Here is a 138109-nt window from a genome sequence, read left to right on the forward strand (position 1 = left end):
TATAGTTTTAATGAAGTATCTGCTTAAATGAATTGAATGCAAGTTAATAATAAAAAATTAGAATCATTTTCTTAATATAGTGGTCCAGGTTTCAAGAGATTAACTTGAGAATTGTTTGTTTTATAAGCAGATCAAAAAATAAATTTTTAATATACGTCAAAATTATCATATAAAATCATGTTTTATAGTGTTTATAAAGTATCTGCTTAAATGAAATGTATGCAAGTTAATAATAATAAATTAAATAATTTAATTAATATTATGGTCAGGGAAGCATTTGAGTAACTTTTAGATACATTGCTATTAATTTTATATCAACAATACCTAATAACCATTACATGTAAATTGCATAAATTCATTATAATCAGTATTCGTTAGTTCATTTTCAAAATTGGATGTTCATACTTTCCCAAAGTTGTATGCATACAAATAAATGTCTCAGCATTCCTTGAGTCATCTGCTGTATTGCCATCTAAAAAAATTTAATCAGTTAAATATATATAATAATTACAGAATGACTCGATAACTCAGTGCTTTATAAGCAGTTTAAAACATGAATTTTTGATATTCGTCAAAATGATCATATAAAATCATGTTTTTTAGTGTTTATGAAGTATCAAGTTAAATGAATTGTATGAAAGTTAATTATAGTAAATAAGAATCATTTACTTAGTCCTATTGTCAGGATTTCATGACATTAACATTTTGTTACATAACTATTAATTTTCTATAAATTATATTCTATTATAAGCTCTACACGTACGTTGAATAAAACAATTATTATTATCAGTATCTTCTAGTCCAGTTTCATCATAGGATGTTTATATTTTCCAAACTGATAGAATCGCGAATTCATGTCTCACCATGGCTTTCATTGTCTGCTGTATTGCAATCTGAAAATATTGTAGTCAGTTATATATGCGTATAGTTGGAGTAAACAATGTCACTACTACACACCATAATTAGAACGAAAATCTTTATATGATAACTAGTATTTGGAAAATACTGAATAAGTCAGTAACGGAAACAATCAAACAATAACTATCTGAACAACTTTATTCTTAATACAAAATATTTAAAAACAATTTTCAGTTAAAACTTAAATGCAAATACCATTGTAAAACAGCAAATTGATATGAAATATAATCATATAACAGATGATAAGAAATAATAATTATGATAAGCCATAAAAGATAGTACAAATCTACCAAATTATTTTGTTGAATTTGAATGTAAAATAAATAATACACTCGAACAATAACTTAAATTTTCTTCTATTCAATATGAAAAAAATATAAATTGTATAATTCGTCAAAATTAACATATAAAATAATTTGTTAAAGTTCTTATGAAGTAATAATATCTGGTTAAACAAAACATATGAAAGTTATAAATGATAAAATGAAATAATTTTCATAATATAACAGTCAAGGTTTCAAAACACGTACTTGAGAATAAAATATTTTATAAGCAGTTAAATGTATGAATTTGTTATATTCAACAAAATTATCATATAAATGTAATAAAAATAATATGATTTTTATAGCTAAGACAAATTTTAAGAATGAAAATTAAAAGTTCTCAGGTGTTTAATAATCATTTATTCACTGTATTAACAAATATCTATTGTATCACTACATTAATATTCTATAAATTATATTCAATAACCATTACATGTAAATTGCATAAATTCATTATAATCAGTATTCGTTAGTTTATTTTCAAAATTTGATGTTCATACTTTTCCAGAGTTGTTTGAATACCAAATAATGTTTCAGCATCCCTTGAATATCTGCTGTGTTTGGATCTAAAAAAATTTATCCAGTTAAATAAATATAATAATTGGAGAATGACTCGATAACTCAATGTTTTATAAGCAGATCAAAAAATAAATTTTTAATATACGTCAAAATTATCATATAAAATCATGTTTTATAGTTTTAATGAAGTATCTGCTTAAATGAGATGTATGAAAAATAATAATAATAAATTAGAATCATTTTCTTAATATAATGGTCCCGGTTTCAAGAGATTAACTTGATAATTGTTTGTTTTATAAGCAGATCAAAAAATTAATATTTAATATTTGTCAAAATGATCATATAAAATCATGTTTTATAGTTTTAATGAAGTATCTGCTTAAATGAGATGTATGAAAAATAATAATAATAAATTAGAATCATTTTCTTAATATAATGGTCCAGGTTTCAAGAGATTAACTTGATAATTGTTTGTTTTATAAGAAGATCAAAAAATAAATATTTAATATTTGTCAAAATTATCATATAAAATCATGTTTTATAGTTTTAAAGAAGTATCTGCTTAAACGAGATGTATGCAAGTTAATAATAATAAATTAGAATCATTTTCTTAATATAGTGGTCCAGGTTTCAAGAGATTAACTTGATAATTGTTTGTTTTATAAGCAGATCAAAAAATATATATTTAATATTCGTCAAAATTATCATATAAATCATGTTTTATAGTTTTAATGAAGTATTTGCTTAAATGAGAAGTATGCAAGTTAATAATAAAAAATTAGAATCATTTTCTTAATATAGTGGTCCAGGTTTCAAGAGATTATCTTGAGAATTGTTTGTTTTATAAGAAGATCAAAACATAAATATTTAATATTCGTCAAAATTATCATATAAAATCATGTTTTATAGTTTTAATGAAGTATCTGCTTAAATGAATTGAATGCAAGTTAATAATAAAAAATTAGAATCATTTTCTTAATATAGTGGTCCAGGTTTCAAGAGATTAACTTGAGAATTGTTTGTTTTATAAGCAGATCAAAAAATAAATTTTTAATATACGTCAAAATTATCATATAAAATCATGTTTTATAGTGTTTATAAAGTATCTGCTTAAATGAAATGTATGCAAGTTAATAATAATAAATTAAATAATTTAATTAATATTATGGTCAGGGAAGCATTTGAGTAACTTTTAGATACATTGCTATTAATTTTATATCAACAATACCTAATAACCATTACATGTAAATTGCATAAATTCATTATAATCAGTATTCATTAGTTCATTTTCAAAATTGGATGTTCATACTTTCCCAAAGTTGTATGCATACAAATAAATGTCTCAGCATTCCTTGAGTCATCTGCTGTATTGCCATCTAAAAAAATTTAATCAGTTAAATATATATAATGATTACAGAATGACTCGATAACTCAGTGCTTTATAAGCAGTTTAAAACATGAATTTTTGATATTCGTCAAAATGATCATATAAAATCATGTTTTTTAGTGTTTATGAAGTATCAAGTTAAATGAATTGTATGAAAGTTAATTATAGTAAATAAGAATCATTTACTTAGTCCTATTGTCAGGATTTCATGACATTAACATTTTGTTACATAACAATTAATTTTCTATAAATTATATTCTATTATAAGCTCTACACGTACGTTGAATAAAACAATTATTATTATCAGTATCTTCTAGTCCAGTTTCATCATAGGATGTTTATATTTTCCAAACTGATAGAATCGCGAATTCATGTCTCACCATGGCTTTCATTGTCTGCTGTATTGCAATCTGAAAATATTGTAGTCAGTTATATATGCGTATAGTTGGAGTAAACAATGTCACTACTACACACCATAATTAGAACGAAAATCTTTATATGATAACTAGTATTTGGAAAATACTGAATAAGTCAGTAACGGAAACAATCAAACAATAACTATCTGAACAACTTTATTCTTAATACAAAATATTTAAAAACAATTTTCAGTTAAAACTTAAATGCAAATACCATTGTAAAACAGCAAAGTGAAATGAAATATAATCATATAACAGATGATAAGAAATAATAATTATGATAAGCCATAAAAGATAGTACAAATCTACCAAATTATTTTGTTGAATTTGAATGTAAAATAAATAATACACTCGAACAATAACTTAAATTTTCTTCTATTCAATATGAAAAAAATATAAATTGTATAATTCGTCAAAATTAACATATAAAATAATTTGTTAAAGTTCTTATGAAGTAATAATATCTGGTTAAACAAACCATATGAAAGTTATAAATGATAAAATGGAATAATTTTCATAATATAACAGTCAAGGTTTCAAAACACGTACTTGAGAATAAAATATTTTATAAGCAGTTAAATGTATGAATTTGTTATATTCAACAAAATTATCATATAAATGTAATAAAAATAATATGATTTTTATAGCTAAGACAAATTTTAAGAATGAAAATTAAAAGTTCTCAGGTGTTTAATAATCATTTATTCACTGTATTAACAAATATCTATTGTATCACTACATTAATATTCTATAAATTATATTCAATAACCATTACATGTAAATTGCATAAATTCATTATAATCAGTATTCGTTAGTTTATTTTCAAAATTTGATGTTCATACTTTTCCAGAGTTGTTTGAATACCAAATAATGTTTCAGCATCCCTTGAATATCTGCAGTATTTGGATCTAAAAAAATTTATCCAGTTAAATAAATATAATAATTGGAGAATGACTCGATAACTCAATGTTTTATAAGCAGATCAAAAAATAAATTTTTAATATACGTCAAAATTATCATATAAAATCATGTTTTATAGTTTTAATGAAGTATCTGCTTCAATGAGATGTATGAAAAATAATAATAATAAATTAGAATCATTTTCTTAATATAATGGTCCCGGTTTCAAGAGATTAACTTGATAATTGTTTGTTTTATAAGCAGATCAAAAAATTAATATTTAATATTTGTCAAAATGATCATATAAAATCATGTTTTATAGTTTTAATGAAGTATCTGCTTAAATGAGATGTATGAAAAATAATAATAATAAATTAGAATCATTTTCTTAATATAATGGTCCAGGTTTCAAGAGATTAACTTGATAATTGTTTGTTTTATAAGCAGATCAAAAAATTAATATTTAATATTTGTCAAAATTATCATATAAAATCATGTTTTATAGTGTTTATAAAGTATCTGCTTAAATGAAATGTATGCAAGTTAATAATAAAAAATTAGAATCATTTTCTTAATATAGTGGTCCAGGTTTCAAGAGATTAACTTGATAATTGTTTGTTTTATAAGAAGATCAAAAAATAAATATTTAATATTTGTCAAAATTATCATATAAAATCATGTTTTATAGTTTTAAAGAAGTATCTGCTTAAACGAGATGTATGCAAGTTAATAATAATAAATTAGAATCATTTTCTTAATATAGTGGTCCAGGTTTCAAGAGATTAACTTGATAATTGTTTGTTTTATAAGCAGATCAAAAAATATATATTTAATATTCGTCAAAATTATCATATAAATCATGTTTTATAGTTTTAATGAAGTATTTGCTTAAATGAGAAGTATGCAAGTTAATAATAAAAAATTAGAATCATATTCTTAATATAGTGGTCCAGGTTTCAAGAGATTATCTTGAGAATTGTTTGTTTTATAAGAAGATCAAAACATAAATATTTAATATTCGTCAAAATTATCATATTTAATCATGTTTTATAGTTTTAATGAAAAATCTGCTTAAATGAATTGAATGCAAGTTAATAATAAAAAATTAGAATCATTTTCTTAATATAGTGGTCCAGGTTTCAAGAGATTAACTTGAGAATTGTTTGTTTTATAAGCAGATCAAAAAATAAATTTTTAATATACGTCAAAATTATCATATAAAATCATGTTTTATAGTGTTTATAAAGTATCTGCTTAAATGAAATGTATGCAAGTTAATAATAATAAATTAAATAATTTAATTAATATTATGGTCAGGGAAGCATTTGAGTAACTTTTAGATACATTGCTATTAATTTTATATCAACAATACCTAATAACCATTACATGTAAATTGCATAAATTCATTATAATCAGTATTCATTAGTTCATTTTCAAAATTGGATGTTCATACTTTCCCAAAGTTGTATGCATACAAATAAATGTCTCAGCATTCCTTGAGTCATCTGCTGTATTGCCATCTAAAAAAATTTAATCAGTTAAATATATATAATGATTACAGAATGACTCGATAACTCAGTGCTTTATAAGCAGTTTAAAACATGAATTTTTGATATTCGTCAAAATGATCATATAAAATCATGTTTTTTAGTGTTTATGAAGTATCAAGTTAAATGAATTGTATGAAAGTTAATTATAGTAAATAAGAATCATTTACTTAGTCCTATTGTCAGGATTTCATGACATTAACATTTTGTTACATAACAATTAATTTTCTATAAATTATATTCTATTATAAGCTCTACACGTACGTTGAATAAAACAATTATTATTATCAGTATCTTCTAGTCCAGTTTCATCATAGGATGTTTATATTTTCCAAACTGATAGAATCGCGAATTCATGTCTCACCATGGCTTTCATTGTCTGCTGTATTGCAATCTGAAAATATTGTAGTCAGTTATATATGCGTATAGTTGGAGTAAACAATGTCACTACTACACACCATAATTAGAACGAAAATCTTTATATGATAACTAGTATTTGGAAAATACTGAATAAGTCAGTAACGGAAACAATCAAACAATAACTATCTGAACAACTTTATTCTTAATACAAAATATTTAAAAACAATTTTCAGTTAAAACTTAAATGCAAATACCATTGTAAAACAGCAAATTGATATGAAATATAATCATATAACAGATGATAAGAAATAATAATTATGATAAGCCATAAAAGATAGTACAAATCTACCAAATTATTTTGTTGAATTTGAATGTAAAATAAATAATACACTCGAACAATAACTTAAATTTTCTTCTATTCAATATGAAAAAAATATAAATTGTATAATTCGTCAAAATTAACATATAAAATAATTTGTTAAAGTTCTTATGAAGTAATAATATCTGGTTAAACAAAACATATGAAAGTTATAAATGATAAAATGAAATAATTTTCATAATATAACAGTCAAGGTTTCAAAACACGTACTTGAGAATAAAATATTTTATAAGCAGTTAAATGTATGAATTTGTTATATTCAACAAAATTATCATATAAATGTAATAAAAATAATATGATTTTTATAGCTAAGACAAATTTTAAGAATGAAAATTAAAAGTTCTCAGGTGTTTAATAATCATTTATTCACTGTATTAACAAATATCTATTGTATCACTACATTAATATTCTATAAATTATATTCAATAACCATTACATGTAAATTGCATAAATTCATTATAATCAGTATTCGTTAGTTTATTTTCAAAATTTGATGTTCATACTTTTCCAGAGTTGTTTGAATACCAAATAATGTTTCAGCATCCCTTGAATATCTGCTGTGTTTGGATCTAAAAAAATTTATCCAGTTAAATAAATATAATAATTGGAGAATGACTCGATAACTCAATGTTTTATAAGCAGATCAAAAAATAAATTTTTAATATACGTCAAAATTATCATATAAAATCATGTTTTATAGTTTTAATGAAGTATCTGCTTAAATGAGATGTATGAAAAATAATAATAATAAATTAGAATCATTTTCTTAATATAATGGTCCCGGTTTCAAGAGATTAACTTGATAATTGTTTGTTTTATAAGCAGATCAAAAAATTAATATTTAATATTTGTCAAAATGATCATATAAAATCATGTTTTATAGTTTTAATGAAGTATCTGCTTAAATGAGATGTATGAAAAATAATAATAATAAATTAGAATCATTTTCTTAATATAATGGTCCAGGTTTCAAGAGATTAACTTGATAATTGTTTGTTTTATAAGAAGATCAAAAAATAAATATTTAATATTTGTCAAAATTATCATATAAAATCATGTTTTATAGTTTTAAAGAAGTATCTGCTTAAACGAGATGTATGCAAGTTAATAATAATAAATTAGAATCATTTTCTTAATATAGTGGTCCAGGTTTCAAGAGATTAACTTGATAATTGTTTGTTTTATAAGCAGATCAAAAAATATATATTTAATATTCGTCAAAATTATCATATAAATCATGTTTTATAGTTTTAATGAAGTATTTGCTTAAATGAGAAGTATGCAAGTTAATAATAAAAAATTAGAATCATTTTCTTAATATAGTGGTCCAGGTTTCAAGAGATTATCTTGAGAATTGTTTGTTTTATAAGAAGATCAAAACATAAATATTTAATATTCGTCAAAATTATCATATTTAATCATGTTTTATAGTTTTAATGAAAAATCTGCTTAAATGAATTGAATGCAAGTTAATAATAAAAAATTAGAATCATTTTCTTAATATAGTGGTCCAGGTTTCAAGAGATTAACTTGAGAATTGTTTGTTTTATAAGCAGATCAAAAAATAAATTTTTAATATACGTCAAAATTATCATATAAAATCATGTTTTATAGTGTTTATAAAGTATCTGCTTAAATGAAATGTATGCAAGTTAATAATAATAAATTAAATAATTTAATTAATATTATGGTCAGGGAAGCATTTGAGTAACTTTTAGATACATTGCTATTAATTTTATATCAACAATACCTAATAACCATTACATGTAAATTGCATAAATTCATTATAATCAGTATTCGTTAGTTCATTTTCAAAATTGGATGTTCATACTTTCCCAAAGTTGTATGCATACAAATAAATGTCTCAGCATTCCTTGAGTCATCTGCTGTATTGCCATCTAAAAAAATTTAATCAGTTAAATATATATAATAATTACAGAATGACTCGATAACTCAGTGCTTTATAAGCAGTTTAAAACATGAATTTTTGATATTCGTCAAAATGATCATATAAAATCATGTTTTTTAGTGTTTATGAAGTATCAAGTTAAATGAATTGTATGAAAGTTAATTATAGTAAATAAGAATCATTTACTTAGTCCTATTGTCAGGATTTCATGACATTAACATTTTGTTACATAACTATTAATTTTCTATAAATTATATTCTATTATAAGCTCTACACGTACGTTGAATAAAACAATTATTATTATCAGTATCTTCTAGTCCAGTTTCATCATAGGATGTTTATATTTTCCAAACTGATAGAATCGCGAATTCATGTCTCACCATGGCTTTCATTGTCTGCTGTATTGCAATCTGAAAATATTATAGTCAGTTATATATGCGTATAGTTGGAGTAAACAATGTCACTACTACACACCATAATTAGAACGAAAATCTTTATATGATAACTAGTATTTGGAAAATACTGAATAAGTCAGTAACGGAAACAATCAAACAATAACTATCTGAACAACTTTATTCTTAATACAAAATATTTAAAAACAATTTTCAGTTAAAACTTAAATGCAAATACCATTGTAAAACAGCAAATTGATATGAAATATAATCATATAACAGATGATAAGAAATAATAATTATGATAAGCCATAAAAGATAGTACAAATCTACCAAATTATTTTGTTGAATTTGAATGTAAAATAAATAATACACTCGAACAATAACTTAAATTTTCTTCTATTCAATATGAAAAAAATATAAATTGTATAATTCGTCAAAATTAACATATAAAATAATTTGTTAAAGTTCTTATGAAGTAATAATATCTGGTTAAACAAAACATATGAAAGTTATAAATGATAAAATGAAATAATTTTCATAATATAACAGTCAAGGTTTCAAAACACGTACTTGAGAATAAAATATTTTATAAGCAGTTAAATGTATGAATTTGTTATATTCAACAAAATTATCATATAAATGTAATAAAAATAATATGATTTTTATAGCTAAGACAAATTTTAAGAATGAAAATTAAAAGTTCTCAGGTGTTTAATAATCATTTATTCACTGTATTAACAAATATCTATTGTATCACTACATTAATATTCTATAAATTATATTCAATAACCATTACATGTAAATTGCATAAATTCATTATAATCAGTATTCGTTAGTTTATTTTCAAAATTTGATGTTCATACTTTTCCAGAGTTGTTTGAATACCAAATAATGTTTCAGCATCCCTTGAATATCTGCTGTGTTTGGATCTAAAAAAATTTATCCAGTTAAATAAATATAATAATTGGAGAATGACTCGATAACTCAATGTTTTATAAGCAGATCAAAAAATAAATTTTTAATATACGTCAAAATTATCATATAAAATCATGTTTTATAGTTTTAATGAAGTATCTGCTTAAATGAGATGTATGAAAAATAATAATAATAAATTAGAATCATTTTCTTAATATAATGGTCCCGGTTTCAAGAGATTAACTTGATAATTGTTTGTTTTATAAGCAGATCAAAAAATTAATATTTAATATTTGTCAAAATTATCATATAAAATCATGTTTTATAGTTTTAATGAAGTATCTGCTTAAACGAGATGTATGCAAGTTAATAATAATAAATTAGAATCATTTTCTTAATATAGTGGTCCAGGTTTCAAGAGATTAACTTGATAATTGTTTGTTTTATAAGCAGATCAAAAAATATATATTTAATATTCGTCAAAATTATCATATAAATCATGTTTTATAGTTTTAATGAAGTATTTGCTTAAATGAGAAGTATGCAAGTTAATAATAAAAAATTAGAATCATTTTCTTAATATAGTGGTCCAGGTTTCAAGAGATTAACTTGATAATTGTTTGTTTTATAAGCAGATCAAAAAATATATATTTAATATTCGTCAAAATTATCATATAAATCATGTTTTATAGTTTTAATGAAGTATTTGCTTAAATGAGAAGTATGCAAGTTAATAATAAAAAATTAGAATCATTTTCTTAATATAGTGGTCCAGGTTTCAAGAGATTATCTTGAGAATTGTTTGTTTTATAAGAAGATCAAAACATAAATATTTAATATTCGTCAAAATTATCATATTTAATCATGTTTTATAGTTTTAATGAAAAATCTGCTTAAATGAATTGAATGCAAGTTAATAATAAAAAATTAGAATCATTTTCTTAATATAGTGGTCCAGGTTTCAAGAGATTAACTTGAGAATTGTTTGTTTTATAAGCAGATCAAAAAATAAATTTTTAATATACGTCAAAATTATCATATAAAATCATGTTTTATAGTGTTTATAAAGTATCTGCTTAAATGAAATGTATGCAAGTTAATAATAATAAATTAAATAATTTAATTAATATTATGGTCAGGGAAGCATTTGAGTAACTTTTAGATACATTGCTATTAATTTTATATCAACAATACCTAATAACCATTACATGTAAATTGCATAAATTCATTATAATCAGTATTCGTTAGTTCATTTTCAAAATTGGATGTTCATACTTTCCCAAAGTTGTATGCATACAAATAAATGTCTCAGCATTCCTTGAGTCATCTGCTGTATTGCCATCTAAAAAAATTTAATCAGTTAAATATATATAATAATTACAGAATGACTCGATAACTCAGTGCTTTATAAGCAGTTTAAAACATGAATTTTTGATATTCGTCAAAATGATCATATAAAATCATGTTTTTTAGTGTTTATGAAGTATCAAGTTAAATGAATTGTATGAAAGTTAATTATAGTAAATAAGAATCATTTACTTAGTCCTATTGTCAGGATTTCATGACATTAACATTTTGTTACATAACTATTAATTTTCTATAAATTATATTCTATTATAAGCTCTACACGTACGTTGAATAAAACAATTATTATTATCAGTATCTTCTAGTCCAGTTTCATCATAGGATGTTTATATTTTCCAAACTGATAGAATCGCGAATTCATGTCTCACCATGGCTTTCATTGTCTGCTGTATTGCAATCTGAAAATATTGTAGTCAGTTATATATGCGTATAGTTGGAGTAAACAATGTCACTACTACACACCATAATTAGAACGAAAATCTTTATATGATAACTAGTATTTGGAAAATACTGAATAAGTCAGTAACGGAAACAATCAAACAATAACTATCTGAACAACTTTATTCTTAATACAAAATATTTAAAAACAATTTTCAGTTAAAACTTAAATGCAAATACCATTGTAAAACAGCAAAGTGATATGAAATATAATCATATAACAGATGATAAGAAATAATAATTATGATAAGCCATAAAAGATAGTACAAATCTACCAAATTATTTTGTTGAATTTGAATGTAAAATAAATAATACACTCGAACAATAACTTAAATTTTCTTCTATTCAATATGAAAAAAATATAAATTGTATAATTCGTCAAAATTAACATATAAAATAATTTGTTAAAGTTCTTATGAAGTAATAATATCTGGTTAAACAAACCATATGAAAGTTATAAATGATAAAATGGAATAATTTTCATAATATAACAGTCAAGGTTTCAAAACACGTACTTGAGAATAAAATATTTTATAAGCAGTTAAATGTATGAATTTGTTATATTCAACAAAATTATCATATAAATGTAATAAAAATAATATGATTTTTATAGCTAAGACAAATTTTAAGAATGAAAATTAAAAGTTCTCAGGTGTTTAATAATCATTTATTCACTGTATTAACAAATATCTATTGTATCACTACATTAATATTCTATAAATTATATTCAATAACCATTACATGTAAATTGCATAAATTCATTATAATCAGTATTCGTTAGTTTATTTTCAAAATTTGATGTTCATACTTTTCCAGAGTTGTTTGAATACCAAATAATGTTTCAGCATCCCTTGAATATCTGCTGTATTTGGATCTAAAAAAATTTATCCAGTTAAATAAATATAATAATTGGAGAATGACTCGATAACTCAATGTTTTATAAGCAGATCAAAAAATAAATTTTTAATATACGTCAAAATTATCATATAAAATCATGATTTATAGTTTTAATGAAGTATCTGCTTAAATGAGATGTATGAAAAATAATAATAATAAATTAGAATCATTTTCTTAATATAATGGTCCCGGTTTCAAGAGATTAACTTGATAATTGTTTGTTTTATAAGCAGATCAAAAAATTAATATTTAATATTTGTCAAAATTATCATATAAAATCATGTTTTATAGTTTTAATGAAGTATCTGCTTAAATGAGATGTATGCAAGTTAATAATAATAAATTAGAATCATTTTCTTAATATAGTGGTCCAGGTTTCAAGAGATTAACTTGATAATTGTTTGTTTTATAAGCAGATCAAAAAATAAATATTTAATATTCGTCAAAATTATCATATAAAATCATGTTTTATAGTTTTAATGAAGTATCATCTTAAATAAGATGTATGCAAGTTAATAATAAAAAATTAGAATCATTTTCTTAATATAGTGGTCCAGGTTTCAAGAGATTAACTTGATAATTGTTTGTTTTATAAGCAGATCAAAAAATAAATATTTAATATTCGTCAAAATTATCATATAAAATCATGTTTTATAGTTTTAATGAAGTATTTCCTTAAATGAGAAGTATGCAAGTTAATAATAAAAAATTAGAATCATTTTCTTAATATAGTGGTCCAGGTTTCAAGAGATTAACTTGAGAATTGTTTGTTTTATAAGCAGATCAAAAAATAAATATTTAATATTTGTCAAAATTATCATATAAAATCATGTTTTATAGTTTTAATGAAGTATCATCTTAAATAAGATGTATGCAAGTTAATAATAATAAATAAGAATCATTTTCTTAATATAGTGGTCCAGGTTTCAAGATATTGACTTGAGAATTGTTTGATTTATAAGAAGATCAAAAAATAAATATTTAATATTTGTCAAAATTATCATATAAAATCATGTTTTATAGTGTTTATAAAGTATCTGCTTAAATGAAATGTATGCAAGTTAATAATAATAAATTAAATAATTTAATTAATATTATGGTCAGGGAAGCATTTGAGTAACTTTTAGATACATTGCTATTAATTTTATATCAACAATACCTAATAACCATTACATGTAAATTGCATAAATTCATTATAATCAGTATTCGTTAGTTCATTTTCAAAATTGGATGTTCATACTTTCCCAATGTTGTATGCATACAAATAAATGTCTCAGCATTCCTTGAGTCATCTGCTGTATTGCCATCTAAAAAAATTTAATCAGTTAAATATATATAATAATTACAGAATGACTCGATAACTCAGTGCTTTATAAGCAGTTTAAAACATGAATTTTTGATATTCGTCAAAATGATCATATAAAATCATGTTTTTTAGTGTTTATGAAGTATCAAGTTAAATGAATTGTATGAAAGTTAATTATAGTAAATAAGAATCATTTACTTAGTCCTATTGTCAGGATTTCATGACATTAACATTTTGTTACATAACTATTAATTTTCTATAAATTATATTCTATTATAAGCTCTACACGTACGTTGAATAAAACAATTATTATTATCAGTATCTTCTAGTCCATTTTCATCATAGGATGTTTATATTTTCCAAACTGATAGAATCGCGAATTCATGTCTCACCATGGCTTTCATTGTCTGCTGTATTGCAATCTGAAAATATTGTAGTCAGTTATATATGCGTATAGTTGGAGTAAACAATGTCACTACTACACACCATAATTAGAACGAAAATCTTTATATGATAACTAGTATTTGGAAAATACTGAATATGTCAGTAACGGAAACAATCAAACAATAACTATCTGAACAACTTTATTCTTAATACAAAATATTTAAAAACAATTTTCAGTTAAAACTTAAATGCAAATACCATTGTAAAACAGCAAAGTGATATGAAATATAATCATATAACAGATGATAAGAAATAATAATTATGATAAGCCATAAAAGATAGTACAAATCTACCAAATTATTTTGTTGAATTTGAATGTAAAATAAATAATACACTCGAACAATAACTTAAATTTTCTTCTATTCAATATGAAAAAATATAAATTGTATAATTCGTCAAAATTAACATATAAAATAATTTGTTAAAGTTCTTATGAAGTAATAATATCTGGTTAAACAAACCATATGAAAGTTATAAATGATAAAATGGAATAATTTTCATAATATAACAGTCAAGGTTTCAAAACACGTACTTGAGAATAAAATATTTTATAAGCAGTTAAATGTATGAATTTGTTATATTCAACAAAATTATCATATAAATGTAATAAAAATAATATGATTTTTATAGCTAAGACAAATTTTAAGAATGAAAATTAAAAGTTCTCAGGTGTTTAATAATCATTTATTCACTGTATTAACAAATATCTATTGTATCACTACATTAATATTCTATAAATTATATTCAATAACCATTACATGTAAATTGCATAAAATCATTATAATCAGTATTCGTTAGTTTATTTTCAAAATTTGATGTTCATACTTTTCCAGAGTTGTTTGAATACCAAATAATGTTTCAGCATCCCTTGAATATCTGCTGTATTTGGATCTAAAAAAATTTATCCAGTTAAATAAATATAATAATTGGAGAATGACTCGATAACTCAATGTTTTATAAGCAGATCAAAAAATAAATTTTTAATATACGTCAAAATTATCATATAAAATCATGATTTATAGTTTTAATGAAGTATCTGCTTAAATGAGATGTATGAAAAATAATAATAATAAATTAGAATCATTTTCTTAATATAATGGTCCCGGTTTCAAGAGATTAACTTGATAATTGTTTGTTTTATAAGCAGATCAAAAAATTAATATTTAATATTTGTCAAAATTATCATATAAAATCATGTTTTATAGTTTTAATGAAGTATCTGCTTAAATGAGATGTATGCAAGTTAATAATAATAAATTAGAATCATTTTCTTAATATAGTGGTCCAGGTTTCAAGAGATTAACTTGATAATTGTTTGTTTTATAAGCAGATCAAAAAATAAATATTTAATATTTGTCAAAATTATCATATAAAATCATGTTTTATAGATTTAATGAAGTATCTGCTTAAATGAGATGTATGCAAGTTAATAATAATAAATTAGAATCATTTTCTTAATATAGTGGTCCAGGTTTCAAGAGTTTAACTTGATAATTGTTTGTTTTATAAGCAGATCAAAAAATAAATATTTAATATTTGTCAAAATTATCATATAAAATCATGTTTTATAGTTTTAATGAAGTATCTGCTTAAATGAATTGAATGCAAGTTAATAATAAAAAATTAGAATCATTTTCTTAATATAGTGGTCCAGGTTTCAAGAGATTAACTTGAGAATTGTTTGTTTTATAAGCAGATCAAAAAATAAATTTTTAATATACGTCAAAATTATCATATAAAATCATGTTTTATAGTGTTTATAAAGTATCTGCTTAAATGAAATGTATGCAAGTTAATAATAATAAATTAAATAATTTAATTAATATTATGGTCAGGGAAGCATTTGAGTAACTTTTAGATACATTGCTATTAATTTTATATCAACAATACCTAATAACCATTACATGTAAATTGCATAAATTCATTATAATCAGTATTCGTTAGTTCATTTTCAAAATTGGATGTTCATACTTTCCCAAAGTTGTATGCATACAAATAAATGTCTCAGCATTCCTTGAGTCATCTGCTGTATTGCCATCTAAAAAAATTTAATCAGTTAAATATATATAATAATTACAGAATGACTCGATAACTCAGTGCTTTATAAGCAGTTTAAAACATGAATTTTTGATATTCGTCAAAATGATCATATAAAATCATGTTTTTTAGTGTTTATGAAGTATCAAGTTAAATGAATTGTATGAAAGTTAATTATAGTAAATAAGAATCATTTACTTAGTCCTATTGTCAGGATTTCATGACATTAACATTTTGTTACATAACTATTAATTTTCTATAAATTATATTCTATTATAAGCTCTACACGTACGTTGAATAAAACAATTATTATTATCAGTATCTTCTAGTCCAGTTTCATCATAGGATGTTTATATTTTCCAAACTGATAGAATCGCGAATTCATGTCTCACCATGGCTTTCATTGTCTGCTGTATTGCAATCTGAAAATATTGTAGTCAGTTATATATGCGTATAGTTGGAGTAAACAATGTCACTACTACACACTATAATTAGAACGAAAATCTTTATATGATAACTAGTATTTGGAAAATACTGAATAAGTCAGTAACGGAAACAATCAAACAATAACTATCTGAACAACTTTATTCTTAATACAAAATATTTAAAAACAATTTTCAGTTAAAACTTAAATGCAAATACCATTGTAAAACAGCAAATTGATATGAAATATAATCATATAACAGATGATAAGAAATAATAATTATGATAAGCCATAAAAGATAGTACAAATCTACCAAATTATTTTGTTGAATTTGAATGTAAAATAAATAATACACTCGAACAATAACTTAAATTTTCTTCTATTCAATATGAAAAAAATATAAATTGTATAATTCGTCAAAATTAACATATAAAATAATTTGTTAAAGTTCTTATGAAGTAATAATATCTAGTTAAACAAAACATATGAAAGTTATAAATGATAAAATGAAATAATTTTCATAATATAACAGTCAAGGTTTCAAAACACGTACTTGAGAATAAAATATTTTATAAGCAGTTAAATGTATGAATTTGTTATATTCAACAAAATTATCATATAAATGTAATAAAAATAATATGATTTTTATAGCTAAGACAAATTTTAAGAATGAAAATTAAAAGTTCTCAGGTGTTTAATAATCATTTATTCACTGTATTAACAAATATCTATTGTATCACTACATTAATATTCTATAAATTATATTCAATAACCATTACATGTAAATTGCATAAATTCATTATAATCAGTATTCGTTAGTTTATTTTCAAAATTTGATGTTCATACTTTTCCAGAGTTGTTTGAATACCAAATAATGTTTCAGCATCCCTTGAATATCTGCTGTGTTTGGATCTAAAAAAATTTATCCAGTTAAATAAATATAATAATTGGAGAATGACTCGATAACTCAATGTTTTATAAGCAGATCAAAAAATAAATTTTTAATATACGTCAAAATTATCATATAAAATCATGTTTTATAGTTTTAATGAAGTATCTGCTTAAATGAGATGTATGAAAAATAATAATAATAAATTAGAATCATTTTCTTAATATAATGGTCCCGGTTTCAAGAGATTAACTTGATAATTGTTTGTTTTATAAGCAGATCAAAAAATTAATATTTAATATTTGTCAAAATGATCATATAAAATCATGTTTTATAGTTTTAATGAAGTATCTGCTTAAATGAGATGTATGAAAAATAATAATAATAAATTAGAATCATTTTCTTAATATAATGGTCCAGGTTTCAAGAGATTAACTTGATAATTGTTTGTTTTATAAGAAGATCAAAAAATAAATATTTAATATTTGTCAAAATTATCATATAAAATCATGTTTTATAGTTTTAAAGAAGTATCTGCTTAAACGAGATGTATGCAAGTTAATAATAATAAATTAGAATCATTTTCTTAATATAGTGGTCCAGGTTTCAAGAGATTAACTAGATAATTGTTTGTTTTATAAGCAGATCAAAAAATATATATTTAATATTCGTCAAAATTATCATATAAATCATGTTTTATAGTTTTAATGAAGTATTTGCTTAAATGAGAAGTATGCAAGTTAATAATAAAAAATTAGAATCATTTTCTTAATATAGTGGTCCAGGTTTCAAGAGATTATCTTGAGAATTGTTTGTTTTATAAGAAGATCAAAACATAAATATTTAATATTCGTCAAAATTATCATATTTAATCATGTTTTATAGTTTTAATGAAAAATCTGCTTAAATGAATTGAATGCAAGTTAATAATAAAAAATTAGAATCATTTTCTTAATATAGTGGTCCAGGTTTCAAGAGATTAACTTGATAATTGTTTGTTTTATAAGCAGATCAAAAAATAAATATTTAATATTTGTCAAAATTATCATATAAAATCATGTTTTATAGATTTAATGAAGTATCTGCTTAAATGAGATGTATGCAAGTTAATAATAATAAATTAGAATCATTTTCTTAATATAGTGGTCCAGGTTTCAAGAGTTTAACTTGATAATTGTTTGTTTTATAAGCAGATCAAAAAATAAATATTTAATATTTGTCAAAATTATCATATAAAATCATGTTTTATAGTTTTAATGAAGTATCTGCTTAAATGAATTGAATGCAAGTTAATAATAAAAAATTAGAATCATTTTCTTAATATAGTGGTCCAGGTTTCAAGAGATTAACTTGAGAATTGTTTGTTTTATAAGCAGATCAAAAAATAAATTTTTAATATACGTCAAAATTATCATATAAAATCATGTTTTATAGTGTTTATAAAGTATCTGCTTAAATGAAATGTATGCAAGTTAATAATAATAAATTAAATAATTTAATTAATATTATGGTCAGGGAAGCATTTGAGTAACTTTTAGATACATTGCTATTAATTTTATATCAACAATACCTAATAACCATTACATGTAAATTGCATAAATTCATTATAATCAGTATTCGTTAGTTCATTTTCAAAATTGGATGTTCATACTTTCCCAAAGTTGTATGCATACAAATAAATGTCTCAGCATTCCTTGAGTCATCTGCTGTATTGCCATCTAAAAAAATTTAATCAGTTAAATATATATAATAATTACAGAATGACTCGATAACTCAGTGCTTTATAAGCAGTTTAAAACATGAATTTTTGATATTCGTCAAAATGATCATATAAAATCATGTTTTTTAGTGTTTATGAAGTATCAAGTTAAATGAATTGTATGAAAGTTAATTATAGTAAATAAGAATCATTTACTTAGTCCTATTGTCAGGATTTCATGACATTAACATTTTGTTACATAACTATTAATTTTCTATAAATTATATTCTATTATAAGCTCTACACGTACGTTGAATAAAACAATTATTATTATCAGTATCTTCTAGTCCAGTTTCATCATAGGATGTTTATATTTTCCAAACTGATAGAATCGCGAATTCATGTCTCACCATGGCTTTCATTGTCTGCTGTATTGCAATCTGAAAATATTGTAGTCAGTTATATATGCGTATAGTTGGAGTAAACAATGTCACTACTACACACTATAATTAGAACGAAAATCTTTATATGATAACTAGTATTTGGAAAATACTGAATAAGTCAGTAACGGAAACAATCAAACAATAACTATCTGAACAACTTTATTCTTAATACAAAATATTTAAAAACAATTTTCAGTTAAAACTTAAATGCAAATACCATTGTAAAACAGCAAATTGATATGAAATATAATCATATAACAGATGATAAGAAATAATAATTATGATAAGCCATAAAAGATAGTACAAATCTACCAAATTATTTTGTTGAATTTGAATGTAAAATAAATAATACACTCGAACAATAACTTAAATTTTCTTCTATTCAATATGAAAAAAATATAAATTGTATAATTCGTCAAAATTAACATATAAAATAATTTGTTAAAGTTCTTATGAAGTAATAATATCTGGTTAAACAAAACATATGAAAGTTATAAATGATAAAATGAAATAATTTTCATAATATAACAGTCAAGGTTTCAAAACACGTACTTGAGAATAAAATATTTTATAAGCAGTTAAATGTATGAATTTGTTATATTCAACAAAATTATCATATAAATGTAATAAAAATAATATGATTTTTATAGCTAAGACAAATTTTAAGAATGAAAATTAAAAGTTCTCAGGTGTTTAATAATCATTTATTCACTGTATTAACAAATATCTATTGTATCACTACATTAATATTCTATAAATTATATTCAATAACCATTACATGTAAATTGCATAAATTCATTATAATCAGTATTCGTTAGTTTATTTTCAAAATTTGATGTTCATACTTTTCCAGAGTTGTTTGAATACCAAATAATGTTTCAGCATCCCTTGAATATCTGCTGTGTTTGGATCTAAAAAAATTTATCCAGTTAAATAAATATAATAATTGGAGAATGACTCGATAACTCAATGTTTTATAAGCAGATCAAAAAATAAATTTTTAATATACGTCAAAATTATCATATAAAATCATGTTTTATAGTTTTAATGAAGTATCTGCTTAAATGAGATGTATGAAAAATAATAATAATAAATTAGAATCATTTTCTTAATATAATGGTCCCGGTTTCAAGAGATTAACTTGATAATTGTTTGTTTTATAAGCAGATCAAAAAATTAATATTTAATATTTGTCAAAATGATCATATAAAATCATGTTTTATAGTTTTAATGAAGTATCTGCTTAAATGAGATGTATGAAAAATAATAATAATAAATTAGAATCATTTTCTTAATATAATGGTCCAGGTTTCAAGAGATTAACTTGATAATTGTTTGTTTTATAAGAAGATCAAAAAATAAATATTTAATATTTGTCAAAATTATCATATAAAATCATGTTTTATAGTTTTAAAGAAGTATCTGCTTAAACGAGATGTATGCAAGTTAATAATAATAAATTAGAATCATTTTCTTAATATAGTGGTCCAGGTTTCAAGAGATTAACTTGATAATTGTTTGTTTTATAAGCAGATCAAAAAATATATATTTAATATTCGTCAAAATTATCATATAAATCATGTTTTATAGTTTTAATGAAGTATTTGCTTAAATGAGAAGTATGCAAGTTAATAATAAAAAATTAGAATCATTTTCTTAATATAGTGGTCCAGGTTTCAAGAGATTATCTTGAGAATTGTTTGTTTTATAAGAAGATCAAAACATAAATATTTAATATTCGTCAAAATTATCATATTTAATCATGTTTTATAGTTTTAATGAAAAATCTGCTTAAATGAATTGAATGCAAGTTAATAATAAAAAATTAGAATCATTTTCTTAATATAGTGGTCCAGGTTTCAAGAGATTAACTTGAGAATTGTTTGTTTTATAAGCAGATCAAAAAATAAATTTTTAATATACGTCAAAATTATCATATAAAATCATGTTTTATAGTGTTTATAAAGTATCTGCTTAAATGAAATGTATGCAAGTTAATAATAATAAATTAAATAATTTAATTAATATTATGGTCAGGGAAGCATTTGAGTAACTTTTAGATACATTGCTATTAATTTTATATCAACAATACCTAATAACCATTACATGTAAATTGCATAAATTCATTATAATCAGTATTCGTTAGTTCATTTTCAAAATTGGATGTTCATACTTTCCCAAAGTTGTATGCATACAAATAAATGTCTCAGCATTCCTTGAGTCATCTGCTGTATTGCCATCTAAAAAAATTTAATCAGTTAAATATATATAATAATTACAGAATGACTCGATAACTCAGTGCTTTATAAGCAGTTTTAAAACATGAATTTTTGATATTCGTCAAAATGATCATATAAAATCATGTTTTTTAGTGTTTATGAAGTATCAAGTTAAATGAATTGTATGAAAGTTAATTATAGTAAATAAGAATCATTTACTTAGTCCTATTGTCAGGATTTCATGACATTAACATTTTGTTACATAACTATTAATTTTCTATAAATTATATTCTATTATAAGCTCTACACGTACGTTGAATAAAACAATTATTATTATCAGTATCTTCTAGTCCAGTTTCATCATAGGATGTTTATATTTTCCAAACTGATAGAATCGCGAATTCATGTCTCACCATGGCTTTCATTGTCTGCTGTATTGCAATCTGAAAATATTATAGTCAGTTATATATGCGTATAGTTGGAGTAAACAATGTCACTACTACACACCATAATTAGAACGAAAATCTTTATATGATAACTAGTATTTGGAAAATACTGAATAAGTCAGTAACGGAAACAATCAAACAATAACTATCTGAACAACTTTATTCTTAATACAAAATATTTAAAAACAATTTTCAGTTAAAACTTAAATGCAAATACCATTGTAAAACAGCAAAGTGATATGAAATATAATCATATAACAGATGATAAGAAATAATAATTATGATAAGCCATAAAAGATAGTACAAATCTACCAAATTATTTTGTTGAATTTGAATGTAAAATAAATAATACGCTCGAACAATAACTTAAATTTTCTTCTATTCAATATGAAAAAAATATAAATTGTATAATTCGTCAAAATTAACATATAAAATAATTTGTTAAAGTTCTTATGAAGTAATATTATCTGGTTAAACAAACCATATGAAAGTTATAAATGATAAAATGGAATAATTTTCATAATATAACAGTCAAGGTTTCAAAACACGTACTTGAGAATAAAATATTTTATAAGCAGTTAAATGTATGAATTTGTTATATTCAACAAAATTATCATATAAATGTAATAAAAATAATATGATTTTTATAGCTAAGACAAATTTTAATAATGAAAATTAAAAGTTCTCAGGTGTTTAATAATCATTTATTCACTGTATTAACAAATATCTATTGTATCACTACATTAATATTCTATAAATTATATTCAATAACCATTACATGTAAATTGCATAAATTCATTATAATCAGTATTCGTTAGTTTATTTTCAAAATTTGATGTTCATACTTTTCCAGAGTTGTTTGAATACCAAATAATGTTTCAGCATCCCTTGAATATCTGCTGTATTTAGATCTAAAAAAATTTATCCAGTTAAATAAATATAATAATTGGAGAATGACTCGATAACTCAATGTTTTATAAGCAGATCAAAAAATAAATTTTTAATATACGTCAAAATTATCATATAAAATCATGTTTTATAGTTTTAATGAAGTATCTGCTTAAATGAGATGTATGAAAAATAATAATAATAAATTAGAATCATTTTCTTAATATAATGGTCCCGGTTTCAAGAGATTAACTTGATAATTGTTTGTTTTATAAGCAGATCAAAAAATTAATATTTAATATTTGTCAAAATTATCATATAAAATCATGTTTTATAGTTTTAATGAAGTATCTGCTTAAACGAGATGTATGCAAGTTAATAATAATAAATTAGAATCATTTTCTTAATATAGTGGTCCAGGTTTCAAGAGATTAACTTGATAATTGTTTGTTTTATAAGCAGATCAAAAAATAAATATTTAATATTTGTCAAAATTATCATATAAAATCATGTTTTATAGATTTAATGAAGTATCTGCTTAAATGAGATGTATGCAAGTTAATAATAATAAATAAGAATCATTTTCTTAATATAGTGGTCCAGGTTTTAAGAGATTAACTTGATAATTGTTTGTTTTATAAGCAGATCAAAAAATAAATATTTAATATTCGTCAAAATTATCATATAAAATCATGTTTTATAGTTTTAATGAAGTATTTGCTTAAATGAGAAGTATGCAAGTTAATAATAAAAAATTAGAATCATTTTCTTAATATAGTGGTCCAGGTTTCAAGAGATTAACTTGATAATTGTTTGTTTTATAAGCAGATCAAAAAATTAATATTTAATATTTGTCAAAATTATCATATAAAATCATGTTTTATAGTTTTAATGAAGTATCTGCTTAAATGAGATGTATGCAAGTTAATAATAATAAATTAGAATCATTTTCTTAATATAGTGGTCCAGGTTTCAAGAGTTTAACTTGATAATTGTTTGTTTTATAAGCAGATCAAAAAATTAATATTTAATATTTGTCAAAATTATCATATAAAATCATGTTTTATAGTTTTAATGAAGTATCTGCTTAAATGAATTGAATGCAAGTTAATAATAAAAAATTAGAATCATTTTCTTAATATAGTGGTCCAGATTTCAAGAGATTAACTTGAGAATTATTTGTTTTATAAGCAGATCAAAAAATAAATTTTTAATATACGTCAAAATTATCATATAAAATCATGTTTTATAGTGTTTATAAAGTATCTGCTTAAATGAAATGTATGCAAGTTAATAATAATAAATTAAATAATTTAATTAATATTATGGTCAGGGAAGCATTTGAGTAACTTTTAGATACATTGCTATTAATTTTATATCAACAATACCTAATAACCATTACATGTAAATTGCATAAATTCATTATAATCAGTATTCATTAGTTCATTTTCAAAATTGGATGTTCATACTTTCCCAAAGTTGTATGCATACAAATAAATGTCTCAGCATTCCTTGAGTCATCTGCTGTATTGCCATCTAAAAAAATTTAATCAGTTAAATATATATAATGATTACAGAATGACTCGATAACTCAGTGCTTTATAAGCAGTTTAAAACATGAATTTTTGATATTCGTCAAAATGATCATATAAAATCATGTTTTTTAGTGTTTATGAAGTATCAAGTTAAATGAATTGTATGAAAGTTAATTATAGTAAATAAGAATCATTTACTTAGTCCTATTGTCAGGATTTCATGACATTAACATTTTGTTACATAACAATTAATTTTCTATAAATTATATTCTATTATAAGCTCTACACGTACGTTGAATAAAACAATTATTATTATCAGTATCTTCTAGTCCAGTTTCATCATAGGATGTTTATATTTTCCAAACTGATAGAATCACGAATTCATGTCTCACCATGGCTTTCATTGTCTGCTGTATTGCAATCTGAAAATATTGTAGTCAGTTATATATGCGTATAGTTGGAGTAAACAATGTCACTACTACACACCATAATTAGAACGAAAATCTTTATATGATAACTAGTATTTGGAAAATACTGAATAAGTCAGTAACGGAAACAATCAAACAATAACTATCTGAACAACTTTATTCTTAATACAAAATATTTAAAAACAATTTTCAGTTAAAACTTAAATGCAAATACCATTGTAAAACAGCAAAGTGAAATGAAATATAATCATATAACAGATGATAAGAAATAATAATTATGATAAGCCATAAAAGATAGTACAAATCTACCAAATTATTTTGTTGAATTTGAATGTAAAATAAATAATACACTCGAACAATAACTTAAATTTTCTTCTATTCAATATGAAAAAAATATAAATTGTATAATTCGTCAAAATTAACATATAAAATAATTTGTTAAAGTTCTTATGAAGTAATAATATCTGGTTAAACAAACCATATGAAAGTTATAAATGATAAAATGGAATAATTTTCATAATATAACAGTCAAGGTTTCAAAACACGTACTTGAGAATAAAATATTTTATAAGCAGTTAAATGTATGAATTTGTTATATTCAACAAAATTATCATATAAATGTAATAAAAATAATATGATTTTTATAGCTAAGACAATTTTTAAGAATGAAAATTAAAAGTTCTCAGGTGTTTAATAATCATTTATTCACTGTATTAACAAATATCTATTGTATCACTACATTAATATTCTATAAATTATATTCAATAACCATTACATGTAAATTGCATAAATTCATTATAATCAGTATTCGTTAGTTTATTTTCAAAATTTGATGTTCATACTTTTCCAGAGTTGTTTGAATACCAAATAATGTTTCAGCATCCCTTGAATATCTGCTGTATTTGGATCTAAAAAAATTTATCCAGTTAAATAAATATAATAATTGGAGAATGACTCGATAACTCAATGTTTTATAAGCAGATCAAAAAATAAATTTTTAATATACGTCAAAATTATCATATAAAATCATGTTTTTATAGTTTTAATGAAGTATCTGCTTAAATGAGATGTATGAAAAATAATAATAATAAATTAGAATCATTTTCTTAATATAATGGTCCCGGTTTCAAGAGATTAACTTGATAATTGTTTGTTTTATAAGCAGATCAAAAAATTAATATTTAATATTTGTCAAAATGATCATATAAAATCATGTTTTATAGTTTTAATGAAGTATCTGCTTAAATGAGATGTATGAAAAATAATAATAATAAATTAGAATCATTTTCTTAATATAATGGTCCAGGTTTCAAGAGATTAACTTGATAATTGTTTGTTTTATAAGCAGATCAAAAAATTAATATTTAATATTTGTCAAAATTATCATATAAAATCATGTTTTATAGTGTTTATAAAGTATCTGCTTAAATGAAATGTATGCAAGTTAATAATAAAAAATTAGAATCATTTTCTTAATATAGTGGTCCAGGTTTCAAGAGATTAACTTGATAATTGTTTGTTTTATAAGAAGATCAAAAAATAAATATTTAATATTTGTCAAAATTATCATATAAAATCATGTTTTATAGTTTTAAAGAAGTATCTGCTTAAACGAGATGTATGCAAGTAAATAATAATAAATTAGAATCATTTTCTTAATATAGTGGTCCAGGTTTCAAGAGATTAACTTGATAATTGTTTGTTTTATAAGCAGATCAAAAAATATATATTTAATATTCGTCAAAATTATCATATAAATCATGTTTTATAGTTTTAATGAAGTATTTGCTTAAATGAGAAGTATGCAAGTTAATAATAAAAAATTAGAATCATTTTCTTAATATAGTGGTCCAGGTTTCAAGAGATTATCTTGAGAATTGTTTGTTTTATAAGAAGATCAAAACATAAATATTTAATATTCGTCAAAATTATCATATTTAATCATGTTTTATAGTTTTAATGAAAAATCTGCTTAAATGAATTGAATGCAAGTTAATAATAAAAAATTAGAATCATTTTCTTAATATAGTGGTCCAGGTTTCAAGAGATTAACTTGAGAATTGTTTGTTTTATAAGCAGATCAAAAAATAAATTTTTAATATACGTCAAAATTATCATATAAAATCATGTTTTATAGTGTTTATAAAGTATCTGCTTAAATGAAATGTATGCAAGTTAATAATAATAAATTAAATAATTTAATTAATATTATGGTCAGGGAAGCATTTGAGTAACTTTTAGATACATTGCTATTAATTTTATATCAACAATACCTAATAACCATTACATGTAAATTGCATAAATTCATTATAATCAGTATTCATTAGTTCATTTTCAAAATTGGATGTTCATACTTTCCCAAAGTTGTATGCATACAAATAAATGTCTCAGCATTCCTTGAGTCATCTGCTGTATTGCCATCTAAAAAAATTTAATCAGTTAAATATATATAATGATTACAGAATGACTCGATAACTCAGTGCTTTATAAGCAGTTTAAAACATGAATTTTTGATATTCGTCAAAATGATCATATAAAATCATGTTTTTTAGTGTTTATGAAGTATCAAGTTAAATGAATTGTATGAAAGTTAATTATAGTAAATAAGAATCATTTACTTAGTCCTATTGTCAGGATTTCATGACATTAACATTTTGTTACATAACAATTAATTTTCTATAAATTATATTCTATTATAAGCTCTACACGTACGTTGAATAAAACAATTATTATTATCAGTATCTTCTAGTCCAGTTTCATCATAGGATGTTTATATTTTCCAAACTGATAGAATCGCGAATTCATGTCTCACCATGGCTTTCATTGTCTGCTGTATTGCAATCTGAAAATATTGTAGTCAGTTATATATGCGTATAGTTGGAGTAAACAATGTCACTACTACACACCATAATTAGAACGAAAATCTTTATATGATAACTAGTATTTGGAAAATACTGAATAAGTCAGTAACGGAAACAATCAAACAATAACTATCTGAACAACTTTATTCTTAATACAAAATATTTAAAAACAATTTTCAGTTAAAACTTAAATGCAAATACCATTGTAAAACAGCAAATTGATATGAAATATAATCATATAACAGATGATAAGAAATAATAATTATGATAAGCCATAAAAGATAGTACAAATCTACCAAATTATTTTGTTGAATTTGAATGTAAAATAAATAATACACTCGAACAATAACTTAAATTTTCTTCTATTCAATATGAAAAAAATATAAATTGTATAATTCGTCAAAATTAACATATAAAATAATTTGTTAAAGTTCTTATGAAGTAATAATATCTGGTTAAACAAAACATATGAAAGTTATAAATGATAAAATGAAATAATTTTCATAATATAACAGTCAAGGTTTCAAAACACGTACTTGAGAATAAAATATTTTATAAGCAGTTAAATGTATGAATTTGTTATATTCAACAAAATTATCATATAAATGTAATAAAAATAATATGATTTTTATAGCTAAGACAAATTTTAAGAATGAAAATTAAAAGTTCTCAGGTGTTTAATAATCATTTATTCACTGTATTAACAAATATCTATTGTATCACTACATTAATATTCTATAAATTATATTCAATAACCATTACATGTAAATTGCATAAATTCATTATAATCAGTATTCGTTAGTTTATTTTCAAAATTTGATGTTCATACTTTTCCAGAGTTGTTTGAATACCAAATAATGTTTCAGCATCCCTTGAATATCTGCTGTATTTGGATCTAAAAAAATTTATCCAGTTAAATAAATATAATAATTGGAGAATGACTCGATAACTCAATGTTTTATAAGCAGATCAAAAAATAAATTTTTAATATACTTCAAAATTATCATATAAAATCATGTTTTATAGTTTTAATGAAGTATCTGCTTAAATGAGATGTATGAAAAATAATAATAATAAATTAGAATCATTTTCTTAATATAATGGTCCCGGTTTCAAGAGATTAACTTGATAATTGTTTGTTTTATAAGCAGATCAAAAAATTATTATTTAATATTTGTCAAAATGATCATATAAAATCATGTTTTATAGTTTTAATGAAGTATCTGCTTAAATGAGATGTATGAAAAATAATAATAATAAATTAGAATCATTTTCTTAATATAATGGTCCAGGTTTCAAGAGATTAACTTGATAATTGTTTGTTTTATAAGCAGATCAAAAAATTAATATTTAATATTTGTCAAAATTATCATATAAAATCATGTTTTATAGTGTTTATAAAGTATCTGCTTAAATGAAATGTATGCAAGTTAATAATAAAAAATAAGAATCATTTTCTTAATATAGTGGTCCAGGTTTCAAGAGATTAACTTGATAATTGTTTGTTTTATAAGCAGATCAAAAAATAAATATTTAATATTTGTCAAAATTATCATATAAAATCATGTTTTATAGTTTTAATGAAGTATTTGCTTAAATGAGAAGTATGCAAGTTAATAATAAAAAATTAGAATCATTTTCTTAATATAGTGGTCCAGGTTTCAAGAGATTAACTTGATAATTGTTTGTTTTATAAGCAGATCAAAAAATTAATATTTAATATTTGTCAAAATTATCATATAAAATCATGTTTTATAGTTTTAATGAAGTATCTGCTTAAATGAGATGTATGCAAGTTAATAATAATAAATTAGAATCATTTTCTTAATATAGTGGTCCAGGTTTCAAGAGTTTAACTTGATAATTGTTTGTTTTATAAGCAGATCAAAAAATAAATATTTAATATTTGTCAAAATTATCATATAAAATCATGTTTTATAGTTTTAATGAAGTATCTGCTTAAATGAATTGAATGCAAGTTAATAATAAAAAATTAGAATCATTTTCTTAATATAGTGGTCCAGGTTTCAAGAGATTAACTTGAGAATTGTTTGTTTTATAAGCAGATCAAAAAATAAATTTTTAATATACGTCAAAATTATCATATAAAATCATGTTTTATAGTGTTTATAAAGTATCTGCTTAAATGAAATGTATGCAAGTTAATAATAATAAATTAAATAATTTAATTAATATTATGGTCAGGGAAGCATTTGAGTAACTTTTAGATACATTGCTATTAATTTTATATCAACAATACCTAATAACCATTACATGTAAATTGCATAAATTCATTATAATCAGTATTCGTTAGTTCATTTTCAAAATTGGATGTTCATACTTTCCCAAAGTTGTATGCATACAAATAAATGTCTCAGCATTCCTTGAGTCATCTGCTGTATTGCCATCTAAAAAAATTTAATCAGTTAAATATATATAATAATTACAGAATGACTCGATAACTCAGTGCTTTATAAGCAGTTTAAAACATGAATTTTTGATATTCGTCAAAATGATCATATAAAATCATGTTTTTTAGTGTTTATGAAGTATCAAGTTAAATGAATTGTATGAAAGTTAATTATAGTAAATAAGAATCATTTACTTAGTCCTATTGTCAGGATTTCATGACATTAACATTTTGTTACATAACTATTAATTTTCTATAAATTATATTCTATTATAAGCTCTACACGTACGTTGAATAAAACAATTATTATTATCAGTATCTTCTAGTCCAGTTTCATCATAGGATGTTTATATTTTCCAAACTGATAGAATCGCGAATTCATGTCTCACCATGGCTTTCATTGTCTGCTGTATTGCAATCTGAAAATATTGTAGTCAGTTATATATGCGTATAGTTGGAGTAAACAATGTCACTACTACACACCATAATTAGAACGAAAATCTTTATATGATAACTAGTATTTGGAAAATACTGAATAAGTCAGTAACGGAAACAATCAAACAATAACTATCTGAACAACTTTATTCTTAATACAAAATATTTAAAAACAATTTTCAGTTAAAACTTAAATGCAAATACCATTGTAAAACAGCAAATTGATATGAAATATAATCATATAACAGATGATAAGAAATAATAATTATGATAAGCCATAAAAGATAGTACAAATCTACCAAATTATTTTGTTGAATTTGAATGTAAAATAAATAATACACTCGAACAATAACTTAAATTTTCTTCTATTCAATATGAAAAAAATATAAATTGTATAATTCGTCAAAATTAACATATAAAATAATTTGTTAAAGTTCTTATGAAGTAATAATATCTGGTTAAACAAAACATATGAAAGTTATAAATGATAAAATGAAATAATTTTCATAATATAACAGTCAAGGTTTCAAAACACGTACTTGAGAATAAAATATTTTATAAGCAGTTAAATGTATGAATTTGTTATATTCAACAAAATTATCATATAAATGTAATAAAAATAATATGATTTTTATAGCTAAGACAAATTTTAAGAATGAAAATTAAAAGTTCTCAGGTGTTTAATAATCATTTATTCACTGTATTAACAAATATCTATTGTATCACTACATTAATATTCTATAAATTATATTCAATAACCATTACATGTAAATTGCATAAATTCATTATAATCAGTATTCGTTAGTTTATTTTCAAAATTTGATGTTCATACTTTTCCAGAGTTGTTTGAATACCAAATAATGTTTCAGCATCCCTTGAATATCTGCTGTATTTGGATCTAAAAAAATTTATCCAGTTAAATAAATATAATAATTGGAGAATGACTCGATAACTCAATGTTTTATAAGCAGATCAAAAAATAAATTTTTAATATACTTCAAAATTATCATATAAAATCATGTTTTATAGTTTTAATGAAGTATCTGCTTAAATGAGATGTATGAAAAATAATAATAATAAATTAGAATCATTTTCTTAATATAATGGTCCCGGTTTCAAGAGATTAACTTGATAATTGTTTGTTTTATAAGCAGATCAAAAAATTATTATTTAATATTTGTCAAAATGATCATATAAAATCATGTTTTATAGTTTTAATGAAGTATCTGCTTAAATGAGATGTATGAAAAATAATAATAATAAATTAGAATCATTTTCTTAATATAATGGTCCAGGTTTCAAGAGATTAACTTGATAATTGTTTGTTTTATAAGCAGATCAAAAAATTAATATTTAATATTTGTCAAAATTATCATATAAAATCATGTTTTATAGTGTTTATAAAGTATCTGCTTAAATGAAATGTATGCAAGTTAATAATAAAAAATAAGAATCATTTTCTTAATATAGTGGTCCAGGTTTCAAGAGATTAACTTGATAATTGTTTGTTTTATAAGCAGATCAAAAAATAAATATTTAATATTTGTCAAAATTATCATATAAAATCATGTTTTATAGTTTTAAAGAAGTATCTGCTTAAACGAGATGTATGCAAGTTAATAATAATAAATTAGAATCATTTTCTTAATATAGTGGTCCAGGTTTCAAGAGATTAACTTGATAATTGTTTGTTTTATAAGCAGATCAAAAAATATATATTTAATATTCGTCAAAATTATCATATAAATCATGTTTTATAGTTTTAATGAAGTATTTGCTTAAATGAGAAGTATGCAAGTTAATAATAAAAAATTAGAATCATTTTCTTAATATAGTGGTCCAGGTTTCAAGAGATTATCTTGAGAATTGTTTGTTTTATAAGAAGATCAAAACATAAATATTTAATATTCGTCAAAATTATCATATTTAATCATGTTTTATAGTTTTAATGAAAAATCTGCTTAAATGAATTGAATGCAAGTTAATAATAAAAAATTAGAATCATTTTCTTAATATAGTGGTCCAGGTTTCAAGAGATTAACTTGAGAATTGTTTGTTTTATAAGCAGATCAAAAAATAAATTTTTAATATACGTCAAAATTATCATATAAAATCATGTTTTATAGTGTTTATAAAGTATCTGCTTAAATGAAATGTATGCAAGTTAATAATAATAAATTAAATAATTTAATTAATATTATGGTCAGGGAAGCATTTGAGTAACTTTTAGATACATTGCTATTAATTTTATATCAACAATACCTAATAACCATTACATGTAAATTGCATAAATTCATTATAATCAGTATTCGTTAGTTCATTTTCAAAATTGGATGTTCATACTTTCCCAAAGTTGTATGCATACAAATAAATGTCTCAGCATTCCTTGAGTCATCTGCTGTATTGCCATCTAAAAAAATTTAATCAGTTAAATATATATAATGATTACAGAATGACTCGATAACTCAGTGCTTTATAAGCAGTTTAAAACATGAATTTTTGATATTCGTCAAAATGATCATATAAAATCATGTTTTTTAGTGTTTATGAAGTATCAAGTTAAATGAATTGTATGAAAGTTAATTATAGTAAATAAGAATCATTTACTTAGTCCTATTGTCAGGATTTCATGACATTAACATTTTGTTACATAACAATTAATTTTCTATAAATTATATTCTATTATAAGCTCTACACGTACGTTGAATAAAACAATTATTATTATCAGTATCTTCTAGTCCAGTTTCATCATAGGATGTTTATATTTTCCAAACTGATAGAATCGCGAATTCATGTCTCACCATGGCTTTCATTGTCTGCTGTATTGCAATCTGAAAATATTGTAGTCAGTTATATATGCGTATAGTTGGAGTAAACAATGTCACTACTACACACCATAATTAGAACGAAAATCTTTATATGATAACTAGTATTTGGAAAATACTGAATAAGTCAGTAACGGAAACAATCAAACAATAACTATCTGAACAACTTTATTCTTAATACAAAATATTTAAAAACAATTTTCAGTTAAAACTTAAATGCAAATACCATTGTAAAACAGCAAATTGATATGAAATATAATCATATAACAGATGATAAGAAATAATAATTATGATAAGCCATAAAAGATAGTACAAATCTACCAAATTATTTTGTTGAATTTGAATGTAAAATAAATAATACACTCGAACAATAACTTAAATTTTCTTCTATTCAATATGAAAAAAATATAAATTGTATAATTCGTCAAAATTAACATATAAAATAATTTGTTAAAGTTCTTATGAAGTAATAATATCTGGTTAAACAAAACATATGAAAGTTATAAATGATAAAATGAAATAATTTTCATAATATAACAGTCAAGGTTTCAAAACACGTACTTGAGAATAAAATATTTTATAAGCAGTTAAATGTATGAATTTGTTATATTCAACAAAATTATCATATAAATGTAATAAAAATAATATGATTTTTATAGCTAAGACAAATTTTAAGAATGAAAATTAAAAGTTCTCAGGTGTTTAATAATCATTTATTCACTGTATTAACAAATATCTATTGTATCACTACATTAATATTCTATAAATTATATTCAATAACCATTACATGTAAATTGCATAAATTCATTATAATCAGTATTCGTTAGTTTATTTTCAAAATTTGATGTTCATACTTTTCCAGAGTTGTTTGAATACCAAATAATGTTTCAGCATCCCTTGAATATCTGCTGTATTTGGATCTAAAAAAATTTATCCAGTTAAATAAATATAATAATTGGAGAATGACTCGATAACTCAATGTTTTATAAGCAGATCAAAAAATAAATTTTTAATATACTTCAAAATTATCATATAAAATCATGTTTTATAGTTTTAATGAAGTATCTGCTTAAATGAGATGTATGAAAAATAATAATAATAAATTAGAATCATTTTCTTAATATAATGGTCCCGGTTTCAAGAGATTAACTTGATAATTGTTTGTTTTATAAGCAGATCAAAAAATTATTATTTAATATTTGTCAAAATGATCATATAAAATCATGTTTTATAGTTTTAATGAAGTATCTGCTTAAATGAGATGTATGAAAAATAATAATAATAAATTAGAATCATTTTCTTAATATAATGGTCCAGGTTTCAAGAGATTAACTTGATAATTGTTTGTTTTATAAGCAGATCAAAAAATTAATATTTAATATTTGTCAAAATTATCATATAAAATCATGTTTTATAGTGTTTATAAAGTATCTGCTTAAATGAAATGTATGCAAGTTAATAATAAAAAATAAGAATCATTTTCTTAATATAGTGGTCCAGGTTTCAAGAGATTAACTTGATAATTGTTTGTTTTATAAGCAGATCAAAAAATAAATATTTAATATTTGTCAAAATTATCATATAAAATCATGTTTTATAGTTTTAAAGAAGTATCTGCTTAAACGAGATGTATGCAAGTTAATAATAATAAATTAGAATCATTTTCTTAATATAGTGGTCCAGGTTTCAAGAGATTAACTTGATAATTGTTTGTTTTATAAGCAGATCAAAAAATATATATTTAATATTCGTCAAAATTATCATATAAATCATGTTTTATAGTTTTAATGAAGTATTTGCTTAAATGAGAAGTATGCAAGTTAATAATAAAAAATTAGAATCATTTTCTTAATATAGTGGTCCAGGTTTCAAGAGATTATCTTGAGAATTGTTTGTTTTATAAGAAGATCAAAACATAAATATTTAATATTCGTCAAAATTATCATATTTAATCATGTTTTATAGTTTTAATGAAAAATCTGCTTAAATGAATTGAATGCAAGTTAATAATAAAAAATTAGAATCATTTTCTTAATATAGTGGTCCAGGTTTCAAGAGATTAACTTGAGAATTGTTTGTTTTATAAGCAGATCAAAAAATAAATTTTTAATATACGTCAAAATTATCATATAAAATCATGTTTTATAGTGTTTATAAAGTATCTGCTTAAATGAAATGTATGCAAGTTAATAATAATAAATTAAATAATTTAATTAATATTATGGTCAGGGAAGCATTTGAGTAACTTTTAGATACATTGCTATTAATTTTATATCAACAATACCTAATAACCATTACATGTAAATTGCATAAATTCATTATAATCAGTATTCGTTAGTTCATTTTCAAAATTGGATGTTCATACTTTCCCAAAGTTGTATGCATACAAATAAATGTCTCAGCATTCCTTGAGTCATCTGCTGTATTGCCATCTAAAAAAATTTAATCAGTTAAATATATATAATAATTACAGAATGACTCGATAACTCAGTGCTTTATAAGCAGTTTAAAACATGAATTTTTGATATTCGTCAAAATGATCATATAAAATCATGTTTTTTAGTGTTTATGAAGTATCAAGTTAAATGAATTGTATGAAAGTTAATTATAGTAAATAAGAATCATTTACTTAGTCCTATTGTCAGGATTTCATGACATTAACATTTTGTTACATAACTATTAATTTTCTATAAATTATATTCTATTATAAGCTCTACACGTACGTTGAATAAAACAATTATTATTATCAGTATCTTCTAGTCCAGTTTCATCATAGGATGTTTATATTTTCCAAACTGATAGAATCGCGAATTCATGTCTCACCATGGCTTTCATTGTCTGCTGTATTGCAATCTGAAAATATTGTAGTCAGTTATATATGCGTATAGTTGGAGTAAACAATGTCACTACTACACACCATAATTAGAACGAAAATCTTTATATGATAACTAGTATTTGGAAAATACTGAATAAGTCAGTAACGGAAACAATCAAACAATAACTATCTGAACAACTTTATTCTTAATACAAAATATTTAAAAACAATTTTCAGTTAAAACTTAAATGCAAATACCATTGTAAAACAGCAAATTGATATGAAATATAATCATATAACAGATGATAAGAAATAATAATTATGATAAGCCATAAAAGATAGTACAAATCTACCAAATTATTTTGTTGAATTTGAATGTAAAATAAATAATACACTCGAACAATAACTTAAATTTTCTTCTATTCAATATGAAAAAAATATAAATTGTATAATTCGTCAAAATTAACATATAAAATAATTTGTTAAAGTTCTTATGAAGTAATAATATCTGGTTAAACAAAACATATGAAAGTTATAAATGATAAAATGAAATAATTTTCATAATATAACAGTCAAGGTTTCAAAACACGTACTTGAGAATAAAATATTTTATAAGCAGTTAAATGTATGAATTTGTTATATTCAACAAAATTATCATATAAATGTAATAAAAATAATATGATTTTTATAGCTAAGACAAATTTTAAGAATGAAAATTAAAAGTTCTCAGGTGTTTAATAATCATTTATTCACTGTATTAACAAATATCTATTGTATCACTACATTAATATTCTATAAATTATATTCAATAACCATTACATGTAAATTGCATAAATTCATTATAATCAGTATTCGTTAGTTTATTTTCAAAATTTGATGTTCATACTTTTCCAGAGTTGTTTGAATACCAAATAATGTTTCAGCATCCCTTGAATATCTGCTGTGTTTGGATCTAAAAAAATTTATCCAGTTAAATAAATATAATAATTGGAGAATGACTCGATAACTCAATGTTTTATAAGCAGATCAAAAAATAAATTTTTAATATACGTCAAAATTATCATATAAAATCATGTTTTATAGTTTTAATGAAGTATCTGCTTAAATGAGATGTATGAAAAATAATAATAATAAATTAGAATCATTTTCTTAATATAATGGTCCCGGTTTCAAGAGATTAACTTGATAATTGTTTGTTTTATAAGCAGATCAAAAAATTAATATTTAATATTTGTCAAAATGATCATATAAAATCATGTTTTATAGTTTTAATGAAGTATCTGCTTAAATGAGATGTATGAAAAATAATAATAATAAATTAGAATCATTTTCTTAATATAATGGTCCAGGTTTCAAGAGATTAACTTGATAATTGTTTGTTTTATAAGAAGATCAAAAAATAAATATTTAATATTTGTCAAAATTATCATATAAAATCATGTTTTATAGTTTTAAAGAAGTATCTGCTTAAACGAGATGTATGCAAGTTAATAATAATAAATTAGAATCATTTTCTTAATATAGTGGTCCAGGTTTCAAGAGATTAACTTGATAATTGTTTGTTTTATAAGCAGATCAAAAAATATATATTTAATATTCGTCAAAATTATCATATAAATCATGTTTTATAGTTTTAATGAAGTATTTGCTTAAATGAGAAGTATGCAAGTTAATAATAAAAAATTAGAATCATTTTCTTAATATAGTGGTCCAGGTTTCAAGAGATTATCTTGAGAATTGTTTGTTTTATAAGAAGATCAAAACATAAATATTTAATATTCGTCAAAATTATCATATTTAATCATGTTTTATAGTTTTAATGAAAAATCTGCTTAAATGAATTGAATGCAAGTTAATAATAAAAAATTAGAATCATTTTCTTAATATAGTGGTCCAGGTTTCAAGAGATTAACTTGAGAATTGTTTGTTTTATAAGCAGATCAAAAAATAAATTTTTAATATACGTCAAAATTATCATATAAAATCATGTTTTATAGTGTTTATAAAGTATCTGCTTAAATGAAATGTATGCAAGTTAATAATAATAAATTAAATAATTTAATTAATATTATGGTCAGGGAAGCATTTGAGTAACTTTTAGATACATTGCTATTAATTTTATATCAACAATACCTAATAACCATTACATGTAAATTGCATAAATTCATTATAATCAGTATTCGTTAGTTCATTTTCAAAATTGGATGTTCATACTTTCCCAATGTTGTATGCATACAAATAAATGTCTCAGCATTCCTTGAGTCATCTGCTGTATTGCCATCTAAAAAAATTTAATCAGTTAAATATATATAATAATTACAGAATGACTCGATAACTCAGTGCTTTATAAGCAGTTTAAAACATGAATTTTTGATATTCGTCAAAATGATCATATAAAATCATGTTTTTTAGTGTTTATGAAGTATCAAGTTAAATGAATTGTATGAAAGTTAATTATAGTAAATAAGAATCATTTACTTAGTCCTATTGTCAGGATTTCATGACATTAACATTTTGTTACATAACTATTAATTTTCTATAAATTATATTCTATTATAAGCTCTACACGTACGTTGAATAAAACAATTATTATTATCAGTATCTTCTAGTCCAGTTTCATCATAGGATGTTTATATTTTCCAAACTGATAGAATCGCGAATTCATGTCTCACCATGGCTTTCATTGTCTGCTGTATTGCAATCTGAAAATATTATAGTCAGTTATATATGCGTATAGTTGGAGTAAACAATGTCACTACTACACACCATAATTAGAACGAAAATCTTTATATGATAACTAGTATTTGGAAAATACTGAATAAGTCAGTAACGGAAACAATCAAACAATAACTATCTGAACAACTTTATTCTTAATACAAAATATTTAAAAACAATTTTCAGTTAAAACTTAAATGCAAATACCATTGTAAAACAGCAAAGTGATATGAAATATAATCATATAACAGATGATAAGAAATAATAATTATGATAAGCCATAAAAGATAGTACAAATCTACCAAATTATTTTGTTGAATTTGAATGTAAAATAAATAATACGCTCGAACAATAACTTAAATTTTCTTCTATTCAATATGAAAAAAATATAAATTGTATAATTCGTCAAAATTAACATATAAAATAATTTGTTAAAGTTCTTATGAAGTAATATTATCTGGTTAAACAAACCATATGAAAGTTATAAATGATAAAATGGAATAATTTTCATAATATAACAGTCAAGGTTTCAAAACACGTACTTGAGAATAAAATATTTTATAAGCAGTTAAATGTATGAATTTGTTATATTCAACAAAATTATCATATAAATGTAATAAAAATAATATGATTTTTATAGCTAAGACAAATTTTAAGAATGAAAATTAAAAGTTCTCAGGTGTTTAATAATCATTTATTCACTGTATTAACAAATATCTATTGTATCACTACATTAATATTCTATAAATTATATTCAATAACCATTACATGTAAATTGCATAAATTCATTATAATCAGTATTCGTTAGTTTATTTTCAAAATTTGATGTTCATACTTTTCCAGAGTTGTTTGAATACCAAATAATGTTTCAGCATCCCTTGAATATCTGCTGTATTTAGATCTAAAAAAATTTATCCAGTTAAATAAATATAATAATTGGAGAATGACTCGATAACTCAATGTTTTATAAGCAGATCAAAAAATTAATTTTTAATATACGTCAAAATTATCATATAAAATCATGTTTTATAGTTTTAATGAAGTATCTGCTTAAATGAGATGTATGAAAAATAATAATAATAAATTAGAATCATTTTCTTAATATAATGGTCCCGGTTTCAAGAGATTAACTTGATAATTGTTTGTTTTATAAGCAGATCAAAAAATTAATATTTAATATTTGTCAAAATTATCATATAAAATCATGTTTTATAGATTTAATGAAGTATCTGCTTAAATGAGATGTATGCAAGTTAATAATAATAAATAAGAATCATTTTCTTAATATAGTGGTCCAGGTTTTAAGAGATTAACTTGATAATTGTTTGTTTTATAAGCAGATCAAAAAATAAATATTTAATATTCGTCAAAATTATCATATAAAATCATGTTTTATAGTTTTAATGAAGTATTTGCTTAAATGAGAAGTATGCAAGTTAATAATAAAAAATTAGAATCATTTTCTTAATATAGTGGTCCAGGTTTCAAGAGATTAACTTGATAATTGTTTGTTTTATAAGCAGATCAAAAAATTAATATTTAATATTTGTCAAAATTATCATATAAAATCATGTTTTATAGTTTTAATGAAGTATCTGCTTAAATGAGATGTATGCAAGTTAATAATAATAAATTAGAATCATTTTCTTAATATAGTGGTCCAGGTTTCAAGAGTTTAACTTGATAATTGTTTGTTTTATAAGCAGATCAAAAAATAAATATTTAATATTTGTCAAAATTATCATATAAAATCATGTTTTATAGTTTTAATGAAGTATCTGCTTAAACGAATTGAATGCAAGTTAATAATAAAAAATTAGAATCATTTTCTTAATATAGTGGTCCAGGTTTCAAGAGATTAACTTGAGAATTGTTTGTTTTATAAGCAGATCAAAAAATAAATTTTTAATATACGTCAAAATTATCATATAAAATCATGTTTTATAGTGTTTATAAAGTATCTGCTTAAATGAAATGTATGCAAGTTAATAATAATAAATTAAATAATTTAATTAATATTATGGTCAGGGAAGCATTTGAGTAACTTTTAGATACATTGCTATTAATTTTATATCAACAATACCTAATAACCATTACATGTAAATTGCATAAATTCATTATAATCAGTATTCATTAGTTCATTTTCAAAATTGGATGTTCATACTTTCCCAAAGTTGTATGCATACAAATAAATGTCTCAGCATTCCTTGAGTCATCTGCTGTATTGCCATCTAAAAAAATTTAATCAGTTAAATATATATAATGATTACAGAATGACTCGATAACTCAGTGCTTTATAAGCAGTTTAAAACATGAATTTTTGATATTCGTCAAAATGATCATATAAAATCATGTTTTTTAGTGTTTATGAAGTATCAAGTTAAATGAATTGTATGAAAGTTAATTATAGTAAATAAGAATCATTTACTTAGTCCTATTGTCAGGATTTCATGACATTAACATTTTGTTACATAACAATTAATTTTCTATAAATTATATTCTATTATAAGCTCTACACGTACGTTGAATAAAACAATTATTATTATCAGTATCTTCTAGTCCAGTTTCATCATAGGATGTTTATATTTTCCAAACTGATAGAATCGCGAATTCATGTCTCACCATGGCTTTCATTGTCTGCTGTATTGCAATCTGAAAATATTGTAGTCAGTTATATATGCGTATAGTTGGAGTAAACAATGTCACTACTACACACCATAATTAGAACGAAAATCTTTATATGATAACTAGTATTTGGAAAATACTGAATAAGTCAGTAACGGAAACAATCAAACAATAACTATCTGAACAACTTTATTCTTAATACAAAATATTTAAAAACAATTTTCAGTTAAAACTTAAATGCAAATACCATTGTAAAACAGCAAAGTGATATGAAATATAATCATATAACAGATGATAAGAAATAATAATTATGATAAGCCATAAAAGATAGTACAAATCTACCAAATTATTTTGTTGAATTTGAATGTAAAATAAATAATACGCTCGAACAATAACTTAAATTTTCTTCTATTCAATATGAAAAAAATATAAATTGTATAATTCGTCAAAATTAACATATAAAATAATTTGTTAAAGTTCTTATGAAGTAATATTATCTGGTTAAACAAACCATATGAAAGTTATAAATGATAAAATGGAATAATTTTCATAATATAACAGTCAAGGTTTCAAAACACGTACTTGAGAATAAAATATTTTATAAGCAGTTAAATGTATGAATTTGTTATATTCAACAAAATTATCATATAAATGTAATAAAAATAATATGATTTTTATAGCTAAGACAAATTTTAAGAATGAAAATTAAAAGTTCTCAGGTGTTTAATAATCATTTATTCACTGTATTAACAAATATCTATTGTATCACTACATTAATATTCTATAAATTATATTCAATAACCATTACATGTAAATTGAATAAATTCATTATAATCAGTATTCGTTAGTTTATTTTCAAAATTTGATGTTCATACTTTTCCAGAGTTGTTTGAATACCAAATAATGTTTCAGCATCCCTTGAATATCTGCTGTATTTGGATCTAAAAAAATTTATCCAGTTAAATAAATATAATAATTGGAGAATGACTCGATAACTCAATGTTTTATAAGCAGATCAAAAAATAAATTTTTAATATACGTCAAAATTATCATATAAAATCATGTTTTATAGTTTTAATGAAGTATCTGCTTAAATGAGATGTATGAAAAATAATAATAATAAATTAGAATCATTTTCTTAATATAATGGTCCCGGTTTCAAGAGATTAACTTGATAATTGTTTGTTTTATAAGCAGATCAAAAAATTATTATTTAATATTTGTCAAAATGATCATATAAAATCATGTTTTATAGTTTTAATGAAGTATCTGCTTAAATGAGATGTATGAAAAATAATAATAATAAATTAGAATCATTTTCTTAATATAATGGTCCAGGTTTCAAGAGATTAACTTGATAATTGTTTGTTTTATAAGAAGATCAAAAAATAAATATTTAATATTTGTCAAAATTATCATATAAAATCATGTTTTATAGTTTTAAAGAAGTATCTGCTTAAACGAGATGTATGCAAGTTAATAATAATAAATTAGAATCATTTTCTTAATATAGTGGTCCAGGTTTCAAGAGATTAACTTGATAATTGTTTGTTTTATAAGCAGATCAAAAAATATATATTTAATATTCGTCAAAATTATCATATAAATCATGTTTTATAGTTTTAATGAAGTATTTGCTTAAATGAGAAGTATGCAAGTTAATAATAAAAAATTAGAATCATTTTCTTAATATAGTGGTCCAGGTTTCAAGAGATTATCTTGAGAATTGTTTGTTTTATAAGAAGATCAAAACATAAATATTTAATATTCGTCAAAATTATCATATTTAATCATGTTTTATAGTTTTAATGAAAAATCTGCTTAAATGAATTGAATGCAAGTTAATAATAAAAAATTAGAATCATTTTCTTAATATAGTGGTCCAGGTTTCAAGAGATTAACTTGATAATTGTTTGTTTTATAAGCAGATCAAAAAATATATATTTAATATTCGTCAAAATTATCATATAAATCATGTTTTATAGTTTTAATGAAGTATTTGCTTAAATGAGAAGTATGCAAGTTAATAATAAAAAATTAGAATCATTTTCTTAATATAGTGGTCCAGGTTTCAAGAGATTATCTTGAGAATTGTTTGTTTTATAAGAAGATCAAAACATAAATATTTAATATTCGTCAAAATTATCATATTTAATCATGTTTTATAGTTTTAATGAAAAATCTGCTTAAATGAATTGAATGCAAGTTAATAATAAAAAATTAGAATCATTTTCTTAATATAGTGGTCCAGGTTTCAAGAGATTAACTTGAGAATTGTTTGTTTTATAAGCAGATCAAAAAATAAATTTTTAATATACGTCAAAATTATCATATAAAATCATGTTTTATAGTGTTTATAAAGTATCTGCTTAAATGAAATGTATGCAAGTTAATAATAATAAATTAAATAATTTAATTAATATTATGGTCAGGGAAGCATTTGAGTAACTTTTAGATACATTGCTATTAATTTTATATCAACAATACCTAATAACCATTACATGTAAATTGCATAAATTCATTATAATCAGTATTCGTTAGTTCATTTTCAAAATTGGATGTTCATACTTTCCCAAAGTTGTATGCATACAAATAAATGTCTCAGCATTCCTTGAGTCATCTGCTGTATTGCCATCTAAAAAAATTTAATCAGTTAAATATATATAATAATTACAGAATGACTCGATAACTCAGTGCTTTATAAGCAGTTTAAAACATGAATTTTTGATATTCGTCAAAATGATCATATAAAATCATGTTTTTTAGTGTTTATGAAGTATCAAGTTAAATGAATTGTATGAAAGTTAATTATAGTAAATAAGAATCATTTACTTAGTCCTATTGTCAGGATTTCATGACATTAACATTTTGTTACATAACAATTAATTTTCTATAAATTATATTCTATTATAAGCTCTACACGTACGTTGAATAAAACAATTATTATTATCAGTATCTTCTAGTCCAGTTTCATCATAGGATGTTTATATTTTCCAAACTGATAGAATCGCGAATTCATGTCTCACCATGGCTTTCATTGTCTGCTGTATTGCAATCTGAAAATATTGTAGTCAGTTATATATGCGTATAGTTGGAGTAAACAATGTCACTACTACACACCATAATTAGAACGAAAATCTTTATATGATAACTAGTATTTGGAAAATACTGAATAAGTCAGTAACGGAAACAATCAAACAATAACTATCTGAACAACTTTATTCTTAATACAAAATATTTAAAAACAATTTTCAGTTAAAACTTAAATGCAAATACCATTGTAAAACAGCAAAGTGATATGAAATATAATCATATAACAGATGATAAGAAATAATAATTATGATAAGCCATAAAAGATAGTACAAATCTACCAAATTATTTTGTTGAATTTGAATGTAAAATAAATAATACGCTCGAACAATAACTTAAATTTTCTTCTATTCAATATGAAAAAAATATAAATTGTATAATTCGTCAAAATTAACATATAAAATAATTTGTTAAAGTTCTTATGAAGTAATAATATCTGGTTAAACAAAACATATGAAAGTTATAAATGATAAAATGAAATAATTTTCATAATATAACAGTCAAGGTTTCAAAACACGTACTTGAGAATAAAATATTTTATAAGCAGTTAAATGTATGAATTTGTTATATTCAACAAAATTATCATATAAATGTAATAAAAATAATATGATTTTAATAGCTAAGACAAATTTTAAGAATGAAAATTAAAAGTTCTCAGGTGTTTAATAATCATTTATTCACTGTATTAACAAATATCTATTGTATCACTACATAAATATGCTATAAATTATATTCAATAACCATTACATGTAAATTGCATAAATTCATTATAATCAGTATTCGTTAGTTTATTTTCAAAATTTGATGTTCATACTTTTCCAGAGTTGTTTGAATACCAAATAATGTTTCAGCATCCCTTGAATATCTGCTGTATTTGGATCTAAAAAAATTTATCCAGTTAAATAAATATAATAATTGGAGAATGACTCGATAACTCAATGTTTTATAAGCAGATCAAAAAATTAATATTTAATATTTGTCAAAATTATCATATAAAATCATGTTTTATAGTTTTAATGAAGTATCTGCTTAAATGAGATGTATGCAAGTTAATAATAATAAATTAGAATCATTTTCTTAATATAGTGGTCCAGGTTTCAAGAGATTAACTTGATAATTGTTTGTTTTATAAGCAGATCAAAAAATAAATATTTAATATTTGTCAAAATTATCATATAAAATCATGTTTTATAGTGTTTATAAAGTATCTGCTTAAATGAAATGTATGCAAGTTAATAATAAAAAATAAGAATCATTTTCTTAATATAGTGGTCCAGGTTTCAAGAGATTAACTTGATAATTGTTTGTTTTATAAGCAGATCAAAAAATAAATATTTAATATTTGTCAAAATTATCATATAAAATCATGTTTTATAGTTTTAAAGAAGTATCTGCTTAAACGAGATGTATGCAAGTTAATAATAATAAATTAGAATCATTTTCTTAATATAGTGGTCCAGGTTTCAAGAGATTAACTTGATAATTGTTTGTTTTATAAGCAGATCAAAAAATATATATTTAATATTCGTCAAAATTATCATATAAATCATGTTTTATAGTTTTAATGAAGTATTTGCTTAAATGAGAAGTATGCAAGTTAATAATAAAAAATTAGAATCATTTTCTTAATATAGTGGTCCAGGTTTCAAGAGATTATCTTGAGAATTGTTTGTTTTATAAGAAGATCAAAACATAAATATTTAATATTCGTCAAAATTATCATATTTAATCATGTTTTATAGTTTTAATGAAAAATCTGCTTAAATGAATTGAATGCAAGTTAATAATAAAAAATTAGAATCATTTTCTTAATATAGTGGTCCAGGTTTCAAGAGATTAACTTGAGAATTGTTTGTTTTATAAGCAGATCAAAAAATAAATTTTTAATATACGTCAAAATTATCATATAAAATCATGTTTTATAGTGTTTATAAAGTATCTGCTTAAATGAAATGTATGCAAGTTAATAATAATAAATTAAATAATTTAATTAATATTATGGTCAGGGAAGCATTTGAGTAACTTTTAGATACATTGCTATTAATTTTATATCAACAATACCTAATAACCATTACATGTAAATTGCATAAATTCATTATAATCAGTATTCGTTAGTTCATTTTCAAAATTGGATGTTCATACTTTCCCAAAGTTGTATGCATACAAATAAATGTCTCAGCATTCCTTGAGTCATCTGCTGTATTGCCATCTAAAAAAATTTAATCAGTTAAATATATATAATAATTACAGAATGACTCGATAACTCAGTGCTTTATAAGCAGTTTAAAACATGAATTTTTGATATTCGTCAAAATGATCATATAAAATCATGTTTTTTAGTGTTTATGAAGTATCAAGTTAAATGAATTGTATGAAAGTTAATTATAGTAAATAAGAATCATTTACTTAGTCCTATTGTCAGGATTTCATGACATTAACATTTTGTTACATAACAATTAATTTTCTATAAATTATATTCTATTATAAGCTCTACACGTACGTTGAATAAAACAATTATTATTATCAGTATCTTCTAGTCCAGTTTCATCATAGGATGTTTATATTTTCCAAACTGATAGAATCGCGAATTCATGTGTCACCATGGCTTTCATTGGCTGCTGTATTGCAATCTGAAAATATTGTAGTCAGTTATATATGCGTATAGTTGGAGTAAACAATGTCACTACTACACACCATAATTAGAACGAAAATCTTTATATGATAACTAGTATTTGGAAAATACTGAATAAGTCAGTAACGGAAACAATCAAACAATAACTATCTGAACAACTTTATTCTTAATACAAAAATCTTTATTAAATGAACAACAACTACACCCAATAGCTAAGTAAAAACAACCATCAGTTATGTTAAAAGGCCGTCCGGTGAACGGCACACAACCGACTAGTTTTACTCTGTGGCGATCGGGCATCGGCCAACCGACGTCGTCCCCACTACCGCCCTCTGTCGGTGCATACATTTAATAATTTTCAGTGTTTTATAAGCAGTTTAAAATGGGAATTTGTCAAAATTATCATATAAAAACATGTATTATAGTGTATTCAAAATACCAGGTTAAATGAAACACGTGAAAGATAATGGCAAAATATCTTAAACCATTGTTCAAGCTTCTAAACATTGACTTAATATCTGAGTGTTTTATAATGATCATTTAAATATAGTAAAAATAAAATATATTTATAGCATAGGTAAATTTTAAGAATAAACAATACAAGCTAAAGTTGTTTACTATTATTTTATTCAGATATTTAACAAATCTCATATGTTTCACAGCTATTAATTTAGTATCAATTATATTCAATAACCATTGCACGCACATTGCATAAATCCAATATTATTATCAGTATCTTCTAGTCCATTTTCAACATAGTATGTTGATACTTTCCTTGGTGGTAGAAATGTGAATTCGTGTCTCAGCGTGCCTCGATTGATCTGATATACTGCCATCTGAAAAAATGTAATAAGTTAATAATGTATAACGGTTGGAGAATAGCTTGAGAATACAGTGTTTTACAGGCAGTTCAAAGTATGAATTTGTAATATTAGTCAATATTATCATATAAAAAACATGTTTTATAGTGTTTATGAAGTATCAGCTTAAATGACAAATATGGATGTTAGTAATGGTAAATAAGAATCATTTACTTAATCTAATTGTCTAGGTTTCATGACACTGACTTGATAATTGAGATTTTTATGAGCAGCTAAAAATATGAATTTGTAATATGAGTCAAAATTATGATATATAAGCACGTTTTATAGTGTTTATTATCAAGTATGAGCCTAAATGAAATATATGGAAGTTAATAATGGTAAATAAGAACCATTTACTTAATATAATGGTTAGGGTTTTATGACACTAACTTTTTGTAACACTACTATTAATTGAATATCGATTACATTCAATACCCATTACACGCACGTTGCATGAAACCATTAATATTAGCAGTACCTTCTATTCCAATTTTCAACGGAAGATGTTGTAACTTTCCAAAGTGATAGAAATGTTAATTCATGTCTCAGCATGCCTCGAGTGATCTGCTGTACTGCCATCTAAAACACAAAGTAGTCAGTTAAATATGTATAATGTTTAAAGAAATAATTATAATGCTTAGCAACAAAAGAGATAGTACAAATCTACCAGAATGTCTTGTTGAGTTTTAATGTAAAACAAAATATAAGTAAAGAATACACTTGTACATTAACATAAAATTGCTGTATTTCAATATTAAAATAATAAGAGTTTGTAATACTTGTATACATTATACAATAAGAATCATTGTCATAATCTAGTAGTCGAGGTTTCTAGACACTAACATGTGAATTGAGTGTTTTATAAGCAGTTAAAAATATGACTTTGTAATATTTGTTAAAATTACCATGTAAAATCATGTTTTATTGTGTGTATGAAGTATCATCTTAAATGTAATATTTGAATGTCAATACAATGTCAGTACAATTTGCAACGTAGCATATTGATATTTAGCATAGTGGTAGAAATGTGAATTCATGTCTCAGCGTGTATTGAATGATCTGCTGTACTGCCATCTAAAAAAAAAAAGTAGTAAGTTAAATATGTATAGTGTTTGGAGAATAACTCGAGAATACAGTGTTTTACAAGCAGTTTAAAGTATGACTTTGTAATATTTGTTTAAATTATCATATCAAAATTATGATATAAAATCATTTTTTATTGTGTGTATGAAGTATCATATTAAATGTAATATTTGAATGTCAATTATGGAAAATTAGAATCATTTGCTTATAATCTAATGGTCAGGGTTTCGTGACACTGACTTTTTGTTACACTACTATTAATTTAATATCAATTAAATTCAATACCCATTACACGCACGTTGCACAAAACCATTATTATTAGCAGTACCGTCTAGTACAATTTTCAACGTAGCATATTGATATTTAGCATAGTGGTAGAAATGTGAATTCTTGTCTCAGCATGTATCGAATGATCTGCTGTACTGCCATCTAAAAAAAAAATAGTAAGTTAAATATGTATAATGGTTGGAGGATAAAATGTCGCTACTAGACACCGTAAGGAGGACAACAATTTTTATATAACAACTTGTACGTGGACAACACTGAATAATTTTGAAATGGAAACAATCAAAACATAAACTAACAGACAAACTTCATTTTTATTACAAAATTCTTGAAAACAATTTACAGTTGAAACTCAAATACAAATACGAATGTAAAACTGCAAAATGATATGAAATATAGACATAATATATAACAGACGATAAGAAATAATAATTATGATAAGCCATAAAGGATAGTACCTACAAACATACCAGAATGTTTTGTAGAATATAAATGTACCTATTATAAGTGTGACTAAAGAATACATTTGTACAACTGAAAATTTGCTCCTTTTCAATATGAAAAAAGTGGGTATCGCTCCGCTGTATAGTAGTGATGGAGAGTAGGTCACTGGTCACTATAATGGATGTGTTAAATTTGAATGCAACGACGGGTAGCATTGTATACGAAAAACGATTCTGAACGGAGATGATTTGTCAGTCAATTATAATTAGTTGGATATATTATATTATTACCTATATTTAAATTGTAATATATCGTTATTTTACGCGATTTCGTAAAAAATTATATTTCATACGCACATAAAATGTTTTCTATATTGACAATGGATTTATTTTTTTACGGTTACTTGAAGGAAAACTTATGGATAACCTACTATTTTTATTTTTGAACCTTAAGTATAAATCACAAAGATCTTATGGATTTTCAACTTCAAAATTCTTTGCAAATTTTCGTGATTTTGATATATTTTCTAAACATTTGAACTTTAAATGCTTATAAACAAAAATTGTGACTAACGATTTTTGATTTATTTTTTACTACGATAAGTTTCAATTATCTATAAGTAGCTTAAAAAATGTCAAAATATTTTGAAAATTTAATCGCAAATAGATAACGCTAATATATAAACGTTTGTTGAAAATTTCAAGTATTTACAATGATTCGTTTTTGACTTACAGCAAAATCAAAAAATCGATTTTGTCTTTTCAAAGAGGGGCTGAAGTCAAAAACGAAGCATTATTACTACTCCAAAAAGTGATGACGGACACAAAAATAATACAAACATCATTGTAAAATCAATACATTCGTCACTCCGTTCAGAATCTAAAAATATTAATTTGTATTATTCGTCAAAATTAACTTATAAAATCATATTTTATAGTTTTTATGAAGTAAAAATATCAGATTAAATGAAACATGTGCAAGTTAAAAATGATAAATTAGAATCATTTTCTTAATCAAGACACTTACTTGTGTTAACTTCGGGCATAAAATATGAACAATTCGTTTATAATATCAAAAATCTTTATTAAATGAACAACAACTACACCCAATAGCTAAGTAAAAACAACCATCAGTTATGTTAAAAGGCCGTCCGGTGAACGGCACACAACCGACTAGTTTTACTCTGTGGCGATCGGGCATCGGCCGACCGACGTCGTCCCCACTACCGCCCACTGTCGGTGCATACATTTAATAATTTTCAGTGTTTTATAAGCAGTTTAAAATGGGAATTTGTCAAAATTATCATATAAAAACATGTATTATAGTGTATTCAAAATACCAGGTTAAATGAAACACGTGAAAGATAATAATGGCAAAATATCTTAAACCATTGTTCAAGCTTCTAAACATTGACTTAATATCTGAGTGTTTTATAATGATCATTTAAATATAGTAAAAATAAAATATATTTATAGCATAGGTAAATTTTAAGAATAAACAATACAAGCTAAAGTTGTTTACTATTATTTTATTCAGATATTTAACAAATCTCAATTGTTTCACAGCTATTAATTTAGTATCAATTATATTCAATAACCATTGCACGCACATTGCATAAATCCAATATTATTATCAGTATCTTCTAGTCCATTTTCAACATAGTATGTTGATACTTTCCTTGGTGGTAGAAATGTGAATTCGTGTCTCAGCGTGCCTCGATTGATCTGATATACTGCCATCTGAAAAAATGTAATAAGTTAATAATGTATAACGGTTGGAGAATAGCTTGAGAATACAGTGTTTTACAGGCAGTTCAAAGTATGAATTTGTAATATTAGTCAATATTATCATATAAAAAACATGTTTTATAGTGTTTATGAAGTATCAGCTTAAATGACAAATATGGATGTTAGTAATGGTAAATAAGAATCATTTACTTAATCTAATTGTCTAGGTTTCATGACACTGACTTGATAATTGAGATTTTTATGAGCAGCTAAAAATATGAATTTGTAATATGAGTCAAAATTATGATATATAAGCACGTTTTATAGTGTTTATTATCAAGTATGAGCCTAAATGAAATATATGGAAGTTAATAATGGTAAATAAGAACCATTTACTTAATATAATGGTTAGGGTTTTATGACACTAACTTTTTGTAACACTACTATTAATTGAATATCGATTACATTCAATACCCATTACACGCACGTTGCATGAAACCATTAATATTAGCAGTACCTTCTATTCCAATTTTCAACGGAAGATGTTGTAACTTTCCAAAGTGATAGAAATGTTAATTCATGTCTCAGCATGCCTCGAGTGATCTGCTGTACTGCCATCTAAAACACAAAGTAGTCAGTTAAATATGTATAATGTTTAAAGAAATAATTATAATGCTTAGCAACAAAAGAGATAGTACAAATCTACCAGAATGTCTTGTTGAGTTTTAATGTAAAACAAAATATAAGTAAAGAATACACTTGTACATTAACATAAAATTGCTGTATTTCAATATTAAAATAATAAGAGTTTGTAATACTTGTATACATTATACAATAAGAATCATTGTCATAATCTAGTAGTCGAGGTTTCTAGACACTAACATGTGAATTGAGTGTTTTATAAGCAGTTAAAAATATGACTTTGTAATATTTGTTAAAATTACCATGTAAAATCATGTTTTATTGTGTGTATGAAGTATCATCTTAAATGTAATATTTGAATGTCAATACAATGTCAGTACAATTTGCAACGTAGCATATTGATATTTAGCATAGTGGTAGAAATGTGAATTCATGTCTCAGCGTGTATTGAATGATCTGCTGTACTGCCATCTAAAAAAAAAAAAGTAGTAAGTTAAATATGTATAGTGTTTGGAGAATAACTCGAGAATACAGTGTTTTACAAGCAGTTTAAAGTATGACTTTGTAATATTTGTTTAAATTATCATATCAAAATTATGATATAAAATCATTTTTTATTGTGTGTATGAAGTATCATATTAAATGTAATATTTGAATGTCAATTATGGAAAATTAGAATCATTTGCTTATAATCTAATGGTCAGGGTTTCGTGACACTGACTTTTTGTTACACTACTATTAATTTAATATCAATTAAATTCAATACCCATTACACGCACGTTGCACAAAACCATTATTATTAGCAGTACCGTCTAGTACAATTTTCAACGTAGCATATTGATATTTAGCATAGTGGTAGAAATGTGAATTCTTGTCTCAGCATGTATCGAATGATCTGCTGTACTGCCATCTAAAAAAAAAATAGTAAGTTAAATATGTATAATGGTTGGAGGATAAAATGTCGCTACTAGACACCGTAAGGAGGACAACAATTTTTATATAACAACTTGTACGTGGACAACACTGAATAATTTTGAAATGGAAACAATCAAAACATAAACTAACAGACAAACTTCATTTTTATTACAAAATTCTTGAAAACAATTTACAGTTGAAACTCAAATACAAATACGAATGTAAAACTGCAAAATGATATGAAATATAGACATAATATATAACAGACGATAAGAAATAATAATTATGATAAGCCATAAAGGATAGTACCTACAAACATACCAGAATGTTTTGTAGAATATAAATGTACCTATTATAAGTGTGACTAAAGAATACATTTGTACAACTGAAAATTTGCTCCTTTTCAATATGAAAAAAGTGGGTATCGCTCCGCTGTATAGTAGTGATGGAGAGTAGGTCACTGGTCACTATAATGGATGTGTTAAATTTGAATGCAACGACGGGTAGCATTGTATACGAAAAACGATTCTGAACGGAGATGATTTGTCAGTCAATTATAATTAGTTGGATATATTATATTATTACCTATATTTAAATTGTAATATATCGTTATTTTACGCGATTTCGTAAAAAATTATATTTCATACGCACATAAAATGTTTTCTATATTGACAATGGATTTATTTTTTTACGGTTACTTGAAGGAAAACTTATGGATAACCTACTATTTTTATTTTTGAACCTTAAGTATAAATCACAAAGATCTTATGGATTTTCAACTTCAAAATTCTTTGCAAATTTTCGTGATTTTGATATATTTTCTAAACATTTGAACTTTAAATGCTTATAAACAAAAATTGTGACTAACGATTTTTGATTTATTTTTTACTACGATAAGTTTCAATTATCTATAAGTAGCTTAAAAAATGTCAAAATATTTTGAAAATTTAATCGCAAATAGATAACGCTAATATATAAACGTTTGTTGAAAATTTCAAGTATTTACAATGATTCGTTTTTGACTTACAGCAAAATCAAAAAATCGATTTTGTCTTTTCAAAGAGGGGCTGAAGTCAAAAACGAAGCATTATTACTACTCCAAAAAGTGATGACGGACACAAAAATAATACAAACATCATTGTAAAATCAATACATTCGTCACTCCGTTCAGAATCTAAAAATATTAATTTGTATTATTCGTCAAAATTAACTTATAAAATCATATTTTATAGTTTTTATGAAGTAAAAATATCAGATTAAATGAAACATGTGCAAGTTAAAAATGATAAATTAGAATCATTTTCTTAATCAAGACACTTACTTGTGTTAACTTCGGGCATAAAATATGAACAATTCGTTTATAATATCAAAAATCTTTATTAAATGAACAACAACTACACCCAATAGCTAAGTAAAAACAACCATCAGTTATGTTAAAAGGCCGTCCGGTGAACGGCACACAACCGACTAGTTTTACTCTGTGGCGATCGGGCATCGGCCGACCGACGTCGTCCCCACTACCGCCCACTGTCGGTGCATACATTTAATAATTTTCAGTGTTTTATAAGCAGTTTAAAATGGGAATTTGTCAAAATTATCATATAAAAACATGTATTATAGTGTATTCAAAATACCAGGTTAAATGAAACACGTGAAAGATAATAATGGCAAAATATCTTAAACCATTGTTCAAGCTTCTAAACATTGACTTAATATCTGAGTGTTTTATAATGATCATTTAAATATAGTAAAAATAAAATATATTTATAGCATAGGTAAATTTTAAGAATAAACAATACAAGCTAAAGTTGTTTACTATTATTTTATTCAGATATTTAACAAATCTCAATTGTTTCACAGCTATTAATTTAGTATCAATTATATTCAATAACCATTGCACGCACATTGCATAAATCCAATATTATTATCAGTATCTTCTAGTCCATTTTCAACATAGTATGTTGATACTTTCCTTGGTGGTAGAAATGTGAATTCGTGTCTCAGCGTGCCTCGATTGATCTGATATACTGCCATCTGAAAAAATGTAATAAGTTAATAATGTATAACGGTTGGAGAATAGCTTGAGAATACAGTGTTTTACAGGCAGTTCAAAGTATGAATTTGTAATATTAGTCAATATTATCATATAAAAAACATGTTTTATAGTGTTTATGAAGTATCAGCTTAAATGACAAATATGGATGTTAGTAATGGTAAATAAGAATCATTTACTTAATCTAATTGTCTAGGTTTCATGACACTGACTTGATAATTGAGATTTTTATGAGCAGCTAAAAATATGAATTTGTAATATGAGTCAAAATTATGATATATAAGCACGTTTTATAGTGTTTATTATCAAGTATGAGCCTAAATGAAATATATGGAAGTTAATAATGGTAAATAAGAACCATTTACTTAATATAATGGTTAGGGTTTTATGACACTAACTTTTTGTAACACTACTATTAATTGAATATCGATTACATTCAATACCCATTACACGCACGTTGCATGAAACCATTAATATTAGCAGTACCTTCTATTCCAATTTTCAACGGAAGATGTTGTAACTTTCCAAAGTGATAGAAATGTTAATTCATGTCTCAGCATGCCTCGAGTGATCTGCTGTACTGCCATCTAAAACACAAAGTAGTCAGTTAAATATGTATAATGTTTAAAGAAATAATTATAATGCTTAGCAACAAAAGAGATAGTACAAATCTACCAGAATGTCTTGTTGAGTTTTAATGTAAAACAAAATATAAGTAAAGAATACACTTGTACATTAACATAAAATTGCTGTATTTCAATATTAAAATAATAAGAGTTTGTAATACTTGTATACATTATACAATAAGAATCATTGTCATAATCTAGTAGTCGAGGTTTCTAGACACTAACATGTGAATTGAGTGTTTTATAAGCAGTTAAAAATATGACTTTGTAATATTTGTTAAAATTACCATGTAAAATCATGTTTTATTGTGTGTATGAAGTATCATCTTAAATGTAATATTTGAATGTCAATACAATGTCAGTACAATTTGCAACGTAGCATATTGATATTTAGCATAGTGGTAGAAATGTGAATTCATGTCTCAGCGTGTATTGAATGATCTGCTGTACTGCCATCTAAAAAAAAAAAGTAGTAAGTTAAATATGTATAGTGTTTGGAGAATAACTCGAGAATACAGTGTTTTACAAGCAGTTTAAAGTATGACTTTGTAATATTTGTTTAAATTATCATATCAAAATTATGATATAAAATCATTTTTTATTGTGTGTATGAAGTATCATATTAAATGTAATATTTGAATGTCAATTATGGAAAATTAGAATCATTTGCTTATAATCTAATGGTCAGGGTTTCGTGACACTGACTTTTTGTTACACTACTATTAATTTAATATCAATTAAATTCAATACCCATTACACGCACGTTGCACAAAACCATTATTATTAGCAGTACCGTCTAGTACAATTTTCAACGTAGCATATTGATATTTAGCATAGTGGTAGAAATGTGAATTCTTGTCTCAGCATGTATCGAATGATCTGCTGTACTGCCATCTAAAAAAAAAATAGTAAGTTAAATATGTATAATGGTTGGAGGATAAAATGTCGCTACTAGACACCGTAAGGAGGACAACAATTTTTATATAACAACTTGTACGTGGACAACACTGAATAATTTTGAAATGGAAACAATCAAAACATAAACTAACAGACAAACTTCATTTTTATTACAAAATTCTTGAAAACAATTTACAGTTGAAACTCAAATACAAATACGAATGTAAAACTGCAAAATGATATGAAATATAGACATAATATATAACAGACGATAAGAAATAATAATTATGATAAGCCATAAAGGATAGTACCTACAAACATACCAGAATGTTTTGTAGAATATAAATGTACCTATTATAAGTGTGACTAAAGAATACATTTGTACAACTGAAAATTTGCTCCTTTTCAATATGAAAAAAGTGGGTATCGCTCCGCTGTATAGTAGTGATGGAGAGTAGGTCACTGGTCACTATAATGGATGTGTTAAATTTGAATGCAACGACGGGTAGCATTGTATACGAAAAACGATTCTGAACGGAGATGATTTGTCAGTAAATTATAATTAGTTGGATATATTATATTATTACCTATATTTAAATTGTAATATATCGTTATTTTACGCGATTTCGTAAAAAATTATATTTCATACGCACATAAAATGTTTTCTATATTGACAATGGATTTATTTTTTTACGGTTACTTGAAGGAAAACTTATGGATAACCTACTATTTTTATTTTTGAACCTTAAGTATAAATCACAAAGATCTTATGGATTTTCAACTTCAAAATTCTTTGCAAATTTTCGTGATTTTGATATATTTTCTAAACATTTGAACTTTAAATGCTTATAAACAAAAATTGTGACTAACGATTTTTGATTTATTTTTTACTACGATAAGTTTCAATTATCTATAAGTAGCTTAAAAAATGTCAAAATATTTTGAAAATTTAATCGCAAATAGATAACGCTAATATATAAACGTTTGTTGAAAATTTCAAGTATTTACAATGATTCGTTTTTGACTTACAGCAAAATCAAAAAATCGATTTTGTCTTTTCAAAGAGGGGCTGAAGTCAAAAACGAAGCATTATTACTACTCCAAAAAGTGATGACGGACACAAAAATAATACAAACATCATTGTAAAATCAATACATTCGTCACTCCGTTCAGAATCTAAAAATATTAATTTGTATTATTCGTCAAAATTAACTTATAAAATCATATTTTATAGTTTTTATGAAGTAAAAATATCAGATTAAATGAAACATGTGCAAGTTAAAAATGATAAATTAGAATCATTTTCTTAATCAAGACACTTACTTGTGTTAACTTCGGGCATAAAATATGAACAATTCGTTTATAATATCAAAAATCTTTATTAAATGAACAACAACTACACCCAATAGCTAAGTAAAAACAACCATCAGTTATGTTAAAAGGCCGTCCGGTGAACGGCACACAACCGACTAGTTTTACTCTGTGGCGATCGGGCATCGGCCGACCGACGTCGTCCCCACTACCGCCCTCTGTCGGTGCATACATTTAATAATTTTCAGTGTTTTATAAGCAGTTTAAAATGGGAATTTGTCAAAATTATCATATAAAAACATGTATTATAGTGTATTCAAAATACCAGGTTAAATGAAACACGTGAAAGATAATAATGGCAAAATATCTTAAACCATTGTTCAAGCTTCTAAACATTGACTTAATATCTGAGTGTTTTATAATGATCATTTAAATATAGTAAAAATAAAATATATTTATAGCATAGGTAAATTTTAAGAATAAACAATACAAGCTAAAGTTGTTTACTATTATTTTATTCAGATATTTAACAAATCTCAATTGTTTCACAGCTATTAATTTAGTATCAATTATATTCAATAACCATTGCACGCACATTGCATAAATCCAATATTATTATCAGTATCTTCTAGTCCATTTTCAACATAGTATGTTGATACTTTCCTTGGTGGTAGAAATGTGAATTCGTGTCTCAGCGTGCCTCGATTGATCTGATATACTGCCATCTGAAAAAATGTAATAAGTTAATAATGTATAACGGTTGGAGAATAGCTTGAGAATACAGTGTTTTACAGGCAGTTCAAAGTATGAATTTGTAATATTAGTCAATATTATCATATAAAAAACATGTTTTATAGTGTTTATGAAGTATCAGCTTAAATGACAAATATGGATGTTAGTAATGGTAAATAAGAATCATTTACTTAATCTAATTGTCTAGGTTTCATGACACTGACTTGATAATTGAGATTTTTATGAGCAGCTAAAAATATGAATTTGTAATATGAGTCAAAATTATGATATATAAGCACGTTTTATAGTGTTTATTATCAAGTATGAGCCTAAATGAAATATATGGAAGTTAATAATGGTAAATAAGAACCATTTACTTAATATAATGGTTAGGGTTTTATGACACTAACTTTTTGTAACACTACTATTAATTGAATATCGATTACATTCAATACCCATTACACGCACGTTGCATGAAACCATTAATATTAGCAGTACCTTCTATTCCAATTTTCAACGGAAGATGTTGTAACTTTCCAAAGTGATAGAAATGTTAATTCATGTCTCAGCATGCCTCGAGTGATCTGCTGTACTGCCATCTAAAACACAAAGTAGTCAGTTAAATATGTATAATGTTTAAAGAAATAATTATAATGCTTAGCAACAAAAGAGATAGTACAAATCTACCAGAATGTCTTGTTGAGTTTTAATGTAAAACAAAATATAAGTAAAGAATACACTTGTACATTAACATAAAATTGCTGTATTTCAATATTAAAATAATAAGAGTTTGTAATACTTGTATACATTATACAATAAGAATCATTGTCATAATCTAGTAGTCGAGGTTTCTAGACACTAACATGTGAATTGAGTGTTTTATAAGCAGTTAAAAATATGACTTTGTAATATTTGTTAAAATTACCATGTAAAATCATGTTTTATTGTGTGTATGAAGTATCATCTTAAATGTAATATTTGAATGTCAATACAATGTCAGTACAATTTGCAACGTAGCATATTGATATTTAGCATAGTGGTAGAAATGTGAATTCATGTCTCAGCGTGTATTGAATGATCTGCTGTACTGCCATCTAAAAAAAAAAAGTAGTAAGTTAAATATGTATAGTGTTTGGAGAATAACTCGAGAATACAGTGTTTTACAAGCAGTTTAAAGTATGACTTTGTAATATTTGTTTAAATTATCATATCAAAATTATGATATAAAATCATTTTTTATTGTGTGTATGAAGTATCATATTAAATGTAATATTTGAATGTCAATTATGGAAAATTAGAATCATTTGCTTATAATCTAATGGTCAGGGTTTCGTGACACTGACTTTTTGTTACACTACTATTAATTTAATATCAATTAAATTCAATACCCATTACACGCACGTTGCACAAAACCATTATTATTAGCAGTACCGTCTAGTACAATTTTCAACGTAGCATATTGATATTTAGCATAGTGGTAGAAATGTGAATTCTTGTCTCAGCATGTATCGAATGATCTGCTGTACTGCCATCTAAAAAAAAAATAGTAAGTTAAATATGTATAATGGTTGGAGGATAAAATGTCGCTACTAGACACCGTAAGGAGGACAACAATTTTTATATAACAACTTGTACGTGGACAACACTGAATAATTTTGAAATGGAAACAATCAAAACATAAACTAACAGACAAACTTCATTTTTATTACAAAATTCTTGAAAACAATTTACAGTTGAAACTCAAATACAAATACGAATGTAAAACTGCAAAATGATATGAAATATAGACATAATATATAACAGACGATAAGAAATAATAATTATGATAAGCCATAAAGGATAGTACCTACAAACATACCAGAATGTTTTGTAGAATATAAATGTACCTATTATAAGTGTGACTAAAGAATACATTTGTACAACTGAAAATTTGCTCCTTTTCAATATGAAAAAAGTGGGTATCGCTCCGCTGTATAGTAGTGATGGAGAGTAGGTCACTGGTCACTATAATGGATGTGTTAAATTTGAATGCAACGACGGGTAGCATTGTATACGAAAAACGATTCTGAACGGAGATGATTTGTCAGTCAATTATAATTAGTTGGATATATTATATTATTACCTATATTTAAATTGTAATATATCGTTATTTTACGCGATTTCGTAAAAAATTATATTTCATACGCACATAAAATGTTTTCTATATTGACAATGGATTTATTTTTTTACGGTTACTTGAAGGAAAACTTATGGATAACCTACTATTTTTATTTTTGAACCTTAAGTATAAATCACAAAGATCTTATGGATTTTCAACTTCAAAATTCTTTGCAAATTTTCGTGATTTTGATATATTTTCTAAACATTTGAACTTTAAATGCTTATAAACAAAAATTGTGACTAACGATTTTTGATTTATTTTTTACTACGATAAGTTTCAATTATCTATAAGTAGCTTAAAAAATGTCAAAATATTTTGAAAATTTAATCGCAAATAGATAACGCTAATATAAACGTTTGTTGAAAATTTCAAGTATTTACAATGATTCGTTTTTGACTTACAGCAAAATCAAAAAATCGATTTTGTCTTTTCAAAGAGGGGCTGAAGTCAAAAACGAAGCATTATTACTACTCCAAAAAGTGATGACGGACACAAAAATAATACAAACATCATTGTAAAATCAATACATTCGTCACTCCGTTCAGAATCTAAAAATATTAATTTGTATTATTCGTCAAAATTAACTTATAAAATCATATTTTATAGTTTTTATGAAGTAAAAATATCAGATTAAATGAAACATGTGCAAGTTAAAAATGATAAATTAGAATCATTTTCTTAATCAAGACACTTACTTGTGTTAACTTCGGGCATAAAATATGAACAATTCGTTTATAATATCAAAAATCTTTATTAAATGAACAACAACTACACCCAATAGCTAAGTAAAAACAACCATCAGTTATGTTAAAAGGCCGTCCGGTGAACGGCACACAACCAACTAGTTTTACTCTGAGGCGATCGGGCATCGGCCGACCGACGTCGTCCCCACTACCGCCCTCTGTCGGTGCATACATTTAATAATTTTCAGTGTTTTATAAGCAGTTTAAAATGGGGATTTGTCAAAATTATCATATAAAAACATGTATTATAGTGTATTCAAAATACCAGGTTAAATGAAACACGTGAAAGATAATAATGGCAAAATATCTTAAACCATTGTTCAAGCTTCTAAACATTGACTTAATATCTGAGTGTTTTATAATGATCATTTAAATATAGTAAAAATAAAATATATTTATAGCATAGGTAAATTTTAAGAATAAACAATACAAGCTAAAGTTGTTTACTATTATTTTATTCAGATATTTAACAAATCTCAATTGTTTCACAGCTATTAATTTAGTATCAATTATATTCAATAACCATTGCACGCACATTGCATAAATCCAATATTATTATCAGTATCTTCTAGTCCATTTTCAACATAGTATGTTGATACTTTCCTTGGTGGTAGAAATGTGAATTCGTGTCTCAGCGTGCCTCGATTGATCTGATATACTGCCATCTGAAAAAATGTAATAAGTTAATAATGTATAACGGTTGGAGAATAGCTTGAGAATACAGTGTTTTACAGGCAGTTCAAAGTATGAATTTGTAATATTAGTCAATATTATCATATAAAAAACATGTTTTATAGTGTTTATGAAGTATCAGCTTAAATGACAAATATGGATGTTAGTAATGGTAAATAAGAATCATTTACTTAATCTAATTGTCTAGGTTTCATGACACTGACTTGATAATTGAGATTTTTATGAGCAGCTAAAAATATGAATTTGTAATATGAGTCAAAATTATGATATATAAGCACGTTTTATAGTGTTTATTATCAAGTATGAGCCTAAATGAAATATATGGAAGTTAATAATGGTAAATAAGAACCATTTACTTAATATAATGGTTAGGGTTTTATGACACTAACTTTTTGTAACACTACTATTAATTGAATATCGATTACATTCAATACCCATTACACGCACGTTGCATGAAACCATTAATATTAGCAGTACCTTCTATTCCAATTTTCAACGGAAGATGTTGTAACTTTCCAAAGTGATAGAAATGTTAATTCATGTCTCAGCATGCCTCGAGTGATCTGCTGTACTGCCATCTAAAACACAAAGTAGTCAGTTAAATATGTATAATGTTTAAAGAAATAATTATAATGCTTAGCAACAAAAGAGATAGTACAAATCTACCAGAATGTCTTGTTGAGTTTTAATGTAAAACAAAATATAAGTAAAGAATACACTTGTACATTAACATAAAATTGCTGTATTTCAATATTAAAATAATAAGAGTTTGTAATACTTGTATACATTATACAATAAGAATCATTGTCATAATCTAGTAGTCGAGGTTTCTAGACACTAACATGTGAATTGAGTGTTTTATAAGCAGTTAAAAATATGACTTTGTAATATTTGTTAAAATTACCATGTAAAATCATGTTTTATTGTGTGTATGAAGTATCATCTTAAATGTAATATTTGAATGTCAATACAATGTCAGTACAATTTGCAACGTAGCATATTGATATTTAGCATAGTGGTAGAAATGTGAATTCATGTCTCAGCGTGTATTGAATGATCTGCTGTACTGCCATCTAAAAAAAAAAAGTAGTAAGTTAAATATGTATAGTGTTTGGAGAATAACTTGAGAATACAGTGTTTTACAAGCAGTTTAAAGTATGACTTTGTAATATTTGTTTAAATTATCATATCAAAATTATGATATAAAATCATTTTTTATTGTGTGTATGAAGTATCATATTAAATGTAATATTTGAATGTCAATTATGGAAAATTAGAATCATTTGCTTATAATCTAATGGTCAGGGTTTCGTGACACTGACTTTTTGTTACACTACTATTAATTTAATATCAATTAAATTCAATACCCATTACACGCACGTTGCACAAAACCATTATTATTAGCAGTACCGTCTAGTACAATTTTCAACGTAGCATATTGATATTTAGCATGGTGGTAGAAATGTGAATTCTTGTCTCAGCATGTATCGAATGATCTGCTGTACTGCCATCTAAAAAAAAAATAGTAAGTTAAATATGTATAATGGTTGGAGGATAAAATGTCGCTACTAGACACCGTAAGGAGGACAACAATTTTTATATAACAACTTGTACGTGGACAACACTGAATAATTTTGAAATGGAAACAATCAAAACATAAACTAACAGACAAACTTCATTTTTATTACAAAATTCTTGAAAACAATTTACAGTTGAAACTCAAATACAAATACGAATGTAAAACTGCAAAATGATATGAAATATAGACATAATATATAACAGACGATAAGAAATAATAATTATGATAAGCCATAAAGGATAGTACCTACAAACATACCAGAATGTTTTGTAGAATATAAATGTACCTATTATAAGTGTGACTAAAGAATACATTTGTACAACTGAAAATTTGCTCCTTTTCAATATGAAAAAAGTGGGTATCGCTCCGCTGTATAGTAGTGATGGAGAGTAGGTCACTGGTCACTATAATGGATGTGTTAAATTTGAATGCAACGACGGGTAGCATTGTATACGAAAAACGATTCTGAACGGAGATGATTTGTCAGTCAATTATAATTAGTTGGATATATTATATTATTACCTATATTTAAATTGTAATATATCGTTATTTTACGCGATTTCGTAAAAAATTATATTTCATACGCACATAAAATGTTTTCTATATTGACAATGGATTTATTTTTTTACGGTTACTTGAAGGAAAACTTATGGATAACCTACTATTTTTATTTTTGAACCTTAAGTATAAATCACAAAGATCTTATGGATTTTCAACTTCAAAATTCTTTGCAAATTTTCGTGATTTTGATATATTTTCTAAACATTTGAACTTTAAATGCTTATAAACAAAAATTGTGACTAACGATTTTTGATTTATTTTTTACTACGATAAGTTTCAATTATCTATAAGTAGCTTAAAAAATGTCAAAATATTTTGAAAATTTAATCGCAAATAGATAACGCTAATATAAACGTTTGTTGAAAATTTCAAGTATTTACAATGATTCGTTTTTGACTTACAGCAAAATCAAAAAATCGATTTTGTCTTTTCAAAGAGGGGCTGAAGTCAAAAACGAAGCATTATTACTACTCCAAAAAGTGATGACGGACACAAAAATAATACAAACATCATTGTAAAATCAATACATTCGTCACTCCGTTCAGAATCTAAAAATATTAATTTGTATTATTCGTCAAAATTAACTTATAAAATCATATTTTATAGTTTTTATGAAGTAAAAATATCAGATTAAATGAAACATGTGCAAGTTAAAAATGATAAATTAGAATCATTTTCTTAATCAAGACACTTACTTGTGTTAACTTCGGGCATAAAATATGAACAATTCGTTTATAATATCAAAAATCTTTATTAAATGAACAACAACTACACCCAATAGCTAAGTAAAAACAACCATCAGTTATGTTAAAAGGCCGTCCGGTGAACGGCACACAACCAACTAGTTTTACTCTGAGGCGATCGGGCATCGGCCGACCGACGTCGTCCCCACTACCGCCCTCTGTCGGTGCATACATTTAATAATTTTCAGTGTTTTATAAGCAGTTTAAAATGGGGATTTGTCAAAATTATCATATAAAAACATGTATTATAGTGTATTCAAAATACCAGGTTAAATGAAACACGTGAAAGATAATAATGGCAAAATATCTTAAACCATTGTTCAAGCTTCTAAACATTGACTTAATATCTGAGTGTTTTATAATGATCATTTAAATATAGTAAAAATAAAATATATTTATAGCATAGGTAAATTTTAAGAATAAACAATACAAGCTAAAGTTGTTTACTATTATTTTATTCAGATATTTAACAAATCTCAATTGTTTCACAGCTATTAATTTAGTATCAATTATATTCAATAACCATTGCACGCACATTGCATAAATCCAATATTATTATCAGTATCTTCTAGTCCATTTTCAACATAGTATGTTGATACTTTCCTTGGTGGTAGAAATGTGAATTCGTGTCTCAGCGTGCCTCGATTGATCTGATATACTGCCATCTGAAAAAATGTAATAAGTTAATAATGTATAACGGTTGGAGAATAGCTTGAGAATACAGTGTTTTACAGGCAGTTCAAAGTATGAATTTGTAATATTAGTCAATATTATCATATAAAAAACATGTTTTATAGTGTTTATGAAGTATCAGCTTAAATGACAAATATGGATGTTAGTAATGGTAAATAAGAATCATTTACTTAATCTAATTGTCTAGGTTTCATGACACTGACTTGATAATTGAGATTTTTATGAGCAGCTAAAAATATGAATTTGTAATATGAGTCAAAATTATGATATATAAGCACGTTTTATAGTGTTTATTATCAAGTATGAGCCTAAATGAAATATATGGAAGTTAATAATGGTAAATAAGAACCATTTACTTAATATAATGGTTAGGGTTTTATGACACTAACTTTTTGTAACACTACTATTAATTGAATATCGATTACATTCAATACCCATTACACGCACGTTGCATGAAACCATTAATATTAGCAGTACCTTCTATTCCAATTTTCAACGGAAGATGTTGTAACTTTCCAAAGTGATAGAAATGTTAATTCATGTCTCAGCATGCCTCGAGTGATCTGCTGTACTGCCATCTAAAACACAAAGTAGTCAGTTAAATATGTATAATGTTTAAAGAAATAATTATAATGCTTAGCAACAAAAGAGATAGTACAAATCTACCAGAATGTCTTGTTGAGTTTTAATGTAAAACAAAATATAAGTAAAGAATACACTTGTACATTAACATAAAATTGCTGTATTTCAATATTAAAATAATAAGAGTTTGTAATACTTGTATACATTATACAATAAGAATCATTGTCATAATCTAGTAGTCGAGGTTTCTAGACACTAACATGTGAATTGAGTGTTTTATAAGCAGTTAAAAATATGACTTTGTAATATTTGTTAAAATTACCATGTAAAATCATGTTTTATTGTGTGTATGAAGTATCATCTTAAATGTAATATTTGAATGTCAATACAATGTCAGTACAATTTGCAACGTAGCATATTGATATTTAGCATAGTGGTAGAAATGTGAATTCATGTCTCAGCGTGTATTGAATGATCTGCTGTACTGCCATCTAAAAAAAAAAAGTAGTAAGTTAAATATGTATAGTGTTTGGAGAATAACTTGAGAATACAGTGTTTTACAAGCAGTTTAAAGTATGACTTTGTAATATTTGTTTAAATTATCATATCAAAATTATGATATAAAATCATTTTTTATTGTGTGTATGAAGTATCATATTAAATGTAATATTTGAATGTCAATTATGGAAAATTAGAATCATTTGCTTATAATCTAATGGTCAGGGTTTCGTGACACTGACTTTTTGTTACACTACTATTAATTTAATATCAATTAAATTCAATACCCATTACACGCACGTTGCACAAAACCATTATTATTAGCAGTACCGTCTAGTACAATTTTCAACGTAGCATATTGATATTTAGCATGGTGGTAGAAATGTGAATTCTTGTCTCAGCATGTATCGAATGATCTGCTGTACTGCCATCTAAAAAAAAAATAGTAAGTTAAATATGTATAATGGTTGGAGGATAAAATGTCGCTACTAGACACCGTAAGGAGGACAACAATTTTTATATAACAACTTGTACGTGGACAACACTGAATAATTTTGAAATGGAAACAATCAAAACATAAACTAACAGACAAACTTCATTTTTATTACAAAATTCTTGAAAACAATTTACAGTTGAAACTCAAATACAAATACGAATGTAAAACTGCAAAATGATATGAAATATAGACATAATATATAACAGACGATAAGAAATAATAATTATGATAAGCCATAAAGGATAGTACCTACAAACATACCAGAATGTTTTGTAGAATATAAATGTACCTATTATAAGTGTGACTAAAGAATACATTTGTACAACTGAAAATTTGCTCCTTTTCAATATGAAAAAAGTGGGTATCGCTCCGCTGTATAGTAGTGATGGAGAGTAGGTCACTGGTCACTATAATGGATGTGTTAAATTTGAATGCAACGACGGGTAGCATTGTATACGAAAAACGATTCTGAACGGAGATGATTTGTCAGTCAATTATAATTAGTTGGATATATTATATTATTACCTATATTTAAATTGTAATATATCGTTATTTTACGCGATTTCGTAAAAAATTATATTTCATACGCACATAAAATGTTTTCTATATTGACAATGGATTTATTTTTTTACGGTTACTTGAAGGAAAACTTATGGATAACCTACTATTTTTATTTTTGAACCTTAAGTATAAATCACAAAGATCTTATGGATTTTCAACTTCAAAATTCTTTGCAAATTTTCGTGATTTTGATATATTTTCTAAACATTTGAACTTTAAATGCTTATAAACAAAAATTGTGACTAACGATTTTTGATTTATTTTTTACTACGATAAGTTTCAATTATCTATAAGTAGCTTAAAAAATGTCAAAATATTTTGAAAATTTAATCGCAAATAGATAACGCTAATATAAACGTTTGTTGAAAATTTCAAGTATTTACAATGATTCGTTTTTGACTTACAGCAAAATCAAAAAATCGATTTTGTCTTTTCAAAGAGGGGCTGAAGTCAAAAACGAAGCATTATTACTACTCCAAAAAGTGATGACGGACACAAAAATAATACAAACATCATTGTAAAATCAATACATTCGTCACTCCGTTCAGAATCTAAAAATATTAATTTGTATTATTCGTCAAAATTATCATATACAATCATGTTTTATAGTTTTAATGAAGTATCTGCTTAAATGAGATGTATGCAAGTTAATAATAACAAATTAGAATCATTTTCTTAATATAGTGGTCCAGGCTTCAAGAGATTAACTTGATAATTGTTTGTTTTATAAGCAGATCAAAAAATAAATATTTAATATTCGTCAAAATTATCATATAAATTCATGTTTTATAGTTTTAATGAAGTATCTGCTTAAATGAGATGTATGCAAGTTAATAATAATAAATTAGAATCATTTTCTTAATATTATGGTCCAGGTTTCAAGCGATTAACTTGATAATTGTTTGTTTTATAAGCAGATCAAAAAATAAATATTTAATATTCGTCAAAATTATCATATACAATCATGTTTTATAGTTTTAATGAAGTATCTGCTTAAATGAGATGTATGCAAGTTAATAATAATAAATTAGAATCATTTTCTTAATATAATGGTCCAGGTTTCAAGCGATTAACTTGATAATTGTTTGTTTTATAAGCAGATCAAAAAATAAATATTTAATATTCGTCAAAATTATCATATAAATTCATGTTTTATAGTTTTAATGAAGTATTTGCTTAAATGAGAAGTATGCAAGTTAATAATAAAAAATTAGAATCATTTTCTTAATATTATGGTCAGGGAAGCATTTGAGTAACTTTTAGATACATTGCAATTAATTTTCTATCAACTATACCTAATAACCATTACACGTACATTGCATAAATTCTTTATAATCAGTATTCGTTAGTTCATTTTCAAAATTGGATGTTCATACTTTTCCAGAGTTGTTTGAATACCAAATAATGTTTCAGCATCCCTTGAGTGATCTGCTGTATTTGCATCTAAAAAAATATAATAATTGGAGAATGACTCGATAACTCAGTGCTATATAAGTAGTTCAAAAAATAAATGTATATTATTCATCAAAATTATCATATACAATCATGTTTTATAGTTTTAATGAAGTATCTGCTTAAATGAGATGTATGCAAGTTAATAATAACAAATTAGAATCATTTTCTTAATATAGTGGTCCAGGCTTCAAGAGATTAACTTGATAATTGTTTGTTTTATAAGCAGATCAAAAAATAAATATTTAATATTCGTCAAAATTATCATATAAATTCATGTTTTATAGTTTTAATGAAGTATTTGCTTAAATGAGAAGTATGCAAGTTAATAATAAAAAATTAGAATCATTTTCTTAATATTATGGTCAGGGAAGCATTTGAGTAACTTTTAGATACATTGCTATTAATTTTCTATCAACTATACCTAATAACCATTACACGTACATTGCATAAATTCTTTATAATCAGTATTCGTTAGTTCATTTTCAAAATTGGATGTTCATACTTTTCCAGAATTGTTTGAATACCAAATAATGTTTCAGCATCCCTTGAGTGATCTGCTGTATTTGCATCTAAAAAAATATAATAATTGGAGAATGACTCGATAACTCAGTGCTTTATAAGCAGTTCAAAAAATAAATGTATATTATTCATCAAAATTATCATATACAATCATGTTTTATAGTTTTAATGAAGTATCTGCTTAAATGAGATGTATGCAAGTTAATAATAACAAATTAGAATCATTTTCTTAATATAGTGGTCCAGGCTTCAAGAGATTAACTTGATAATTGTTTGTTTTATAAGCAGATCAAAAAATAAATATTTAATATTCGTCAAAATTATCATATAAATTCATGTTTTATAGTTTTAATGAAGTATCTGCTTAAATGAGATGTATGCAATTAATAATAATAAATTAGAATCATTTTCTTAATATAATGGTCCAGGTTTCAAGCGATTAACTTGATAATTGTTTGTTTTATAAGCAGATCAAAAAATAAATATTTAATATTCGTCAAAATTATCATATACAATCATGTTTTATAGTTTTAATGAAGTATTTGCTTAAATGAGATGTATGCAAGTTAATAATAATAAATTAGAATCATTTTCTTAATATAATGGTCCAGGTTTCAAGCGATTAACTTGATAATTGTTTGTTTTATAAGCAGATCAAAAAATAAATATTTAATATTCGTCAAAATTATCATATAAATTCATGTTTTATAGTTTTAATGAAGTATTTGCTTAAATGAGAAGTATGCAAGTTAATAATAAAAAATTAGAATCATTTTCTTAATATTATGGTCAGGGAAGCATTTGAGTAACTTTTAGATACATTGCTATTAATTTTCTATCAACTATACCTAATAACCATTACACGTACATTGCATAAATTCTTTATAATCAGTATTCGTTAGTTCATTTTCAAAATTGGATGTTCATACTTTTCCAGAGTTGTTTGAATACCAAATAATGTTTCAGCATCCCTTGAGTGATCTGCTGTATTTGCATCTAAAAAAATTTATCTAGTTAAATAAATATAATAATTGGAGAATGACTCGATAACTCAGTGCTTTATAAGCAGTTTAAAACATGAATTTTTGATATTCGTCAAAATGATCATATAAAATCATGTTTTTTAGTGTTTATGAAGTATCAAGTTAAATAAATTGTACGAAAGTTAATTATAGTAAATAAGTATCATTTACTTAGTCCTATTGTCAGGATTTCATAACATTAACATTTTGTTACATAACTATTAATTTCCTATAAATTATATTCTATTATAAGCTCTACACGTACGTTGAATAAAACAATTATTATTATCAGTATCTTCTAGTCCATTTTCAACATAGGATGTTTATATTTTCCAAACTGATAGAATCGCGAATTCATGTCTCACCATGGCTTTCATTGTCTGCTGTATTGCAATCTGAAAATATTGTAGTCAGTTAAATATGCGTATAGTTGGAGTAAACAATGTCACTACTACACACCATAATTAGAACGAAAATCTTTATATGATAACTAGTATTTGGAAAATACTGAATAAGTCAGTAACGGAAACAATCAAACAATAACTATCTGAACAACTTTATTCTTAATACAAAATATTTAAAAACAATTTTCATTTAAAACTTAAATGCAAATACGATTGTAAAACAGCAAAGTGATATGAAATATAATCTTATAACTGATGATAAGAAATAATAATTATGATAAGCCATAAAAGATAGTACAAATCTACCAAATTATTTTATTGAATTTGAATGTAAAATAAATGTAACTAAATAATACACTCGAACAATAACTTAAATTTTCTTCCGTTCAATACGAAAAAAATATGAATTGTATAATTCGTCAAAATTAACATATAAAATAATTTGTTAAAGTTCTTATGAAGTAAAAGTATCTGGTTAAACAAAACATATGAAAGTTATAAATGATAAAATGGAATAATTTTCATAATATAACAGTCAAGGTTTCAAAACACGTACTTGAGAATAAAATATTTTATAAGCAGTTAAATGTATGAATTTGTTATATTCAACAAAATTATCATATAAATGTAATAAAAATAAAATGATTTTTATAGCTAAGACAAATTTTAAGAATGAAAATTAAAAGTTCTCAGGTGTTTAATAATCATTTATTTACTTTATTAACAAATATCTATTGTATCATTATATTAATATTCTATAAATTATATTCAATAACCATTACATGTAATTTGCATAAATTCATTATAATCAGTATTCGTTAGTTCATTTTCAAAATTGGATGTTCATACTTTTCCAGAGTTGTTTGAATACCAAATAATGTTTCAGCATCCCTTGAGCGATCTGCTGTATTTGCATCTAAAAAAATATAATAATTGGAGAATGACTCGATAACTCAGTGCTTTATAAGCAGTTTAAAACATGAATTTTTAATATTCGTCAAAATTATCATATAAAATCATGATTTATAGTTTTAATGAAGTATCTGCTTAAATGAGATGTATGCAAGTTATTAATAACAAATAAGAATCATTTTCTTAATATAGTGGTCTAGGTTTCAAGAGATTATCTTGAGAATTGTTTGTTTTATAAGCAGATCAAAAAATAAATATTTAATATTCGTCAAAATTATCATATAGAATCATGTTTTATAGTTTTAATGAAGTATCTGCTTAAATGAGATGTATGCAAGTTAATAATAACAAATTAGAATCATCTTCTTAATATAGTGGTCCAGGCTTCAAGAGATTATCTTGAGAATTGTTTGTTTTATAATCAGATCAAAAAATAAATATTTAATATTCGTCAAAATTATCATATAAAATCATGTTTTATAGTTTTAATGAAGAATCTGCTTAAATGAGATGTATGCAAGTTAATAATAACAAATTAGAATCATCTTCATAATATAATGGTCCAGGTTTCAAGAGATTAACTTGAGAATTGTGTGTTTTATAAGCAGTTCAAAAAATAAACGTATATTATTCATCAAAATTATCATATAAAATCATGTTTTATAGTGTTTATGAAAAATCTGCTTAAATGAGATGTATGAAAGTTAATAATAATAAATCAGAATCATTTTCTTAATATTATGGTCAGGGAAGCATTTGAGTAACTTTTAGTTACATTGCTATTAATTTTCTATCAACTATACCTAATAACCATTACACGTACATTGCATAAATTCTTTATAATCAGTATCTTTTAGTTCATTTTCAAAATTGGATGTTCATACTTTTCCAGAGTTGTTTGAATACCAAATAATGTTTCAGCATCCCTTGAGTGATCTGCTGTATTTGCATCTAAAAAAATATAATAATTGGAGAATGACTCGATAACTCAGTGCTTTATAAGCAGTTCAAAAAATAAATGTATATTATTCATCAAAATTATCATATACAATCATGTTTTATAGTTTTAATGAAGTATCTGCTTAAATGAGATGTATGCAAGTTAATAATAACAAATTAGAATCATTTTCTTAATATAGTGGTCCAGGCTTCAAGAGATTAACTTGAGAATTGTTTGTTTTATAATCAGATCAAAAAATAAATATTTAATATTCGTCAAAATTATCATATAAAATCATGTTTTATAGTTTTAATGAAGAATCTGCTTAAATGAGATGTATGCAAGTTAATAATAACAAATTAGAATCATCTTCATAATATAATGGTCCAGGTTTCAAGAGATTAACTTGAGAATTGTGTGTTTTATAAGCAGTTCAAAAAATAAATGTATATTATTCATCAAAATTATCATATAAAATCATGTTTTATAGTGTTTATGAAAAATCTGCTTAAATGAGATGTATGAAAGTTAATAATAATAAATCAGAATCATTTTCTTAATATTATGGTCAGGGAAGCATTTGAGTAACTTTTAGTTACATTGCTATTAATTTTCTATCAACTATACCTAATAACCATTACACGTACATTGCATAAATTCTTTATAATCAGTATCTTTTAGTTCATTTTCAAAATTGGATGTTCATACTTTTCCAGAGTTGTTTGAATACCAAATAATGTTTCAGCATCCCTTGAGTGATCTGCTGTATTTGCATCTAAAAAAATATAATAATTGGAGAATGACTCGATAACTCAGTGCTTTATAAGCAGTTCAAAAAATAAATGTATATTATTCATCAAAATTATCATATACAATCATGTTTTATAGTTTTAATGAAGTATCTGCTTAAATGAGATGTATGCAAGTTAATAATAACAAATTAGAATCATTTTCTTAATATAGTGGTCCAGGCTTCAAGAGATTAACTTGATAATTGTTTGTTTTATAAGCAGATCAAAAAATAAATATTTAATATTCGTCAAAATTATCATATAAATTCATGTTTTATAGTTTTAATGAAGAATCTGATTAAATGAGATGTATGAAAGTTAATAATAATAAATTAGAATCATTTTCTTAATATAATGGTCCAGGTTTCAAGCGATTAACTTGATAATTGTTTGTTTTATAAGCAGATCAAAAAATAAATATTTAATATTCGTCAAAGTTATCATATAAATTCATGTTTTATAGTTTTAATGAAGTATTTGCTTAAATGAGAAGTATGCAAGTTAATAATAAAAAATTAGAATCATTTTCTTAATATTATGGTTAGGGAAGCATTTGAGTAACTTTTAGATACATTGCTATTAATTTTCTATCAACTATACCTAATAACCATTACACGTACATTGCATAAATTCTTTATAATCAGTATCCGTTAGTTCATTTTCAAAATTGGATGTTCATACTTTTCCAGAGTTGTTTGAATACTAAATAATGTTTCAGCATCCCTTGAGTGATCTGCTGAATTTGCATCTAAAAAAACTTATCCAGTTAAATAAATATAATAATTGGAAAATAACTCGATTACTCAGTGCTTTATAAGCAGTTTAAAACATGAATTTTTAATATTCGTAAAAATTATCATATAAAATCATGTTTTATAGTTTTAATGAAGTATCTGCTTAAATGAGATGTATGCAAGTTATTAATAACAAATTAGAATCATTTTGTTAATATAGTGGTCCAGGCTTCAAGAGATTATCTTGAGAATTTTTTGTTTTATAAGCAGATCAAAAAATAAATATTTAATATTCGTCAAAATTATCATATAAAATCATGTTTTATAGTTTAAATGAAGTATCTGCTTAAATGAGATGTATGCAAGTTAATAATATCAAATTAGAATCATTTTCTTAATATAATGGTCCAGGTTTCAAGAGATTAACTTGATAATTGTATGTTTTATAAGCAGTTCAAAAAATAAATGTATATTATTCATCAAAATTATCATATACAATCATGTTTTATAGTTTTAATGAAGTATCTGCTTAAATGAGATGTATGCAAGTTAATAATAACAAATTAGAATCATTTTCTTAATATAGTGGTCCAGGCTTCAAGAGATTATCTTGAGAATTGTTTGTTTTATAAGCAGATCAAAAAATAAATGTATATTATTCATCAAAATTATCATATAAAATCATGTTTTATAGTTTTAATGAAGTATCTGCTTAAATGAGATGTATGCAAGTTAATAATAACAAATTGGAATCATCTTCATAATATAATGGTCCAGGTTTCAAGAGATTAACTTGAGAATTGTGTGTTTTATAAGCAGTTCAAAAAATAAATGTATATTATTCATCAAAATTATCATATAAAATCATGTTTTATAGTGTTTATGAAAAATCTGCTTAAATGAGATGTATGAAAGTTAATAATAATAAATCAGAATCATTTTCTTAATATTATGGTCAGGGAAGCATTTGAGTAACTTTTAGTTACATTGCTATTAATTTTCTATCAACTATACCTAATAACCATTACACGTAAATTGCATAAATTCTTTATAATCAGTATCTTTTAGTTCATTTTCAAAATTGGATGTTCATACTTTTCCAGAGTTGTTTGAATACCAAATAATGTTTCAGCATCCCTTGAGTGATCTGCTGTATTTGCATCTAAAAAAATATAATAATTGGAGAATGACTCGATAACTCAGTGCTATATAAGTAGTTCAAAAAATAAATGTATATTATTCATCAAAATTATCATATACAATCATGTTTTATAGTTTTAATGAAGTATCTGCTTAAATGAGATGTATGCAAGTTAATAATAACAAATTAGAATCATTTTCTTAATATAGTGGTCCAGGCTTCAAGAGATTAACTTGATAATTGTTTGTTTTATAAGCAGATCAAAAAATAAATATTTAATATTCGTCAAAATTATCATATAAATTCATGTTTTATAGTTTTAATGAAGAATCTGATTAAATGAGATGTATGAAAGTTAATAATAATAAATTAGAATCATTTTCTTAATATAATGGTCCAGGTTTCAAGCGATTAACTTGATAATTGTTTGTTTTATAAGCAGATCAAAAAATAAATATTTAATATTTGTCAAAATTATCATATAAATTCATGTTTTATAGTTTTAATGAAGAATCTGATTAAATGAGATGTATGAAAGTTAATAATAATAAATTAGAATCATTTTCTTAATATAATGGTCCAGGTTTCAAGCGATTAACTTGATAATTGTTTGTTTTATAAGCAGATCAAAAAATAAATATTTAATATTCGTCAAAGTTATCATATAAATTCATGTTTTATAGTTTTAATGAAGTATTTGCTTAAATGAGAAGTATGCAAGTTAATAATAAAAAATTAGAATCATTTTCTTAATATTATGGTTAGGGAAGCATTTGAGTAACTTTTAGATACATTGCTATTAATTTTCTATCAACTATACCTAATAACCATTATACGTACATTGCATAAATTCTTTATAATCAGTATCCGTTAGTTCATTTTCAAAATTGGATGTTCATACTTTTCCAGAGTTGTTTGAATACCAAATAATGTTTCAGCATCCCTTGAGTGATCTGCTGAATTTGCATCTAAAAAAACTTATCCAGTTAAATAAATATAATAATTGGAAAATAACTCGATTACTCAGTGCTTTATAAGCAGTTTAAAACATGAATTTTTAATATTCGTAAAAATTATCATATAAAATCATGTTTTATAGTTTTAATGAAGTATCTGCTTAAATGAGATGTATGCAAGTTATTAATAACAAATTAGAATCATTTTCTTAATATAGTGGTCCAGGCTTCAAGAGATTATCTTGAGAATTTTTTGTTTTATAAGCAGATCAAAAAATAAATATTTAATATTCGTCAAAATTATCATATAAAATCATGTTTTATAGTTTAAATGAAGTATCTGCTTAAATGAGATGTATGCAAGTTAATAATATCAAATTAGAATCATTTTCTTAATATAATGGTCCAGGTTTCAAGAGATTAACTTGATAATTGTATGTTTTATAAGCAGTTCAAAAAATAAATGTATATTATTCTTCAAAATTATCATATACAATCATGTTTTATAGTTTTAATGAAGTATCTGCTTAAATGAGATGTATGCAAGTTAATAATAAAAAATTAGAATCATTTTCTTAATATTATGGTCAGGGAAGCATTTGAGTAACTTTTAGATACATTGCTATTAATTTTCTATCAACTATACCTAATAACCATTACACGTACATTGCATAAATTCTTTATAATCAGTATTTGTTAGTTCATTTTCAAAATTGGATGTTCATACTTTTCCAGAGTTGTTTGAATACCAAATAATGTTTCAGCATCCCTTGAGTGATCTGCTGTATTTGCATCTAAAAAAATTTATCCAGTTAAATAAATATAATAATTGGATAATGACTCGATAACTCAGTGCTTTATAAGCAGTTTAAAACATGAATTTTTGATATTCGTCAAAATGATCATATAAAATCATGTTTTTTAGTGTTTATGAAGTATCAAGTTAAATGAATTGTATGAAAGTTAATTATAGTAAATAAGTATCATTTACTTAGTCCTATTGTCAGGATTTCATAACATTAACATTTTGTTTCATAACTATTAATTTCCTATAAATTATATTCTATTATAAGCTCTACACGTACGTTGAATAAAACAATTATTATTATCAGTATCTTCTAGTCCATTTTCAACATAGGATGTTTATATTTTCCAAACTGATAGAATCGCGAATTCATGTCTCACCATGGCTTTCATTGTCTGCTGTATTGCAATCTGAAATATTGTAGTCAGTTAAATATGCGTATAGTTGGAGTAAACAATGTCACTACTACACACCATAATTAGAACGAAAATCTTTATATGATAACTAGTATTTGGAAAATACTGAATAAGTCAGTAACGGAAACAATCAAACAATAACTATCTGAACAACTTTATTCTTAATACAAAATATTTAAAAACAATTTTCATTTAAAACTTAAATGCAAATACGATTGTAAAACAGCAAAGTGATATGAAATATAATCTTATAACTGATGATAAGAAATAATAATTATGATAAGCCATAAAAGATAGTACAAATCTACCAAATTATTTTATTGAATTTGAATGTAAAATAAATGTAACTAAATAATACACTCGAACAATAACTTAAATTTTCTTCCGTTCAATACGAAAAAAATATGAATTGTATAATTCGTCAAAATTAACATATAAAATAATTTGTTAAAGTTCTTATGAAGTAAAAGTATCTGGTTAAACAAAACATATGAAAGTTATAAATGATAAAATGGAATAATTTTCATAATATAACAGTCAAGGTTTCAAAACACGTACTTGAGAATAAGATATTTTATAAGCAGTTAAATGTATGAATTTGTTATATTCAACAAAATTATCATATAAATGTAATAAAAATAAAATGATTTTTATAGCTAAGACAAATTTTAAGAATGAAAATTAAAAGTTCTCAGGTGTTTAATAATCATTTATTCACTGTATTAACAAATATCTATTGTATCATTATATTAATATTCTATAAATTATATTCAATAACCATTACATGTAATTTGCATAAATTCATTATAATCAGTATTCGTTAGTTCATTTTCAAAATTGGATGTTCATACTTTTCCAGAGTTGTTTGAATACCAAATAATGTTTCAGCATCCCTTGAGCGATCTGCTGTATTTGCATCTAAAAAAATATAATAATTGGAGAATGACTCGATAACTCAGTGCTTTATAAGCAGTTTAAAACATGAATTTTTAATATTCGTGAAAATTATCATATAAAATCATGATTTATAGTTTTAATGAAGTATCTGCTTAAATGAGATGTATGCAAGTTATTAATAACAAATAAGAATCATTTTCTTAATATAGTGGTCTAGGTTTCAAGAGATTATCTTGAGAATTGTTTGTTTTATAAGCAGATCAAAAAATAAATATTTAATATTCGTCAAAATTATCATATAGAATCATGTTTTATAGTTTTAATGAAGTATCTGCTTAAATGAGATGTATGCAAGTTAATAATAACAAATTAGAATCAACTTCTTAATATAGTGGTCCAGGCTTCAAGAGATTATCTTGAGAATTGTTTGTTTTATAATCAGATCAAAAAATAAATATTTAATATTCGTCAAAATTATCATATAAAATCATGTTTTATAGTTTTAATGAAGAATCTGCTTAAATGAGATGTATGCAAGTTAATAATAACAAATTAGAATCATCTTCATAATATAATGGTCCAGGTTTCAAGAGATTAACTTGAGAATTGTGTGTTTTATAAGCAGTTCAAAAAATAAACGTATATTATTCATCAAAATTATCATATAAAATCATGTTTTATAGTGTTTATGAAAAATCTGCTTAAATGAGATGTATGAAAGTTAATAATAATAAATCAGAATCATTTTCTTAATATTATGGTCAGGGAAGCATTTGAGTAACTTTTAGTTACATTGCTATTAATTTTCTATCAACTATACCTAATAACCATTACACGTACATTGCATAAATTCTTTATAATCAGTATCTTTTAGTTCATTTTCAAAATTGGATGTTCATACTTTTCCAGAGTTGTTTGAATACCAAATAATGTTTCAGCATCCCTTGAGTGATCTGCTGTATTTGCATCTAAAAAAATATAATAATTGGAGAATGACTCGATAACTCAGTGCTTTATAAGCAGTTCAAAAAATAAATGTATATTATTCATCAAAATTATCATATACAATCATGTTTTATAGTTTTAATGAAGTATCTGCTTAAATGAGATGTATGCAAGTTAATAATAACAAATTAGAATCATTTTCTTAATATAGTGGTCCAGGCTTCAAGAGATTAACTTGAGAATTGTTTGTTTTATAATCAGATCAAAAAATAAATATTTAATATTCGTCAAAATTATCATATAAAATCATGTTTTATAGTTTTAATGAAGAATCTGCTTAAATGAGATGTATGCAAGTTAATAATAACAAATTAGAATCATCTTCATAATATAATGGTCCAGGTTTCAAGAGATTAACTTGAGAATTGTGTGTTTTATAAGCAGTTCAAAAAATAAATGTATATTATTCATCAAAATTATCATATAAAATCATGTTTTATAGTGTTTATGAAAAATCTGCTTAAATGAGATGTATGAAAGTTAATAATAATAAATCAGAATCATTTTCTTGATATTATGGTCAGGGAAGCATTTGAGTAACTTTTAGTTACATTGCTATTAATTTTCTATCAACTATACCTAATAACCATTACACGTACATTGCATAAATTCTTTATAATCAGTATCTTTTAGTTCATTTTCAAAATTGGATGTTCATACTTTTCCAGAGTTGTTTGAATACCAAATAATGTTTCAGCATCCCTTGAGTGATCTGCTGTATTTGCATCTAAAAAAATATAATAATTGGAGAATGACTCGATAACTCAGTGCTTTATAAGCAGTTCAAAAAATAAATATTTAATATTCGTCAAAGTTATCATATAAATTCATGTTTTATAGTTTTAATGAAGTATTTGCTTAAATGAGAAGTATGCAAGTTAATAATAAAAAATTAGAATCATTTTCTTAATATTATGGTTAGGGAAGCATTTGAGTAACTTTTAGATACATTGCTATTAATTTTCTATCAACTATACCTAATAACCATTATACGTACATTGCATAAATTCTTTATAATCAGTATCCGTTAGTTCATTTTCAAAATTGGATGTTCATACTTTTCCAGAGTTGTTTGAATACTAAATAATGTTTCAGCATCCCTTGAGTGATCTGCTGAATTTGCATCTAAAAAAACTTATCCAGTTAAATAAATATAATAATTGGAAAATAACTCGATTACTCAGTGCTTTATAAGCAGTTTAAAACATGAATTTTTAATATTCGTAAAAATTATCATATAAAATCATGTTTTATAGTTTTAATGAAGTATCTGCTTAAATGAGATGTATGCAAGTTATTAATAACAAATTAGAATCATTTTCTTAATATAGTGGTCCAGGCTTCAAGAGATTATCTTGAGAATTTTTTGTTTTATAAGCAGATCAAAAAATAAATATTTAATATTCGTCAAAATTATCATATAAAATCATGTTTTATAGTTTAAATGAAGTATCTGCTTAAATGAGATGTATGCAAGTTAATAATATCAAATTAGAATCATTTTCTTAATATAATGGTCCAGGTTTCAAGAGATTAACTTGATAATTGTATGTTTTATAAGCAGTTCAAAAAATAAATGTATATTATTCATCAAAATTATCATATACAATCATGTTTTATAGTTTTAATGAATTATCTGCTTAAATGAGATGTATGCAAGTTAATAATAACAAATTAGAATCATTTTCTTAATATAGTGGTCCAGGCTTCAAGAGATTATCTTGAGAATTGTTTGTTTTATAAGCAGATCAAAAAATAAATGTATATTATTCATCAAAATTATCATATAAAATCATGTTTTATAGTTTTAATGAAGTATCTGCTTAAATGAGATGTATGCAAGTTAATAATAACAAATTGGAATCATCTTCATAATATAATGGTCCAGGTTTCAAGAGATTAACTTGAGAATTGTGTGTTTTATAAGCAGTTCAAAAAATAAATGTATATTATTCATCAAAATTATCATATAAAATCATGTTTTATAGTGTTTATGAAAAATCTGCTTAAATGAGATGTATGAAAGTTAATAATAATAAATCAGAATCATTTTCTTAATATTATGGTCAGGGAAGCATTTGAGTAACTTTTAGTTACATTGCTATTAATTTTCTATCAACTATACCTAATAACCATTACACGTACATTGCATAAATTCTTTATAATCAGTATCTTTTAGTTCATTTTCAAAATTGGATGTTCATACTTTTCCAGAGTTGTTTGAATACCAAATAATGTTTCAGCATCCCTTGAGTGATCTGCTGTATTTGCATCTAAAAAAATATAATAATTGGAGAATGACTCGATAACTCAGTGCTATATAAGTAGTTCAAAAAATAAATGTATATTATTCATCAAAATTATCATATACAATCATGTTTTATAGTTTTAATGAAGTATCTGCTTAAATGAGATGTATGCAAGTTAATAATAACAAATTAGAATCATTTTCTTAATATAGTGGTCCAGGCTTCAAGAGATTAACTTGATAATTGTTTGTTTTATAAGCAGATCAAAAAATAAATATTTAATATTCGTCAAAATTATCATATAAATTCATGTTTTATAGTTTTAATGAAGAATCTGATTAAATGAGATGTATGAAAGTTAATAATAATAAATTAGAATCATTTTCTTAATATAATGGTCCAGGTTTCAAGCGATTAACTTGATAATTGTTTGTTTTATAAGCAGATCAAAAAATAAATATTTAATATTCGTCAAAGTTATCATATAAATTCATGTTTTATAGTTTTAATGAAGTATTTGCTTAAATGAGAAGTATGCAAGTTAATAATAAAAAATTAGAATCATTTTCTTAATATTATGGTTAGGGAAGCATTTGAGTAACTTTTAGATACATTGCTATTAATTTTCTATCAACTATACCTAATAACCATTATACGTACATTGCATAAATTCTTTATAATCAGTATCCGTTAGTTCATTTTCAAAATTGGATGTTCATACTTTTCCAGAGTTGTTTGAATACCAAATAATGTTTCAGCATCCCTTGAGTGATCTGCTGAATTTGCATCTAAAAAAACTTATCCAGTTAAATAAATATAATAATTGGAAAATAACTCGATTACTCAGTGCTTTATAAGCAGTTTAAAACATGAATTTTTAATATTCGTAAAAATTATCATATAAAATCATGTTTTATAGTTTTAATGAAGTATCTGCTTAAATGAGATGTATGCAAGTTATTAATAACAAATTAGAATCATTTTCTTAATATAGTGGTCCAGGCTTCAAGAGATTATCTTGAGAATTTTTTGTTTTATAAGCAGATCAAAAAATAAATATTTAATATTCGTCAAAATTATCATATAAAATCATGTTTTATAGTTTAAATGAAGTATCTGCTTAAATGAGATGTATGCAAGTTAATAATAAAAAATTAGAATCATTTTCTTAATATTATGGTCAGGGAAGCATTTGAGTAACTTTTAGATACATTGCTATTAATTTTCTATCAACTATACCTAATAACCATTACACGTACATTGCATAAATTCTTTATAATCAGTATTTGTTAGTTCATTTTCAAAATTGGATGTTCATACTTTTCCAGAGTTGTTTGAATACCAAATAATGTTTCAGCATCCCTTGAGTGATCTGCTGTATTTGCATCTAAAAAAATTTATCCAGTTAAATAAATATAATAATTGGAGAATGACTCGATAACTCAGTGCTTTATAAGCAGTTCAAAAAATAAATGTATATTATTCATCAAAATTATCATATACAATCATGTTTTATAGTTTTAATGAAGTATCTGCTTAAATGAGATGTATGCAAGTTAATAATAACAAATTAGAATCATTTTCTTAATATAGTGGTCCAGGCTTCAAGAGATTAACTTGATAATTGTTTGTTTTATAAGCAGATCAAAAAATAAATATTTAATATTCGTCAAAATTATCATATAAATTCATGTTTTATAGTTTTAATGAAGAATCTGATTAAATGAGATGTATGAAAGTTAATAATAATAAATTAGAATCATTTTCTTAATATAATGGTCCAGGTTTCAAGCGATTAACTTGATAATTGTTTGTTTTATAAGCAGATCAAAAAATAAATATTTAATATTCGTCAAAGTTATCATATAAATTCATGTTTTATAGTTTTAATGAAGTATTTGCTTAAATGAGAAGTATGCAAGTTAATAATAAAAAATTAGAATCATTTTCTTAATATAATGGTCCAGGTTTCAAGCGATTAACTTGATAATTGTTTGTTTTATAAGCAGATCAAAAAATAAATATTTAATATTCGTCAAAGTTATCATATAAATTCATGTTTTATAGTTTTAATGAAGTATTTGCTTAAATGAGAAGTATGCAAGTTAATAATAAAAAATTAGAATCATTTTCTTAATATTATGGTTAGGGAAGCATTTGAGTAACTTTTAGATACATTGCTATTAATTTTCTATCAACTATACCTAATAACCATTATACGTACATTGCATAAATTCTTTATAATCAGTATCCGTTAGTTCATTTTCAAAATTGGATGTTCATACTTTTCCAGAGTTGTTTGAATACCAAATAATGTTTCAGCATCCCTTGAGTGATCTGCTGAATTTGCATCTAAAAAAACTTATCCAGTTAAATAAATATAATAATTGGAAAATAACTCGATTACTCAGTGCTTTATAAGCAGTTTAAAACATGAATTTTTAATATTCGTAAAAATTATCATATAAAATCATGTTTTATAGTTTTAATGAAGTATCTGCTTAAATGAGATGTATGCAAGTTATTAATAACAAATTAGAATCATTTTCTTAATATAGTGGTCCAGGCTTCAAGAGATTATCTTGAGAATTTTTTGTTTTATAAGCAGATCAAAAAATAAATATTTAATATTCGTCAAAATTATCATATAAAATCATGTTTTATAGTTTAAATGAAGTATCTGCTTAAATGAGATGTATGCAAGTTAATAATATCAAATTAGAATCATTTTCTTAATATAATGGTCCAGGTTTCAAGAGATTAACTTGATAATTGTATGTTTTATAAGCAGTTCAAAAAATAAATGTATATTATTCTTCAAAATTATCATATACAATCATGTTTTATAGTTTTAATGAAGTATCTGCTTAAATGAGATGTATGCAAGTTAATAATAAAAAATTAGAATCATTTTCTTAATATTATGGTCAGGGAAGCATTTGAGTAACTTTTAGATACATTGCTATTAATTTTCTATCAACTATACCTAATAACCATTACACGTACATTGCATAAATTCTTTATAATCAGTATTTGTTAGTTCATTTTCAAAATTGGATGTTCATACTTTTCCAGAGTTGTTTGAATACCAAATAATGTTTCAGCATCCCTTGAGTGATCTGCTGTATTTGCATCTAAAAAAATTTATCCAGTTAAATAAATATAATAATTGGAGAATGACTCGATAACTCAGTGCTTTATAAGCAGTTTAAAACATGAATTTTTGATATTCGTCAAAATGATCATATAAAATCATGTTTTTTAGTGTTTATGAAGTATCAAGTTAAATGAATTGTATGAAAGTTAATTATAGTAAATAAGTATCATTTACTTAGTCCTATTGTCAGGATTTCATAACATTAACATTTTGTTTCATAACTATTAATTTCCTATAAATTATATTCTATTATAAGCTCTACACGTACGTTGAATAAAACAATTATTATTATCAGTATCTTCTAGTCCATTTTCAACATAGGATGTTTATATTTTCCAAACTGATAGAATCGCGAATTCATGTCTCACCATGGCTTTCATTGTCTGCTGTATTGCAATCTGAAATATTGTAGTCAGTTAAATATGCGTATAGTTGGAGTAAACAATGTCACTACTACACACCATAATTAGAACGAAAATCTTTATATGATAACTAGTATTTGGAAAATACTGAATAAGTCAGTAACGGAAACAATCAAACAATAACTATCTGAACAACTTTATTCTTAATACAAAATATTTAAAAACAATTTTCATTTAAAACTTAAATGCAAATACGATTGTAAAACAGCAAAGTGATATGAAATATAATCTTATAACTGATGATAAGAAATAATAATTATGATAAGCCATAAAAGATAGTACAAATCTACCAAATTATTTTAATGAATTTGAATGTAAAATAAATGTAACTAAATAATACACTCGAACAATAACTTAAATTTTCTTCCGTTCAATACGAAAAAAATATGAATTGTATAATTCGTCAAAATTAACATATAAAATAATTTGTTAAAGTTCTTATGAAGTAAAAGTATCTGGTTAAACAAAACATATGAAAGTTATAAATGATAAAATGGAATAATTTTCATAATATAACAGTCAAGGTTTCAAAACACGTACTTGAGAATAAAATATTTTATAAGCAGTTAAATGTATGAATTTGTTATATTCAACAAAATTATCATATAAATGTAATAAAAATAAAATGATTTTTATAGCTAAGACAAATTTTAAGAATGAAAATTAAAAGTTCTCAGGTGTTTAATAATCATTTATTTACTTTATTAACAAATATCTATTGTATCATTATATTAATATTCTATAAATTATATTCAATAACCATTACATGTAATTTGCATAAATTCATTATAATCAGTATTCGTTAGTTCATTTTCAAAATTGGATGTTCATACTTTTCCAGAGTTGTTTGAATACCAAATAATGTTTCAGCATCCCTTGAGCGATCTGCTGTATTTGCATCTAAAAAAATATAATAATTGGAGAATGACTCGATAACTCAGTGCTTTATAAGCAGTTTAAAACATGAATTTTTAATATTCGTCAAAATTATCATATAAAATCATGATTTATAGTTTTAATGAAGTATCTGCTTAAATGAGATGTATGCAAGTTATTAATAACAAATAAGAATCATTTTCTTAATATAGTGGTCTAGGTTTCAAGAGATTATCTTGAGAATTGTTTGTTTTATAAGCAGATCAAAAAATAAATATTTAATATTCGTCAAAATTATCATATAGAATCATGTTTTATAGTTTTAATGAAGTATCTGCTTAAATGAGATGTATGCAAGTTAATAATAACAAATTAGAATCATCTTCTTAATATAGTGGTCCAGGCTTCAAGAGATTATCTTGAGAATTGTTTGTTTTATAATCAGATCAAAAAATAAATATTTAATATTCGTCAAAATTATCATATAAAATCATGTTTTATAGTTTTAATGAAGAATCTGCTTAAATGAGATGTATGCAAGTTAATAATAACAAATTAGAATCATCTTCATAATATAATGGTCCAGGTTTCAAGAGATTAACTTGAGAATTGTGTGTTTTATAAGCAGTTCAAAAAATAAACGTATATTATTCATCAAAATTATCATATAAAATCATGTTTTATAGTGTTTATGAAAAATCTGCTTAAATGAGATGTATGAAAGTTAATAATAATAAATCAGAATCATTTTCTTAATATTATGGTCAGGGAAGCATTTGAGTAATTTTTAGTTACATTGCTATTAATTTTCTATCAACTATACCTAATAACCATTACACGTACATTGCATAAATTCTTTATAATCAGTATCTTTTAGTTCATTTTCAAAATTGGATGTTCATACTTTTCCAGAGTTGTTTGAATACCAAATAATGTTTCAGCATCCCTTGAGTGATCTGCTGTATTTGCATCTAAAAAAATATAATAATTGGAGAATGACTCGATAACTCAGTGCTTTATAAGCAGTTCAAAAAATAAATGTATATTATTCATCAAAATTATCATATACAATCATGTTTTATAGTTTTAATGAAGTATCTGCTTAAATGAGATGTATGCAAGTTAATAATAACAAATTAGAATCATTTTCTTAATATAGTGGTCCAGGCTTCAAGAGATTAACTTGATAATTGTTTGTTTTATAAGCAGATCAAAAAATAAATATTTAATATTCGTCAAAATTATCATATAAATTCATGTTTTATAGTTTTAATGAAGAATCTGATTAAATGAGATGTATGAAAGTTAATAATAATAAATTAGAATCATTTTCTTAATATAATGGTCCAGGTTTCAAGCGATTAACTTGATAATTGTTTGTTTTATAAGCAGATCAAAAAATAAATATTTAATATTCGTCAAAATTATCATATAAATTCATGTTTTATAGTTTTAATGAAGAATCTGATTAAATGAGATGTATGAAAGTTAATAATAATAAATTAGAATCATTTTCTTAATATAATGGTCCAGGTTTCAAGCGATTAACTTGATAATTGTTTGTTTTATAAGCAGATCAAAAAATAAATATTTAATATTCGTCAAAGTTATCATATAAATTCATGTTTTATAGTTTTAATGAAGTATTTGCTTAAATGAGAAGTATGCAAGTTAATAATAAAAAAATAGAATCATTTTCTTAATATTATGGTTAGGGAAGCATTTGAGTAACTTTTAGATACATTGCTATTAATTTTCTATCAACTATACCTAATAACCATTATACGTACATTGCATAAATTCTTTATAATCAGTATCCGTTAGTTCATTTTCAAAATTGGATGTTCATACTTTTCCAGAGTTGTTTGAATACCAAATAATGTTTCAGCATCCCTTGAGTGATCTGCTGAATTTGCATCTAAAAAAACTTATCCAGTTAAATAAATATAATAATTTGAAAATAACTCGATTACTCAGTGCTTTATAAGCAGTTTAAAACATGAATTTTTAATATTCGTAAAAATTATCATATAAAATCATGTTTTATAGTTTCAATGAAGTATCTGCTTAAATGAGATGTATGCAAGTTATTAATAACAAATTAGAATCATTTTCTTAATATAGTGGTCCAGGCTTCAAGAGATTATCTTGAGAATTTTTTGTTTTATAAGCAGATCAAAAAATAAATTTTTAATATTCGTCAAAATTATCATATAAAATCATGTTTTATAGTTTAAATGAAGTATCTGCTTAAATGAGATGTATGCAAGTTAATAATATCAAATTAGAATCATTTTCTTAATATAATGGTCCAGGTTTCAAGAGATTAACTTGATAATTGTATGTTTTATAAGCAGTTCAAAAAATAAATGTATATTATTCATCAAAATTATCATATACAATCATGTTTTATAGTTTTAATGAAGTATCTGCTTAAATGAGATGTATGCAAGTTAATAATAACAAATTAGAATCATTTTCTTAATATAGTGGTCCAGGCTTCAAGAGATTATCTTGAGAATTGTTTGTTTTATAAGCAGATCAAAAAATAAATGTATATTATTCATCAAAATTATCATATAAAATCATGTTTTATAGTTTTAATGAAGTATCTGCTTAAATGAGATGTATGCAAGTTAATAATAAAAAATTAGAATCATTTTCTTAATATTATGGTCAGGGAAGCATTTGAGTAACTTTTAGATACATTGCTATTAATTTTCTATCAACTATACCTAATAACCATTACACGTACATTGCATAAATTCTTTATAACCAGTATTCGTTAGTTCATTTTCAAAATTGGATGTTCATACTTTTCCAAAGTTGTTTGAATACCAAATAATGTTTCAGCATCCATTGAGTGATCTGCTGTATTTGCATATAAAAAAATTTATCTAGTTAAATAAATATAATAATTGGAGAATGACTCGATAACTCAGTGCTTTATAAGCAGTTTAAAACATGAATTTTTGATATTCGTCAAAATGATCATATAAAATCATGTTTTTTAGTGTTTATGAAGTATCAAGTTAAATGAATTGTATGAAAGTTAATTATAGTAAATAAGTATCATTTACTTAGTCCTATTGTCAGGATTTCATAACATTAACATTTTGTTACATAACTATTAATTTCCTATAAATTATATTCTATTATAAGCTCTACACGTATGTTGAATAAAACAATTATTATTATCAGTATCTTCTAGTCCATTTTCAACATAGGATGTTTATATTTTCCAAACTGATAGAATCGCGAACTCATGTCTCACCATGGCTTTCATTGTCTGCTGTATTGCAATCTGAAAATATTGTAGTCAGTTAAATATGCGTATAGTTGGAGTAAACAATGTCACTACTACACACCATAATTAGAACGAAAATCTTTATATGATAACTAGTATTTGGAAAATACTGAATAAGTCAGTAACGGAAACAATCAAACAATAACTATCTGAACAACTTTATTCTTAATACAAAATATTTAAAAACAATTTTCATTTAAAACTTAAATGCAAATACGATTGTAAAACAGCAAAGTGATATGAAATATAATCTTATAACTGATGATAAGAAATAATAATTATGATAAGCCATAAAAGATAGTACAAATCTACCAAATTATTTTATTGAATTTGAATGTAAAATAAATGTAACTAAATAATACACTCGAACAATAACTTAAATTTTCTTCCGTTCAATACGAAAAAAATATGAATTGTATAATTCGTCAAAATTAACATATAAAATAATTTGTTAAAGTTCTTATGAAGTAAAAGTATCTGGTTAAATAAAACATATGAAAGTTATAAATGATAAAATGGAATAATTTTCATAATATAACAGTCAAGGTTTCAAAACACGTACTTGAGAATAAAATATTTTATAAGCAGTTAAATGTATGAATTTGTTATATTCAACAAAATTATCATATAAATGTAATAAAAATAAAATGATTTTTATAGCTAAGACAAATTTTAAGAATGAAAATTAAAAGTTCTCAGGTGTTTAATAATCATTTATTTACTTTATTAACAAATATCTATTGTATCATTATATTAATATTCTATAAATTATATTCAATAACCATTACATGTAATTTGCATAAATTCATTATAATCAGTATTCGTTAGTTCATTTTCAAAATTGGATGTTCATACTTTTCCAGAGTTGTTTGAATACCAAATAATGTTTCAGCATCCCTTGAGCGATCTGCTGTATTTGCATCTAAAAAAATATAATAATTGGAGAATGACTCGATAACTCAGTGCTTTATAAGCAGTTTAAAACATGAATTTTTAATATTCGTCAAAATTATCATATAAAATCATGATTTATAGTTTTAATGAAGTATCTGCTTAAATGAGATGTATGCAAGTTATTAATAACAAATAAGAATCATTTTCTTAATATAGTGGTCTAGGTTTCAAGAGATTATCTTGAGAATTGTTTGTTTTATAAGCAGATCAAAAAATAAATATTTAATATTCGTCAAAATTATCATATAGAATCATGTTTTATAGTTTTAATGAAGTATCTGCTTAAATGAGATGTATGCAAGTTAATAATAACAAATTAGAATCATCTTCTTAATATAGTGGTCCAGGCTTCAAGAGATTATCTTGAGAATTGTTTGTTTTATAATCAGATCAAAAAATAAATATTTAATATTCGTCAAAATTATCATATAAAATCATGTTTTATAGTTTTAATGAAGAATCTGATTAAATGAGATGTATGAAAGTTAATAATAATAAATTAGAATCATTTTCTTAATATAATGGTCCAGGTTTCAAGCGATTATCTTGAGAATTGTTTGTTTTATAAGCAGATCAAAAAATAAATGTATATTATTCATCAAAATTATCATATAAAATCATGTTTTATAGTTTTAATGAAGTATCTGCTTAAATGAGATGTATGCAAGTTAATAATAAAAAATTAGAATCATTTTCTTAATATTATGGTCAGGGAAGCATTTGAGTAACTTTTAGTTACATTGCTATTAATTTTCTATCAACTATACCTAATAACCATTACACGTACATTGCATAAATTCTTTATAATCAGTATCTTTTAGTTCATTTTCAAAATTGGATGTTCATACTTTTCCAGAGTTGTTTGAATACCAAATAATGTTTCAGCATCCCTTGAGTGATCTGCTGTATTTGCATCTAAAAAAATATAATAATTGGAGAATGACTCGATAACTCAGTGCTTTATAAGCAGTTCAAAAAATAAATGTATATTATTCATCAAAATTATCATATACAATCATGTTTTATAGTTTTAATGAAGTATCTGCTTAAATGAGATGTATGCAAGTTAATAATAACAAATTAGAATCATTTTCTTAATATAGTGGTCCAGGCTTCAAGAGATTAACTTGATAATTGTTTGTTTTATAAGCAGATCAAAAAATAAATATTTAATATTCGTCAAAATTATCATATAAATTCATGTTTTATAGTTTTAATGAAGAATCTGATTAAATGAGATGTATGAAAGTTAATAATAATAAATTAGAATCATTTTCTTAATATAGTGGTCCAGGCTTCAAGAGATTATCTTGAGAATTGTTTGTTTTATAATCAGATCAAAAAATAAATATTTAATATTCGTCAAAATTATCATATAAAATCATGTTTTATAGTTTTAATGAAGAATCTGATTAAATGAGATGTATGAAAGTTAATAATAATAAATTAGAATCATTTTCTTAATATAATGGTCCAGGTTTCAAGCGATTATCTTGAGAATTGTTTGTTTTATAAGCAGATCAAAAAATAAATGTATATTATTCATCAAAATTATCATATAAAATCATGTTTTATAGTTTTAATGAAGTATCTGCTTAAATGAGATGTATGCAAGTTAATAATAAAAAATTAGAATCATTTTCTTAATATTATGGTCAGGGAAGCATTTGAGTAACTTTTAGTTACATTGCTATTAATTTTCTATCAACTATACCTAATAACCATTACACGTACATTGCATAAATTCTTTATAATCAGTATCTTTTAGTTCATTTTCAAAATTGGATGTTCATACTTTTCCAGAGTTGTTTGAATACCAAATAATGTTTCAGCATCCCTTGAGTGATCTGCTGTATTTGCATCTAAAAAAATATAATAATTGGAGAATGACTCGATAACTCAGTGCTTTATAAGCAGTTCAAAAAATAAATGTATATTATTCATCAAAATTATCATATACAATCATGTTTTATAGTTTTAATGAAGTATCTGCTTAAATGAGATGTATGCAAGTTAATAATAACAAATTAGAATCATTTTCTTAATATAGTGGTCCAGGCTTCAAGAGATTAACTTGATAATTGTTTGTTTTATAAGCAGATCAAAAAATAAATATTTAATATTCGTCAAAATTATCATATAAATTCATGTTTTATAGTTTTAATGAAGAATCTGATTAAATGAGATGTATGAAAGTTAATAATAATAAATTAGAATCATTTTCTTAATATAGTGGTCCAGGCTTCAAGAGATTATCTTGAGAATTTTTTGTTTTATAAGCAGATCAAAAAATAAATATTTAATATTCGTCAAAATTATCATATAAATTCATGTTTTATAGTTTTAATGAAGAATCTGATTAAATGAGATGTATGAAAGTTAATAATAATAAATTAGAATCATTTTCTTAATATAATGGTCCAGGTTTCAAGCGATTAACTTGATAATTGTTTGTTTTATAAGCAGATCAAAAAATAAATATTTAATATTCGTCAAAGTTATCATATAAATTCATGTTTTATAGTTTTAATGAAGTATTTGCTTAAATGAGAAGTATGCAAGTTAATAATAAAAAATTAGAATCATTTTCTTAATATTATGGTTAGGGAAGCATTTGAGTAACTTTTAGATACATTGCTATTAATTTTCTATCAACTATACCTAATAACCATTATACGTACATTGCATAAATTCTTTATAATCAGTATCCGTTAGTTCATTTTCAAAATTGGATGTTCATACTTTTCCAGAGTTGTTTGAATACCAAATAATGTTTCAGCATCCCTTGAGTGATCTGCTGAATTTGCATCTAAAAAAACTTATCCAGTTAAATAAATATAATAATTTGAAAATAACTCGATTACTCAGTGCTTTATAAGCAGTTTAAAACATGAATTTTTAATATTCGTAAAAATTATCATATAAAATCATGTTTTATAGTTTTAATGAAGTATCTGCTTAAATGAGATGTATGCAAGTTATTAATAACAAATTAGAATCATTTTCTTAATATAGTGGTCCAGGCTTCAAGAGATTATCTTGAGAATTTTTTGTTTTATAAGCAGATCAAAAAATAAATATTTAATATTCGTCAAAATTATCATATAAAATCATGTTTTATAGTTTAAATGAAGTATCTGCTTAAATGAGATGTATGCAAGTTAATAATATCAAATTAGAATCATTTTCTTAATATAATGGTCCAGGTTTCAAGAGATTAACTTGATAATTGTATGTTTTATAAGCAGTTCAAAAAATAAATGTATATTATTCATCAAAATTATCATATACAATCATGTTTTATAGTTTTAATGAAGTATCTGCTTAAATGAGATGTATGCAAGTTAATAATAACAAATTAGAATCATTTTCTTAATATAGTGGTCCAGGCTTCAAGAGATTATCTTGAGAATTGTTTGTTTTATAAGCAGATCAAAAAATAAATGTATATTATTCATCAAAATTATCATATAAAATCATGTTTTATAGTTTTAATGAAGTATCTGCTTAAATGAGATGTATGCAAGTTAATAATAACAAATTGGAATCATCTTCATAATATAATGGTCCAGGTTTCAAGAGATTAACTTGAGAATTGTGTGTTTTATAAGCAGTTCAAAAAATAAATGTATATTATTCATCAAAATTATCATATAAAATCATGTTTTATAGTGTTTATGAAAAATCTGCTTAAATGAGATGTATGAAAGTTAATAATAATAAATCAGAATCATTTTCTTAATATTATGGTCAGGGAAGCATTTGAGTAACTTTTAGTTACATTGCTATTAATTTTCTATCAACTATACCTAATAACCATTACACGTACATTGCATAAATTCTTTATAATCAGTATCTTTTAGTTCATTTTCAAAATTGGATGTTCATACTTTTCCAGAGTTGTTTGAATACCAAATAATGTTTCAGCATCCCTTGAGTGATCTGCTGTATTTGCATCTAAAAAAATATAATAATTGGAGAATGACTCGATAACTCAGTGCTTTATAAGTAGTTCAAAAAATAAATGTATATTATTCATCAAAATTATCATATACAATCATGTTTTATAGTTTTAATGAAGTATCTGCTTAAATGAGATGTATGCAAGTTAATAATAACAAATTAGAATCATTTTCTTAATATAGTGGTCCAGGCTTCAAGAGATTAACTTGATAATTGTTTGTTTTATAAGCAGATCAAAAAATAAATATTTAATATTCGTCAAAATTATCATATAAATTCATGTTTTATAGTTTTAATGAAGAATCTGATTAAATGAGATGTATGAAAGTTAATAATAATAAATTAGAATCATTTTCTTAATATAATGGTCCAGGTTTCAAGCGATTAACTTGATAATTGTTTGTTTTATAAGCAGATCAAAAAATAAATATTTAATATTCGTCAAAATTATCATATAAATTCATGTTTTATAGTTTTAATGAAGTATTTGCTTAAATGAGAAGTATGCAAGTTAATAATAAAAAATTAGAATCATTTTCTTAATATTATGGTTAGGGAAGCATTTGAGTAACTTTTAGATACATTGCTATTAATTTTCTATCAACTATACCTAATAACCATTATACGTACATTGCATTAATTCTTTATAATCAGTATCCGTTAGTTCATTTTCAAAATTGGATGTTCATACTTTTCCAGAGTTGTTTGAATACCAAATAATGTTTCAGCATCCCTTGAGTGATCTGCTGAATTTGCATCTAAAAAAACTTATCCAGTTAAATAAATATAATAATTGGAAAATAACTCGATTACTCAGTGCTTTATAAGCAGTTTAAAACATGAATTTTTAATATTCGTAAAAATTATCATATAAAATCATGTTTTATAGTTTTAATGAAGTATCTGCTTAAATGAGATGTATGCAAGTTAATAATAATAAATCAGAATCATTTTCTTAATATAGTGGTCCAGGCTTCAAGAGATTATCTTGAGAATTTTTTGTTTTATAAGCAGATCAAAAAATAAATATTTAATATTCGTCAAAATTATCATATAAAATCATGTTTTATAGTTTAAATGAAGTATCTGCTTAAATGAGATGTATGCAAGTTAATAATATCAAATTAGAATCATTTTCTTAATATAATGGTCCAGGTTTAAAGAGATTAACTTGATAATTGTATGTTTTATAAGCAGTTCAAAAAATAAATGTATATTATTCTTCAAAATTATCATATACAATCATGTTTTATAGTTTTAATGAAGTATCTGATTAAATGAGATGTATGAAAGTTAATAATAATAAATTAGAATCATTTTCTTAATATAATGGTCCAGGTTTCAAGCGATTAACTTGATAATTGTATGTTTTATAAGCAGTTCAAAAAATAAATGTATATTATTCTTCAAAATTATCATATACAATCATGTTTTATAGTTTTAATGAAGTATCTGCTTAAATGAGATGTATGCAAGTTAATAATAAAAAATTAGAATCATTTTCTTAATATTATGGTCAGGGAAGCATTTGAGTAACTTTTAGATACATTGCTATTAATTTTCTATCAACTATACCTAATAACCATTACACGTACATTGCATAACTTCTTTATAATCAGTATTCGTTAGTTCATTTTCAAAATTGGATGTTCATACTTTTCCAGAGTTGTTTGAATACCAAATAATGTTTCAGCATCCCTTGAGTGATCTGCTGTATTTGCATCTTAAAAAATGTATCCAGTTAAATAAATATAATAATTGGAGAATGACTCGATAACTCAGTGCTTTATAAGCAGTTTAAAACATGAATTTTTGATATTCGTCAAAATGATCATATAAAATCATGTTTTTTAGTGTTTATGAAGTATCAAGTTAAATGAATTGTATGAAAGTTAATTATAGTAAATAAGTATCATTTACTTAGTCCTATTGTCAGGATTTCATAACATTAACATTTTGTTACATAACTATTAATTTCCTATAAATTATATTCTATTATAAGCTCTACACGTACGTTGAATAAAACAATTATTATTATCAGTATCTTCTAGTCCATTTTCAACATAGGATGTTTATATTTTCCAAACTGATAGAATCGCGAATTCATGTCTCACCATGGCTTTCATTGTCTGCTGTATTGCAATCTGAAATATTGTAGTCAGTTAAATATGCGTATAGTTGGAGTAAACAATGTCACTACTACACACCATAATTAGAACGAAAATCTTTATATGATAACTAGTATTTGGAAAATACTGAATAAGTCAGTAACGGAAACAATCAAACAATAACTATCTGAACAACTTTATTCTTAATACAAAATATTTAAAAACAATTTTCATTTAAAACTTAAATGCAAATACGATTGTAAAACAGCAAAGTGATATGAAATATAATCTTATAACTGATGATAAGAAATAATAATTATGATAAGCCATAAAAGATAGTACAAATCTACCAAATTATTTTATTGAATTTGAATGTAAAATAAATGTAACTAAATAATACACTCGAACAATAACTTAAATTTTCTTCCGTTCAATACGAAAAAAATATGAATTGTATAATTCGTCAAAATTAACATATAAAATAATTTGTTAAAGTTCTTATGAAGTAAAAGTATCTGGTTAAACAAAACATATGAAAGTTATAAATGATAAAATGGAATAATTTTCATAATATAACAGTCAAGGTTTCAAAACACGTACTTGAGAATAAAATATTTTATAAGCAGTTAAATGTATGAATTTGTTATATTCAACAAAATTATCATATAAATGTAATAAAAATAAAATGATTTTTATAGCTAAGACAAATTTTAAGAATGAAAATTAAAAGTTCTCAGGTGTTTAATAATCATTTATTTACTTTATTAACAAATATCTATTGTATCATTATATTAATATTCTATAAATTATATTCAATAACCATTACATGTAATTTGCATAAATTCATTATAATCAGTATTCGTTAGTTCATTTTCAAAATTGGATGTTCATACTTTTCCAGAGTTGTTTGAATACCAAATAATGTTTCAGCATCCCTTGAGTGATCTGCTGTATTTGCATCTAAAAAAATATAATAATTGGAGAATGACTCGATAACTCAGTGCTTTATAAGCAGTTTAAAACATGAATTTTTAATATTCGTCAAAATTATCATATAAAATCATGATTTATAGTTTTAATGAAGTATCTGCTTAAATGAGATGTATGCAAGTTAATAATAATAAATCAGAATCATTTTCTTAATATTATGGTCAGGGAAGCATTTGAGTAACTTTTAGATACATTGCTATTAATTTTCTATCAACTATACCTAATAACCATTACACGTACATTGCATAAATTCTTTATAATCAGTATCTTTTAGTTCATTTTCAAAATTGGATGTTCATACTTTTCCAGAGTTGTTTGAATATCAAATAATGTTTCAGCATCCCTTGAGTGATCTGCTGTATTTGCATCTAAAAAAATTTATCCAGTTAAATAAATATAATAATTGGAAAATGACTCGATAACTCAGTGCTTTATAAGCAGTTTAAAACATGAATATTTAATATTCGTCAAAATTATCATATAAAATCATGTTTTATAGTTTTAATGAAGTATCTGCTTAAATGAGATGTATGCAAGTTAATAATAACAAATTAGAATCATCTTCTTAATATAGTGGTCCAGGCTTCAAGAGATTATCTTGAGAATTGTTTGTTTTATAAGCAAATCAAAAAATAAATGTATATTATTCATCAAAATTATCATATAAAATCATGTTTTATAGTGTTTATGAAAAATCTGCTTAAATGAGATGTATGCAAGTTAATAATAACAAATTAGAATCATCTTCTTAATATAGTGGTCCAGGCTTCAAGAGATTATCTTGAGAATTGTTTGTTTTATAAGCAGATCAAAAAATAAATGTATATTATTCATCAAAATTATCATATAAAATCATGTTTTATAGTTTTAATGAAGTATCTGCTTAAATGAGATGTATGCAAGTTAATAATAACAAATTAGAATCATTTTCTTAATATAATGGTCAAGGTTTCAAGAGATTATCTTGAGAATTGTTTGTTTTATAAGCAGATCAAAAAATAAATATTTAATATTCGTCAAAATTATCATATAAAATCATGTTTTATAGTTTTAATGAAGTATCTGCTTAAATGAGATGTATGCAAGTTAATAATAACAAATTAGAATCATCTTCTTAATATAGTGGTCCAGGCTTCAAGAGATTATCTTGAGAATTGTTTGTTTTATAAGCAGATCAAAAAATAAATGTATATTATTCATCAAAATTATCATATAAAATCATGTTTTATAGTTTTAATGAAGTATCTGCTTAAATGAGATGTATGCAAGTTAATAATAACAAATTAGAATCATCTTCATAATATAATGGTCCAGGTTTCAAGAGATTAACTTGAGAATTGTGTGTTTTATAAGCAGTTCAAAAAATAAATGTATATTATTCATCAAAATTATCATATAAAATCATGTTTTATAGTGTTTATGAAAAATCTGCTTAAATGAGATGTATGAAAGTTAATAATAATAAATCAGAATCATTTTCTTAATATTATGGTCAGGGAAGCATTTGAGTAACTTTTAGTTACATTGCTATTAATTTTCTATCAACTATACCTAATAACCATTACATGTAAATTGCATAAATTCATTATAATCAGTATTCGTTAGTTCATTTTCAAAATTGGATGTTCATACTTTTCCAGAGTTGTTTGAATACCAAATAATGTTTCAACATCCCTTGAGTGATCTGCTGTATTTGCATCTAAAAAAATATAATAATTGGAGAATGACTCGATAACTCAGTGCTTTATAAGCAGTTCAAAAAATAAATGTATATTATTCATCAAAATTATCATATACAATCATGTTTTATAGTTTTAATGAAGTATCTGCTTAAATGAGATGTATGCAAGTTAATAATAACAAATCAGAATCATTTTCTTAATATAGTAGTCCAGGTTTCAAGAGATTATCTTGAGAATTGTTTGTTTTATAAGCAGATCAAAAAATAAATATTTAATATTCGTCAAAATTATCATATAAAATCATGTTTTATAGTTTTAATGAAGTATCTGCTTAAATGAGATGTATGCAAGTTAATAATAACAAATTAGAATCATCTTCTTAATATAGTGGTCCAGGCTTCAAGAGATTATCTTGAAAATTGTTTGTTTTATAAGCAGATCAAAAAATAAATGTATATTATTTATCAAAATTATCATATAAAATCATGTTTTATAGTGTTTATGAAAAATCTGCTTAAATGAGATGTATGAAAGTTAATAATAATAAATCAGAATCATTTTCTTAATATAATGGTCCAGGTTTCAAGAGATTAACTTGAGAATTGTGTGTTTTATAAGCAGTTCAAAAAATAAATATTTAATATTCGTCAAAATTATCATATAAATTCATGTTTTATATTTTTAATGAAGTATTTGCTTAAATGAGAAGTATGCAAGTTAATAATAAAAAATTAGAATCATTTTCTTAATATTATGGTCAGGGAAGCATTTGAGTAACTTTTAGATACATTGCTATTAATTTTCTATCAACTATACCTAATAACCATTACATGTAAATTGCATAAATTCATTATAATCAGTATTCGTTAGTTCATTTTCAAAATTGGATGTTCATACTTTTCCAGAGTTGTTTGAATACCAAATAATGTTTCAACATCCCTTGAGTGATCTGCTGTATTTGCATCTAAAAAAATATAATAATTGGAGAATGACTCGATAACTCAGTGCTTTATAAGCAGTTTAAAACATGAATTTTTAATATTCGTCAAAATTATCATATAAAATCATGATTTATAGTTTTAATGAAGTATCTGCTTAAATGAGATGTATGTAAGTTAATAATAACAAATTAGAATCATTTTCTTAATATAGTGGTCCAGGTTTCAAGAGATTATCTTGAGAATTGTGTGTTTTATAAGCAGTTCAAAAAATAATTGTATATTATTCATCAAAATTATCATATAAAATCATGTTTTATAGTGTTTATGAAAAATCTGCTTAAATGAGATGTATGAAAGTTAATAATAATAAATCAGAATCATTTTCTTAATATTATGGTCCGGGAAGCATTTGAGTAACTTTTAGTTACATTGCTATTAATTTTCTATCAACTATACCTAATAACCATTACACGTACATTGCATAAATTCTTTATAATCAGTATCTTTTAGTTCATTTTCAAAATTGGATGTTCATACTTTTCCAGAGTTGTTTGAATACCAAAAAATGTTTCAGCATCCCTTGAGTGATCTGCTGTATTTGCATCTAAAAAAATATAATAATTGGAGAATGACTCGATAACTCAGTGCTTTATAAGCAGTTCAAAAAATAAATGTATATTATTCATCAAAATTATCATATACAATCATGTTTTATAGTTTTAATGAAGTATCTGCTTAAATGAGATGTATGCAAGTTAATAATAACAAATTAGAATCATTTTCTTAATATAATGGTCCAGGTTTCAAGAGATTATCTTGAGAATTGTTTGTTTTATAAGCAGATCAAAAAATAAATGTATATTATTTATCAAAATTATCATATAAAATCATGTTTTATAGTGTTTATGAAAAATTGCTTAAATGAGATGTATGCAAGTTAATAATAATAACAAATTAGAATCATTTTCTTAATATAATGGTCCAGGTTTCAAGAGATTATCTTGAGAATTGTTTGTTTTATAAGCAGATCAAAAAATAAATATTTTATATTCGTCAAAATTATCATATAAAATCATGTTTTATAGTTTTAATGAAGTATCTGCTTAAATGAGATGTATGCAAGTTAATAATAACAAATTAGAATCATCTTCTTAATATAGTGGTCCAGGCTTCCAGAGATTATCTTGAGAATTGTTTGTTTTATAAGCAGATCAAAAAATAAATGTATATTATTTATCAAAATTATCATATAAAATCATGTTTTATAATGTTTATGAAAAATTGCTTAAATGAGATGTATGCAAGTTAATAATAACAAATTAGAATCATTTTCTTAATATAATGGTCCAGGTTTCAAGAGATTAACTTGAGAATTGTGTGTTTTATAAGCAGTTCAAAAAATAATTGTATATTATTCATCAAAATTATCATATAAAATCATGTTTTATAGTGTTTATGAAAAATCTGCTTAAATGAGATGTATGAAAGTTAATAATAATAAATCAGAATCATTTTCTTAATATAGTGGTCCAGGCTTCAAGAGATTATCTTGAGAATTTTTTGTTTTATAAGCAGATCAAAAAATAAATATTTAATATTCGTCAAAATTATCATATAAAATCATGTTTTATAGTTTAAATGAAGTATCTGCTTAAATGAGATGTATGCAAGTTAATAATATCAAATTAGAATCATTTTCTTAATATAATGGTCCAGGTTTCAAGAGATTAACTTGATAATTGTATGTTTTATAAGCAGTTCAAAAAATAAATGTATATTATTCTTCAAAATTATCATATACAATCATGTTTTATAGTTTTAATGAAGTATCTGATTAAATGAGATGTATGAAAGTTAATAATAATAAATTAGAATCATTTTCTTAATATAATGGTCCAGGTTTCAAGCGATTAACTTGATAATTGTATGTTTTATAAGCAGTTCAAAAAATAAATGTATATTATTCTTCAAAATTATCATATACAATCATGTTTTATAGTTTTAATGAAGTATCTGCTTAAATGAGATGTATGCAAGTTAATAATAAAAAATTAGAATCATTTTCTTAATATTATGGTCAGGGAAGCATTTGAGTAACTTTTAGATACATTGCTATTAATTTTCTATCAACTATACCTAATAACCATTACACGTACATTGCATAAATTCTTTATAATCAGTATTCGTTAGTTCATTTTCAAAATTGGATGTTCATACTTTTCCAGAGTTGTTTGAATACCAAATAATGTTTCAGCATCCCTTGAGTGATCTGCTGTATTTGCATCTTAAAAAATTTATCCAGTTAAATAAATATAATAATTGGAGAATGACTCGATAACTCAGTGCTTTATAAGCAGTTTAAAACATGAATTTTTGATATTCGTCAAAATGATCATATAAAATCATGTTTTTTAGTGTTTATGAAGTATCAAGTTAAATGAATTGTATGAAAGTTAATTATAGTAAATAAGTATCATTTACTTAGTCCTATTGTCAGGATTTCATAACATTAACATTTTGTTACATAACTATTAATTTCCTATAAATTATATTCTATTATAAGCTCTACACGTACGTTGAATAAAACAATTATTATTATCAGTATCTTCTAGTCCATTTTCAACATAGGATGTTTATATTTTCCAAACTGATAGAATCGCGAATTCATGTCTCACCATGGCTTTCATTGTCTGCTGTATTGCAATCTGAAATATTGTAGTCAGTTAAATATGCGTATAGTTGGAGTAAACAATGTCACTACTACACACCATAATTAGAACGAAAATCTTTATATGATAACTAGTATTTGGAAAATACTGAATAAGTCAGTAACGGAAACAATCAAACAATAACTATCTGAACAACTTTATTCTTAATACAAAATATTTAAAAACAATTTTCATTTAAAACTTAAATGCAAATACGATTGTAAAACAGCAAAGTGATATGAAATATAATCTTATAACTGATGATAAGAAATAATAATTATGATAAGCCATAAAAGATAGTACAAATCTACCAAATTATTTTATTGAATTTGAATGTAAAATAAATGTAACTAAATAATACACTCGAACAATAACTTAAATTTTCTTCCGTTCAATACGAAAAAAATATGAATTGTATAATTCGTCAAAATTAACATATAAAATAATTTGTTAAAGTTCTTATGAAGTAAAAGTATCTGGTTAAACAAAACATATGAAAGTTATAAATGATAAAATGGAATAATTTTCATAATATAACAGTCAAGGTTTCAAAACACGTACTTGAGAATAAAATATTTTATAAGCAGTTAAATGTATGAATTTGTTATATTCAACAAAATTATCATATAAATGTAATAAAAATAAAATGATTTTTATAGCTAAGACAAATTTTAAGAATGAAAATTAAAAGTTCTCAGGTGTTTAATAATCATTTATTTACTTTATTAACAAATATCTATTGTATCATTATATTAATATTCTATAAATTATATTCAATAACCATTACATGTAATTTGCATAAATTCATTATAATCAGTATTCGTTAGTTCATTTTCAAAATTGGATGTTCATACTTTTCCAGAGTTGTTTGAATACCAAATAATGTTTCAGCATCCCTTGAGTGATCTGCTGTATTTGCATCTAAAAAAATATAATAATTGGAGAATGACTCGATAACTCAGTGCTTTATAAGCAGTTTAAAACATGAATTTTTAATATTCGTCAAAATTATCATATAAAATCATGATTTATAGTTTTAATGAAGTATCTGCTTAAATGAGATGTATGCAAGTTATTAATAACAAATAAGAATCATTTTCTTAATATAGTGGTCTAGGTTTCAAGAGATTATCTTGAGAATTGTTTGTTTTATAAGCAGATCAAAAAATAAATATTTAATATTCGTCAAAATTATCATATAGAATCATGTTTTATAGTTTTAATGAAGTATCTGCTTAAATGAGATGTATGCAAGTTAATAATAACAAATTAGAATCATTTTCTTAATATAATGGTCAAGGTTTCAAGAGATTAACTTGAGAATTGTGTGTTTTATAAGCAGTTCAAAAAATAAATGTATATTATTCATCAAAATTATCATATAAAATCATGTTTTATAGTGTTTATGAAAAATCTGCTTAAATGAGATGTATGAATGTTAATAATAATAAATCAGAATCATTTTCTTAATATTATGGTCAGGGAAGCATTTGAGTAACTTTTAGATACATTGCTATTAATTTTCTATCAACTATACCTAATAACCATTACACGTACATTGCATAAATTCTTTATAATCAGTATCTTTTAGTTCATTTTCAAAATTGGATGTTCATACTTTTCCAGAGTTGTTTGAATATCAAATAATGTTTCAGCATCCCTTGAGTGATCTGCTGTATTTGCATCTAAAAAAATTTATCCAGTTAAATAAATATAATAATTGGAAAATGACTCGATAACTCAGTGCTTTATAAGCAGTTTAAAACATGAATATTTAATATTCGTCAAAATTATCATATAAAATCATGTTTTATAGTTTTAATGAAGTATCTGCTTAAATGAGATGTATGCAAGTTAATAATAACAAATTAGAATCATCTTCTTAATATAGTGGTCCAGGCTTCAAGAGATTATCTTGAGAATTGTTTGTTTTATAAGCAAATCAAAAAATAAATGTATATTATTCATCAAAATTATTATATAAAATCATGTTTTATAGTGTTTATGAAAAATCTGCTTAAATGAGATGTATGCAAGTTAATAATAACAAATTAGAATCATCTTCTTAATATAGTGGTCCAGGCTTCAAGAGATTATCTTGAGAATTGTTTGTTTTATAAGCAGATCAAAAAATAAATGTATATTATTCATCAAAATTATCATATAAAATCATGTTTTATAGTTTTAATGAAGTATCTGCTTAAATGAGATGTATGCAAGTTAATAATAACAAATTAGAATCATTTTCTTAATATAATGGTCAAGGTTTCAAGAGATTATCTTGAGAATTGTTTGTTTTATAAGCAGATCAAAAAATAAATATTTAATATTCGTCAAAATTATCATATAAAATCATGTTTTATAGTTTTAATGAAGTATCTGCTTAAATGAGATGTATGCAAGTTAATAATAACAAATTAGAATCATCTTCTTAATATAGTGGTCCAGGCTTCAAGAGATTATCTTGAGAATTGTTTGTTTTATAAGCAGATCAAAAAATAAATGTATATTATTCATCAAAATTATCATATAAAATCATGTTTTATAGTTTTAATGAAGTATCTGCTTAAATGAGATGTATGCAAGTTAATAATAACAAATTAGAATCATCTTCATAATATAATGGTCCAGGTTTCAAGAGATTAACTTGAGAATTGTGTGTTTTATAAGCAGTTCAAAAAATAAATGTATATTATTCATCAAAATTATCATATAAAATCATGTTTTATAGTGTTTATGAAAAATCTGCTTAAATGAGATGTATGAAAGTTAATAATAATAAATCAGAATCATTTTCTTAATATTATGGTCAGGGAAGCATTTGAGTAACTTTTAGTTACATTGCTATTAATTTTCTATCAACTATACCTAATAACCATTACACGTACATTGCATAAATTCTTTATAATCAGTATCTTTTAGTTCATTTTCAAAATTGGATGTTCATACTTTTCCAGAGTTGTTTGAATACCAAATAATGTTTCAGCATCCCTTGAGTGATCTGCTGTATTTGCATCTAAAAAAATATAATAATTGGAGAATGACTCGATAACTCAGTGCTTTATAAGCAGTTCAAAAAATAAATGTATATTATTCATCAAAATTATCATATACAATCATGTTTTATAGTTTTAATGAAGTATCTGCTTAAATGAGATGTATGCAAGTTAATAATAACAAATTAGAATCATTTTCTTAATATAGTGGTCCAGGCTTCAAGAGATTAACTTGATAATTGTTTGTTTTATAAGCAGATCAAAAAATAAATATTTAATATTCGTCAAAATTATCATATAAATTCATGTTTTATAGTTTTAATGAAGAATCTGATTAAATGAGATGTATAAAAGTTAATAATAATAAATTAGAATCATTTTCTTAATATAATGGTCCAGGTTTCAAGCGATTAACTTGATAATTGTTTGTTTTATAAGCAGATCAAAAAATAAATATTTAATATTCGTCAAAATTATCATATAAATTCATGTTTTATAGTTTTAATGAAGAATCTGATTAAATGAGATGTATGAAAGTAATTAATAATAAATTAGAATCATTTTCTTAATATAATGGTCCAGGTTTCAAGCGATTAACTTGATAATTGTTTGTTTTATAAGCAGATCAAAAAATAAATATTTAATATTCGTCAAAATTATCATATAAATTCATGTTTTATAGTTTTAATGAAGTATCTGCTTAAATGAGATGTATGCAAGTTAATAATAACAAATTAGAATCATCTTCTTAATATAGTGGTCCAGGCTTCAAGAGATTATCTTGAGAATTGTTTCATTTATAAGCAGATCAAAAAATAAATATTTAATATTCGTCAAAATTATCATATAAATTCATGTTTTATATTTTTAATGAAGTATTTGCTTAAATGAGAAGTATGCAAGTTAATAATAAAAAATTAGAATCATTTTCTTAATATTATGGTCAGGGAAGCATTTGAGTAACTTTTAGATACATTGCTATTAATTTTCTATCAACTATACCTAATAACCATTACATGTAAATTGCATAAATTCATTATAATCAGTATTCGTTAGTTCATTTTCAAAATTGGATGTTCATACTTTTCCAGAGTTGTTTGAATACCAAATAATGTTTCAACATCCCTTGAGTGATCTGCTGTATTTGCATCTAAAAAAATATAATAATTGGAGAATGACTCGATAACTCAGTGCTTTATAAGCAGTTTAAAACATGAATTTTTAATATTCGTCAAAATTATCATATAAAATCATGATTTATAGTTTTAATGAAGTATCTGCTTAAATGAGATGTATGTAAGTTAATAATAACAAATTAGAATCATTTTCTTAATATAGTGGTCCAGGTTTCAAGAGATTATCTTGAGAATTGTGTGTTTTATAAGCAGTTCAAAAAATAATTGTATATTATTCATCAAAATTATCATATAAAATCATGTTTTATAGTGTTTATGAAAAATCTGCTTAAATGAGATGTATGAAAGTTAATAATAATAAATCAGAATCATTTTCTTAATATTATGGTCAGGGAAGCATTTGAGTAACTTTTAGTTACATTGCTATTAATTTTCTATCAACTATACCTAATAACCATTACACGTACATTGCATAAATTCTTTATAATCAGTATCTTTTAGTTCATTTTCAAAATTGGATGTTCATACTTTTCCAGAGTTGTTTGAATACCAAAAAATGTTTCAGCATCCCTTGAGTGATCTGCTGTATTTGCATCTAAAAAAATATAATAATTGGAGAATGACTCGATAACTCAGTGCTTTATAAGCAGTTCAAAAAATAAATGTATATTATTCATCAAAATTATCATATACAATCATGTTTTATAGTTTTAATGAAGTATCTGCTTAAATGAGATGTATGCAAGTTAATAATAACAAATTAGAATCATTTTCTTAATATAATGGTCCAGGTTTCAAGAGATTATCTTGAGAATTGTTTGTTTTATAAGCAGATCAAAAAATAAATGTATATTATTTATCAAAATTATCATATAAAATCATGTTTTATAGTGTTTATGAAAAATTGCTTAAATGAGATGTATGCAAGTTAATAATAATAACAAATTAGACTCATTTTCTTAATATAATGGTCCAGGTTTCAAGAGATTATCTTGAGAATTGTTTGTTTTATAAGCAGATCAAAAAATAAATATTTAATATTCGTCAAAATTATCATATAAAATCATGTTTTATAGTTTTAATGAAGTATCTGCTTAAATGAGATGTATGCAAGTTAATAATAACAAATTAGAATCATCTTCTTAATATAGTGGTCCAGGCTTCCAGAGATTATCTTGAGAATTGTTTGTTTTATAAGCAGATCAAAAAATAAATGTATATTATTTATCAAAATTATCATATAAAATCATGTTTTATAGTGTTTATGAAAAATTGCTTAAATGAGATGTATGCAAGTTAATAATAACAAATTAGAATCATTTTCTTAATATAATGGTCCAGGTTTCAAGAGATTAACTTGAGAATTATGTGTTTTATAAGCAGTTCAAAAAATAATTGTATATTATTCATCAAAATTATCATATAAAATCATGTTTTATAGTGTTTATGAAAAATCTGCTTAAATGAGATGTATGAAAGTTAATAATAATAAATCAGAATCATTTTCTTAATATAGTGGTCCAGGCTTCAAGAGATTATCTTGAGAATTTTTTGTTTTATAAGCAGATCAAAAAATAAATATTTAATATTCGTCAAAATTATCATATAAAATCATGTTTTATAGTTTAAATGAAGTATCTGCTTAAATGAGATGTATGCAAGTTAATAATATCAAATTAGAATCATTTTCTTAATATAATGGTCCAGGTTTCAAGAGATTAACTTGATAATTGTATGTTTTATAAGCAGTTCAAAAAATAAATGTATATTATTCTTCAAAATTATCATATACAATCATGTTTTATAGTTTTAATGAAGTATCTGATTAAATGAGATGTATGAAAGTTAATAATAATAAATTAGAATCATTTTCTTAATATAATGGTCCAGGTTTCAAGCGATTAACTTGATAATTGTATGTTTTATAAGCAGTTCAAAAAATAAATGTATATTATTCTTCAAAATTATCATATACAATCATGTTTTATAGTTTTAATGAAGTATCTGCTTAAATGAGATGTATGCAAGTTAATAATAAAAAATTAGAATCATTTTCTTAATATTATGGTCAGGGAAGCATTTGAGTAACTTTTAGATACATTGCTATTAATTTTCTATCAACTATACCTAATAACCATTACACGTACATTGCATAAATTCTTTATAATCAGTATTCGTTAGTTCATTTTCAAAATTGGATGTTCATACTTTTCCAGAGTTGTTTGAATACCAAATAATGTTTCAGCATCCCTTGAGTGATCTGCTGTATTTGCATCTTAAAAAATTTATCCAGTTAAATAAATATAATAATTGGAGAATGACTCGATAACTCAGTGCTTTATAAGCAGTTTAAAACATGAATTTTTGATATTCGTCAAAATGATCATATAAAATCATGTTTTTTAGTGTTTATGAAGTATCAAGTTAAATGAATTGTATGAAAGTTAATTATAGTAAATAAGTATCATTTACTTAGTCCTATTGTCAGGATTTCATAACATTAACATTTTGTTACATAACTATTAATTTCCTATAAATTATATTCTATTATAAGCTCTACACGTACGTTGAATAAAACAATTATTATTATCAGTATCTTCTAGTCCATTTTCAACATAGGATGTTTATATTTTCCAAACTGATAGAATCGCGAATTCATGTCTCACCATGGCTTTCATTGTCTGCTGTATTGCAATCTGAAATATTGTAGTCAGTTAAATATGCGTATAGTTGGAGTAAACAATGTCACTACTACACACCATAATTAGAACGAAAATCTTTATATGATAACTAGTATTTGGAAAATACTGAATAAGTCAGTAACGGAAACAATCAAACAATAACTATCTGAACAACTTTATTCTTAATACAAAATATTTAAAAACAATTTTCATTTAAAACTTAAATGCAAATACGATTGTAAAACAGCAAAGTGATATGAAATATAATCTTATAACTGATGATAAGAAATAATAATTATGATAAGCCATAAAAGATAGTACAAATCTACCAAATTATTTTATTGAATTTGAATGTAAAATAAATGTAACTAAATAATACACTCGAACAATAACTTAAATTTTCTTCCGTTCAATACGAAAAAAATATGAATTGTATAATTCGTCAAAATTAACATATAAAATAATTTGTTAAAGTTCTTATGAAGTAAAAGTATCTGGTTAAACAAAACATATGAAAGTTATAAATGATAAAATGGAATAATTTTCATAATATAACAGTCAAGGTTTCAAAACACGTACTTGAGAATAAAATATTTTATAAGCAGTTAAATGTATGAATTTGTTATATTCAACAAAATTATCATATAAATGTAATAAAAATAAAATGATTTTTATAGCTAAGACAAATTTTAAGAATGAAAATTAAAAGTTCTCAGGTGTTTAATAATCATTTATTTACTTTATTAACAAATATCTATTGTATCATTATATTAATATTCTATAAATTATATTCAATAACCATTACATGTAATTTGCATAAATTCATTATAATCAGTATTCGTTAGTTCATTTTCAAAATTGGATGTTCATACTTTTCCAGAGTTGTTTGAATACCAAATAATGTTTCAGCATCCCTTGAGTGATCTGCTGTATTTGCATCTAAAAAAATATAATAATTGGAGAATGACTCGATAACTCAGTGCTTTATAAGCAGTTTAAAACATGAATTTTTAATATTCGTCAAAATTATCATATAAAATCATGATTTATAGTTTTAATGAAGTATCTGCTTAAATGAGATGTATGCAAGTTATTAATAACAAATAAGAATCATTTTCTTAATATAGTGGTCTAGGTTTCAAGAGATTATCTTGAGAATTGTTTGTTTTATAAGCAGATCAAAAAATAAATATTTAATATTCGTCAAAATTATCATATAGAATCATGTTTTATAGTTTTAATGAAGTATCTGCTTAAATGAGATGTATGCAAGTTAATAATAACAAATTAGAATCATTTTCTTAATATAATGGTCAAGGTTTCAAGAGATTAACTTGAGAATTGTGTGTTTTATAAGCAGTTCAAAAAATAAATGTATATTATTCATCAAAATTATCATATAAAATCATGTTTTATAGTGTTTATGAAAAATCTGCTTAAATGAGATGTATGAATGTTAATAATAATAAATCAGAATCATTTTCTTAATATTATGGTCAGGGAAGCATTTGAGTAACTTTTAGATACATTGCTATTAATTTTCTATCAACTATACCTAATAACCATTACACGTACATTGCATAAATTCTTTATAATCAGTATCTTTTAGTTCATTTTCAAAATTGGATGTTCATACTTTTCCAGAGTTGTTTGAATATCAAATAATGTTTCAGCATCCCTTGAGTGATCTGCTGTATTTGCATCTAAAAAAATTTATCCAGTTAAATAAATATAATAATTGGAAAATGACTCGATAACTCAGTGCTTTATAAGCAGTTTAAAACATGAATATTTAATATTCGTCAAAATTATCATATAAAATCATGTTTTATAGTTTTAATGAAGTATCTGCTTAAATGAGATGTATGCAAGTTAATAATAACAAATTAGAATCATCTTCTTAATATAGTGGTCCAGGCTTCAAGAGATTATCTTGAGAATTGTTTGTTTTATAAGCAAATCAAAAAATAAATGTATATTATTCATCAAAATTATCATATAAAATCATGTTTTATAGTGTTTATGAAAAATCTGCTTAAATGAGATGTATGCAAGTTAATAATAACAAATTAGAATCATCTTCTTAATATAGTGGTCCAGGCTTCAAGAGATTATCTTGAGAATTGTTTGTTTTATAAGCAGATCAAAAAATAAATGTATATTATTCATCAAAATTATCATATAAAATCATGTTTTATAGTTTTAATGAAGTATCTGCTTAAATGAGATGTATGCAAGTTAATAATAACAAATTAGAATCATTTTCTTAATATAATGGTCAAGGTTTCAAGAGATTATCTTGAGAATTGTTTGTTTTATAAGCAGATCAAAAAATAAATATTTAATATTCGTCAAAATTATCATATAAAATCATGTTTTATAGTTTTAATGAAGTATCTGCTTAAATGAGATGTATGCAAGTTAATAATAACAAATTAGAATCATCTTCTTAATATAGTGGTCCAGGCTTCAAGAGATTATCTTGAGAATTGTTTGTTTTATAAGCAGATCAAAAAATAAATGTATATTATTCATCAAAATTATCATATAAAATCATGTTTTATAGTTTTAATGAAGTATCTGCTTAAATGAGATGTATGCAAGTTAATAATAACAAATTAGAATCATCTTCATAATATAATGGTCCAGGTTTCAAGAGATTAACTTGAGAATTGTGTGTTTTATAAGCAGTTCAAAAAATAAATGTATATTATTCATCAAAATTATCATATAAAATCATGTTTTATAGTGTTTATGAAAAATCTGCTTAAATGAGATGTATGAAAGTTAATAATAATAAATCAGAATCATTTTCTTAATATTATGGTCAGGGAAGCATTTGAATAACTTTTAGTTACATTGCTATTAATTTTCTATCAACTATACCTAATAACCATTACACGTACATTGCATAAATTCTTTATAATCAGTATCTTTTAGTTCATTTTCAAAATTGGATGTTCATACTTTTCCAGAGTTGTTTGAATACCAAATAATGTTTCAGCATCCCTTGAGTGATCTGCTGTATTTGCATCTAAAAAAATATAATAATTGGAGAATGACTCGATAACTCAGTGCTTTATAAGCAGTTCAAAAAATAAATGTATATTATTCATCAAAATTATCATATACAATCATGTTTTATAGTTTTAATGAAGTATCTGCTTAAATGAGATGTATGCAAGTTAATAATAACAAATTAGAATCATTTTCTTAATATAGTGGTCCAGGCTTCAAGAGATTAACTTGATAATTGTTTGTTTTATAAGCAGATCAAAAAATAAATATTTAATATTCGTCAAAATTATCATATAAATTCATGTTTTATAGTTTTAATGAAGAATCTGATTAAATGAGATGTATAAAAGTTAATAATAATAAATTAGAATCATTTTCTTAATATAATGGTCCAGGTTTCAAGCGATTAACTTGATAATTGTTTGTTTTATAAGCAGATCAAAAAATAAATATTTAATATTCGTCAAAATTATCATATAAATTCATGTTTTATAGTTTTAATGAAGAATCTGATTAAATGAGATGTATGAAAGTAATTAATAATAAATTAGAATCATTTTCTTAATATAATGGTCCAGGTTTCAAGCGATTAACTTGATAATTGTTTGTTTTATAAGCAGATCAAAAAATAAATATTTAATATTCGTCAAAATTATCATATAAATTCATGTTTTATAGTTTTAATGAAGTATCTGCTTAAATGAGATGTATGCAAGTTAATAATAACAAATTAGAATCATCTTCTTAATATAGTGGTCCAGGCTTCAAGAGATTATCTTGAGAATTGTTTGATTTATAAGCAGATCAAAAAATAAATATTTAATATTCGTCAAAATTATCATATAAATTCATGTTTTATATTTTTAATGAAGTATTTGCTTAAATGAGAAGTATGCAAGTTAATAATAAAAAATTAGAATCATTTTCTTAATATTATGGTCAGGGAAGCATTTGAGTAACTTTTAGATACATTGCTATTAATTTTCTATCAACTATACCTAATAACCATTACATGTAAATTGCATAAATTCATTATAATCAGTATTCGTTAGTTCATTTTCAAAATTGGATGTTCATACTTTTCCAGAGTTGTTTGAATACCAAATAATGTTTCAACATCCCTTGAGTGATCTGCTGTATTTGCATCTAAAAAAATATAATAATTGGAGAATGACTCGATAACTCAGTGCTTTATAAGCAGTTCAAAAAATAAATGTATATTATTCATCAAAATTATCATATACAATCATGTTTTATAGTTTTAATGAAGTATCTGCTTAAATGAGATGTATGCAAGTTAATAATAACAAATCAGAATCATTTTCTTAATATAGTAGTCCAGGTTTCAAGAGATTATCTTGATAATTGTTTGTTTTATAAGCAGATCAAAAAATAAATATTTAATATTCGTCAAAATTATCATATAAATTCATGTTTTATAGTTTTAATGAAGAATCTGATTAAATGAGATGTATGAAAGTAATTAATAATAAATTAGAATCATTTTCTTAATATAATGGTCCAGGTTTCAAGCGATTAACTTGATAATTGTTTGTTTTATAAGCAGATCAAAAAATAAATATTTAATATTCGTCAAAATTATCATATAAATTCATGTTTTATAGTTTTAATGAAGTATCTGCTTAAATGAGATGTATGCAAGTTAATAATAACAAATTAGAATCATCTTCTTAATATAGTGGTCCAGGCTTCAAGAGATTATCTTGAGAATTGTTTGATTTATAAGCAGATCAAAAAATAAATATTTAATATTCGTCAAAATTATCATATAAATTCATGTTTTATATTTTTAATGAAGTATTTGCTTAAATGAGAAGTATGCAAGTTAATAATAAAAAATTAGAATCATTTTCTTAATATTATGGTCAGGGAAGCATTTGAGTAACTTTTAGATACATTGCTATTAATTTTCTATCAACTATACCTAATAACCATTACATGTAAATTGCATAAATTCATTATAATCAGTATTCGTTAGTTCATTTTCAAAATTGGATGTTCATACTTTTCCAGAGTTGTTTGAATACCAAATAATGTTTCAACATCCCTTGAGTGATCTGCTGTATTTGCATCTAAAAAAATATAATAATTGGAGAATGACTCGATAACTCAGTGCTTTATAAGCAGTTCAAAAAATAAATGTATATTATTCGTCAAAATTATCATATAAATTCATGTTTTATAGTTTTAATGAAGAATCTGATTAAATGAGATGTATGAAAGTAATTAATAATAAATTAGAATCATTTTCTTAATATAATGGTCCAGGTTTCAAGCGATTAACTTGATAATTGTTTGTTTTATAAGCAGATCAAAAAATAAATATTTAATATTCGTCAAAATTATCATATAAATTCATGTTTTATAGTTTTAATGAAGTATCTGCTTAAATGAGATGTATGCAAGTTAATAATAACAAATTAGAATCATCTTCTTAATATAGTGGTCCAGGCTTCAAGAGATTATCTTGAGAATTGTTTGATTTATAAGCAGATCAAAAAATAAATATTTAATATTCGTCAAAATTATCATATAAATTCATGTTTTATATTTTTAATGAAGTATTTGCTTAAATGAGAAGTATGCAAGTTAATAATAAAAAATTAGAATCATTTTCTTAATATTATGGTCAGGGAAGCATTTGAGTAACTTTTAGATACATTGCTATTAATTTTCTATCAACTATACCTAATAACCATTACATGTAAATTGCATAAATTCATTATAATCAGTATTCGTTAGTTCATTTTCAAAATTGGATGTTCATACTTTTCCAGAGTTGTTTGAATACCAAATAATGTTTCAACATCCCTTGAGTGATCTGCTGTATTTGCATCTAAAAAAATATAATAATTGGAGAATGACTCGATAACTCAGTGCTTTATAAGCAGTTCAAAAAATAAATGTATATTATTCATCAAAATTATCATATACAATCATGTTTTATAGTTTTAATGAAGTATCTGCTTAAATGAGATGTATGCAAGTTAATAATAACAAATCAGAATCATTTTCTTAATATAGTAGTCCAGGTTTCAAGAGATTATCTTGAGAATTGTTTGTTTTATAAGCAGATCAAAAAATAAATATTTAATATTCGTCAAAATTATCATATAAAATCATGTTTTATAGTTTTAATGAAGTATCTGCTTAAATGAGATGTATGCAAGTTAATAATAACAAATTAGAATCATCTTCTTAATATAGTGGTCCAGGCTTCAAGAGATTATCTTGAGAATTGTTTGTTTTATAAGCAGATCAAAAAATAAATGTATATTATTTATCAAAATTATCATATAAAATCATGTTTTATAGTGTTTATGAAAAATCTGCTTAAATGAGATGTATGAAAGTTAATAATAATAAATCAGAATCATTTTCTTAATATAATGGTCCAGGTTTCAAGAGATTAACTTGAGAATTGTGTGTTTTATAAGCAGTTCAAAAAATAATTGTATATTATTCATCAAAATTATCATATAAAATCATGTTTTATAGTGTTTATGAAAAATCTGCTTAAATGAGATGTATGAAAGTTAATAATAATAAATCAGAATCATTTTCTTAATATTATGGTCAGGGAAGCATTTGAGTAACTTTTAGTTACATTGCTATTAATTTTCTATCAACTATACCTAATAACCATTACACGTACATTGCATAAATTCTTTATAATCAGTATCTTTTAGTTCATTTTCAAAATTGGATGTTCATACTTTTCCAGAGTTGTTTGAATACCAAAAAATGTTTTAGCATCCCTTGAGTGATCTGCTGTATTTGCATCTAAAAAAATATAATAATTGGAGAATGACTCGATAACTCAGTGCTTTATAAGCAGTTCAAAAAATAAATGTATATTATTCATCAAAATTATCATATACAATCATGTTTTATAGTTTTAATGAAGTATCTGCTTAAATGAAATGTATGCAAGTTAATAATAACAAATTAGAATCATCTTCTTAATATAGTGGTCCAGGCTTCAAGAGATTATCTTGAGAATTGTTTCATTTATAAGCAGATCAAAAAATAAATATTTAATATTCGTCAAAATTATCATATAAATTCATGTTTTATATTTTTAATGAAGTATTTGCTTAAATGAGAAGTATGCAAGTTAATAATAAAAAATTAGAATCATTTTCTTAATATTATGGTCAGGGAAGCATTTGAGTAACTTTTAGATACATTGCTATTAATTTTCTATCAACTATACCTAATAACCATTACATGTAAATTGCATAAATTCATTATAATCAGTATTCGTTAGTTCATTTTCAAAATTGGATGTTCATACTTTTCCAGGGTTGTTTGAATACCAAATAATGTTTCAACATCCCTTGAGTGATCTGCTGTATTTGCATCTAAAAAAATATAATAATTGGAGAATGACTCGATAACTCAGTGCTTTATAAGCAGTTTAAAACATGAATTTTTAATATTCGTCAAAATTATCATATAAAATCATGATTTATAGTTTTAATGAAGTATCTGCTTAAATGAGATGTATGTAAGTTAATAATAACAAATTAGAATCATTTTCTTAATATAGTGGTCCAGGTTTCAAGAGATTATCTTGAGAATTGTGTGTTTTATAAGCAGTTCAAAAAATAATTGTATATTATTCATCAAAATTATCATATAAAATCATGTTTTATAGTGTTTATGAAAAATCTGCTTAAATGAGATGTATGAAAGTTAATAATAATAAATCAGAATCATTTTCTTAATATTATGGTCAGGGAAGCATTTGAGTAACTTTTAGTTACATTGCTATTAATTTTCTATCAACTATACCTAATAACCATTACACGTACATTGCATAAATTCTTTATAATCAGTATCTTTTAGTTCATTTTCAAAATTGGATGTTCATACTTTTCCAGAGTTGTTTGAATACCAAAAAATGTTTCAGCATCCCTTGAGTGATCTGCTGTATTTGCATCTAAAAAAATATAATAATTGGAGAATGACTCGATAACTCAGTGCTTTATAAGCAGTTCAAAAAATAAATGTATATTATTCATCAAAATTATCATATACAATCATGTTTTATAGTTTTAATGAAGTATCTGCTTAAATGAGATGTATGCAAGTTAATAATAACAAATTAGAATCATTTTCTTAATATAATGGTCCAGGTTTCAAGAGATTATCTTGAGAATTGTTTGTTTTATAAGCAGATCAAAAAATAAATGTATATTATTTATCAAAATTATCATATAAAATCATGTTTTATAGTGTTTATGAAAAATTGCTTAAATGAGATGTATGCAAGTTAATAATAATAACAAATTAGAATCATTTTCTTAATATAATGGTCCAGGTTTCAAGAGATTATCTTGAGAATTGTTTGTTTTATAAGCAGATCAAAAAATAAATATTTAATATTCGTCAAAATTATCATATAAAATCATGTTTTATAGTTTTAATGAAGTATCTGCTTAAATGAGATGTATGCAAGTTAATAATAACAAATTAGAATCATTTTCTTAATATAGTAGTCCAGGTTTCAAGAGATTATCTTGAGAATTGTTTGTTTTATAAGCAGATCAAAAAATAAATGTATATTATTTATCAAAATTATCATATAAAATCATGTTTTATAGTGTTTATGAAAAATCTGCTTAAATGAGATGTATGCAAGTTAATAATAACAAATTAGAATCATTTTCTTAATATAATGGTCCAGGTTTCAAGAGATTAACTTGAGAATTGTGTGTTTTATAAGCAGTTCAAAAAATAATTGTATATTATTCATCAAAATTATCATATAAAATCATGTTTTATAGTGTTTATGAAAAATCTGCTTAAATGAGATGTATGAAAGTTAATAATAATAAATCAGAATCATTTTCTTAATATTATGGTCAGGGAAGCATTTGAGTAACTTTTAGTTACATTGCTATTAATTTTCTATCAACTATACCTAATAACCATTACACGTACATTGCATAAATTCTTTATAATCAGTATCTTTTAGTTTATTTTCAAAATTGGATGTTCATACTTTTCCAGAGTTGTTTGAATATCAAATAATGTTTCAGCATCCCTTGAGTGATCTGCTGTATTTGCATCTAAAAAAATTTATCCAGTTAAATAAATATAATAATTGGAAAATGACTCGATAACTCAGTGCTTTATAAGCAGTTTAAAACATGAATTTTTAATATTCGTCAAAATTATCATATAAAATCATGTTTTATAGTTTTAATGAAGTATCTGCTTAAATGAGATGTATGCAAGTTAATAATAACAAATCAGAATCATTTTCTTAATATAGTGGTCCAGGTTTCAAGAGATTAACTTGATAATTGTTTGTTTTATAAGCAGATCAAACATAAATATTTAATATTCGTCAAAATTATCATATAAAATCATGTTTTATAGTTTTAATGAAGTATCTGCTTAAATGAGATGTATGCAAGTTATTAATAACAATTTAGAATCATTTTCTTAATATAGTGGTCCAGGTTTCAAGAGATTAACTTGATAATTGTTTGTTTTATAAGCAGATCAAAAAATAAATTTTTAATATACGTCAAAATTATCATATAAAATCATGTTTTATAGTTTTAATGAAAAATCTGATTAAATAAAATGTATGCAAGTTGTTAATAAAAACTTAGAATCATTTTCTTAATATAGTGGTCCAGGTTTCAAGAGATTAACTTGAGAATTGTGTGTTTTATAAGCAGATCAAAAAATAAATATTTAATATTCGTCAAAATTATCATATAAATTCATGTTTTATAGTTTTAATGAAGTATCTGCTTAAATGAGATGTATGCAAGTTAATAATAACAAATTAGAATCATCTTCTTAATATAGTGGTCCAGGCTTCAAGAGATTATCTTGAGAATTGTTTGATTTATAAGCAGATCAAAAAATAAATATTTAATATTCGTCAAAATTATCATATAAATTCATGTTTTATATTTTTAATGAAGTATTTGCTTAAATGAGAAGTATGCAAGTTAATAATAAAAAATTAGAATCATTTTCTTAATATTATGGTCAGGGAAGCATTTGAGTAACTTTTAGATACATTGCTATTAATTTTCTATCAACTATACCTAATAACCATTACATGTAAATTGCATAAATTCATTATAATCAGTATTCGTTAGTTCATTTTCAAAATTGGATGTTCATACTTTTCCAGAGTTGTTTGAATACCAAATAATGTTTCAACATCCCTTGAGTGATCTGCTGTATTTGCATCTAAAAAAATATAATAATTGGAGAATGACTCGATAACTCAGTGCTTTATAAGCAGTTCAAAAAATAAATGTATATTATTCATCAAAATTATCATATACAATCATGTTTTATAGTTTTAATGAAGTATCTGCTTAAATGAGATGTATGCAAGTTAATAATAACAAATCAGAATCATTTTCTTAATATAGTAGTCCAGGTTTCAAGAGATTATCTTGATAATTGTTTGTTTTATAAGCAGATCAAAAAATAAATATTTAATATTCGTCAAAATTATCATATAAATTCATGTTTTATAGTTTTAATGAAGAATCTGATTAAATGAGATGTATGAAAGTAATTAATAATAAATTAGAATCATTTTCTTAATATAATGGTCCAGGTTTCAAGCGATTAACTTGATAATTGTTTGTTTTATAAGCAGATCAAAAAATAAATATTTAATATTCGTCAAAATTATCATATAAATTCATGTTTTATAGTTTTAATGAAGTATCTGCTTAAATGAGATGTATGCAAGTTAATAATAACAAATTAGAATCATCTTCTTAATATAGTGGTCCAGGCTTCAAGAGATTATCTTGAGAATTGTTTGATTTATAAGCAGATCAAAAAATAAATATTTAATATTCGTCAAAATTATCATATAAATTCATGTTTTATATTTTTAATGAAGTATTTGCTTAAATGAGAAGTATGCAAGTTAATAATAAAAAATTAGAATCATTTTCTTAATATTATGGTCAGGGAAGCATTTGAGTAACTTTTAGATACATTGCTATTAATTTTCTATCAACTATACCTAATAACCATTACATGTAAATTGCATAAATTCATTATAATCAGTATTCGTTAGTTCATTTTCAAAATTGGATGTTCATACTTTTCCAGAGTTGTTTGAATACCAAATAATGTTTCAACATCCCTTGAGTGATCTGCTGTATTTGCATCTAAAAAAATATAATAATTGGAGAATGACTCGATAACTCAGTGCTTTATAAGCAGTTCAAAAAATAAATGTATATTATTCGTCAAAATTATCATATAAATTCATGTTTTATAGTTTTAATGAAGAATCTGATTAAATGAGATGTATGAAAGTAATTAATAATAAATTAGAATCATTTTCTTAATATAATGGTCCAGGTTTCAAGCGATTAACTTGATAATTGTTTGTTTTATAAGCAGATCAAAAAATAAATATTTAATATTCGTCAAAATTATCATATAAATTCATGTTTTATAGTTTTAATGAAGTATCTGCTTAAATGAGATGTATGCAAGTTAATAATAACAAATTAGAATCATCTTCTTAATATAGTGGTCCAGGCTTCAAGAGATTATCTTGAGAATTGTTTGATTTATAAGCAGATCAAAAAATAAATATTTAATATTCGTCAAAATTATCATATAAATTCATGTTTTATATTTTTAATGAAGTATTTGCTTAAATGAGAAGTATGCAAGTTAATAATAAAAAATTAGAATCATTTTCTTAATATTATGGTCAGGGAAGCATTTGAGTAACTTTTAGATACATTGCTATTAATTTTCTATCAACTATACCTAATAACCATTACATGTAAATTGCATAAATTCATTATAATCAGTATTCGTTAGTTCATTTTCAAAATTGGATGTTCATACTTTTCCAGAGTTGTTTGAATACCAAATAATGTTTCAACATCCCTTGAGTGATCTGCTGTATTTGCATCTAAAAAAATATAATAATTGGAGAATGACTCGATAACTCAGTGCTTTATAAGCAGTTCAAAAAATAAATGTATATTATTCATCAAAATTATCATATACAATCATGTTTTATAGTTTTAATGAAGTATCTGCTTAAATGAGATGTATGCAAGTTAATAATAACAAATCAGAATCATTTTCTTAATATAGTAGTCCAGGTTTCAAGAGATTATCTTGAGAATTGTTTGTTTTATAAGCAGATCAAAAAATAAATATTTAATATTCGTCAAAATTATCATATAAAATCATGTTTTATAGTTTTAATGAAGTATCTGCTTAAATGAGATGTATGCAAGTTAATAATAACAAATTAGAATCATCTTCTTAATATAGTGGTCCAGGCTTCAAGAGATTATCTTGAGAATTGTTTGTTTTATAAGCAGATCAAAAAATAAATGTATATTATTTATCAAAATTATCATATAAAATCATGTTTTATAGTGTTTATGAAAAATCTGCTTAAATGAGATGTATGAAAGTTAATAATAATAAATCAGAATCATTTTCTTAATATAATGGTCCAGGTTTCAAGAGATTAACTTGAGAATTGTGTGTTTTATAAGCAGTTCAAAAAATAATTGTATATTATTCATCAAAATTATCATATAAAATCATGTTTTATAGTGTTTATGAAAAATCTGCTTAAATGAGATGTATGAAAGTTAATAATAATAAATCAGAATCATTTTCTTAATATTATGGTCAGGGAAGCATTTGAGTAACTTTTAGTTACATTGCTATTAATTTTCTATCAACTATACCTAATAACCATTACACGTACATTGCATAAATTCTTTATAATCAGTATCTTTTAGTTCATTTTCAAAATTGGATGTTCATACTTTTCCAGAGTTGTTTGAATACCAAAAAATGTTTTAGCATCCCTTGAGTGATCTGCTGTATTTGCATCTAAAAAAATATAATAATTGGAGAATGACTCGATAACTCAGTGCTTTATAAGCAGTTCAAAAAATAAATGTATATTATTCATCAAAATTATCATATACAATCATGTTTTATAGTTTTAATGAAGTATCTGCTTAAATGAAATGTATGCAAGTTAATAATAACAAATTAGAATCATCTTCTTAATATAGTGGTCCAGGCTTCAAGAGATTATCTTGAGAATTGTTTCATTTATAAGCAGATCAAAAAATAAATATTTAATATTCGTCAAAATTATCATATAAATTCATGTTTTATATTTTTAATGAAGTATTTGCTTAAATGAGAAGTATGCAAGTTAATAATAAAAAATTAGAATCATTTTCTTAATATTATGGTCAGGGAAGCATTTGAGTAACTTTTAGATACATTGCTATTAATTTTCTATCAACTATACCTAATAACCATTACATGTAAATTGCATAAATTCATTATAATCAGTATTCGTTAGTTCATTTTCAAAATTGGATGTTCATACTTTTCCAGGGTTGTTTGAATACCAAATAATGTTTCAACATCCCTTGAGTGATCTGCTGTATTTGCATCTAAAAAAATATAATAATTGGAGAATGACTCGATAACTCAGTGCTTTATAAGCAGTTTAAAACATGAATTTTTAATATTCGTCAAAATTATCATATAAAATCATGATTTATAGTTTTAATGAAGTATCTGCTTAAATGAGATGTATGTAAGTTAATAATAACAAATTAGAATCATTTTCTTAATATAGTGGTCCAGGTTTCAAGAGATTATCTTGAGAATTGTGTGTTTTATAAGCAGTTCAAAAAATAATTGTATATTATTCATCAAAATTATCATATAAAATCATGTTTTATAGTGTTTATGAAAAATCTGCTTAAATGAGATGTATGAAAGTTAATAATAATAAATCAGAATCATTTTCTTAATATTATGGTCAGGGAAGCATTTGAGTAACTTTTAGTTACATTGCTATTAATTTTCTATCAACTATACCTAATAACCATTACACGTACATTGCATAAATTCTTTATAATCAGTATCTTTTAGTTCATTTTCAAAATTGGATGTTCATACTTTTCCAGAGTTGTTTGAATACCAAAAAATGTTTCAGCATCCCTTGAGTGATCTGCTGTATTTGCATCTAAAAAAATATAATAATTGGAGAATGACTCGATAACTCAGTGCTTTATAAGCAGTTCAAAAAATAAATGTATATTATTCATCAAAATTATCATATACAATCATGTTTTATAGTTTTAATGAAGTATCTGCTTAAATGAGATGTATGCAAGTTAATAATAACAAATTAGAATCATTTTCTTAATATAATGGTCCAGGTTTCAAGAGATTATCTTGAGAATTGTTTGTTTTATAAGCAGATCAAAAAATAAATGTATATTATTTATCAAAATTATCATATAAAATCATGTTTTATAGTGTTTATGAAAAATTGCTTAAATGAGATGTATGCAAGTTAATAATAATAACAAATTAGAATCATTTTCTTAATATAATGGTCCAGGTTTCAAGAGATTATCTTGAGAATTGTTTGTTTTATAAGCAGATCAAAAAATAAATATTTAATATTCGTCAAAATTATCATATAAAATCATGTTTTATAGTTTTAATGAAGTATCTGCTTAAATGAGATGTATGCAAGTTAATAATAACAAATTAGAATCATTTTCTTAATATAGTAGTCCAGGTTTCAAGAGATTATCTTGAGAATTGTTTGTTTTATAAGCAGATCAAAAAATAAATGTATATTATTTATCAAAATTATCATATAAAATCATGTTTTATAGTGTTTATGAAAAATCTGCTTAAATGAGATGTATGCAAGTTAATAATAACAAATTAGAATCATTTTCTTAATATAATGGTCCAGGTTTCAAGAGATTAACTTGAGAATTGTGTGTTTTATAAGCAGTTCAAAAAATAATTGTATATTATTCATCAAAATTATCATATAAAATCATGTTTTATAGTGTTTATGAAAAATCTGCTTAAATGAGATGTATGAAAGTTAATAATAATAAATCAGAATCATTTTCTTAATATTATGGTCAGGGAAGCATTTGAGTAACTTTTAGTTACATTGCTATTAATTTTCTATCAACTATACCTAATAACCATTACACGTACATTGCATAAATTCTTTATAATCAGTATCTTTTAGTTTATTTTCAAAATTGGATGTTCATACTTTTCCAGAGTTGTTTGAATATCAAATAATGTTTCAGCATCCCTTGAGTGATCTGCTGTATTTGCATCTAAAAAAATTTATCCAGTTAAATAAATATAATAATTGGAAAATGACTCGATAACTCAGTGCTTTATAAGCAGTTTAAAACATGAATTTTTAATATTCGTCAAAATTATCATATAAAATCATGTTTTATAGTTTTAATGAAGTATCTGCTTAAATGAGATGTATGCAAGTTAATAATAACAAATCAGAATCATTTTCTTAATATAGTGGTCCAGGTTTCAAGAGATTAACTTGATAATTGTTTGTTTTATAAGCAGATCAAACATAAATATTTAATATTCGTCAAAATTATCATATAAAATCATGTTTTATAGTTTTAATGAAGTATCTGCTTAAATGAGATGTATGCAAGTTATTAATAACAATTTAGAATCATTTTCTTAATATAGTGGTCCAGGTTTCAAGAGATTAACTTGATAATTGTTTGTTTTATAAGCAGATCAAAAAATAAATTTTTAATATACGTCAAAATTATCATATAAAATCATGTTTTATAGTTTTAATGAAAAATCTGATTAAATAAAATGTATGCAAGTTGTTAATAAAAACTTAGAATCATTTTCTTAATATAGTGGTCCAGGTTTCAAGAGATTAACTTGAGAATTGTGTGTTTTATAAGCAGTTCAAAAAATGAATATATATTATTTGTCAAAATTATCATATAAAATCATGTTTTATAGTGTTTATAAAGTATCTGCTTAAATGAAATGTATGCAAGTTAATAATAACAAATTAGAATCATCTTCTTAATATAGTGGTCCAGGCTTCAAGAGATTATCTTGAGAATTGTTTGTTTTATAAGCAGATCAAAAAATAAATGTATATTATTCATCAAAATTATCATATAAAATCATGTTTTATAGTGTTTATGAAAAATCTGCTTAAATGAGATGTATGCAAGTTAATAATAACAAATTAGAATCATTTTCTTAATATAGTGGTCCAGGCTTCAAGAGATTATCTTGAGAATTGTTTGTTTTATAAGCAGATCAAAAAATAAATGTATATTATTTATCAAAATTATCATATAAAATCATGTTTTATAGTGTTTATGAAAAATCTGCTTAAATGAGATGTATGAAAGTTAATAATAATAAATCAGAATCATTTTCTTAATATAATGGTCCAGGTTTCAAGAGATTAACTTGAGAATTGTGTGTTTTATAAGCAGTTCAAAAAATAATTGTATATTATTCATCAAAATTATCATATAAAATCATGTTTTATAGTGTTTATGAAAAATCTGCTTAAATGAGATGTATGAAAGTTAATAATAATAAATCAGAATCATTTTCTTAATATTATGGTCAGGGAAGCATTTGAGTAACTTTTAGTTACATTGCTATTAATTTTCTATCAACTATACCTAATAACCATTACACGTACATTGCATAAATTCTTTATAATCAGTATCTTTTAGTTCATTTTCAAAATTGGATGTTCATACTTTTCCAGAGTTGTTTGAATACCAAAAAATGTTTTAGCATCCCTTGAGTGATCAGCTGTATTTGCATCTAAAAAAATATAATAATTGGAGAATGACTCGATAACTCAGTGCTTTATAAGCAGTTCAAAAAATAAATGTATATTATTCATCAAAATTATCATATACAATCATGTTTTATAGTTTTAATGAAGTATCTGCTTAAATGAGATGTATGCAAGTTAATAATAACAAATTAGAATCATCTTCTTAATATAGTGGTCCAGGCTTCAAGAGATTATCTTGAGAATTGTTTCATTTATAAGCAGATCAAAAAATAAATATTTAATATTCGTCAAAATTATCATATAAATTCATGTTTTATATTTTTAATGAAGTATTTGCTTAAATGAGAAGTATGCAAGTTAATAATAAAAAATTAGAATCATTTTCTTAATATTATGGTCAGGGAAGCATTTGAGTAACTTTTAGATACATTGCTATTAATTTTCTATCAACTATACCTAATAACCATTACATGTAAATTGCATAAATTCATTATAATCAGTATTCGTTAGTTCATTTTCAAAATTGGATGTTCATACTTTTCCAGGGTTGTTTGAATACCAAATAATGTTTCAACATCCCTTGAGTGATCTGCTGTATTTGCATCTAAAAAAATATAATAATTGGAGAATGACTCGATAACTCAGTGCTTTATAAGCAGTTTAAAACATGAATTTTTAATATTCGTCAAAATTATCATATAAAATCATGATTTATAGTTTTAATGAAGTATCTGCTTAAATGAGATGTATGTAAGTTAATAATAACAAATTAGAATCATTTTCTTAATATAGTGGTCCAGGTTTCAAGAGATTATCTTGAGAATTGTGTGTTTTATAAGCAGTTCAAAAAATAATTGTATATTATTCATCAAAATTATCATATAAAATCATGTTTTATAGTGTTTATGAAAAATCTGCTTAAATGAGATGTATGAAAGTTAATAATAATAAATCAGAATCATTTTCTTAATATTATGGTCAGGGAAGCATTTGAGTAACTTTTAGTTACATTGCTATTAATTTTCTATCAACTATACCTAATAACCATTACACGTACATTGCATAAATTCTTTATAATCAGTATCTTTTAGTTCATTTTCAAAATTGGATGTTCATACTTTTCCAGAGTTGTTTGAATACCAAAAAATGTTTCAGCATCCCTTGAGTGATCTGCTGTATTTGCATCTAAAAAAATATAATAATTGGAGAATGACTCGATAACTCAGTGCTTTATAAGCAGTTCAAAAAATAAATGTATATTATTCATCAAAATTATCATATACAATCATGTTTTATAGTTTTAATGAAGTATCTGCTTAAATGAGATGTATGCAAGTTAATAATAACAAATTAGAATCATTTTCTTAATATAATGGTCCAGGTTTCAAGAGATTATCTTGAGAATTGTTTGTTTTATAAGCAGATCAAAAAATAAATGTATATTATTTATCAAAATTATCATATAAAATCATGTTTTATAGTGTTTATGAAAAATTGCTTAAATGAGATGTATGCAAGTTAATAATAATAACAAATTAGAATCATTTTCTTAATATAATGGTCCAGGTTTCAAGAGATTATCTTGAGAATTGTTTGTTTTATAAGCAGATCAAAAAATAAATATTTAATATTCGTCAAAATTATCATATAAAATCATGTTTTATAGTTTTAATGAAGTATCTGCTTAAATGAGATGTATGCAAGTTAATAATAACAAATTAGAATCATTTTCTTAATATAGTAGTCCAGGTTTCAAGAGATTATCTTGAGAATTGTTTGTTTTATAAGCAGATCAAAAAATAAATGTATATTATTTATCAAAATTATCATATAAAATCATGTTTTATAGTGTTTATGAAAAATCTGCTTAAATGAGATGTATGAAAGTTAATAATAATAAATCAGAATCATTTTCTTAATATTATGGTCAGGGAAGCATTTGAGTAACTTTTAGTTACATTGCTATTAATTTTCTATCAACTATACCTAATAACCATTACACGTACATTGCATAAATTCTTTATAATCAGTATCTTTTAGTTTATTTTCAAAATTGGATGTTCATACTTTTCCAGAGTTGTTTGAATATCAAATAATGTTTCAGCATCCCTTGAGTGATCTGCTGTATTTGCATCTAAAAAAATTTATCCAGTTAAATAAATATAATAATTGGAAAATGACTCGATAACTCAGTGCTTTATAAGCAGTTTAAAACATGAATTTTTAATATTCGTCAAAATTATCATATAAAATCATGTTTTATAGTTTTAATGAAGTATCTGCTTAAATGAGATGTATGCAAGTTAATAATAACAAATCAGAATCATTTTCTTAATATAGTGGTCCAGGTTTCAAGAGATTAACTTGATAATTGTTTGTTTTATAAGCAGATCAAACATAAATATTTAATATTCGTCAAAATTATCATATAAAATCATGTTTTATAGTTTTAATGAAGTATCTGCTTAAATGAGATGTATGCAAGTTATTAATAACAATTTAGAATCATTTTCTTAATATAGTGGTCCAGGTTTCAAGAGATTAACTTGATAATTGTTTGTTTTATAAGCAGATCAAAAAATAAATTTTTAATATACGTCAAAATTATCATATAAAATCATGTTTTATAGTTTTAATGAAAAATCTGATTAAATAAAATGTATGCAAGTTGTTAATAAAAACTTAGAATCATTTTCTTAATATAGTGGTCCAGGTTTCAAGAGATTAACTTGAGAATTGTGTGTTTTATAAGCAGTTCAAAAAATGAATATATATTATTTGTCAAAATTATCATATAAAATCATGTTTTATAGTGTTTATAAAGTATCTGCTTAAATGAAATGTATGCAAGTTAATAATAACAAATTAGAATCATCTTCTTAATATAGTGGTCCAGGCTTCAAGAGATTATCTTGAGAATTGTTTGTTTTATAAGCAGATCAAAAAATAAATGTATATTATTCATCAAAATTATCATATAAAATCATGTTTTATAGTTTTAATGAAGTATCTGCTTAAATGAGATGTATGCAAGTTATTAATAACAATTTAGAATCATTTTCTTAATATAGTGGTCCAGGTTTCAAGAGATTAACTTGATAATTGTTTGTTTTATAAGCAGATCAAAAAATAAATTTTTAATATACGTCAAAATTATCATATAAAATCATGTTTTATAGTTTTAATGAAAAATCTGATTAAATAAAATGTATGCAAGTTGTTAATAAAAACTTAGAATCATTTTCTTAATATAGTGGTCCAGGTTTCAAGAGATTAACTTGAGAATTGTGTGTTTTATAAGCAGTTCAAAAAATGAATATATATTATTTGTCAAAATTATCATATAAAATCATGTTTTATAGTGTTTATAAAGTATCTGCTTAAATGAAATGTATGCAAGTTAATAATAACAAATTAGAATCATCTTCTTAATATAGTGGTCCAGGCTTCAAGAGATTATCTTGAGAATTGTTTGTTTTATAAGCAGATCAAAAAATAAATGTATATTATTCATCAAAATTATCATATAAAATCATGTTTTATAGTGTTTATGAAAAATCTGCTTAAATGAGATGTATGCAAGTTAATAATAACAAATTAGAATCATTTTCTTAATATAATGGTCCAGGTTTCAAGAGATTAACTTGAGAATTGTGTGTTTTATAAGCAGTTCAAAAAATAAATGTATATTATTCATCAAAATTATCATATAAAATCATGTTTTATAGTGTTTATGAAAAATCTGCTTAAATGAGATGTATGTAAGTTATTAATAACAAATCAGAATCATTTTCTTAATATAGTGGTCCAGGTTTCAAGAGATTAACTTGATAATTGTTTGTTTTATAAGCAGATCAAACATAAATATTTAATATTCGTCAAAATTATCATATAAAATCATGTTTTATAGTGTTTATAAAGTATCTGCTTAAATGAAATGTATGCAAGTTAATTATAGTAAATAAGAATCATTTACTTAGTCCTATTGTCAGGATTTCATGACATTAACATTTTGTTACATAACTATTAATTTTCTATAAATTATATTCTATTATAAGCTCTACACGTACGTTGAATAAAACAATTATTATTATCAGTATCTTCTAGTCCATTTTCATCATAGGATGTTTATATTTTCCAAACTGATAGAATCGCGAATTCATGTCTCACCATGGCTTTCATTGTCTGCTGTATTGCAATCTGAAAATATTGTAGTCAGTTAAATATGCGTATAGTTGGAGTAAACAATGTCACTACTACACACCATAATTAGAACGAAAATCTTTATATGATAACTAGTATTTGGAAAATACTGAATAAGTCAGTAACGGAAACAATCAAACAATAACTATCTGAACAACTTTATTCTTAATACAAAATATTTAAAAACAATTTTCATTTAAAACTTAAATGCAAATACGATTGTAAAACAGCAAAGTGATATGAAATATAATCTTATAACAGATGATAAGAAATAATAATTATGATAAGCCATAAAAGATAGTACAAATCTACCAAATTATTTTGTTGAATTTGAATGTAAAATAAATGTAACTAAATAATACACTCGAATAATAACTTAAATTTTCTTCTGTTCAATATGAAAAAAATATGAATTGTATAATTCGTCAAAATTAACATATAAAATAATTTGTTAAAGTTCTTATGAGTAAAAGTATCTGGTTAAACAAAACATATGAAAGTTATAAATGATAAAATGGAATAATTTTCATAATATAACAGTCAAGGTTTCAAAACACGTACTTGAGAATAAAATATTTTATAAGCAGTTAAATGTATGAATTTGTTATATTCAACAAAATTATCATATAAATGTAATAAAAATAAAATGATTTTTATAGCTAAGACAAATATTAAGAATGAAAATTAAAAGTTCTCAGGTGTTTAATAATCATTTATTTACTTTATTAACAAATATCTATTGTATCATTATATTAATATTCTATAAATTATATTCAATAACCATTACATGTAATTTGCATAAATTCATTATAATCAGTATTCGTTAGTTCATTTTCAAAATTGGATGTTCATACTTTTCCAGAGTTGTTTGAATACCAAATAATGTTTCAGCATCCCTTGAGTGATCTGCTGTATTTGCATCTAAAAAAATTTATCCAGTTAAATAAATATAATAATTGGAAAATTACTCGATAACTCAGTGCTTTATAAGCAGTTTAAAACATGAATTTTTAATTTTCGTCAAAATTATCATATAAAATCATGTTTTATAGTTTTAATGAAGTATCTGCTTAAATGAGATGTATGCAAGTTATTAATAACAAATTAGAATCATTTTCTTAATATAGTGGTCCAGGTTTCAAGAGATTATCTTGAGAATTGTTTGTTTTATAAGCAGATCAAAAAATAAATATTTAATATTCGTCAAAATTATCATATAAAATCATGTTTTATAGTTTTAATGAAGTATCTGCTTAAATGAGATGTATGCAAGTTAATAATAACAAATTAGAATCATCTTCTTAATATAGTCGTCAAGGTTTCAAGAGATTATCTTGAGAATTGTTTGTTTTATAAGCTGATCAAAAAATAAATATTTAATATTCGTCAAAATTATCATATAAAATCATGTTTTATAGTTTTAATGAAGTATCTGCTTAAATGAGATGTATGCAAGTTAATAATAACAAATTAGAATCATCTTCCTAATATAGTGGTCCAGGCTTCAAGAGATTATCTTGAGAATTGTTTGTTTTATAAGCAGATCAAAAAATAAATGTATATTATTCATCAAAATTATCATATAAAATCATGTTTTATAGTGTTTATGCAAAATCTGCTTAAATGAGATGTATGAATGTTAATAATAATAAATCAGAATCATTTTCTTAATATATTGGTCCTAATTTCAAAATATTAACTTGAGAATTGTGTGTTTTATAAGCAGTTAAAAACATAAATATTTAATATTCGTAAAAATGATCATATAAAATCATGTTTTTTGGAGTATATGAAGTATCTGGTTAAATGACATGTATGCAAGTTAATAATGGTAAATTAGAATCATTTTCCGAATATAGTGGTCCAGGTTTCAAGAGATTAACTTGAAAATTTTGGGTTATATAAGCAGTTAAAAACATAAATATTTAATACTAGTCAAAATTATCATAAAATATCATTTTTTATAGAGTATATGAAGTATCTGCTTAAATGAAATGTATGCTAGTTAATAATGGTATTTAAATAATTTACCTAATATTATGGTCAGTGATTCATTTGAGTAACTTTTAGATACAATACTATTAATTTTTTATCAATTACAGCCAATGACCATTCCACGTACATTGCATAAATTCTTTATAATCAGTATCTTTTAGTTCATTTTCAACATTGGATGTTCATACCTTCCCAATGTTGTATTAATATGAATAAATGTCTCAGCATTCCTTGACTCATCTGCTGTATTGCCATCTAAAAAAATTTAAGCAGTTAAATATATATAATAATTGGAGAATTTTTCGATAACTCAGTGCTTTATAAGCAGTTTAATTCATGGATTTTTAATATTCGTCAAAATTATCATATAAAATCATGTTTTATAGTGTTTATGAAGTATCTGGTTTAATGACATGTATGCAAGTTAATAATGGTATAATGGATAAGAATCATTTTCCTTATATAGTGGTCCAGGTTAGTGGTTAATGGTATATTATAGCATATTAGCATGATAACTTCATGGTAACTTGAAATATTTAATTTATATTTTATACACACAATTATGTTTAAAAACTAATATTGTTATAATTGCAATAAGTAATTGTTAACTAATAAATACACAAATATGTTCAATAAGTCTGAACCATCAAATAGAATATCAATATTTTTTCAATAACTATTTTTAAAATTATAAATTAATTTATTGTAATTTACAGGAAATTTAAAATATTTTAAGATATATATGTCAAAAACAAAGTGCAGTCTAAAATATCATTATTATCTTATGTAAATACTTTCCATATCCCTATACTTTTGTAGAAAAACTACTTGAAGATTTATGACGATCATAGACATTATTTATGCTAAATTTGCTGTATTTAAAGCCATATAGTTGCATTTAGGCTCAAATTAAGGTAATATTGGAGATATTTGACATTATTGATATTAGACATTATCTGTGGATTTCTTAGCTTAAATACCTAAAAAATATTAATATTAAACTTATTTATCATGCTTATACTATCAAAACCAAAATTTGATACATTTAAAAACTTTTTTTCAGGTTTAAAAACATAAAGAAAACCCTAACCTAAGGTATAATACACATATTTATCATTTAATACAATATATTCTATTTTTAAAGCAAGACTCAAGGACTTTAACAATAATGAATAAATTGATATCCTTTAATATAAGCCTCCACCAGTATAGCATATTTAGATTTATCTTCATGTAGAAGTGGTTTATTTTTGAATAATCATACCAAGCCAGTGACCTAAGTTTAATCAATAATATCTAAAACATTAAAAAAAAAAAAATTATTTACAAATTATAGTTATTAACACATAATACTATATGTAATACATCAGTGGCGTAACTGGGAAAAAATCTAGGGGGGGCAATGTATAATGAATGTAATATATTTATTATTATCAAAACCCTTCCACCCCTCCCCCACGGTTAAAATATATACCTTTAGCTTTCAAAACATTGTCAGGGGGGGCAAGTGCCCCCTCTTGCCCTCCCACAATTACGCCACTGTAATACATAATTTACAGTGATTAATATAAAAACAAATTTAAAAAAAATACGCGTCGCGTTATAGTCGTACCAATTACTGGCATTTATTGATAATATATAGTATCTATTATTTTGTGATAGTAGTGATAGTACTATAGCGAGCACTTAGATCATATAGTTGCGCCATTGCTTACACATCACATATGTAGGAATTAACGTATATAATTCTTAAAATTTTTTACCTGTTACTCTCGTGTAGGAACTTACGATTCCCCTTTTGTTTTCTCTCTACTCTCTAGCCAATAGGCAAATTAGACAAAAGCATATTAAGTCATTAACACAAAACAATTGTTTTATGTTTTCGTCATTCGTAACAAATTACTAGTTGTAAAATTTGTTGAGAGTGTAATGTATCGATTTGTCTCAGGTCTCGAATTTAATATATATTTTACAATTAAAAATTATATGGACTGTATAATTTTGGCTATAACTAAAAAGCATTCAATTTTTTATATGGCCTTCGAACAGTTCGAACACTCCTGCTCTACTTGTTGCCATGTTTTAAAATGGTAAAGACTATATAATATTATCTAAAGGTTCGTATTTTTCGTTCAAGTACCATTTCTACAAACGTTTTTTTCACGGATCTCATAAGTATTTAAGTATGGTATGCGAAGTGGTGAGGTAAAGGGATACCTCAGAAAATGTCGATTTACAACATAATTCACTTTATCATATAAATTACACTTTAGAATTTCAGTTTTTATACATCGAAATAGTTCGAAAAATATTCTGATGAAATTAAAAATGAATGTCAAAAAAAAAAAAAAACATGCCTATCTAATGCTTTAAAATATAATATTCAATTTATGACCAATGTGATAAACATATAAATAATTTTTTGATTTATTAGATCAAAAGGTTTAATTGATTTAAATGATAAACGGTCTATAATTATAAATTTATATACACGGCGATTCTTTTATCATAAAACACTCATTATAAGAAAAAGTATTCATGTTTTTGAAAACATTTTTTGACATAGTTTCAATTTGTTAAAAAGACTACGTTTTTATTAAAAAATTATATTTTTTATCCTTATATTTTTTTTAAGTTTTTACTTTTTTGAATGACAACATAGAATTTAAATTTCATATTCCAAAACAGTATAATTTTATGAGTATTTTTATACATAAAAATCGAATTTAGGGCGAATAATTTATGAGTTATACGTATTATTAAAGTTTAGACAAGCGGAGTGGAGTGGTACGGGATTACGCCACAAAATGTTTGTCCACTACTCTGCTTGTCTAAACTTTAAATACGTATAACTCATAAACTTCTCGCCCTAAATTCGATGTTTATGTATCAAAATACTCAGATAATTATTCTGCTTTGGAATATGAAATTTAAACTCTATGTTGTCATTCAAAAAAGTAAAAAACTTAAAAAATATTTAAAATATTTTTTTTTAATAAAAGCGTAGTCTTTTTAGTTTTTAACAAATTGAAACTATGTAAAAAAATGTTTTCAAAAACATGAATACTTTTTGAAATAATGAGTGTTTTATGATAAAAGAATCACCCTGTATATAAAAGGTTATAAGTGCCTATAAAGCAATACTGATATAAATTAAATATAACGATAAAAGTTATATCCGCATTCGTGTATAGTTGTATATATTATATATAAACTCATCATTGGTTAATTCTATTTTTTGAGTTTTGCATTTTTTAGGAATATGATTATATTGTGTGAGTTCCATTAAAATTATTATACCCGTGAGGTACTCCTTGTGACTTGTGAGCGAATTGAAACGTTTTAAATTATATTATATATGTGTGTGTGTGTTCGCTGATCGACGTGTTTATTTTAATTGTAAATATACCTAAAACCCTATTCAACTAGTGTGCTCGAATCACTTTTTGTTTTTATTATTATTAATCTATTTATTTAACAACCAAATATTATTATCATCAATAATACATAAATATATTTGTGGTCAGATTATACTGCAGCTAATATATTTATATAGGTAGGTAGTGTAATTTAGGAGGGTGACTTAAATCGCAAAATTCAGTACCAGGATCCTATATTCATTGGAAATTGATCTTGCCGATCAGACGGTCAACCATCTCGGTGCCGCCTGTAGTTTACAAAGACTTTAACGCATTGCATGTCCTTTGTGAATAGAACGAGTGCGGTTAGTCACTATAATACCTCCCGAATATCGTTTATGAATGGATTGTCAATCGGTCAGTCTATACTGCTAATATACCTATATAGGTACGGTTATTCAGGAGGGTGACTCAAAACGCTATATTCGGTACCAGGATCACATCCATAAGATATAATAATTGGAGAATGACTCGATAACTCAGTGCTTTATAAGCAGTTCAAAAAATAAATGTATATTATTCATCAAAATTATCATATACAATCATGTTTTATAGTTTTAATGAAGTATCTGCTTAAATGAGATGTATGCAAGTTAATAATAACAAATCAGAATCATTTTCTTAATATAGTAGTCCAGGTTTCAAGAGATTATCTTGAGAATTGTTTGTTTTATAAGCAGATCAAAAAATAAATATTTAATATTCGTCAAAATTATCATATAAAATCATGTTTTATAGTTTTAATGAAGTATCTGCTTAAATGAGATGTATGCAAGTTAATAATAACAAATTAGAATCATCTTCTTAATATAGTGGTCCAGGCTTCAAGAGATTATCTTGAGAATTGTTTGTTTTATAAGCAGATCAAAAAATAAATGTATATTATTTATCAAAATTA

At 23.8% G+C, this 138109-nt stretch overlaps 12 long non-coding RNA genes across 29 annotated transcripts; all 12 read right to left on the reverse strand.

Moving 5' to 3' along the window:
* Window positions 1-48496: 48496 nt before the first annotated feature.
* Window positions 48497-51667, reverse strand: LOC132931234 (uncharacterized). 4 transcript variants are annotated; one of them, XR_009662368.1, is made up of 5 exons: window positions 51536-51667; window positions 50066-50209; window positions 49603-49771; window positions 49176-49276; window positions 48497-48670 (listed from the first exon to the last, which is right to left on the reverse strand). It is a non-coding gene; the product is annotated as an uncharacterized LOC132931234 (long non-coding RNA). The 4 variants fall into 4 exon arrangements; XR_009662369.1 differs by lacking the exon at window positions 51536-51667 and adding an exon at window positions 50275-50469; XR_009662370.1 differs by lacking the exon at window positions 51536-51667 and having other exon boundaries at window positions 50079-50460.
* Window positions 51668-52017: 350 nt separating this feature from the next.
* On the reverse strand, window positions 52018-55246 carry LOC132931232 (uncharacterized). 3 transcript variants are annotated; one of them, XR_009662365.1, is made up of 5 exons: window positions 55115-55246; window positions 53658-53788; window positions 53181-53349; window positions 52754-52854; window positions 52018-52248 (listed from the first exon to the last, which is right to left on the reverse strand). It is a non-coding gene; the product is annotated as an uncharacterized LOC132931232 (long non-coding RNA). The 3 variants fall into 3 exon arrangements; XR_009662363.1 differs by having other exon boundaries at window positions 53645-53788; XR_009662364.1 differs by lacking the exon at window positions 55115-55246 and adding an exon at window positions 53854-54045 and having other exon boundaries at window positions 53645-53788.
* A 350-nt stretch (window positions 55247-55596) lies between these two features.
* Window positions 55597-58824, reverse strand: LOC132931238 (uncharacterized). 3 transcript variants are annotated; one of them, XR_009662377.1, is made up of 5 exons: window positions 58693-58824; window positions 57236-57366; window positions 56760-56928; window positions 56333-56433; window positions 55597-55827 (listed from the first exon to the last, which is right to left on the reverse strand). It is a non-coding gene; the product is annotated as an uncharacterized LOC132931238 (long non-coding RNA). The 3 variants fall into 3 exon arrangements; XR_009662375.1 differs by having other exon boundaries at window positions 57223-57366; XR_009662376.1 differs by lacking the exon at window positions 58693-58824 and adding an exon at window positions 57432-57614 and having other exon boundaries at window positions 57223-57366.
* Window positions 58825-59174: 350 nt separating this feature from the next.
* On the reverse strand, window positions 59175-62400 carry LOC132931235 (uncharacterized). Of its 3 annotated transcripts, none has more exons than XR_009662373.1 (5): window positions 62269-62400; window positions 60814-60944; window positions 60338-60506; window positions 59911-60011; window positions 59175-59405 (listed from the first exon to the last, which is right to left on the reverse strand). It is a non-coding gene; the product is annotated as an uncharacterized LOC132931235 (long non-coding RNA). The 3 variants fall into 3 exon arrangements; XR_009662371.1 differs by having other exon boundaries at window positions 60801-60944; XR_009662372.1 differs by lacking the exon at window positions 62269-62400 and adding an exon at window positions 61010-61201 and having other exon boundaries at window positions 60801-60944.
* A 350-nt stretch (window positions 62401-62750) lies between these two features.
* Window positions 62751-70747, reverse strand: LOC132931398 (uncharacterized). Of its 4 annotated transcripts, XR_009662581.1 has the most exons (10): window positions 70619-70747; window positions 70038-70165; window positions 67953-68096; window positions 67490-67658; window positions 67063-67163; window positions 66428-66557; window positions 64377-64520; window positions 63914-64082; window positions 63487-63587; window positions 62751-62981 (listed from the first exon to the last, which is right to left on the reverse strand). It is a non-coding gene; the product is annotated as an uncharacterized LOC132931398 (long non-coding RNA). The 4 variants fall into 4 exon arrangements; XR_009662583.1 differs by lacking the exons at window positions 70038-70165; window positions 70619-70747 and having other exon boundaries at window positions 64390-64520; window positions 67953-68357; XR_009662582.1 differs by lacking the exons at window positions 70038-70165; window positions 70619-70747 and having other exon boundaries at window positions 67966-68356.
* Window positions 70748-71550: 803 nt separating this feature from the next.
* Window positions 71551-73986, reverse strand: LOC132931334 (uncharacterized). Its single transcript, XR_009662465.1, has 4 exons — window positions 73858-73986; window positions 72905-73038; window positions 71984-72113; window positions 71551-71692 (listed from the first exon to the last, which is right to left on the reverse strand). It is a non-coding gene; the product is annotated as an uncharacterized LOC132931334 (long non-coding RNA).
* A 541-nt stretch (window positions 73987-74527) lies between these two features.
* LOC132931293 (uncharacterized) lies at window positions 74528-80686 on the reverse strand. Of its 2 annotated transcripts, none has more exons than XR_009662436.1 (8): window positions 80555-80686; window positions 79602-79735; window positions 78682-78811; window positions 78263-78390; window positions 77481-77608; window positions 76514-76661; window positions 75386-75513; window positions 74528-74749 (listed from the first exon to the last, which is right to left on the reverse strand). It is a non-coding gene; the product is annotated as an uncharacterized LOC132931293 (long non-coding RNA). The 2 variants fall into 2 exon arrangements; XR_009662435.1 differs by having other exon boundaries at window positions 78243-78390.
* A 2102-nt stretch (window positions 80687-82788) lies between these two features.
* Window positions 82789-90302, reverse strand: LOC132931249 (uncharacterized). 4 transcript variants are annotated; one of them, XR_009662387.1, is made up of 10 exons: window positions 90179-90302; window positions 89214-89341; window positions 88267-88394; window positions 87314-87447; window positions 86394-86523; window positions 85975-86102; window positions 85193-85320; window positions 84208-84355; window positions 83629-83756; window positions 82789-82992 (listed from the first exon to the last, which is right to left on the reverse strand). It is a non-coding gene; the product is annotated as an uncharacterized LOC132931249 (long non-coding RNA). The 4 variants fall into 4 exon arrangements; XR_009662389.1 differs by having other exon boundaries at window positions 84228-84355; window positions 85955-86102; XR_009662386.1 differs by having other exon boundaries at window positions 85955-86102.
* A 110-nt stretch (window positions 90303-90412) lies between these two features.
* Window positions 90413-92600, reverse strand: LOC132931321 (uncharacterized). Its single transcript, XR_009662461.1, has 3 exons — window positions 92472-92600; window positions 91519-91652; window positions 90413-90727 (listed from the first exon to the last, which is right to left on the reverse strand). It is a non-coding gene; the product is annotated as an uncharacterized LOC132931321 (long non-coding RNA).
* Window positions 92601-95437: 2837 nt separating this feature from the next.
* LOC132931264 (uncharacterized) lies at window positions 95438-104998 on the reverse strand. 2 transcript variants are annotated; one of them, XR_009662402.1, is made up of 9 exons: window positions 104864-104998; window positions 103944-104073; window positions 103525-103652; window positions 101906-101972; window positions 98582-98715; window positions 97662-97791; window positions 97243-97370; window positions 96278-96405; window positions 95438-95641 (listed from the first exon to the last, which is right to left on the reverse strand). It is a non-coding gene; the product is annotated as an uncharacterized LOC132931264 (long non-coding RNA). The 2 variants fall into 2 exon arrangements; XR_009662403.1 differs by having other exon boundaries at window positions 97223-97370.
* Window positions 104999-108581: 3583 nt separating this feature from the next.
* LOC132931292 (uncharacterized) lies at window positions 108582-111829 on the reverse strand. The gene is made up of 4 exons (XR_009662434.1): window positions 111695-111829; window positions 110775-110904; window positions 110356-110483; window positions 108582-108803 (listed from the first exon to the last, which is right to left on the reverse strand). It is a non-coding gene; the product is annotated as an uncharacterized LOC132931292 (long non-coding RNA).
* A 15222-nt stretch (window positions 111830-127051) lies between these two features.
* Window positions 127052-128780, reverse strand: LOC132931354 (uncharacterized). Its single transcript, XR_009662476.1, has 3 exons — window positions 128713-128780; window positions 128132-128198; window positions 127052-127617 (listed from the first exon to the last, which is right to left on the reverse strand). It is a non-coding gene; the product is annotated as an uncharacterized LOC132931354 (long non-coding RNA).
* Window positions 128781-138109: the final 9329 nt, after the last annotated feature.

This window comes from Rhopalosiphum padi, unplaced genomic scaffold (assembly GCF_020882245.1).
Source record: "Rhopalosiphum padi isolate XX-2018 unplaced genomic scaffold, ASM2088224v1 scaffold1, whole genome shotgun sequence".
In the NCBI taxonomy this organism is placed as follows: domain Eukaryota; kingdom Metazoa; phylum Arthropoda; class Insecta; order Hemiptera; family Aphididae; genus Rhopalosiphum; species Rhopalosiphum padi.